The following is a 137159-nucleotide window of genomic DNA, read 5'->3' on the forward strand; positions in this document are numbered from 1 at the left end:
ACTTTCAAGTGTGCAAGACAGTATAATTAACTACAGTCATCATGTTGTGCGTTACATAACCATGACATTTACTTTATAACTGGACATTTGTATCTCTTGCCCCCTTCACACATTTTGCCCACCCATCAGCCCCATCAGCTAACTCAAGATAGACAGTGTCAGACTCTAATTGACGTGCAGGACACCCAGCTGGTGTCAGTGTTGGGAAAAGCCCCACACATGTGATCCTAGAAGTGTTGAGTAGTGGAGAAACAGTTTTTTCCCTTTACTTACATATTACTGCCTAGATGCGATGTCAAAAAGTTTTTACAGTTATTGGAAACATCAGGCATATGTCTTTTCTCAACAACCAAGAGAATCAGTGAACCAAAGTTATTTGATCTGTGTTTTCCTTATTGTCATTTATTTTTGTGAATAACATGAATATTCTGTAAATCTTATTAGTATGAAATGGGTTAGTATGAATAGTCAATTTGATAATTCTTTTTTATTGGTAGAAAGGAATGGATTTATAATAATCTGAGATGTAACTGCTGTCCAGGAACTAGCCAAATCAACTATCTTATGTGGCATAAGTCTCTTACAATTATTGCATTCTGCCTTTAGTATATTTTTAATTTACATCCTAGGTTATAATGTTGAGCAATAACAAGGATCATGTCCCATTAATCTTTGCCTTATGTATAGTTTCTAGAACATTGCCCCTATATGATAGGTAATCAGTAAACATGCACTAAATTCACAGACATTCAGTTCTTAAGGTATAATGGAAAAAGCCACCTTAAAAATGGAATGACTGGTGGGACAATTGCTGATAATAGTGGAGAGAGCTTGCAAAAAGCAATCTTGGCCTACTTATATGTTTTTTCCTAGGCCTAGGCATCTTCAGCAAGAAATAAAGAAATTAATGAAAAAAGTGCATGCAGTTCTCATCTGTATTACCACATGTTTCTTGTGTTCCATCTTTTTCCTTTGTGATCGGCAGGCCCTACACATTTAGTTTAACTGTTCCTTCTCGGAGTTCTTCCAGAAATATCCTGAGACTAACTCACTTATGAAACTTGAGAAATTTTCTTACATGACTATTACTTGTAATAACCACAGTTAGTTAACACAGAGAAACATTGATCCAGCACCAGCAGCGCTCTGTGAAATCACTGGCTGTTTGAAATATGATTGGAGGTAGTGCTTGAAGACCCAGGGAGCAGAGAGGTTAGACATTTTAAAGCAGCCCGACTCAAGAATTATGGAAACATCAACTCGGGGGAACTGACTTCCAACTTTATAAATTTCCTCATAAAGGTTCATAGTTGTTTTTGAATAACTATGGTCAATTATAACTATGTCAAAATAACATAGTTAAAGAAAATTTTCATAAAATTCCAGCACTTAACATTTTATTTTGGAACTGAATTGTCTCAGAATCAAGCCACTGTTAGGGTTGGTTCCAGAGTGACTTTTTATTTATTTTCCTTGTGTTGACTCTAGTGCCATGCTGAAAACTATGTGCATGTCAAGAAAACCCTGTTTTTTTTTTTTGTTATTATTGCCAACAAGTTATGCATGCCTGCATAGAATGCTGAGTGGGTGTACATGTACATGGATAGTCTCCACTTCGGCAATAGGAATTATTTTGCAATACAGTCATTTGCTGAGAATGAAGGTGCTGCTGTGGGCTACGGCTTACACCTGCCCTGTGTAAAATAAGAAACATCAGAAACCTTACAACATGAAGAGAAAATTTAACTCTTGAAGAGTTTTTACATTTATAGTTTCATGTTTGATTTCTTATACTCACCCATGATGTATGGAACATTTACTGCAAAAGAAATAAGAAAAAAACAAAAGGAAAAGAAAGGAAAAACCGAAACCCCTTCCTTTGCCTTTTATTGTCTCTTTTTGTCTATGAAGGCAAAGTTCAGAAGGCTCTATGGTGCATTTATTCCTTGAGCTTTAGTCAAATTATGAGACATGATAGTAACAACATTTTGTAAAATTATAAATAACTAACTAAATGGAAGGTATTATTATTATTATTTTGTGGTACCATTTAAAGTAATACTAGACTATATGGATCAGTTCAGGAAATGTTTGAGTTCTATGAGAGACTGTAAGTTCCTTAATGCCAGGAAGGGCATTTTGCCAAATTTTTGTATCTATTCAAAAGGTGGCATATTTTAAGGGAAGATATGGCTGTGAATATTTTAATATATAATTTTGTATTTATACATAAGCATATATAAATATATTAATATCTAATTGATATGTTTATACAAATATATGTAAATACATTAATGTATTAAAATATATGTGAAATTTATGTTTACTAATATAAATTAAGCCTTAATGTTTATTTCCCATCACCTTAATAGTCATAACTGTATTTCTATTGTCCTGTGGAAACATTAAGAGCTTAATTCAGAAAAGTAAAAGAAAAGAGCCCAGAATTCTCCCCTGTGACACACTAGGAATATTCCTATAAAGCAGAAATGTCTGTAGATTGATGTGTTTCATGTGAGAATGCAGCCCTACAAAGATAACAAGGTGAAGAAAACATCTTGGTGACTTGCCTATTTTCAATAGATGTTCTACAGTGAATTATAATGGAAGGCGTTCCAGCTCTAAAATAATACTCTAAATAATGTTCACTTCAAAATGTCTGTTTCATTATAGAAAATTTTAAAGTCAGCTCCTAACACACTTTGGAGACTTAATACAGGTTCACCAAATATGTAGAACTGACTTTCTCCTTTGTTTATTAATCCTACCAGAACCTCCAAACCCAGGTCTAGTCTCCCCTTCTTTTGGAGGCGTCCACAGTGCAGAAAGGAAAATATAAGATTGTCTTATCCAGCTGTGTTATTTTACAAGTGAGAAAACTAAGACAGAGAGAGGTAAGTGAATTGCCCTTGTAAGCCTGTTATTCTGAGGCCAGAAACCAGACATTCAAGTCAAAGGCTTTCCAGGCTTCGTCATCATGCCCAATGAACTTCTCAGGCTTTGAAAATTGCCAAGTAAATGCAATTTAGGAAAACGGTGTTCTAGGAAATGGGTGAAATGTTCCGGGACCAGCTCCCTAGTCTTCATCAGAAAGTGGGTCTTCTTGAGAAAGAGAAAAGATGTAGGAGGCTTGTTAGAGGCAAAGCCTTACTCTGTTCTGGTTGGTTAGGTTGAGGGGGTGATGGTGGAAATTACAGCAGGGCTGGAACAATGTCCTTGTCAATCATTATAGCTTACCTTTGATATCAGGAATCAGTGTACGTTCTACAACACTGATTCTCAAACCAGAAATGGACTTCAGAAGTCAATATCCTCCCCATGAAAATCTACCCAGAATTTTTTGTTATTTGTTTTTGTGGGATTTTTTTTTTTGCATTTTTCTGGGATAAAATCCACAAATTTTCTCAAATTTTCTGCGGGTTTTATGAACCAAAGAGTTAAAAGTCACTGATTTAGACTTTCAAAGGAAATAAATCGAAACTGTGAAGCTGCTTATTTATCTCTGGAGTTTTCAGCTCTCTTTTCTTTAATATTTTGCCTTTATTACCAGTATTCTGTTTCCACCATCACCTCCCATTTAGGGTACTAAGTGTTCTCATCATGTTTTTCTTCCTCTTCAAAGCCTATCTTTAAGAAAAAAAAAAATTCTCCAAACTCTTCCATTCTAACTGAGATATATATGACTGATAAAGCAATCATCCATCTATTTCCTTCTGTTTAGTTGAGCTGGGAGGTTTGAGGGTATCCAACCACTTCCTGTTTTGGCAATGAGAGGATGGCCTCAACAATCATTGGCTCTTTGCCATCTTCTCTTTTAGGCCAACTTTAATGATTCCAGGTGGAATATAGTTCTCTTTCTGTGTTTATCTATTTAACCTTCTAGAGAACACAGAGTTTTCTCTGTGGGAGATAGGTAATATTTCTATTACCATTCAGTTCTAAGAGTTATCTAATTTCCCTTAACATTTGTGTTTGATCTGCAGATATTTAGAAATCTGTTCTTAAATTCCCAGTCATAAGAGGTATTTAATTCTTTATTTTCTTATGAATTTCTAAATTAATTATGCTGTGGTCTGAAAATATGATCTATATAAAACTACAGTTGTGAAAATTTTAAATTGTTACTTTATTATGTAATACAGAGTCAAATTTTGTTAATGTTCAAAATGCGCTTGAAAATATAATTGGAAACCATTCATTTTGCATATGAGAGTCCTATATATGTAATTTAAATATACTTTATTTTTTTAGCTCAAATAGTTTTTACACATGGCATTTTTTTTGCTTGTTGATCAATTACTAAGGAAAGTGTCCTAAATATTCTAATGTGACTATGAATGTGTCAATTTCTCTCTGTTTTGGCTCTTTATATTTTGAGGATGTGTTATTGGGTACATAAAATTTCAAATTTTTATATAGTCCTGGTAGATTGAAACCTTTATCAATATGTAGTGAACTTGCTTATTTCTAGAAACATGTTTTGCCTCAAAGACTACTGGTCTGCTGTTAAACTGTAGCATCATTTGGTTATAAATCTGAATTTAATCCTCCTCTATTTCCCCCATCTTTCTACTTTCAGTTTTCTATTTTTATGTCTTACTAAGTTATCTTACAAGCAGCCTGGCCTCACTGGCCTCAGCTTTCTTATGAGGAGAAGAAGAGGCTAGACTGGAAGATTATTCCAAGCTCGTTAGCTAGTCTACAGCTCAGATCCCTGGTATGTTCCGTAGCATCTTGTGGGGGTTGTCGCAGGGAGCAGGTTTGATGGTCACAGCTCCATCTTTCTCTTCCCTCATCTGTCTTCTTGCTCGTGTCTACCGATTTCAAATCATCTTCTCACCACACACATGACTGGCTAACTTTGCCTCAGATGGCATCCCGGGCCTTGCTGTCCTGTCCCTGTTTCCTCAGTTTTAAGTTCCAAATGTCCTCTCTTCGCGTCTTCCCTGGCTCCTCCCTCTCAGCCCCCAAACTCATGTTCCAGTCACCAGCCATCATTAGAATGGGTCCCGTTCTGCCTTCAACCTGTTTCTTCCTCTCTAAGAGTAGTTTTATTCTTTCAAGAAGTCGAACCTGGACGGAAAGACTAAATAAAACATGACCAATGATAATGTTGCCCTCCCCTGCGGTCTGCTCCCCTCTGTGGTGTGCTTTTTAATCTTTCATTTTATGATATTCAGGTTGCTTGTGCTTGATTATAAGTTCTCATGGAAGGAAAATGCTCTGCACTCAAGTGCTGGGCACTGGAGAACTGAATTCTCAGGCTTATTCTGTTACTTGCTGTGTGATCTTTGGCAAAGGACTGCCTGCCACATGACCCATGCAAATTCACATTAATAGCATCTGCCCCATGATCGCAGAGTGTCATTGTGTAGTAAATTAGTTGCTTTCTAACTTTGCTCTGTTTTTTCAAAACTACTCACATTAGGAGCTTATGTGAAGCTTCTTTAAGATAGTTTCTCTAGTGTCTGGTGTGGTATGGGGTGTGTATATGAGAGAGAGGGAGGGAGGGAGGAGAGAAAGAATATGTGTTTTGCGTTTGTTTTTTATTGCTATCTGACCACACACACCACACACACACACACACACTCTCTCTCTCCCACTAAAAAGCTCAGCTAATTCGGACTGCAGTCCACTTGGCCAGTATCAAAATAAACTGGCTGAAATACCTAAAGATTTTCTAATAAAACTATGTGTCTCCAAATGGTGAGTGTTCACATCTCTGTAACATTGTGATAATGAAATTGTGGAAGAAATCTCAATTTCCTGGGATTTTTTTAAAGGGCATTAAATTACCATACATCCAAATGATAGAGTATATGCAGCAATACCAACACTTCAGAACTGTGTCTGTTAAAAGATTTCACAATATATTTTTAAATGAAAAGGAATGTCATAAAACAATAGCATGATATCATTTCTGAGAAAGTAATACATATGTAGACATGTAGAGAGATTTTCTAAAAGAATATACCTTGCAGTGATATTTTATCTCTGGTTTGGGGAAGTTAGACCCTTAAAAAGCATATTTTTATTTCTTTCTTGTAAGCACTGTTTTTCTATATTCAACATGAGTTAACATTATAATAAGGAAAAAACACTTTCAGGAAAGATATGGCCATATAGGTTAAAGCCCAAGACATCATGCCCTCAGCTTAAAAAGAAAATTTTTACACCTTGGAATATAATCTAATAAAAAGATTAATAATGGATACAACATTTGAAAAATATTGAAATAATTTCCCCTTCCTTCAGAAGTGGTAACCTTGGTGACATTAAGCATTATCATTTTAAAAATCTTTACCAATTTGATGGGTGAAAAATATGTGCTTATTTATATTCATATTTTATATAGTAATCTTTAAGCAATCTGGAATTAGTATATTGGACAGAAATTCTAACTTAATGTTTTCCTTTTCCATATAGTTTGTTAGTAAGCTTACTAATTACTTATTAGTAAACCTAATTAATACCATTTGTTGAGTACTCTAAGCCGATATGAAATTATAACCTTATTATACACTAAATTTTTAGATATATTCTGGTCCATTCTGGAACTTTCTATTCTGTCCCACTTATCTATGTGTCTATTACTATGCCTGAACAAGACTTTTAAATATTGTAACTTCATGACTGATTTTAACATCTGGTGAAAATTTACCCCTACTTGTTCTTAATTTAATGAAAGTTTGTTTACTAAAATAAAGAGGACTTAATCAAGTAAGTCAAGAACATGAATAAGACTCTTCTGGAGCCCTTTTCAAAGCTTTGACATGTAAATTGATGGTGCATTTCTGTAGGTGTCTGTGTCACTAATTTCATTACATCTTGTTTACATGCATAGACAGATTTCATCTGCAGAGCGGTGCGTCTCTTAATCAGCTCTTCTGCTATAAATTTCCCTACTCCCCTGCTATCCAGCTTATTTCCTAGGAACAAGCAATAACAATGTAGAAACTTCATGTAGCTCCTTGGGTTCTGCGGCTCATGTTTCATTCTGTTTATCCCACTGCTCTGGCCTCATTTCCAAGGTAATCACTGTTCCCGATAAACACCTTTCCTCAGTAATCACATCCTAAGGTGTGTCCCAACAGCCACGGTGTGCCAGGCAGCTCCAGCAGTGATTCATTAGGAAATGCATGCTGGAGACATCTGAGATTGCTTCTGCAAGTTTCTGTGATGTAGGAAGGTAGTTCAAAAGAATATTTATCCATGAAAATTCCCACCTCCCATTTTTGCATTTTTCTTATTCTTCCAAACATTTCCTCATAGAACTATACCTTTTCCTTTCAAGTCCTGTCATCCTTGGTCATCTTTCCTAATGGAAACTCCTTTGGTTAATATTTTTTTCTATATTCTTACCTCAGAGTTTCTCTGTGCTTCCTCTGCAAATTTGTCACCACGCCATGGCCGCTCTCTCTTGCCGACTTCCCGTTGTGCCTTCCAGAATGACTGTTGCATTGTTTATAAACCATGCATCATTTTTAACATCACTTCTCATTCAGCGCTACCAAGGAAAGCACAGTAGTGGCTTAGTAATCGATCCTCATTCCATCAGCTCCTAAGAATGCAGGAAGCAGTGTTTAAGCTTCCCGTGGCCGTCTGCACACTTCAGTCTTGTACCTTACACTCTTCTACAAACACCTCTTTTCCTATGAAGTCAGGTATCCCTCTATATTTGCTTAGTTAGCTTCCAAGATACTTCTCCACATTCACCTAGAATTAAGCACACATTTCACTGGTTTCCCACGTTCAAGCCCTAGTCTCTGCCGGCATCCTTAGTGATTACAACGCTCATGTCAGCTCGTAGGGAGTCTGAGTGTGTCTCTTCATCCCTTGACATTGAGTTGCATTTACCTTCCCCCTTCTTAGGTCATTCTCAGAAATAGCCTCATTCTTAACCTGTTCACCACTACAATTCTCTAGCTTTGAACCTATTTTTTAAAGTTTAATTTATTTCATAAAATGAATAATGCTTCATCTTAGAAAAAAATTAAGAAATCATAAATAGATAAAAAACATACAAATCACCAGTAAACTCATGGTAATGGTAATTTGATTATCTCGCTATTATCTTTTTATCATGTATCTATCATCTACCTATCTGTCCATTAGTGCTCTATTGATTGTCTACCACATGTACATTGTCTATCTAGCTGTCTAGCTATCTATCTATAATTGCCCTTGCCTACACCACAGCCATACACTATCACACATATTCTAATATATATGTATACATACAAAGATTTTTTTCTATGTCCATGCAAAATGGCAGCTAGGGCCCATTCTGGCCCAACTTGCTAGGAATAAGCATGTGCTCAGGAAAAAAGGCACTATAGATGAATTTTCAAGTAGTAATGCTTTGATCCAAGCCATCTGCGCAAGAAGCACATAGCTTCAGCCTCCTGGCCTCTCACTGTCTAAACAAAAAACCTCTTTAACTGCCCACAGCTCTTGAATAATCATTAACTGTGTGAGCAGCTGTGGTGTGGCGGTGTCCTGCAGGGCATCTGAGTTACACTGCGCTCTCTATATCCCTGAGGCACTTGGGGTGTCTGGAGCATAAAAGTTAGATCTCTATGTTCATACTGATATCACACACAAGTGTATTTTGCATGTTTTTGCCATTATAAGTAGCTCTCTGCATATTTAAGTGTTTTTTCTTCCTGGTTTTCTTCTCCTGTTGCAGAGAGATATTTTTTTAAAGTATTTTCTTGGGCAACATATGTTTCCAAAATTATTTTATATACCTTTCATAAAATTATTTTAACAGGTACACTTTTATTTTTTTAACTTGAGAGCCGTGTTCCATTGCCTTAATTCTGCATGTATTTTCATCAGCTCCAAGTTGGCTATTTTATCTATATTCAACTTGGATGGAGACCTATCTTTCTAGTTTGGTGTTTCCAAATATAGATGTTGGTGGAACTGCCACTACAGACTTATGGATCCCCAAGTCCAGCATGCTCCCCGAGTCCCTCACCTAGACTTCACTCACAGGGTACTTAGCTCTATTTCTTGAAGAAATTTTTTTCAGAGGGTTTGCACTTCTTCAGTATCCCTCAACATTTTTTTGTTGTATCTGTAATCATTTATGATCCATAACTCTAGTGTTAACCATTTATAAACACTTACATAAATGGTCAACTATTATTTGACAAAGATACCAGGGATACTCAATGGGAAAGGTAGCCCGTTCAATAATATATATTGGAAAACTGGATAATCAAACATAGAATAAGGAAGTTGGACCCTTATCTTACACCATACCATACACAAAAATGAACTCAAAATGGATTAAAGACGTAAATATAAGACCAAAAACCATAAAACTCTTTGAAGAAAACATAGGGAAAGCTCAATAATGTTGTTCCTGGCAATTAATTTTCAGGTATGATGTCAAAAGCACAGACAACAAAAGAAAAAATAAGTAAGTTAAACTACATCAAACTAAAAACCTTCTGCACAGTAAAAAAGAAAAACAAATCAACAAAATGTAAAGGGAACTTATTTAGAGAGTGAGAGAAAATATTTGCGATCATTTATCGGATAAGGGGTTGCCGGCCAAGATATGTAAGAATGCATATGACTCAATAGCAAAGGACACACAATATAAATTTAAAATGAGCGAACATTCTGATTCAATAGTTTTCCAAAGACTATATACAAATGACCAATAGGTACATGAAAACATGTTCAGCATCAGTAATCATCAGAGAAATGCAAATCAAAATGACAATGAGATATGACCTCATATTTGTTAGAATGGCCATGATAAAAAACATGAGATAATAAGGGCTGGTGAGTATGTGGAGAAAAGAGAATCTGTGTACTCTTGGTGAGAATGTAGATTGGTGCAGCCACTATGGAAAATGGTATGGATAACCCCCCCAAAATTAAAAATTGAACCACCATATGATCCTGTAATCCCATTTCTATGTATTTATCCAAAGGGTAATTGAAATCAAGATCTTGAAGAGATATCTGCTCTCCCAAGTTCATTGCAACATTATTCACAATAGCAAAGATTTGGAAACAACCTAAATGTCTATAAGTGGATGAATAGATACAGAAAATTTCATATATAGTCACAATGGAATATTGTTCAGCTTTACCATAGAAGTATATCCTGCCATTGATGGTAATACGATGGACTTGGAGAAGGTTATGCTAACTGAAATAAGCTAGACACAGAAAGACAAAAACAATCTTGTGTATATGTTGTAGTCAAATTTACTGAGAAGGTTGATCTTAAGCATTTTTACACAGATACAATACAAATAATAATAACAATAATCAAAAAGGAGTGGGAGGAAACTTACAGGAGTTGGATATTCCTATTGCCTTGACAGTGGTGATGTACAGGTGTGTACTTATCCCAAAACTCAGTAACTTGTAGTCATTAAATATATACTGCTTTTTACATGTCAATCAGACCTCAATAAAGTGGTTTAAAAAGATGTTTTCAGACTTAAATGTCAATCTCATCCCAAAACACCTTCATAGAAACATCCAGAATAACATTTGACCTAATATCTAGGCATCATGCTCAAGCTGACACATAAGATTAATCATCACATATTCATATGTTAAATTCTAAATCTTAATTTCTTCAAACTCTTCTCTCAGTTTCTTGACTTTCAGTTGCATTTCTCTTCTCTCTACTCAAGGCACTTTCAGATATGGCTTCATTCTTGACCTATTAAGCAGATCCCCAACTATTTATCTGAATATTAATTGAATCTATGACTAATCAGCTGGTTTTCATTCCTGAATGAAAGGAGGCACCCAGTCCTATGATATGATTCTATCAACCTTACCAAGCACCTCTCATCCACCCAGAAGCATGTGACACAGAAGCAGCCTTTGTAGAATGACTCAGTTATGAATAGATGAATTTGTTGAATGTCACCCTTGTTGCAACAATGTTCTTCTATATAGTTTGCTTGAAAAAGAGGACAGTGCCACCAGCGGCAGAGTTTTTATTGGTCCTGCTTAACATGATGCCACCTGGTAAAAAGGTGAACATGTGGGTCTCAGCGTCTACTCAAAGAACATTTACTCAGGACTTGCAGTCAGAATCCTGCCTTCCCATCTGGCTGTTGAAAGTTTGTTTTTGTTAAACTGTCGCTCTTTGGGCTTTATTGTTCATGTAAGTATCTCTTACTTTGTAGAGTGGGTCCGGGATTTTTAATCCAGAGAACCCAATCCTTTTTGTCCTGCAAAGGATCACTTGGAGGGCCTCCTACATATTCAAATGTAGCTGGCCCGCATTTTTCTAGGAGGTGAATTAGTATCTAACAAGTTATTTTTTTAATGATCAAAAAGTCATACACCCATTTGGTATATAGAGTAGATTTCCATGGAGAAAGTGACCATTTAAATAAAAAGCTCTGTTTCCTGGAAGGAAGGCGTCAAATCCCAACATATATGCTCTGTGATGACTAATTTCATGTGTCAACTTGGCTAGGCTACAGCACCCTGATATTTGGTCAAACAATATTTTGTTTCTATGAAGGTACTGTTTTTAGATAAAGTTAATATTTAAATCAGCAGACTTTACAAAGCAGATTACTCACTATAATGTGTGGGGACCTTATCCAATTAGCTGAATAAAAAGAAGCTGAACTTAGAAGATAAAAAGAAAGCCCCAGCTCCCCTGAGATGGAGGGCATTCTGCCAGTAACTGCCCTCAGGCTTAAAGTGCAAAGTGCAGCATCAACTCTTCCGGGTCTCCAGCCCACCAGCTTACCTGGAGATTTTGGACTTGTTAGCCTCCACATTTATGTGAAGAAGCTCAGGGAATACTTCATAGTATGATGACCACAAACACAGACCTCTGACCTGAATAACGTACGGGAAAAGGGAATTTAAGCAGGAGAACTGGGCTTTATACAAGGGCTTAAATTTGCCCATGACTGCCTAGGAAGGGTCTGGAGCCTGTAAAAATACTTCTACATATGGACCAGTTATCGTCAGTGACAAAACAATTGCAGTATCAGGCCCATCAGAATCTAGTTCTCACTCTGCTTACTATCTTGAAAGGCATGACATTCTTTTAGCTGTGCAAACCTGTCCGTTGTTGCGTGATTTGGGGAGCAGAAAGGTACATGAAGAGCAGTAGAATGGTTTTTTCTTACTAATAGTGTGTAATGAGGCTCAAGGGAGTTACTAAAAGCTTTTTTAAAGTTAAACATATGTATCAGAATTCCATGTTCAGAGAGGAAAGAATTCCTTGTACAAAAGTCATTAAAGATCTTTAATTAAAATTCATTCATTTTGCGAATATTAACAGATACATACCGGGTGCTTAATCTGAAACATGCATAGTTCTAAGCTGTAGATAACTTACTGAATAATTATCTGCCCTTACAGGACTTACATCCAAGTGTGTGAGTGACAGACTATAAAAATGAATAAGCAAACAAAGGTACAGAATGCTAGTACATGATAAGCACAATGGAGAAAAATACAACAGAAAGGGGAAAGGCTGTACTAGAAAAGAGAAAGATGGAAATTTCTGATCAGGTTGCATCTCATTGAGAAGACAACTTAGACCAATTCTTACACTAGTTAATCATTCAGGTAGTTATCTGAGGCAAGAACATAGCATGTAGAAGGAATTGTCAAAGTGATGCTGCAGCAATCATATGCCTGGCATATGCAAGGAATATGGAGTAATCCAGTGTGGGCAGATTAGAATGAGCAAGAAGATGAGACCAGAGACCTGAAGGGACTGAGGGGTGACCACAAGGCACTGGTGTGCAGATCCTGTATGTCCTTGAAAGTCATAGTAGTGGATGGAGTGGGTTGAACTGAGGTAGTGAAGGTTTTTCAGCCAGTCTGGATTTTCATGTGTAGGCAGACCATGAGAGTAATCTGAAGAAAACTCTCTCTACCCCTGATTATAAATAAGAGGCATGAGAGCTCCCTGTGCGTATTTGACTGTGAAATCAAAACAGAGCAAATCAGAGCAGATGTAAACAGAATGTCTCCTAAGGGCAGGGATATTTAACTGCTTCTTGAGGTATATTTACTTACTTGAGTGTCTAATTTGCTTCCTATTTATCCCATTGGTGAGGGAGAGATTCCTGCCCCAGTGCAATGGGGTTGGCCAAACATACTACACCTTACACTGGATCGATGAGATCAGCAACAGTTCTGTCACACACACTCACAGTCCAGGGTTGGAGGGATCCATGCCAAGCATACTATGCCCAAACATGCAAGAATGCACTTGGAAAAAGAGTGACCATCCAGGGTCTGTTGTGTTTTGGCTTAGCAATACCACAGGGATACGGCACCCCTGGTTTCCATGCAAGAATGTGATTGGCTTGTTTAAATAAGTCTGTAGCTTGGCAAGGAACTGAAGCCCAGCACTCAGTGTAAGCAGAAACTGTGCTGAGTCCCTGGGATAAGGATTGGTGTCTAACTGGGGAACCTGATCCTTGGAAACAGAGCAGGAAGGGAAACTCAAGGTTCGGACAGTCCGGGCCCTCTGGTTTCTCCCTAGCTGTCAAGTCATACATAATGTCAGATCTTAATTTTAGTTCTTATACGAGATGGAGGGTAGGGGAGAGTGTAAGTCAGCAGTGGAGCACTGTCTCACCTGAAGGTTTCATCCCGGGCAAGTTCACGATAGATTCGATGAGACCAAAAAATGACAACGAACGTTGTGGGTAAAAACGTTCGTTTTTATTCTCACAATTGCAGGCTGAGAGGTAGAATCCCATTTGCCTCGGTGTCTGCCTCTGGCTCAGCCTCTGCCCTAGCTTCTGCCCTCGCTTCCAACCTCTGCTCTCCTCTCTCCTGCTCTCTTGCTGTCTTCTCTTAGCACCAGAGGAACTCTTTGAATAGCGACATAGTCAATAATGGTTTATCGCCAATGGGTGTACAAGTACGCACCTGTGCAGTAGGCTAGGTATTATGTCATTGCACATACACGGTGGGTAGATTAGATTAGGATGAGGTGAGCATCTTGGGCATGGAATTTCCATTTTCCCTACAAGCACAGAAAATATAGAAGACTCACACATATAAAGATGGGCAATGTCTGTCCTCATTCTGCCTAGAAGACAATGTTCTGCCAGCCCTTGTCTGCTTGTGAAGTACTTCATACTGTGCAAATGATGCATCATTTTGGCTGGACCCAATTAGTCTCTGATTACCTACTGCCTTTTCATTTAGATATTGTAGGATGAGAGGAAAGGCCACTTCATATTACAAAGAACCTGATGAAATGTAGCCTGTCTTAAACACAGAGCTAGTAATTCATGGCCAGAGGGGTTCCAATTGATTATAATATTAAAACATAAGCAAGAAAGTAGAATGGAGATATAGTCCCTGAAAGGTGATAACAAAATCTCTTGGCTTTCTTATGTTAAAATGTCCTTACATTTTAAAAGCTTAAAAGCAAACGGCTTTCTTCCCTTTGTGTCACACTATCTACTTAACACAGGTGGGAACATGATAAGTTAGAATAGAAAACCCTAAGGCTTTAAATTGGTTTCGGTTTTAAAAGACTTCCAGCTCTTTTTCCTCCTTTTCTTCAAAGACTTGGCTGACCATGCTTGTGTCTCAGAAGCTCTGCTTGTTTTTAAAACCAGCCCTCCTTCAATCATTAATTCCTGTGCAAACATATTTTCAGTAGCTACTATTTTCTAAGTACCATGTTAGGGTCTTGAGGATACAATGATCACCAATACATACTGATAAGGAAACATTCTGGAATGTCCTAAATTAAGTGGAGAATAAGGGAGAGAGAAAAGGAAAGACAGTCAGTCAATAAATGTGGGCCATAGATAACCAGAAACTTATGCTCCTGGGTCAAGTCATTTCAAGAATCATCTGGAAGGTCCTCAGAACCACCGCATCCCCATTGGGCATGACCAGTATATGCCATCACCAATAGCCAATCTACTAGCTTCTTTATGGACCAACCACCTAGCCCTAGGCTTTCCCCTGCTTCACATTAGCCCACCTTCCTCATCTGTAGCCAATGTGTATTTAAAGAACTTTCTTTCCTTGAGACTCCCTCATAAATGGACCCTGTTTCTTAAGTCTGGTGAACAAATTGTTTCTGTGAACTGGCCTTGCTGCTGATGAAGCAGAAACTTTCTGTTCCAGGACTTAGTCCTTTTCTGTCTGGCATATGTAAAAGCTCAATAACCCCTTTATTTTAGAGATGTCTCAGGCTCTAGAGTATTTTGATTTGTCAGTATCCTAAAAGAGAGTTCAGTTCAGGGGAGGGAAGTCCTGTCAGTAATTCTGGAAAAGATTTTAATTTTTCGTGTGTTTATTTTACATAATTTTTAAATTGTAAAAATAATCTTAACTACTGAGGTACAGCATGAGCACAGGACAAGCATCATGAATAATTTTTCCTGCCTATGATGAAAAATGCTTATATATAAATAGTATAATAAAAACAGGAGGGACTCTATCATAAGCCTAAGATTCCTGAAAAACCAGGGAGTTAAGGGGTGGGATTCTTAACATGTATTAAGATAATCAGCCAACGATCAGCCCTATCTTCAGGCAGGGCAAGCAGCCCCAAATGGTGTGTTTGCACTGCTTATAACCACTGTCTTGGAGAAGAACAGGACTAATAAATTCCTTGTGTTAATTTTTAATCTTACAGAATATCTAGAGGACTTATTATAGATAGTGACATAAAGTCTCTCACTGGAGATAGATATCATGAGACAATATGTCAAGCCTATGCCCCCCACCCCACCTTTTGTCCCATTATTGAAATCCTAAAAGCCTCAATCCAAGGCTTTAAGTGTGTCTCCCCTCTAAGGTTGCCTGTAGTCCCCTTTCTTCAAGTGTATACTTTGCCTTAAATAAAGCCTTCTCACCTCTCAACTTCCTGTATTTTGTCTCTGTGACCTTCCAGTGGTAAGCATTTGTTATTTCGCTATTTTATTCAATTTTCTAGACTTAAGTGCAAGTCTTCACTCTCTCTGTCCTACTTCAGACAAGCAGACAAGCTGAGAGCTCTGATTTGGGCTTGTATGTTCCCGTCACCTGGGTGACCCGGACAGGACTGCAGCTGTGCGATCGTGCTCTTTAGCAGCCTGCCTGAAAATCTCCTTTCTTTGCGTTTGGGAAATTCTCAAAACATAATCTCACCCCATCCAGTGCTCCATGGCTTCCCCAAATCCTGGAGTGGTAGGGTCTTAGTTTCCATGCCATGAAGATTCAAGCAGACACTGGATGCCAGGTGACCCTGGCTTCAGGAGTTGGCAAGGAATCTGCCCTGTGCTGAGCAGGAGTTCAGTGAGCTTCCCTTCCCTCCCTCTGTTCTTCCTTGCTCTTTACAGCTTGTGTGGCTGCAGCCATTTGCTGCTACTCTGGCTTTAATGAAGTCCTTTCTTATCTGCACAAGTCTGACCTGTTCGATAAATCTTTCTCATTCAGAGTCAAGACCCCTCCCCCGTCCAGGCTCCCCCACCCCCACCCGTCATGTAGTGAGAAGGAGAGACCTCCCCAGATGCAGCTGCCTGACAACATTGCTACTTAGAAACCAAGAAATGCAAAAAGAAAAGAGGTAAAAACACTTAGCTCCCCAGCACATAAGAAAAACCTCTGTAAATATTTTGGAATTTTTTTTTTTACTCTGAATAAGATTTTAAAGTTTTTATTTAGTTCTGATCATTTTGTATATAACTTTACTGATTCATATGGTTATAATATTACAATATAAAGATATCCCATAAAATTAAAATTCATTGTACAGATTACTTTAAATAATGATTGAATATTTTGTTGAGTAGTTACTGGATTACATGCCCATCTTATTTTTGGATATTTAGTTTTAGTTTTATCCTTTACAAATAATGTAACTAATGTCTTGATGCATAAAACCCATTTTATGTCAGAGAAATTTCTTAGAGTGATACTCAGTTGTTGAATCATTTGTTCAAAATATTTAAAAAGTGCTTAAAATCTTGAATTTGATGACTAGTGTGCCTTCTCTTGAAGGTTACTTTCACACTCTAAGTTTGTATTTTTGTTTATTCTGATCTCTAGAGGTAGATATGCTGTCAGACAAGTTTTTTTCAACATGCATGCAATATGTGCACAGAGCAGAGAGAAGGACTGTGTTTAGCCATGTAACAACCTGAGTCCCTTAAGTGCCTCCACACACCTCTTAATGGCATCAATGGATGTGTTTACTCAATGCCAACTTTATGCAGTTCATCTCTGGGTACAGGGAAAACAGGAGGCAGTGCCTCAGTATTCAATGGCCCTATGGTCTGTCTTTGGGTTGACCCTGCTATCTCTCTCTTCCAGAAGCATTTTAAGAACACAGCAGTTTAGGAATGTTGTAATTAAATAAAACCACATATTGAAGATTTGGTGCCCACTGGTCCCAAGACTTGTCACATGTGCTTACAAAAGATCAATGGTCTTTGATATTTCAAAGATACTTCCTTCTCAGGGGTGTGTTGAAGACTGACACCTGCTAATATAAGGAATGGGCCATTCCAGTCACCCAGGGGCCAACTGCTCCCTTCTCTTTTCTTCTTAAGACCTTGTATCCATTGGCCTGAATGGAGACCGTTAGGTGGTGATTGAATCATCTTTTTCTCCCAGTTTCAGAGCTAACACCATTCGCTCTTCTTTATACATGACATTCTTTGAAATAATCAAAATGGAAAGCAGAGAGGATAGTGAGAATTCTGGAGGGAAAAGAGGTTTTTGTGAAGTTCCTTTAAGGAAAGACATCATCGTCCATGTGTGCAATTCCTGCTCTGCCCTCAGTGAATAGAGTGCCTGGGATCAGAGCTGATACAGTCCTGGGGTGGGTCACAAAGCTACAGTGAGGTCTTCCTGTACTTCAGTGAACCCACCAACCCACCATGGGCAGAGTTCAAGGTATGATTTCTCATTCATGTAATTTGGTAATTATTTTGGAAGGTATTTGGAAGCCCATGAATGAAATAAATGCACAAAAAGCATGGTAGAACCATTATATTTATTTAAATGATTATGTTATTTAATTGTAGATCCAATCTATGAGTTTGAAGAACCTACCCATAATTGGGTCTTTGTGTCTCATACTCTCAATCCCAGGTTTAAGTCCATCTGCTCCTAAGAGGGAGGGGCCGTCTACCAAAAATTAGGCATTTCAAACCTTAAACACCTCCCCCTCATTTATCTGTGTGTGTTTTTGCAGTAGTTTCTCTTTTGAGATGTACACCTGGACGGAAAACAGGAGGAGGCTCTTATACGATGTACAGATACTCGGCTTCAAGAGGCACTTCACAAAGCACCATTAAAAGGCAGGGCTCAAGACCAGATCTTCCCTGATACAGTGATCTTCGTTATCTTCTCCTGTTTGGTGCCGTAGGATTCTTTCACTACCCATCTCTCCCCAGCCAGCATCCCTGAAAGATTTTCTCTTTCTGATAATCATCTCCCAGAGAACTGTGTCCCTGGGGGATGGGCCTAGAATTTGGGCAAGCCCTGCTGGTAAATCCTACTGCAATATAATCCCCCTAAGCTACACCCTGCTGGGGTCCCTGAGACAAATCCCTTATCACCTCTGGCCTCTGTTTTCTCATATGTAACTTGGAGATAATGACATCCACATCAAAAGTGTTTATAAAAATTAGGGACCCTTCAGATGATATCAAGTAGTCCTAAAGGGGAGGGGCTTTGCCCGTATTCCATAAATTCCACTATGTAGGAACTGTAGAATTTGAAACACTGGTACAAATCAGTAATGCTCTTACCTATATCCAGATCAGATTTCATACCACACTATTTTTATTCAGATGGTTAAAAAGGGATCACGTTGCTAGAATCCTCTTTTTAGGTGACATTTAACTAAGAGAGGCTTGTGTAGAATAGAGAACCAAACATTTTACAGATGATTTTTAAGTATATAACATCATTTGATCCTTATAAACTCCAGTGAAGCAGAGTATTGGAAATTATTTGTCATATGACTTTAGATACACATAGATGGGATACACAAGGCTGTGGGGAATCACAGCTCAGACTATGACATGGTTGTTAACTCCAAGGATTTTGAAATCTAATTCAAGAGACTCTTTTTTTAGGGACAAAATAATAATACACACTAGCATGTACATTTGTTCATCCCCAGAAATTTACTAGAGATTGTGCGCCCAGGCATTGAGAGAGGCCCTATAGACTGTGCGTAAACAGGTGTGCCCTAAGCCGTGCTGCCTGGGTCTAACTCTTTATTCTTTTGCACAATAACTGCATAATCTTACTTAACCTCTCTATCTCAGTGCATTCTACTTTAAAATGATCATAAAACTGTTACCTAGTTCACAGGAATGTTGTGAGGGTAAAAATCTTTTAATTCACACATAGCATCTCGATACACGAATCTATTATTCTTTGAAATAGATCTCTAGCCTGAGGTCCAGATCTGTTCTTCTCAATATCCTGCCTGTACGGAGCACATTCCAAACTGGTATTTTTCTTCTTATCGACTCTACTGTGTGAAATCAGTTTCTCAAGACACAATATAATGAGATTCCCTTAGAAAGCTCAGGGAAGGCAAGCTATTAGCATCTCTGCTTCCAAAATACATCCCTAACCTGAGCCCTGACCTCCGTTTTCACTGCCTCCTTGCTGGTCCATTCTCTCCCCCGTAACGTGTCTTCGCTGGGCTCCTGAGGGCTCTGTTGTTCTCTTTATTGTGTGAATCATCTTTTAGGAACACCAAATGGCCCATGTTGCTCTCTGTTTTAAGTTTCCTCAAGGACCTCCCATTGCATTTGCAATAAAATACTTGAAAGGCCCAACACCATTTGGCGCTGACCCCACATTTCCAACTGCCCCTTTTCCTTTCTTTCAGTTTCTCCAACCACACTGGGCCTGGTTTTTGTTCTTTGCTATGTCAAATGTACTTCAGCTTAAACCTTCTGCATTTTCCATTCCCTCTGCTTGAAATGCCGTTCCCTCACATTTTCCTGGGCCTGGGTTCTCATCAGTTAGAGTCCAACATAAATGCTACCGCCTGATGGAGGAGGAAGTAGCCCCAGCTGTACTTTCCTAGCTCTTTTTGCTGGACTTTAAAGCAGACCAATTTAAAAGTTTCAACTTCCCTACCAGATTTATGAGCCATCTGAGAAATAATGCGAAATTAAGACAGATAATGACTGAAATAGTCTCTTTCTACTGGATAAAGCTGATACAGGAAAATGTGATTCTTAACTAGGGCAAGGATGTTTGCTAACACTCATCTCCGGAATTTGGCAGGCTAACTGGCCCATCCAGAAACACCACAGGGCAGGCCTCTGTCCCACCCGAGGACCAGCCTCTGTGCCCCTGGACACTGAGCATGGAGTGCACATCCGTGCTCTCTGCTCTTTCCCTATGAGCATCTAGCTCCCAAAAGAAGCAGAAAGGGGGCCAGGGAGCTGATTCCCCTGGGCCAGGAGCTGATGCCCCTGGGCCCGGAGCTGATGCTACAGAATATACTTCATGTGGAGAAACACTAGGAGGGAGGAGGAGATGCCATCAGAACTTACCAGCTGGCTTTGTTCTCTTCATAACGCTGACGTTGTCCACCTTCCCCTTCCAATGAGACTCTGTGCTCCATGAACATATAAATTTCAAACCTTAATTAATCCTTGAGTCTAGGGCAATAGTTGGCACATAGTAGATACTTAATGAATGAATAAACAAAACCATTTCTTAATTTCAGCACTTAATAACTAAGTCTTTTTAGTAACTAAACAGTAACTAAAGCTTATTACCAATTCTGCTTCATAAATATTTCGTAAACCTGTCCCCTCCTTTCCATCCCTATTGCCTCCACTTAATCTTCCATTTTCACTTCCATCTGGTTCCTTCTTCCACTCTAACCTGGCCTCAGCCTTTCTCTGTGCTGCTGCCAAACTAATTGTTCTAAAATTAAAATGCAATACTACAGGTTTCCACACTTCCCCTTGCAGCACCGATGATAACTTGTGACACTCTTTCTGACATAATATCTTAAGTGTGTTTATATATATAAAATATATAAAAAATAATATGTGCATTTGTATGTACATACACATACCCATGTGTGTGTGTATATATATATATATATGTATGATTAAATAATTCAGGAATAAATAATGATTTGTGCATGTGTATCCATATATATATTTATATGTATATTCGTAAGTGCAGGTGTAAGGCATATATATGTATGTATGTGTAATATGTATATACATATATCCTAAATACATGTGATAAACATATATTGCATAAATAAATGTAAATATATAATATATGAATAAAAATAAATAAGTAAATATATATATCTGTAGGACACCATTGATAAACACGTTTTATCACAGTCTCTGCGTGCTGGCTTACACTTTGTCACATTCTGGCACAGTCTCTGAGTTTACTGCATTATGAAATGTGTGTTGTTCACTCATGTGGCTCTTCTTTCTGCCATTTGTTTTCTGTTCTTGTAAAGAGTTTAGCCAGTAATGATGATAAAAGCCTGAAGTGATAATGCTGCCTCTGTGACAGAGAAACGAAGGGGAAAGTTAAGCCGGATGACAAATTCAACTTTGATGCCTGCTTGATACATCTTTGAAGAAATAACCAGGAAGTGAGAATAAAGTTCACTTAGATATGACATTAGAGGGCCCTGTAAGTAGAACCCCAGGCCATGCAGACTGAGAAACACCAAGAGAATCATCGCTGGGAGGAAAGACGGTCGAGGCATGTTCTGAGTGCAGGAGATCTCCAGAGGGCTGAAGAACAATTGCCAGTTTAAAATGCCACGCATGTCCCCACATTCCCACGCAGACCAACCGTTCCTCATTTCCTGTGCAAGTTGCTGCACCAATTAGAGCCACCAGTGGTGCCCATTCCCTACAGGGACAAAGCCCAACATGAACTTTTTACACGTAGTAGGCTCTAATCCCATTCCCTGAATGCTCTGTACTCCAACAATATCAGAATATTACCAGCCATAAATTGAGGTGTTGTAAGATAGGCTCCTCACTCCTTCTTACAGTTAATTCCTCATTGACCAAAACCTGCCTCTTGAAAGTCTCCCTTACCCCGTCAGGGCAGCCTCTGACCTCTATGCCTGATCCACGATCGCACCAGACACACTTTGTGACACACAGGCAGTGATCACTTTGTACAACTTCTCAACAGACAAAGAACTGGGTGAATAAATCAGCTGTGTAAGAGGGAAGCATTAGAGTGTGTGGCTAAGAGCTCAGATCATACTGAGTTCAAATTCCACTCTTGCCATTCACTGGATTAAGTGATTTGGGGCAAATTGCTTAATCCTTTTATTCTATAAAAGTAGGACAACTGAATCTTAATCTTTTGAGTCTTTTTAAACTCCAGTTTTTTCCATCTTAAAATCGGAGTAAGGTGGTATTTTTCACACAGGAGTATCATAAAAATTAATATGATAATAAATAAAAAGGACCTGGGACTTAGTAAGCAGCTCAGTTAATATTAGCTATTTAATTATTATACAGTGTGGTAGCAGGAAGTGAAACCAGTGACAGCTCCTGAAATTTTCCTGGAAGTTACATCCTTTGGGTCACGAAGGCTTTCCTGCACCTCTAGGTTGTTGGTGATGATATAAACATTCCTGGGGATCTGCAAAAACTTGAGCTCGTATTGTTATGCATTCTCATTTCAGGATAGGTTAAACTACCTGAGAACACTGTGGCTTGAGAATAGGATCCATAGTAACTGTAAAAGAGCATTTTACATAGTAATTAGACTGGATAACAAGCCACTTCATTGGAGCACTTCCATGTATGAGGGAAGAATAAGATTCTCAATAACTTTGGCCAACGTCGCAATATATATGCAATACATATTTATATATTTATTATGTACATAATAAATACATTTATCAAGGTACATCAAGGCTGCTACCTCATGGCAGCTCATCGGGCTATAGTGATATATTGGAAATGCAGTTTTTGAGTGGAGAATATGTGGAAGAAGGAACAAGAAGGAGCAGCTTATTCCGAAGGAATCTTTGAGTTAGGAGGCAGCCAGGACTTCCGCCTGCCATGCTATTGTGGCAGGACCACAGCTTTATGATTGTGCAACACCTTTGGTAATCACTCACTGAAGCAGACAAAATTCACCTGGGAGTTTCATTCTGTCTCGCTTGAGAGGAGCCAGGGACAGGCCACACAGCAGTGAGAAGGGCCGGCTCCTGCCTCCTGGGACCGATCACTCAGCATGTCGCAAGGATTTCTTCTGAAGGCCGCCTTCCTCTTTTCTCTAGTTCCAGGTAGGTATTTACCTCCTTTGCAGATTCTGTCTGATGCATCAGCAAACTGCTTGCTTTTCGTCTTCCTCCAGTAGCTTTTTTCTTTTCTTTTAGCCAATTTTACCAACCAGTTGGTCTGGATTTAATCTGTTGTTTTGGGGGGGCTGCAACTGATGTAACCATTCCTTGCAAAGGACAGGCAAGGAGAGGTCTTGAATCACTTATATGTCTGACCTGAGAATATATAGAAATCAAAGGGAAGATTTCATAGAGCATAGTTTAAACAATGAATATGATCTTGGAGTAAAAAAAAGTGAAATTCATCAAACCCCACCTTGTCATTTTTAGATTAGTAAAGATGCAGTGGATTCGAGTGGATATTTCTGTGCAGTAGACTTTGGAAAGCATCTGCTGTTATTCCTGGGACCAATTTGTCTTGTCCTATTCCTTTTGGGTGCACATTTTTATATTCAGTCCTTCCATTACTGATGATAACAAATATGACTAAGTAGAAATACATAGTTGACCAATTTCATATTTATAAAGCATTGTGATATTTACTTGACTGAAACAATGTTGCTACTAAGCTTAAGTCTGATAACTCACTTCCATCTAGCTGGTTATATCAACCATATAAGAATTCAAATGTTAAGGAGCTCTACCTCTTAATAATCACATTTAGCATGTCTCTTCATTTCAGATAAATTCTCCAACTAGCTTTTGGCTAAATTAGATTGGGTAACACATGTCCTCAGCTTATTTCTATTTCTAGAGCTTCAGTTAGCACATTACCTCCAGTGCCTGGGAAACCTCCCGTGGTAAACCTTTTCTTGGGTTTTAGAATGCTTGCTGGGATTAAGGAATGAGAACAAATTATCAGCAAAAAGCATGACACTAGGGAGGGAAATGTTCTCCTCCCGCTGGGACTCACTCTGTACTTTGTCAGTAAAAATGATTTTTGCTGTGCCTCATTTCTGATTTGTTTTCCAGACTTGTAAAATTTGTCCTTAATATCTGTAAGTAGAGAATTGTACTAGGAATTTAAGTTGTTGACTTAAAACTCCTATTTGTTGAGCCAATAGAAATCCATCCTTACATGCTCTAAAAACACCATCACTAAAAATTCTGTGGGATCCTTCAGTTTAGTCGAACATGAGAATTGCTTGGGTACCAGATTTATCCAACTGCACAGAGATCAAAATGGACCCATTTGTAGAATCATATAGCTAACCCTGGAATTGACCCACGTTTCAGCCTTTCCATGGAAATGGGCATGCTTGCTGATTCTGTCTGGCCCCTGTTTTTGCATTTACAACCCAGCACCAAGAGATGAGACTTCCTTAAAGTCATGCCTAGAAGTGGGACATCTCCAAGTACTGGTGGTGGGGACAGAGGTTTTGAGTGGCTCTAGAGAACAGGAGACAGACAGAACTCTTCTCCCTTATCTTCCATCTTGAAGAGAAAGCTGTCCCTCCTCGACCTTCCGTCTTGTATTTCCGTGTCTCCTTGTTCCCGGAAATACCCCTGATATTTTTCCTAAGTGGTTTTACTTCCCAGCCAGAATATAAGAAGCAAAACAATTTTCCTTTTCCCACACTTGCTGTTCTGTTCCTCTGGCTCCATCATCTAGATAATCAATATGTGCCCCTCCGGCCATGACTTTGGCCCAATTCCCGTACATGTGAAAAAAGAATGAGATAAAATCAGGCCACCTGTTTGTAATGAGTTCCACAATCCCCTGAGAAAAATTACTTATGGGATCACATCATAGGAAAAGAAAACAATAATGACAAATACATAAAAGGACACGACACTTGTTTGGAAGTAAGTGTGCTGACAGAGGAGAAGGTCTTTACTATATGCCCACTGAATATCCAGGGGGTACAGTACCTTAGGGAATTCTTTCCTTTTAAATTAGGGACTCTTTCTTGCCTTCATGAAGTTACTAGAACACCCTAAAGAGTATATTTAATTTAATCTGAATAGCCAAAATCATAGACTTAATTAGGATGTGTTTTTCCTCAGTGTTGGTACTCACCCTTAATGCATGATGTTTAAAATCTCCAGATAGTTTGAGGAGATACAGAGAATCCAGGAACTGAGGCCAAAGTCACTGTGTAGACCCTGATCTGGGGTTGACTGTCATGTGTTCAGCTGGGAAGGACATTGCTTTAAACAGTTTGGAACAAAAATGAAAATGTCAATATGATGTACAAATGTGCTGAATGCCAACATGGCCCCCAACCTATTAAAAAATAAAGTAGAAATCCAGACCAGTCTGATATATTAATCTTGTCAATGAGCCTTAGGTTTTCTAAAACTAATAAAGAACAAAAATAATTATCTAACAAACCAAAATGGCAGTTTTTTTTTCTTGATCCAGTTTTGCTAGTCAAAACCAGTCCGACGTGAGTTCTGTGGGAGACAGAAAACAAGTATTACGTTGAATTGGTAGAAAGACATTGTGCTGCATCTCGGGTTTGTAACATCCGTGGACGGCAGTTAGTTGTGTTCGTTCCACAGGCTTCAAAATAATCAGCTGCTGTTATTCAGCTGGGAGGAGGCTGCACCATCTCCACCAGCCTCAGGGATGAATAAACCAAGCAATATTTAGGTCTGTTGCTTTTCCCTGACTGCTATGTAATTCTTTATATCTCAAATCTCGTTCTTTCAGGGACCTTCTTGGTGTCAAAAAAATAAGGGTGGTGGAGGGAAATTCTTTCTGTTTTCTTTAGATAATGTACTGTGTTGCAAGAGTTTGGGAAGAGCTGAAAATCCTATCATTTTCAACTGAAGAATGTGAGAGGTTGCCAGAGGGTTTTTAAAAAATATTATTGTTTATTTTATTTATTGATTTATTTTGGTTGCCATTTAGAAGTACTCATCTAGCAAAGAGAAATAAATTTCTCCATTAATGTACATATTTCTCCATATTTCAGAGTCAGTTGATAATTGATTTCATGAAATGTTAGGACTGACTTAGATACTAACTAGAAACATGGAGATCAATGTGCATGTCAGAGAAACTTATGTTTGTTGGACTCGCCTATTTCCTTTTCACCAGTCTGGACGGGGATTGTGGGTGTGTTAATCACTTTCTACTTTTATAAACAGAAACAGTTGGATAAGTTATTATTTTATGACCCTAGAGCAGTTTGGAGCAGAATTTCCTGTGAGAATAGTGTGAATTAGATATGAAAACCATTTTTTCTTGTATAATATTTTAAAAAGAATTACTTTAGTTGCAACATGGGTGAATAAATGGCTTCATGAGGTTCAATATTAATGGGACTAATTGCATTCATTGTACACGATCCACCAGATACCATGTGGGCGCCTTATGGTATGTTTGTTTGGGGTACCACAGAGTTACAGGACATTGCAGGGAACTGTGTGGATAAAATCAGTTGATTTCTGACAAGGGTAATTTTCTTACCTCTTGGCATCTTATTATTTTGAAATAATTATGATAGTTATAAAAATTATAACTCAGTGGGAAGAACATAACTGATTTAATGTTCCTTTGGGCTTTTGAACCTCTGTTCATGACAAATTTTCATAACTTATTTTTTTTCCTTTACCAACAGTTAAAAAAATTGAAATAAAAGATGCCAACTGATTATAACAGCAAGAAATAACTGAGGGACCTTGTGAAATAGTTCTTGAAGTGTAACTGTGTAATGAGACTTATTTTATTATAACTGATTAGAATTTTATCCTAAGATCATCACCTCTTCAAAGAGATTATAGGGGATTCTGTACTTATTTGCATACAATCATGTAGACTACTTGTATCTGGCCTTAGAAACATCACTTTATCTGCCCTCTCTTTTCAAACAATTAAAAAAAAATGCTAAACCCAAAGTTCAGATAGTCTAGTGTTGATGTCATGGCTTAAAGGGGTTTTGAAATGCTTTTAAGAGTAAATCTCAAGCCACTGAAAGAAAACCTACACCTTTAACACCCTATTTTGACCCAGCAAGTTTTAAACCAATTTAATCACTTTTCTGTTCTTCAAAGTTTGATGTAAATGGCTCTTACTTGGGCAAATAAATTAAAGCCAAATTAAAATGATAAAAGAAGGTTGACATTTATTAGGATTTTTTTTGTTTCTGAAGAAAAAGTTTTCTAAATGTAAATTCTCTGGAGCATCCTTGGGATCAGTGGACAGTCATTCAAGTAAACTAATAAAGATACTTCAGTTTGTTGAAAGATCAACACTAACATAGATTTGCAGTATTGGCAAATTTAGGGTTGAGTATTTTAATGAGCTAGGATTACTTCTTGAGAGCCTTCTAGTCATTACACAGAGAACTAAAGCTTCTCCAGGTCACAATGTTATAAACTGCCGTCTTGGCCCATTCTCTGAGCTGGTTCTTACTGCATCTGTATTCTGGGTGGACCAACAGCAACTTCAGCCATCAGAGAACAGGTCTGCCCACATCTTCTCAGGCACTACCCCACGGGGATCCTCAGCCACTACCCCATACAAATCCTTGGCCACTACCCAACACGGATCTTCAGCCACTACCTCCAGGGATCTTTGGCCTCTACCTCACACAGTTCCTCAGCTACTAACCCACATGAATCCTCAGCCGCTACCCAACACAGATCTTCAGGCACTACCCCACAGGGATCCTTGGCCACTACTCCACCTGGTTCCGCGGCCACTACCCCACAAGGATCCTCAGGCACTACGCCACACCTTGGCCACTAGCCCACCAAAGCAGGGATCAGACCACATAGGCAAATAAGAAAGAAAATAGAAAGTCCAGTGTTAGCTGTGGGAGAACTCTTTCTCTCAAAAATAATTTCTAGAAACAAAGAATTCAAAATGTAGATAGAAGTTTGGATGAGAACTCTCCAATTCTTTTTCAGTATGACTGCCGGCTCAAATAATATTCTAATTGACTGCTTCTCTAATATTCTTTCTTTCCACACTGTATATGCAAAAAATGAAGGTTTATCTGTATTGCTAAAGCCAGCCATTCTACGGAGCCAGTATTGGAACCTTTTCTTACTGTGTCTTAGTTTCTTTCATTAGTGTAAAACATTGCTATTGGAAAAATCCAAGAAAAATGCTTTAGAATTGGAAGTAGTATACATTAGTTATTTCATTTTTATAACGCTATATAGTTTTCAGAGTGTTTCAATTCAATATTCTGACACTAAGATTAGTTTAGAGGCTTAGTTTGGCTTCTGCCTTCCTGTATTTGCTGTTGGCTGTATTGCTTGCAACATCCCTTTGAGGGGGATTCAAATTAGGAAAGAGAAATAGGAAAATTCTAAAGAAATATTTTCACTAAATGGAGAAACCCTTGTAGGCTTTCAGTGGGGAAATATTTGAAGATACAAGTTAAAGATTTGAGAGTAAGAGGGGGTTTCTGATTTGTCAATCTCTCCTGGAGTCTGCACTTGAATAACTCTGATGCAAGTCAGTTATAGCCTCTTTGTGGCATCATTCATCAGCAATGCAGTAAAAGATGACCATCACCAACCTGCCTCTATTTGTTCTGTTTAGCTATGTCTTGACTCTTACTTTTCTTTTTCCCTAGTAAATTCTATAAAAGAACTCCCTGGAGTAAGGGAGTATGAAGTGGTTTATCCCAGAAGACTTCATCCACTACATAAAAGGGAGGTCAAGGAGTCAGATAAACAGGTATAGCTCTTGATTTAATAAAGAATATCAAATGAAAATATGTATATACATATATGTATATATGTATACATATAAATATATAACTATACTTAATATATAAAATATATGTACATGTTCACATTTTTATATATATATATATATATATATATATATATATATATACACACACACACACACACTGTGGTTTTTTTTTTACCTATCTTATCTGTATTAATTTCCCCAATAACCCAATGTTCTATAATTAGCCTGATTTTCCAGGTTAAGGTTCTGACAGTTGAAATAAGACCTCCAAGGTCACATGGAGTATAAGCTTTAATTTTTAAGGTAATATTTTTATAGTTTATTCTGTGTACTTCCAAAGAAACTTGATACAACTTTCTATCCACTATCTAGATAAACATACATACAAACAAAACCATGAACATTAAAACTGAAGTAGAAAATAAAATATTGTTGAATGCATTCATGAATATATGCATATTAAATGAGGATGAATTACTATAATTAAACTTGAAATTTACCTCTGTCATTTTTAAAGAGAAAGTCATTAAAGTTCGTATAATTCTTACCACTTAACAAAATAACATACTCTCAGTCAAAAGAGTAAAGCTAAAACATGATGATTCATTCAATGAGAATTTTCTAATTACCTACATAAGAAAGTCTGCTGCTAGGAGCCAGGAGAAATACAGATAATTGGGACATAAATAATCACTCACAACAATACAGTAAGAGGCCACATGTTGGGAGCACATATTCCCCTGCTGTATGAGGCTCCTCACAGATTATTTCTTCTTAAGCAAACACATTTGTAACAGTAGAACCCATAGTAATCCCTGTTTCCTTGAATAATTATCTGTCAACAAATGTTTCTGCTTTTTTTCAATGTGACCCATATGCATTAGATTCCCTATATATATCTCTTTCTTCAAATGCTTTCTGGCAGTCTCTTAAAAATGCCAGATGCCTTTTGTCACTAAATATTTTAAGGAAAATTTGAATACAAGCCCAGTGTGTTTATCACAGTTATAAATGGATTTCTTCACAACTGTAAAAATAAATTTAAGCTTTTAAACAATTTATTTTTATGAATACCCATAGAGTAGTTCCTAGTACCTACTACATAATCAGTCTTAATTTTTGGAATGATTGAGTAGATGGATGCAGTTGATACAATGTGCTTGATATTTGTTGCAAATAAATTATTTTTCTAGTCCTGCTCAATTAGCTGGCTGTATGAACCTTATTTTCATGCCACATAGTAAAAGCATGAAGGATCTGAATTCAGAGGGCTTGTTTGTATTTGTGTCTTAGCTTTGTTAATTACCTCTGTGTAAATTTAGACACACATAAACTTCAAACTATTTGTCTTAAAATTGAGATAGTAATAGTAATGCTTATCTTATATGGCTATTTTGAGATAATCTACATGAAAAGCAAAATAGGATGCAATTAATTATTAACTCCATGTTCAAGATCAGGCTATGTGTCCTATATAACCCATCATCTTCCACTTCTTATGACTAATATTCAAGGTCTTTGGCTCAATGCTGTGGTTTATTAAGCCATTTTGTATTCTTTTGCTTCTATGCATAGCTTCTTTTTTAGTCAGACTTGATATTTTCAAGGCTTTTGTTAATAATATGCTTGTTTCCATCTCTATGCCCTTTCATATGGATTTTTGCTACTTAAAATGTTCTCTCTAAGTTAAGCCCAGCCCGTCTTGTATTCTTTGTGAGGTCAGCATGGAGTATTTGCATATACACTGTAGATCCTTTGGTTGAAGTCATGCTTCAGTAACGATCAGAGTTCTGCCACTTGGATCTTGATTTTTTTTTTAATACTGATTTCACTTCTGACGGTGTGTGTACTTGTGTGCGTGCATGTGTGTGTGTGTGTGTGTGTGTGTGTGTGTGTGTGTGTGTGTGTCTATGAGAGTAGATGTAATCTTCTCATCTGAAACTGCCCAGGTCCCTAAAAACAGTGTTTTCCACGTCTTTGAAATGTCTCTGCCCCTTCTTCACCCACAACTCTCAGCCCCCGTGCTATGGAAAGTATTCCATAAATGCTCAAAGAAATCCTTGCAAAGGATTTTATCTTTCTTTATCTTCAGACATTAAACCAAATCCAGTATCAAATTGAAGGAAAACTCGCCTAAATAATTTGAATGCTTTGATGTTTTTTTATGTGGTGAATCATTCTTTGTTTTTGTAGTTTTATTTGCTATCTTTGCAAGCTGCTCTTTGTTCCTTCTGTGGTAGAGGACAGAAGACAGCACGTTATTGGGAGGGATAAGCACTCAAGACTCAAGACTCTCACGCAGTTTCACAAAGTCATATGACTCAATCATGTTTACTTTTTAGTATTCAAGGAGCATTTATGTTCTCAGGGGCTGGTTGATGTCTTTGAAGTACCCCACAGCAAGTATGTGATAGACTCATTAAAAGTTATCCCTGGTTAAAGAAACATTCCAAAAGAACTAATCTGCTTTTCCCAGCAAGTGGTTCCCCTGCTCCGGAATCTCAGAAACTTCTTTCCCTAGTCACTGATGTCTAGTCCCCATTCTTCCTTACATGGACTTTACCATGTGCGGAATCATTAGATCCAGCAAATAAAAATACAGGATACCCAGGTAAATTTGAATGTCAGATAAACAGTGAATGATTTTTTTTTGAAGCACAAGTAGTCTCAAATATTGCATGGGACGTGTTTATATTTTAAAAATCCTATTCACTGTTTATCTGAAATTCAATCTAACTGGTGTCCTGTATTTTGTATGGCAATCTTCCCATGTGGCTTTTGTTATCTCCCTGTGGACATCTAGAATGAAACCCTAGCAGTCTCTCTATGATTCCAGTCCTTGGTCCATCTGCAGATACCAGGGTCCATGCTGCTGCCTGTCTGATGTTTCAATCCTGCTCTGTCAGGGGCACTGCATTCTGCCAAACCATACTTGTTTCTTGTGTACACATAGACGAGAGAAGCTAGGGGCATCCCTTTCTGCCATGCAACAGGTACATTCTTTCCATTGACATAGAATCTTTTCTTTTCCTCAGGCACAGCCTATGACTAATAAGGACACTGTTTTATAGGTAAAAGCCAAGTTCTTAGACGTTATCCTTGTAGTTTCTGGATTGAGACTATTGGTCTTCCGTAGGCAAAGAATTGATTAGCAATCACTCAGAGTATCCAGAATTCATAGTGCATGTGACCAGGGGGGATCTCTGTGTCCCGTGGATGCCCCATAGATCTCAGTCTGGATTAATCATTTCTCCAGGCAGTGAAAAGGAGACCCTTGTACTTCATACTGTACACCTGCGCCCTCTGTGGGACCCGAGCCCCGAGGCTCCGGCACTACCTGTCCCCTGTGCCAAGAACATGGAGCATCTTTCTCACTTCCTCACTCCTGGCCCTGGTACTTAAGATTTGAATTGGAATGAACTAATCCTTTGGAAATTTTTCTGGAGGTAGACCCGTGGGTGTGTTACTCATTAGTGTAGTCTTATTGCCTTTTATATGTGAGGCATAAGAGGAACTGAAAACATATTTGTTGAATGAACTAGTATAACTTGAGTACATTGTTCATAGACCTGCATAGATCTATTCAACAAATACTTCATCAAGGTGCCTGACACTGGGAACTGATACTCGAAGGGCAGTCTCTCCTCCTCCTAGGATCTGGCCTCCAGATCACACATTTCCCAGGAGGCCAAAGCCCGTCTTGCTGTTGGGCCATGCCATAAAACCGGCTGTCTGGCAGCACATTGCCTCCCTTATACTGGGAACAATTTTAGCTGCATCCACTGGGGTTTCTAGAGGCCTGAGATTACTGTCTGTTATAGCAAAATGGTGCTACTAGAGTTAAGAACCTCCCTAGGACTTCTGGGGGTTCCTTTGCTCTTTCCTGTGTGCCCACGGGCGCCATCTTGACTTCATGGATTGGCTCCCATCCCAGGGCCCTCCAGGACTGTGGTCCTCCCAGTCTGCTTACTCGCCCTTAACCTACTCACCATGGCGTTCTCCTGGAGGAAATTTTTATTTATTTGTCTCTGTGACGGGCTAATCTTACTCAATGGGCTGCAGATCATTTCTTTCCTTTATGAGGATATTCCCTACGTAAAGGTGCATCTTCCTCTTCTAACCTGTCATTCAGAACCTATTCAGTGCACAAATAGTTACACTGCTTAACAGGCAGTGCTTCCTACCCTCGTCCTGTACTTGAGAAGTGCACTTGTAACATCCCCCAGCCCACGTTCTTTTATAGACTCTGGGTTTTCCTGCTGTTTTCCTTTCAGTATAATCTCTACACTAGTGTCGGCTAAAACTCCCACTCCAAAACCAATAAATCTTTTCTAAAACAACCTCCAAGTAATATTTTAAGGTGAAAGTCCACTAAAATCCACTGCTGACAGGAAGCAGATATCTAGAAGTCTCCTCTGGGTGGAAGGTAATATCCAATGTCATCCTAATACTTTCATTCTGTCTGGCCTTTCCCAAGCCTGAACAATAAGTGGTTATGAGAATTCCCCATGACTTTTACTTTTAATCCTCAGGCTTATTTTCTAGCTCATGAAAATGAACTGATTTGCAGCAGCTTCTCCTCATCTAGGCCTACAGCATAGGATATTTATAGTCTGGGATTTGGGGCATCAGAGAGGACTCCAATAACTGGTCATTTGAAGGCAATGTGGGCTGACGTAACTGACCTGGGAGACGGCAAGTCGCTGCACAGTACCCTGAACCGTGATGAGCTCAGGTACCATTCCAGCCAATGAAGGGAGGATAGGGAAGCTTGACCTTAGGTGCAAGACAGAGGGGAGAGCACCCAGCCCATCATATGTGCTTCTCAGTCACCTTCGGTCTGCCATGTTTAGATTTTAATGACAATATTCTGGAGCTTCCTTTTGTAGCATTGGGTGTCACCACAGCCAACAGTCCTGTTCTACAGAGGTGAGAAATTGTTACCCAATAACACCTTCAAAATATTTCTGTGCAGTCCTCTCTATCTCCTCCTCTCTCTATAAATCTAAACTTGAAGCAGTTCTCCTTTTCTACATGACTTACTTGTGGTGATATTTCCCCTTTCTGAACACCTAAACCTACGTTTTTTTCCTGATGACTTCTCCCTGCCTTAGAGCACATAGTTCTGTTATTTTGCCCTGAGCCGACCCCCAGTTAGCTTAGAGAAGACCTCCAGACCAAAATAGGCAGTGAGAGGCTTGGAGGTCTAGGTCTGTGTGGCTGCTATTCTTCTCAAATAACTTCCCCACCATGGCTAATTAATATAGCTATATATATAACACCCTGGAAAGTAACTTTACCTGGCTAATTCATATCTCAGCTTACACATATCTCAGCTTACTTCCTTAAGAAAGCCTGTCTTGCCTTTAAGAATGTTAGATATCCTATATTGCTTCCATGTTTATACCCCTTGTCATATGACACAACTAACTTACTTTTATTGTCTGTCTTTCCACAAGGTGACAAGCTTTCTGATAGTAGGTACTAATTTTTCTTACTTAGAGTAGAATTTCTAGAACCCAGCAGTGTCTTACCCATAAGCAGCACTCAAATAATATTTGTAGAATGCGTGGATGGATGGATGAGTAGATGGATGGATGTAAAGGTCTCAGATAATTTGTGTGTTCAGTTGGCAGAGTTGTATTGCTTGCTAATGATTAAACAAATGGAGATAGACAAGTGAATATTTCTGTGTGTTTTTAATTGCCAGCAATATTTCTGCATTTTTACAGGAACAATATGAAACTGAATTGAAGTATAAAATGACAGTTAATGGAAAAATTATGGTGATTTATTTGAAAAAAAGCAAGTAAGTGTCTTTACTACTGTATTATCTTTACCAACAGTAAGTTAGGATGTGAAAATCTAATTGGGTCTGTTACTGCTAATGGCTCTGGTAAACCCGGGCTAATCAGCCTTTGCTCTCTGCTGGCCCAGGGGTTTCCATGACTGTTTGTTCCCACTGAAATAGCAGAAACACATTGGATAAAACAATAGTTTACTTTATAGTAATAAAACAATGAGTGAGGTACAAGCAGACATACATTTTATCAAACTCTATGACACAGCAGATAGATTGTTAAATCATCCTCTAGTTATTGCATTTTATTATTCTAACACCAAGCAATGGGATTTTAAAATAACTCGCAACCATTTCCATCAGGAAAAAACATGACATGTAGAAGTTAAAATCTAGGGCAAAAGAACAGGTCAGTGGTGAAGCCAGAATGGGGCAGCCCTGACTCTAATACCAGTGATCTTCATACCCAGCTATCCACCACCCTGTCTGTTTTTCTCCTACATTACATTGTCCTCTTAGTCCCTCATTCTCTCCATTCAGTTCATCTAAATTCAACATTTCTTCCCAAATTTCATAGCCTTAGTCCTCACCCAGATCTTGACCGTCTAAATGTAGACTATTTCAAAAAACAGTTTTGCCTAATTCAGTGCTTCAAAGCCATTTTAGTCCCTCAGTTGCTCTACAGAGGATAGCATGATGTTTTTCACTCAAGTAGTGATCACCTTTTGCAAGAAGTCACAACAGCCTGGAGTGTAGAAAACAGTGTGGCCTAATGGAAATATCCCAGGCTTTGAACTCAGGCAAATCTAGATATGATTCTTTGTCACTTGAACTGTTTAATCTTACCTAAAAAGTCAGGAGAGTGCTATTTATCTTATAAGATTGTTGAAAGGCTTCGATTAAATGATTCGTGTAGCACGTCAAACCCAGTGGCCAGTAAAGAGATGGCATTCAATGAGTTCCTTTTCTCCATATTCTTCTGCCTCTTTTAAAAATATATTCACACTCCTATCTTCTGAAGAGTAACTGAAAGAATTCAAGAAGTTTAGTGAGAGTGCTGAGAGGGACCTAACTACCAAATGCAGTCAGTTTCCAATGCCCTTGTCACTGCCCCAGTTGTGACCAGGTGCTGGTAATGCAGTAGGACTGGATGAAGGTGCAGTTATCCTGAACTGGTGAGGAGCAGTGCCCTTCCCAGTCATGTTATCAACTCTCCCCTCCTCACTTCCACTTCTTATTCAAATCTCTCCCCAGACAAACATGCAAAGTCTGATGAAAAAGCTGACCTTGCTATGCACTACTCAGCAGTGTCCCTGCCCCATCAGTCTTCCCACCGTACGCATCCCTTTCAACCTTGGACTTGTCTTGCTATGTCACGGGCAGGAGATCAGGACCCAGAGGTTTTCTGCACACCTAGTGAAAGCTCTCACTTTGATCAGCAGACTCTGCAAATAGCATGAGTAACCATGACATTCTTTTTTTTTACTCCAGGGATCTCCTTGCACCAGGCTACACAGAAACGCTTTATAATTCCACTGGAAAGGAGGTCACCACAAGCCCACAGATCATGGTAATTCAGGGGCCTAGATTCATTGTTAATTGGGGCATGATCCACCCAACCAAAGGCCGTGTCATTGCCAGACAAATAGTGGAAGTGAACCAGCATTTATAGTATTGGTGCTTTTTTCAGCAGTAGTAAATTCTTAATAGATCCTCCACCTTCTACAGCGGGACAGGAACAAAAGCTTCCTTGACAACCCATGGCAACCCTTTCCAGCCTTCAAGGTCTCTCTATAAAAGAGAGGGCATAGGGGTTTCTCATGTTCATTAGAAAAGTGAAGAATTAAATACCTTCGGTGTTCTTAGTCAATGTTGATCACCTCTCTAGATCGTGTAGTCTTTCAAACTCAAGACTATTTCATCAATGGCAGAATTGAGAATTCTGTGTTTCCCTTAAATAATTTTCATTTATGACTGGCTCAGAGAAAGTGACAGCGTTATGTGGCATGAGGGGTGTTTTTCCACTGCCATCTTTTCTGAGCTTCATTTTTTTTGTTGTTGGAAGGCTTTTAAACATTCTCTTCCATAGCAATTGCGCAGAAGTTTATGTGGGCCAATAGCTCGTCTCTCCCAAAGTCGAAAGGCATGCTTGATTGAAGTACATGCACATGGAAAATTCTTAGGATTGGCATTCTGCCCCAAATGGAGTCAGGGATGTTGTACTAATATAGTTATCCTGGTACATACCCTTTGGATAAATCAAGAAATAATGCAGTCTGAATAACCCATTCACTGGGAAGAGCTCGTAGGTGTTAGAAAAAACATAGTGAGCAATCAGCCAAGGGAAAGAATGGTTATCTGATACTTTGGGGGTCTGAGGTTTTAAACTTACATTTGTAAGTTTGTCTTTTCTGGACTGTATTCACCCCTGTTATCTTTTTTTTCTACAATGCCAATATTTAGTTGACACTCTTTAAGTATTTGGGATGAGTAACTAAATATTAAAAATTTTAACCACAAAAGCCTTAACATTGTTTTCTATCTTTAAGTTGACTGTTGTTCAACATAAAACAATTTGAAAACATTATAGATCTTGTTTCAATATTTCAAATTCAAATTTAGCAGTCTAAAACACATGCATGCTTTCCTTTACAAATCCCTTTCTCCCTTTTCTTTAGGATGACTGTTATTACCAAGGACACATCATGAATGAAAACGTTTCTGATGCTAGTATCACCGCATGCGCGGGTCTAAGGTGAAGCGTCATGAAGGGCGTGTCTGTACCTGTGGTGATGGGGAGGGGTATTTTAATAAAGCTAAGGAATCTCAATTATAATTCATTATACTATAGTTGAATATGAGCTGTCAGGGCTCAAGAATTTTGAAATTTGAAGGAAACATGGCTTCTCCTGATAGTGGTTTATAAGTTGCATATTTGAATTGCTTGTAGAGTTGTTTTTGTTTGTTTGCTTGTTTACAAAAAAAACAGGTATTGGAGTCAGAATCTTTAGGGAATGGGAACTCCTCTCCCCTGCACTCTAACTTCTCTCCCCAGCTGTTCCATCCATGCCTATGGTATCCATTTCTTCCTGTGTGTTAATGACTCCTCAAGTCTGTCTACAGTAAGAAATCTCATCTGATGGCCAGGCTGGATTATTTAATTTCTTTTTCCATATCTCCACATCTGTATCTCAATGTCTAAGTGAAATCTCAATCTAAATATATCCCAAACAAACAAATGATTTTTTTCTTCCAAACCGGGTATTTTTCCAGTGTCCCCTATCTCAGCGAATGATACAATAAACCAGCCACTTGCCCTCCAGAAATCTAGATTCCTTGATGACTTTTTGCCTCTCAACTGTCCATTTTCAATCCATTATCAAGCTCTATTGAGCATCTGCTCTAAATATTTCCTGAGATTTTCATGAGGTTCTTGCTCTATTACCACATCCTTGTCCAAACTACCATGATCCTTTAAGCAGGTCACTGTAATAAACCACCTAATTTCTCTCACCACATCCACTCTTGTCTTATAATTTTATGTACATTTAAACCAATCTCCCTGTTACATGTTCTTGTACTTTTTCTTCCTAGCAACTCTCTTCTGTAATTAGGTATATTACATCCATGTCACATAAAAATCACATTTTATGTACCTCCATCTTCTTTATTTGAATTTAAGCTCCATGAGAGGAGAGATCATGAGTCTTTTTCTACCACCTGCCCTTAATCCAGTGCCTAATGATAATGGATACACCCTAAGTATTTGTTAAATGAATCTTAGCTCAGGGCTTCAATAGAGAGAATTGAGAAGATATTGATAATATCCATTAATCATGTGTTTTACATATCATCTTCAGTTTTTACAGCCATCCTATTAAGTAGGTATTATTATTATTTTGTTTTTATAGATGGAGAAACTAAGGCTATGATTTTTAGTAGTTTCCCCTTGGTATCACAGCTAATAATTAATAAACCCAGAATTTTAACCCTTATCTATAAGACTCCAAAGTCTCTTTTTTTTCAGTGCACCTTTAGAACAGATAAGGCATGAGAGTTGGAAGAACACGGGACTGGAGTTCGGAAATTTCCATTCCAGTGCCAGCTGACAGAGTTAGCTATATGATGTTGCAAAAGTCCCTTCTTCCCAACAGGCCCCATTTCCTGACACAGAAAATCAGTTTATGTGATGTCTAATCGTGACTTCAGCTGTAATGTTACACTATATTCCACTGTCCTAAGCTTCCAATGTTTTGACATTGGTAATGTTTTGGAGTCTATCAGTCTATAGTCCTGAAATGCCAGAGTAAATATTTAAAGAAACCTGGATTCTCATGTTTTTCAGGGGCTACTTCAGTCAGGGGGACCAGAGGTACTTCATTGAACCTTTAAGCGCCACTCATCAGGATGAACAGAAACATGCACTCTACAAGTATGAGCCCTATGCAAAGACTAACAGCTCCTGCGGGATGGATGACGTGTTATGGGCACATGCATTTCCGCAGAATGTGGCCTCACCTGCCACCAGTCTGGACGTATGCAAACATTTATGTTTTATCTGCAATACTTCCATGTGTCTTGTCTGGCTGCCCTGGGTTCCTGTCTTAGCAGCTGTGATTGATTGACTGAAACTTCACAGTCATTGTTGAAATTAGTAGGCCATAGAGGCACTAAACTTTGATGTTTGCTGATGAGTTATTGAATAAGTACTTGTGGATCTACTATCATTAATGATAATATGCGAGGGTTAAAAAGTTAAAAAGAAGTACAAATATAATGCTTGCCCTCTAGGAGCAGACAACTTTCACAATACAATGTACAACAAAGGCATCAAGTATTATCACTTTGTAAAACATCCTGCTATCTTCAGGAATGAACTCATTCAACAAATCTTTCTTAAAGTACTGCCATAGGTGCTAGGGATGTGGCAATGAGTAAAATAAATGTAAAATCTGCCAACAGGAAGTTAGAATATTCTTTCATGTATGAGATTTGGCTTTTAGTCACAGAAGCAAAATAAATATGGCTTGTGTTTGAAACTGCAAGATGTATAAAAAAAATCTTTGTCATTATTACATTCATTTCATTCAGGATACATCTCATATCCAATCATTTCTTCAAAGTGTTCTCAGAATCTATAAACACTGGGTAGAATTGATTTGAATAAAATAATATTTCTATTGGGTTCAATTTGCTGTGGGTTTGACTTTTACTGTTGAGATGATACCTGAGAACCCAGAACATACCTGTATTTCCCTGTGAATGTTGACCTCCTGATGTAGCTTGGTATGGCCTCTTGTCTCTCTCTCTCTCTCAGGTCCTTGTTAACCTGTGCAGATAACCTTGCTTTCATGGCATCCCAACATCAGTCTTTTCTTCCCACCTCTTCTCCTTCCCAGCAGCTCTGTTTCCCCTCCTCTGGCTGATCACCAAATCTAGAGGCGCTCATAAAGCTCATTCTTCAGACCCATTCTTTGCTTCATCTACCCATTCTTTCTGGGTTGTCTCATCCTATGATATGTCTTATTGAAATAGGAACTATTTCTATCAAATTTAGATCTTCACCTTCGGCCCCTCCTCTAAAGGCCAGACTGTTGAAAGTCACTACCTACTTCATGCATTCATTCCGATGTCTGATATCACAAACTGAATGTGGTTAGAATAGAGCTACTGATTTCCAAATCCAAACCATATCTGCTTCTACCTCATTTTCCCCCTATCTCAGTTAATGGTACTGCCATTCATTTACTCAGGACCAATCTGGAAACTGTCCTTGGTCCCTCTTTCCCTCACTCCTCCTTGGATCGTATCCGTCAGCAGGTGCCTCCACACGTTCCAACTCTTATGCTTTGCTCCCTCTTCCTAAAGACCACATGCACCACCCAGCTCACAGTAACCGTGACAGCACCCTCTACCTGATCCCCCACTCTCATGCCCGCCCTAGTGGAATCCACACTCCACACCATAGGTGAAGTGATTCTTTTATTCTAAATCACATCGAGTCACTTTTCTGTTTAGAACCTTGTAATGGCTTTCCACTGCATATAGTACAAAATCTAAATGTGTGACAAACCCCTGTATGATTAGGGCCACTTACCCCTCTAATCTCCTCCTCCTTTCTACTCCCCACTCACAAATGACCTCCCTCATTAAGTTCAGACAAACAAAAACTTTTAATCTGTGCTTTACACATGCTAGCATCAATTCACACTAGTCTTTTTGCTCAGTTATTTCTTCCAATTTATCTTCCCTTACCTGGCTACTTGTTTTCATTAATATGTTTACCATTATTTCTATTTCTATTATTCTATTATTCATTAATATGTCTATTGTTATTTCAATGTCTATTACTCTGTCAACTTTCATTAATATGTCTATTCTAAAGAGGCTATTGCTCAGAGATTTTCATTCTATTCTGAAAAACTACCTTATTACTTAATACATAGCACTCATTTACTCCTCTGCGTCACACTAATTGCCATCTGATATATCTATGTTTGTCAGTCTATTGTGAGCTCCTTAGGCACAAAGACTGTGTCTATTTCACTGCTGTATCCCTAGAGCTCTGTTGGTGCAGAATAATTACTAATAAGTAGGTTGCTCCTGTATAGGGTGTGAGGCAAATGCATATCTCCTTAGGTAATACCTAAAGTTTGCCTTCAGCAATTTGTTCTTGCTAATTTAAGCTTATTTACCTGTTAAAAGACAAACACTTCCAGAAATGAAATATAATAAACATACATGGTTTATGATTTAGTGTGAATAATGCCTCTGCTGCTTTGCAGTGGGATAATCCACTAGAAACGTGTTGTTTTTTGTCTTTATTTGTTTTGTTTTGTCAAGAGAAAGGAACAGAAGATAGGGAAGCTTGTAATGTAGGAAACAGTCCCAGGTCTGCCTGAGGAGGAAAGAGCAGATCTTGTGCCACGGTGGCCCTCATTGAGCCATTGGTAACCAAGGGGTAATCACTGGGGCAGCAATAAAAGGCACTAAACACAGCAGTAGGGGGATGCTGAATTCAAAGTTTCTCTATTTCATGGCAGGAGAGTAGAGAAAGTCCACTGCTTAAAAAATCCATAGACTTGGCTTTAGTTCTAGTACCCCTACTAATTAATTGTGCAATCGGTAAACTCTCTGGTGAAATAAAGAGGTCAGACCAGAATATCACTGATGTCTCATCTAGCTCTCACATTCTGAGCCTAGTCTATAAATAATTCTGGCTAATTAGGGTTAAAATGATAATATTGACTCCCTTTATTCCCAGGTACTAACTAATCTCTTCTAAAATTACACGTTTCAAATAAAAATTAAAAAATGACACTTGCATGTAAATATGTTGTCTTAGGAATTTCTCTTTTCATGTTTATTACAGAAATCGAAAGACCAGAAGGCTTGGGAACGTGAGAAATACATAGAATATTATTTGGTCCTGGATAATAGTGTGGTAACTATATCGGATAAATGTCTTTTTTTAAGTACCTCCTACATACATTTATTATGTAAGATACTGAATATGTGGGTCAGTTTTTAAAAATCATGAATATGGGCACTTCTTTTTCACAAACTGTTTTGAACCTAGGAAATTAGACCTGTAATTAGACTGATGAGCTCTCCTTTTCAGGAATGTCCAACAAATGTGATATGCATAAACTCAAATTTTTGCACTAAAATTCTCTTTTCTCATGATCTGAAAGGCTCCAAACAGTTTCCAGTTGAATTCTTTTATAATTTTGTCTTCTTTAAGCAGCTAAATAATTGGTAAATTAGAATTTATGCTTATCAGGGAATGGTAAATATCAAAGATTAGTGAAGGGAACCTTCTGAAACAGGCAATTTTTTAGTAATATTCACCGTTTATCTTCTTTTATAAGAAGGCATTTTCATATATTGAATGTTCTAAGCCTGAGGTCCTCATGTGTGGTCTCAGGGGAAAATTCTATGCTATGATATTGTGAGTAAGTTAATTAGTTCAGGCGCTAAAGCTTTGGCCTCTCTTATGCTAGATTCATTTACTGTTTATATATATATATATATATTTAATGAATGAGCTATTCCCGGTACTGATTATGCACAGCTTAGGAAACCATGATATTTAACTGAAAATACATTAGGAATAATTCCTTAGAGCTTTGCAGTAAGCTAGTATTTCAGGGGACGAAACATCACATCTACTCCCAAAGTGCATTAATTCAGCTAGAGAGACAAGGAAGCAGTTTGTTTCCAACTTTTCACTGTTGACTTTTATAACTGATCATCAATTATAACTACTGGTAAGTAAAATACACTGAAGTTGCCTTTTTTACCTCCAGTTACATTCATTTCTATTAATGCTCATATTTTGTCTTGGTTGTTTTTCAGTTTAAAAAGTATAATCAAGATACAGAAGAAATAAGAAAGAGGGTTTTTGAAATGGTCAATTACATCAACATGGTATGATATATTTTATTAAATGTAATTTCAGCAATTTGTTGGGTGATATCATCAGTATGTCTGAATGTTCATGAAGCAGGGAAGCAAAGTCAATACTACAAAGACTAATACCACTGACCGGCTTTTGAAGGGGTGACCACAGCTTTTGCTACTTGACTGAGTATTAATATTACATGATAGAGATGTTTCTCTCCTACTTGCCACATTATTCTGAGGTCCATGAAGGTATAAAAGGTGGCTTTGTTGAATAACACCCAGGAAGAAAATGTTGACAAACAATAGAAAGTCAATCTAAGGAAGAAAATGGGAAAACCAACAAAATAAGCCAAGCTCTGGCACATTGCTGTCATCCAATACATGATCTCATTGAATACTCAAAACAACCCTAAGATATTACAAGCCTCTCTAAAAGGTGACCTTTGGGGTGTGGCCCAAGGGAGGGTTACAAAACCCAGCAAAGGACGCAAGCGTAGAACCTTCACTGTCCTGCTGGAAGAGCAGTAGGATGGCCATTGTGGCTGGGAGGAGGTAAGCCAGGGAAGGGGGGGAAGAGATGGCATCTAACAGGTAGCACTGACCAGGACCCAAAGGCCCTGGTGAGGCTGTGTAAGAGTTTAGCTATTTTTCTTGAATAAGCAAAACATTGGAGAGCCTGAGCTGAGGACGACAGTTTCACATGTGTGTCCCTAAAAGGTCGTCTTGGCCATTAAGTTGAAAATAAGCTGAAGGAAAGCAAGGGCAGAAACTAGACCACATGGGAAAAATTGTGCCATAATCTAGGGCAAGAGATGACCGTGGCTTGAGTGAAAGCAGTGATAGTGGACCTTTGAGAGTCGTTGATCTCTGATACAGTCAACAGGGTGTATGAGGAGGGTAGGGGATGAGAAGCAGAGGAAAAATAGGAGCCATGTGACATAAAGGGTTTTGACTTGAGCAGCTTCAAGAATGGGGAGCAATGGTGGGGGAGAGTGACTCAAAGGAAAGACTGGGAATTCTATTTTGAACTTGTTAACTTTGAGATATCTTTTTGTATAAAAATGAGGAAATGCTGGATATACAAAATTGGAGCTTAGGAGCAAGGGGTGGCTAGAGATAAAAATCTGTAAGTCTGCAGTATGTAGAGATGGCATAAGATGGGTCAGCAAAAGTTAGCCTCTGGGCCAAATCTGCCTGCTGCTCCTTTATAAAATAAAGTTTTATTGAAACACAGCCGTACCTATTTGTTTACACATTTTCTGATGCTGTTTCTCTGCTATAATGCCAGAGGAGGTGAATAGATGCAGCTCACACCATAGAATCTCAAAACCTCAAATATTGTCTATCTGGTCTTTTACAGAAAGTTTGCTAACTCTGGTGTAGAACACCAACAGAGGGTGAGTAGATAGGTAGAGAAGAGCCCGAGAACAGATTCCTGAAATACTTCTTTGAGCAGAGGTCAGTCGGGGAGAAGCTGAGAGAGCCCAAGGACTAGAGAGTGAAGTGAGAGGAAATCCAGGAGAGAGGGTTGCCCTGGAGGATCCTGAAAACAAAAATCTATCAAAGGAAAAAATGATCAATGATGTTACATTCCTCTGCGGACTGAGGATCGGCCATTGGATTTGGCCAAGTAGAAGTTATTGGTCACCTGGATGAAGCAGGGTTCGGGGGAGTTAAGAGTGAAAGCATGATTGGAATGCGTCCAAGAAAGAGCCAGAGGTGTAGAATTAGAGACAGCAAATACAGAAAATCCTTTCCAGAGGTTTTACTATCAATGGGAGCAGAGAAGCAGAGGGTAAGTTAGAGGGGAAGGGCCTTAAAGAGAAATTCCCGCCCACCTCCTCTCTCCCCTGGCCACCCACGTCTTCTTTATGCTGATGGGAATGATTGCATAGGAGACAGTGGAAGAATGGCTGCACTCATCTCCTTGATCTGGGAGGCATGGGGGAAGTCAAGCACAAGTGGAGAAGTTAGCCTTAAGCTCCCATTCATCCCTATCGTAAGGAAGGGGAAGGTGCAGGTCATTCAAACAGGTGCAGGTCAGTAGGGAGACTGATGGTGGGAGCTTGTGGAAGTTCCCTTTTATTGCTTCTATACGGTCTGTGAATTTGGAAGCAGGGGCATCTGCTCAAAGTGAGGACTTAAAAGAAAAGGTTAGATAAGAAAGAGGAGAAAGTATGAAAAAAATGTGCAGAAGACCATGGGAGTGGATGGACTTTGGAAATGCAGCAGGCTTGCTGGAGGGAGGGAAAGACCACTAGCGGCAAGTATTCCTGGCTTCAGAGTGAAGGGAGTCCCAGTCGGGTGCTTTCCCAAGATTATTCAGGGCGTTGAAGGACAGATGTGGTGGGAGTCACTCAACCACGACCGGAGTTTGGTCGGGTAAGTAAAACAAAACAAGAAAGGAACCAGAAATTGAGGGCATAATCAAGGGATGGATTTTAATCTAGTTAGATTTTTACTTCTCTTTGGATGATAATTACATTCCTCCATACTTTGAGTGTTTTCTAAACTACTTTACAAAAATTCTTCAGGTTTCTCAGCAGAAATCTGTCCCAGGAGAAAGCCTGTCACTGTGCTGTTTTTCCCCAAGATTTATTGAGATATAACTGGCATATAACCAATGATTTTAAGGTTTTCAACATATTTATTTGATACACTTATGTACTGTAAAATGATTACCACCACAGGTTTGATAACACCTGCAACAGGTCACATAATTGCCTTTTCTTTTTTGTGGCGAGAAGGCTCACGATCTACTCTCAGCAATTATGAAATGTCTTATATGCTATTATTAATGATAATCACCATGCTGTACATGAGACCCTCAGAATTTACTCATCTTGTAACTGGAACTTTCTACTCTTTGACCAACATTGTGCAGTTGTCTAAACTATAGTAGCAATTTAAGCTTTCATTTTTAGAGTGCATTGTCCCATAAGTTTAACTTGTTTTATTTCTCAATGTTCCCATATATGCACTGCTGGTTACTTAGGTCACTCAAGTTTAAAAATTAGAGAACTTCTTACTTTCCTGTGACTCACAGATGCAGGGCTTTTCCACATAGCATATTCCTTTTCTACTGTTCAAACCAGCTAGTTGTGAAATACAATGAGTCAACCTCATTCATTCTTACTCTGAGAATGTTACAAAGCATTTGAGTAAATGTACTTAAAGTGGAATCATACTAATAAGCTACTGATACAAAATTGTAATACTTCCTGGGGTCACAAGCAGAAAAAGTTTGTTTCAGTAGGATCTTTGCTCCAAAATAAAGAGTGTACAGACCTGAAATATCCAAGGAGTCTAAGAATAGGGGTGCTAACACCTATATCACATGGTAACTTCCATGCACAAGTATGTTTCGAAAGGAGGGTTTTACAGTACTGTTATAAATAAATACATCTGAAAATCTAAATAAACTACATTGAAAATGTTAAACGATAGTATCATCATGATGAGTCATTGCCTGGTCATTTTCTCTCTTTGGACAGCTTTATAAGAAACTCAATACTCACGTGGCCTTAGTTGGGATGGAAATCTGGAATGACAAGGATAAAATAGAGATAATCCCAAAAGCAAGCTTTACCTTGGAGAATTTTTCTGGCTGGAAGGGCGGTGTCCTCCTAAGAAGAAAACATCATGATGTTGCTCAGTTACTCACGTATGTATAAATTTTCCCCTTTGTATGTTACATGGTGTTTAGCCTAGAAACTTTGTTCAAAGCCTTTGCAAACAAAGCAAGTGGTATCTCAGGGAATAAGGTCAGAGGAAGGACCTTCCACATAGGGGACTAACAGTTTAAAAAGTGCTCTTGGATATTATGTTAAGTATGTTCTTACATTTCAACCAAGTATTTCTTTTGCTTTTCTTTCTTTTTTTTAAAGATAAGCTAATCATTTATCAGGATTCATAAGACTTGCTTTGACTGGGTATACAGAAAGGAAAGATGACTTAGATAAAGGCAAGAATGATTTAAAGTCAATGTTTTAAAAGAAATGATTGGCTTTAAGCACTAGCCAGGACAAACTTCTAGGAGAGAAGGAAAATTGAGTATTATATTCTAATCCCGCACCTTTTAAATGACTATTTAAAAAAACAAAAACTGGGAAAATAAAGCTAGTGGCTGCAAATTGCACAAGACTGCTCAGCATATGTCTCAAAAGAAATTAAGGAAATTCTGCTCTACAGTTTGTAGCTGGAATCAAACAGAAGGAAGCAGCAAGGGGTGACTTGAGTTTTACTTCCTAAATACAGTGGGTGTCATAAGAAATAAGCAGACTAGAGCCTGTCAGAATTAACTAATATTTGGTGCTGGTTATCTCTTAGGTATAACACTTCCACCCATAATATTCTGGCTTAAAATAAGTCTTCATTTATATATCTGGTGCCTTGCTTGGTATGACTTGAGCCGGAGGGCTGCTTGGTCATCTCTCTGTATATATATATATATACACACACACACACATATATGCAGCTTTCCAGGTGGTGAAACTTGGCCTTCCCCCAGCATGGCAGTCTCAAGGTTTTGGACATCTTACAAGGTGACTAGCTTTCCCCAAAAGAAGGATTGTAAGAGATTCAGGAGAAAGCTTCAAGGCCTGTTATGACCCAAACTATATTCGTTGGGTCAAGAGCAACTTACAGACCTATTCAGGTTCAAGAGAAGATGCTACACAGGATGTGAACGCCACGAGCCTGGCTCATTGGGAGTCGTCTTTAAAGAATGGCTGCCACGGTTCTTTAATTGGGAAAGTTGAGCTCCAGACTCAAGGATCCACCAAAGGGCAGAGGTCAGCTTTTGGAGAGGTTTAGTGATTTTTCCAGGGTATTATTGCTCGTAAGTAGTAATGGAATTCAACTCTTACCAGACTGCCTCTAGGGCCATGCTCAAATTATAGAATATTTCCATATTGTAAAGCAATAGGGTAGAGAGAAAAAAATCATGGACAAGTTGACGGATTTTTAGATAAAAAAAATTGCAGTCCAATATCAAAATTTCCTGCATAGGCCAGAATAAACAGGAAGGAAATAATTGTCCTTTCACTTGTAAATTGAAAGCCTTACCATTTACTTAACAAATTGACAAAAGTACCTATACCTAGGCATAACCAGGTAGAGTCCAGATATACTCTGCCCACTAAAAAGGGGAACCAAAATAAATAACTCCATAATGGGGAAAGATTGCATTCATATGAAATGAGCTAGTAATGAGAATGGAGCCCACACAAATGTAGACTTAAGCATAAGTAACTTTACAATGTAATTATGTAAAAGAGGACATAAATGCTATAAATCTATACAAGATCATGTATGTTGCAAAATGTTTAAAATAACAAGTATCTGAAAACTCCACAGGGGATGAAAAGTGGGAAGAAGTTCTCTAATTTCCTCATTTGCATGTCAAAAACAATACTCCCCACTCTTGATGTTGTTAAGTAGGAAACTTTAGGGTCAGCTTTTTTTGTAAATGAAATTAAGGGAATTTTCTCAAATGATGCATACTTTGCAAATTTCTAGAGACAAACTAGGCCAGGATCTTAAACAAACAGCAGAAGAATACTAACAGAGAAAGCACATGGAACCATTGCAAATTGAAAGAAAAACAAAATGAAACAAAACCAATAAACAAATTAAAATTGCTGAGGACATATGTATCACCTATGGAAATAAATGCAAGTGGTTCAACTCCCCCTTCAACAAAACAAATGTTTCAATCACAGGTTCTCCTAGGTTCTTGTGCCGCCACAACAAAGAATTGGACACAGATACAATTGTAAAGAAGAATAAAACTTTTATTTGAAAACACTCTAAGGGAGGAATGCACTAGAGTCAAAGTAGATAAAGGTGGGTTTACTTGAATAAAAAAGAGAGGAGAGAAAAACAGAAGGAGGAAAGGGAGGCTCATTGAACTGCTGCTCAGCCTAAGGGCCAAATCCCCTGCCAACTCCTCAAGCCAGTGTCACCTGGCGTCCAGTGTCTGCTTGACTCTGCACAGTGTGGGAACTAAATCCCTAGGATCTGGGGGAGCCTGCAGAGCACTGGATGGAGTGGGGTTATGTTTTGAGAACTTCCTAAAGGCAAAGAAAGAGATTTTCAGGCAAGCCTCTAAGGAACATGATCATATAGCTGCAGATCTGTCCAGGTCACCCCAGCGACAGGAACTTGCAAGACCAAATCAGAGCTTTTAGTAGCCCCTCACTACTTATCTGGAGTAGAACAGAGAAAGTGACTCACTTGAAGAAAGGCAAGTGTGGACGACCTCAGAGAGGAGGCGCACTTAAGGGCTTAGGATTCCATCTTTTAAGGCTTTCAAGAATGGAGTAAAGGTAAAAGGTTGAGGGTGTGTGTAGGCTTGACACGTGGTCTCATGATGTCCATCTACAACGAGGGACACCATGTCCTCATCCACACTTAGTCCTCCAGATAATTCTGTACAATAAACTTAACATAAGGAATTTATTGATCCTGTTCCTCTCCAAGATAGTGGTTACCCCCCAGCACAGGGAATATATCAGTTAAGACTGCTTGTCATGCCTTAAGATAGATTGTTGACTGATCACTAAAGAATATGTTAAGAATCTTACCTCCTAACTCCCTGGTTTCTAAAATGGAGTCTTAGCCTTAAGATTGAGTCTCTCCTGTTCTTATGTACTGTTTATAGCTCAGCATTTTTCATCAAGGCAGGAAAAGTTCATGATGCTGCCTGCCCCATGTCTGCCCTATCCCACCTGCATTAGCTAGAGCAAGTCTCACGGTCAGCCCAGATTGAGCGCATGTGGGATGAGCTCACATCGCAAAGGGCGTCAACTCTGTGAGTCCTTTCTGGCTCTCTGGCTTTATCTGATTGGCCCCCTGAGTTCTTGGTGGGCCCCACCTTCTTTTAATCCCGCTTATAACTGTCTTTCTCCCTAACATTTCAACAATGAATACTTCAGGATGGACTCAAACTCCAATTCTACCATAGCTAAAACAGAGAAAAAGGAAAATAAAAGTAAGCAGATATAAAATTATATGAGGAAAGTAAAAATTAAAACGAAGCATATAATATTAATACTAATATTAAAATAAGATATATACAAAAAAAATATCAGGACAAAAAAAAACCCCTTTATTCCAGAAAATGGATGAATTCCATAATGAAAAATATAATAATTATGAACGTGAGATGTAAATTATTAAAAGTGGTTTTATCCAGGTGCTTGGATTTCAGTGACATGATAACCATTGTATAAAAAAATGCCTCATGCAAATTCAAAACCTGAAAGAAATATTTAAGAGTTATTATTCACAATGTGAGTTTTTCTGCTAACCATTTAGAGTTCTGGATGAATTTTTCTATAGAAAATGTATTGTAGAGAATCATATGATGTTATGTCAATTTATTTCTTTCAGAGCAACAGAATTTTCTGGAACAACTGTGGGCCTTGCTTACATGTCTACAATGTGCACCCCTTATCATTCTGTTGGCATTGTTCAGGTTTGTTTGGAAATAAACAGTGGTTCTATAGGACAGGTCCATCAAATGCTCTTTTTTCTGTATCTATTGAGAAGATGATGTAGGTTTTCTCCTTTAGTCTGTTGACATGGTAAATAACATTGAATTTCAAATGTTTAGTCAATCTTCTATATCCCATATAAACCCAGCATGGTTAATGTATTGCTTTTTTATATATTGCTAGATTCTACATGTTAATATATCTTGAGAATTTTTGCATCTGTATTCATGAGGATATTGGTCTGTAGTTGTCTTTTCCTGTTAAGTATTTTTTCAAGTTTTGTTATTAGGTTGAATATAAGGGTAAATCTGTTCACCTAAAATGAAGTGTTCCCAAACTCTTTAATTTTCTGCAATATTTGAGTAAAATTGACATCATTTCTTCCTAAAATGTTTGGTACAACTCATCAGTAAAACCATAGGGTGTTGGAATTTTCTTTGTGGTAAGGTTTTTAGCCACAAATTCAACTTCTTTAGTAGGTATAGGACTATTCAGGTTATTTATCTCTTCTTGAGTGAACTCTGGTATTTTGTCTCTTTAAGGAAAGTTGTCCATTTTGTTTATGTTGGCACAAATTTATTGATTTTATGTTTACTATCATTTTAACATCTGTAGGATTTGTGGTGATGTCCCTTCTCTCCTTCATGATACTAGTAATTTGTGTCTTTTGTTTTCATGGTCAGTCTGGCTAAGTAAGGGTTTATCAATTTTATTGATCTGAAGAAAACCACTTTTGCTTTATTGATGGGTTTTCTTGCTTTCTGTTCATTGATTTCTGCTCATCTTGATTGTTGAATTCCTTCTGCTTTCTCTGAATTTAATGTGCTCATTTTCTAGTTATTTAAGGCAGAATTTTAAATTGTTAATTTGAGGCTTGTCTTCTTTTCAAATATAAGCATTTAAGGCTATAAATTTCCTATGCTGCACTGCTTTAGCTGCATCCTAGGTATTTGGATATGTGTGTGTACGTTTTTGTTCAGTTAAAAATATTTTCTAAGTTCTTTTTTATTTTTTTGATCATGCATTATTTAGAAGTATATTATAATATTTCTATCATTGTCTTTCGTAGTTTAATCCTGTAATGGTCTGTGTATTCATTTGCTAGGGCTGCCATAACAGCACAGGCTGTGTGGCTTAACAACAAAAATTCTTCTTTATGCTGTTCTCTCTCCCCCTTGAATAGGCTTTTGTCACTTGTGACTGCATGATTGTTAGACCTTTGGTGGGAGGAGGGCATTCTCTCTTGTTCTCTTTAAGCCTCAGTCTTAGGCTAGTCTTGTGTCCCTTACTGTCTCAGGTGGTCCTACTCCAGGACCAGATGGTGGGGACCTCCAGTGATACAGCCCAGCCTGTACTCCTGCCCTCCTGCCCTTCTGCCCCTTTCCTCTTGGGGTAGAGGTTTTTGTTTGTGTTTCCTTCCTGTTCAGAGTTACACTGAGACTTCACCAGTGCCCTGAGGGTGCCAGCATTTGTTGCTCTTCTCTCAGAAGTGTAAGGCCTTAGTTTTGGGCTGAGACTAGAATAAGGCAAGTAAAGGACTCTCACCCTGGGTCATGCTTATTCCACAGCAGAGATCGGGGAGAGGTGACTTGGAGGGGTTCCTGTCTTTTCATTGCTGTCTGTCTCCTCCAGGGTCATGCTATAATGGGGGCTATGTTAGAATTCTCATATCAGTGCATGGCGAAAATTCCCCTTACGTGGGAAGCCCCCATGATTTGTATATTCTCTTGCCATACCAGGCTCTTACTTTCTCAATTTTAGATTTCTTTATATGAGTTGTTACTAGCATCTGGTTGTAGCTGCCCAGGTAAGCAGATATTCATCCCTGGCTCTCTCTGTAGGTGCCAGTCTATCTTTCCTTCAATTTCAGCTTTGTTTGTCGCCTGCAACTCAGCTCTAGGATGGGTCCTAGAAAATGGTGACTCTATTGTCCAATGTCTTTATTTATTGTACGTTTGGAAGTCATATTCTTTCCAGCTTCCTACAATCTGGTAGTGGGGAAAAGAGGTTGGTGGGATTCTTTTCTGACTTTGTCTGGTTTCCATCCTAGGCAGGTCCTGAGTCTCAGGAGTGAAGCTATTTAGGGACCTGCCCGTCCTTCCCATGACAGCAAAACTCTGCTCTCTGTGTTTTGCAGGTGTTCAGTGGCAGAGTTCCCGGCCCTCCCTTAGTGAGAGAAAACCTCCATTGATATCAATACAAGATTCGGGGCTCGGGATTTTTGTGTGCCCTCTCTCAGGAGTAGAGGCTTTTGTGGTTCTGTTTGTGTCTGCGTGTGTTAGACCCATGGCCATGAAGGGTACTCAGCTCCGCCTTGGGATGTCGGAGGTTGTTCCTTCTCCCCCAGGGCCTGAAGGTTTCTGTTCCTTAGAGAAGAGTCTGGGTATGGCTGGCATCCTGCTTTTTTTCCTGTAGCAGCTGCTTCTTTACTCTCTCTGGGAGGCTCTTTCTGTTCTCCTACCCAGCCCCCAATGTCTGTCATGAGCTTCCAGAGGAGATCCCTGGAGAAGAGCTTGGGAGGTGTGCAAAGCATCCTTGTATTTGGGAGCCCGAGGGTTCAGTACTGTCCCTCTGGCCCACACTAAGTCTTGAACAATTCACTGAGGAAGTTAACGGCATTCGTCTCCCCACTTGTAGGACACCTGGCATCTCGTCCTCTCTGTTCTGCTGTACCCAAGCCAGTCTCCCCTTATTCTTTCCTCTTTGGATGTCCTGCAACCACAACTGACTGCTGGATTCAAAGAAAATTGTAATTTTTAAGCTTATCTGGCTTATCCCAGTTGTTAGTGCAAGAGTAATGCTCGGGTCCAGGTGTCTACATCCTATGTTGAAGTGGAATTTATCTTACGAGTCCAATATATCTTATATGAGTCTGGGTTTGTGTTGACCAGAAGAAGGAAAATTGATATTTTCTACCTTGAAAGAGTTTAACATAAAAAAGGAAGAGAAACTAACTTACTTAAAGGAGTAGTTAATACTATATGATAGTAGCATTGAAAACAGCAGAAGGAATCCAGAGGAAAGGATTGCTGATGAAGATTCCTGTTGTCAGGAAGAGTTGCATTAAGATGAACTTTAAAAGGTGGGTAGGGTTTAGAGAGGAAAAAGAGAGAATGGCGGTCATTTAGGAGAAACAACCATTTAAGTTATGAAAATAATTATTTAAAGGAAGATGCCCTAAATTTGAAGGACTCTGAAATAAGGCAATATGGAAAGTGTCTCTTTAAATAAAACCTATTTTCATTTTTCTTAAAATGTTTGGTTTGATTCCGTCCCTAGTTGAGAAACTCTATATCATTGTATATCAAGGGTTACCAGGTTCATCTCAACAGGATGAAACAATGTCATGACTTGCAGGTATTATCTTCCCATTGCACACAGGCGTTCCGTGCTCGCCAGCCTTGCACTATGCTTGACAGACCTTTTTATTTGGTTTTTGAAATGAAGGAGAAAGGGATTCTAGTTTCTGTGGGTGGATATCATTGCCAGATTCCTCCCCACTGGGGAATTACACCCAGCAATGATGCTCGAGTGTTGTTTGATTGTTCCTGGATGACTTGGAGCCCCAAGTCTGAACTTTAGTGAGAAACAATCTGGAAATGCAGGTGGTTATTGGCTGGACTTGGTGCAGTGGGACAAGGCTGGAACTGACCAATGCCTTGGCAGTGATGGAGCTGGAAGGGCAACAATGTGCCTAAAGCTCTAGGCTGACTGACGCTGTTAGACCGCTACTAGCTAAACATCAGAGACCTCCATTAAATTAGAAGATATTGTAAAACAAGCCTGTGGGGAGGAGGTACATTTTTAAAAAAATTCTGTTTCCTTATCGTTGTTGAAGAAATTTTGCCATTATCTCTCATGGTAGGAAACCACAAAAGATGTCCTCGTTATAGATACTCCCCATTCACAAGAACAAAGAGAAGGAAGGCAACATGCCTTGTATTGGTCATTCGGTACCAAAGAGGGGTGTGTGTGTGAGAGAGAAAGAGAGACAGAGACAGAATGACGGAGAGATAGAGGCAGGGAGAGAAGAAGGAGAGAAAGAGAAATGGTGGGTAGGGTGAGGAGGTCAAAGCTAAAATCAGTCTCTGTGCTCCACTTGGCTACAGTAAAACTGTTTAATTGTACCCTGGGTGATCATCGTGTTTGCAAACCAGAGGATCTGTTTCCTGACTCTCACCCGTAGGACCACAGTGAGAATGCGATCAGAGTTGCATCAGTAATGGCCCATGAGATGGGCCATAACTGCGGAATGTCTCACGACTCTGAATTTTGCAGCTGCTCCTCTTCAGAATGTGTGATGGACAGAGCGATGAGGTGAGGCTTTCTGGGAAGAAACTGTGTCAACTTCTTGTTTTCATTCACTCTGGGCTGTGCTACTCTTCTATGCCATCTTTAGCAACCTATTCAAGCTTTTAAATATTAAATAGCACAGTCTTCCATGTGTAGCGATATCCAAACACCTTATCCCTTATGTGTATGTGACCTTTTTCATTAACTAAATTATAATTTAAATATATTATCTCTGAGTTGAGATGACTTGTCATTTTATCCTCATTGTATGTACAGAAGACCTGGTCTCAGCAAATCGTTAGCCATTATTAAATTTTCAATGAATTCGGATTGGGTGGTGGTAGGGAAAGAATTCCAGTAGAAAAATCTAACTAAAGAAGAACGTTCTCACAGAAAGATGAAGAGAGAATCTGTGAAAAGCGATTACACATTCCTGCCTTGCCTAAGCAAGGATGCCAGGGAATTTTATCTTTACAACTCCCACAATCCTTTGTATATATTCATTTCCTCTCTCCTATTTTTCTATCCCAGCCCACTCAATCTGGGGTGAGTCTCTCATGCCCTTCCACAAAGTAGCACATGGCTGCATGCCAGTCATATATGTTATTGCTCCCAGCTATTACTGCATTTTTAAACCTTTTTGTGTGTGTGTGTGTGGAATGAAGAAAGTCTGTCAAAAAAGAATTCCACTGAAGGGAAGTAAATTCTTGGAGCCGTGAATAAGTATGATTTTGCTATCCTTCAGACTTCACAATCAGGATGAGTTAGGACTCAATAGGATTATCTGGATAAGTCAGGAACACTTGTTTTCAGCAGCAACGTGGATGCTATGCTTTTGAGGTATGACCATATTTGCTCATGAAGCTGAAGGCGTGTGTGTCCACCCACGTGGGCTCATTCAGGCATACAAATGAGCTCATGCTTTAGCAGATGGTCAGTGCATTGGACTGGATCTCCTGGGGCAGGTCTTCGGGCGCGCCAACCCCAGCGTCTGATTCTGCTCCCTCCACCTCCAGCATGACTGCATTCCATTTTCTCTTCCCTGATCCTCACAGCTTCTACATACCTACGGACTTCAGTTCCTGCAGCCGCGCCGACTATGCCAAGTTCCTTGAAGATAAATTATCAAATTGCCTCTTCAATGTTCCATTGGCTGCAGCTATCATGTCCCCCCCAATCTGTGGGAACCAGCTGGTAGACATGGGAGAGGAGTGTGACTGTGGGACTCCCGAGGTACCATCAAGTCCGTTCTGAATGATCTTGCTCATTTTTCAGTTACTAAGAAAATGAACTTCAGAACATCATAGAGTGGCTCACGTAAAACTACACATTTCTTGTAATTTTGTACATGTTCATTTGTAAATATCTGTAGGCCAACTTTTTTAACAATGGGCACTGCATTGCTTACAGAGCTTTCTAATTTCCTTCTGCGGGGTTCCTTTCCTATTTCCTGTATTTTTCAGTAACCCTCACCGGCTTGGGCTTGGTTCTCTCATTCCTCCCTTTCTGGCAGAAATACTTTATGTTTCTTATGTATTTACAACTTACTGAGCAGTCGCTTTAAGCACAGCATGTTGGGAGTGCTCGGACAGGGTCAATAGCTTGCCCAAGGTCACCTGACTGTCAGTGGGGGGCCAAGGTGGAGATTCTGGTGTGACTGCTTGAGCAGCCCAGAACCACCTGCCCTGGCATTTAGTCCATCTCTGCCATGTGGAGTCCTTAGCGTTAGAAGTGCCTGGCCTGCTCCCACCTTACCCACAGGGCAGCCGGGACTCTGAATGACCTTTGCTGTCATCTTAACACTTAATATGGGTAACAGGCCAAACTCTCTGGGGGCTGGCTTTTCAGTAACTTCAAAATAGGATTACAAATATAGTCATTCTATGAGAAAGCAATCTCTTCCCATTGATGTTTATATTTGAAATATGGGCAGGAGTTTTAACCCTAACATAGTTATACTCTGAATACATTACTCCTCTTTGGGAATCTATTGGCTATAGGGGAAGTTTCTGAGATAGAAGTTTTCCCAGTGCCTTTGCAGGGTCTGATTTCTCAGAAACAAGGTGGGGAGAACTAGACAAAAATATATTGCTTTACACAGAGTTGAATTAAATGTAAAAATTGCATAAATAACTATATTGTTAGATTTTCAGTACCTGTCCTAGAGATTAAATTAATTGCTGAATAGGTACAAAACTGATGAACTAATTATATTCTTTAATTATAGAGACAAATTTTATTTTTTATAACTATCCATTTTCCTTTTCTTTTTCTCTCCTGTTTTACTAAAAATAGATCATTTTCAGTATCACTATGGGAGACAGGGCATCCAGGGGGAAGGAATGAAAAATGTTTCAAATGAAAAAAAAAAGATATATGGAGAAGTCAGATAAATAAACCACCAATTGCTCCAAAATCTGTTTCTCTAATGTCAAATTTTGTTTTATCTTTCATTTTCCTGAAAATCATTTCTCAGACTATACCAAAGTAAGGTCTATGTGAAAAATAAATTATATTGTGAATTGTGCAGAAATGAGAGCCAATGATTGAAACCAAATCCAGAATTTGCATTTGTTTCTGGTATTTCTTAGGAATGTACCAACATTTGCTGTGATGCTGAAACATGCAAAATCAAAGCAAATTCTCAGTGTGCGTTAGGAGAATGCTGTGAAAAATGCCAGGTAAATTATTTTATTCTCTTTTAATAGTTACGATTACTCTTCATTTTTTGCTGTATTAAAATTTCAGGAATTATTTTAAATGAAATAGGCAAAGCAGTAATTTTTCTATGAAAAAATGCTCCCTACCATTTATCAAGTCCTCACTGGGTGCTTTGCAAACATGAGCTCTTTGAGCCTCCGACAACCCTTTGAGGTGGATATATGATCTTATTTTGCTTTTGAGGGAACAGAGACTCAGAACAGATAATGTGCAAAATAATAGCGTGACTCACTGGGAAACTCCAAATATGACCAGTTGCAAAAGCAATGCTGACCACTGACCGCCGCTTCGTGTGCTGCTATGTGGCCTTCTTGGACCAAATGTCAACTTGGTTGCATGTTCCTCTAATGGTTTGGTGAAAAGCTTTTATTCTGAATAATGCCAGGGCTTCTCTATCTTCAACTTTTGATTCCCCTTCAGGGTGAAATCCTTAGCAAAAACAACATAAAATGAGGATTCTGTGTCTCTCTCAGCCTCTTTTGACTTTTCTTGCAAGTTAGAATTTAGCATTTCACATTCTATTGTAGACTATGGTCATTTGCTTATATGTCAGTTCCTTATTTAGATTGACTAAATCTAAATAATTTTAGAGCAGGGGACTAATTTATCTTCACCAAGCACAGAATTTCATACATTTTAAGTGCTCAATGACTGGGAAAGGAATGTATGGACGGCATGTCAGATTATAGGTAGTGCTGGGTTAGATGGGAGAGGAACGCAATAAGGAAGGCCAGAAGGAAGACAATTTGAGAACTTAAGGAGTATTTAATAAGTGTTAATATATTAAGGGCTATTTATTTGAGATTATGGCAGATTAAAAAAAAGAAGAAGTAGTCTCTGATCACAAAGGGCTTGCTGTTTCCTTAGGGCAATGATATCCATAGCTGAAACACATGAAAATATCATGCATGATTATTGCCCAGGTAGATATTATAATGATATATTCCTTTGTGTAATACTTTCTACCTATATTTTCACTTCATTTTCATGATGACTTTTTAAAGTAAATATTAGATTGGGAAATGGATTTTCAGAGAGATTAAATCCACTTGCTAAGTATATGCACCGAGTCACTGGCAGAGCCAAGATTCAAACCCATATTTTCCAAATCTGAATTCAGAGCTCTTCTTCCACAACATGTAGGAAAATGCGACAGCGATTTACACTGAAGTCAGAGAAGTCTTCATGAAAAATGAGGTGTTCAATGAGTCTGGAAAGTAATCAGTAGAATTTAAGAAAGTAGACAGAAAGGAAAATAAATTTCCAAAGGAGGAGGCTGAGAGAAACAAAAGACAGAACAGAAGGTATAAACAAGTTTTGTGTGACAGGTGGTAAGAAAGCTAGTCTGGCAGAAGCAGTGGGGTTGAATGTAAAGTGTCTTATAGGCACCAGTTCCAATTTGGATTTTATTTTGTCACCAGTGTAAAGATAATGGAAGTTTTTGGTGATATGAGCGCATGTCTGCTCACTTCAGCTAGCCAAAGATATGCTTCCAATGTTTACACAGGCCCCTTCAAACATGCATGAAGGGCGGAGTTTGTTTCCTTAAGTTTTCTGTAAGGAAATAAGAGCACAATTGGCAATGATAGATTGCAATGGAATTAACACATCAAATGAATATTTGGTTATTTCTCCCTCATGGTAAATCATGCCATAAGAGACTTGAGTTGAAAGGAAATACCTGTACAAATGATAAAAGGAGCTAAGGATCAGGAAATGTGATGCCTGGGAACATCTGAGAGCATGCTAATCTGGTGCTTGTGAATTTATCTTCCTTAATAAGGAAGATTCACTTCACCAATAAATCTCGGAAGTTGCAGATATAGGTCTTCTCGGAAACCTGGACAAATGCAGTCAACGAGGGAGAGACAACTTCCTTCTTTGCGTCTGAGATGTTGCTTGGTTTTCTTCTGTGTTTTTCTCATTTTTATTTCTGTAGTGTTTGCATTTCTAATTCAGAAAAGATTGATTGCTTAAAGACTTAAAGCACTGGCCAAAGTCAGTAAAAGTGATATAATAGGAGGTGGCTTTAGATTATACAGTGCAAATGCAAACTGGAATAGGGTGATGCCTCTAATTACCTTGCCAATAAAAAGCCAAAGGGAAAGTAGTATTTGCATTAATTTGAAATTAGTCAGGTCGAAAAAAGCCCTCTCTCCATTTTTATTTCCCTACAGTTTAAACAGGCTGGTAAGGTGTGCAGGCCAGCCAAAGATGAGTGTGACCTGACAGAAATGTGTGATGGCAAATCCGGTACTTGCCCTGAGGATAGATTCCAAGTCAATGGCTTACCCTGCCAAAATGGGAGGGGCTACTGCTTCATGGGGCTGTGCCCTACGCTGCAGGGGCAGTGCACGGAGCTGTGGGGACCAGGTAGGAATACAAGCCCCATGCTGCTGGCAATCCTGCCTTTCTATGCACACTCAAAGAAAAACCGTATTATTCCAGGTGAACAGGCTTATTAATCGCAGCCAAAATAGCATTCTGTCCATTCTTCTTCCTTAGAAGCTGTGCCACTGCTCGAAATCCTGGTCAATAAAGGGTTGCTAGATTTTGCAAAAAGAAATAAGGATGGCCTGGTTAAATTTAAATTTCAGAGCTTTTTTTTTAGCATATGTCTTATGCAATATTTGAGGTGGACTTACACTAAAAAATTTTGTTTATCTGAAATTCAAATTTAACTGGATATCTTATACTTTATCTGACCACCATCACCAAGATCGTTCTCAGATAAGTAAACACTTGGAGGTTGTGTGTGTGTGTGTGTGTGTGTGTGTGTGTGTAAGGAAAGGGGGAGAAAAGAAAAGTAGGACTCTGGAGAAGCCGAGGCCCAATGAGGAGGAATAAAGCTCTTAAATGTTTATTTCATCCATAATACCAGAATTTTAGAGGCCCTATTCTCTAACTACACCATAAAAAAATACTAAAAATAAGAGCATGACTTAAAAGCCCCCAACAACTTTGAAATAAAATTTAGCTTGTGCTAAATAACTTGATTAGAAAGGCAATTTAAAAAATAACAGTTCTTCGGACTTCCTGGATATGATGTATATTACATACATATAATTTTCATACCCTTTTCTGCTATACTTCCAGATTCCTGCATAAACGGTGAGTGGAATATTTTTTTAATAGAGAATTTACTCCTCTATTCCTAAGAATATTTGAAGAAAGTTAGCACTTGCCAGAAATGTTTCATAATTCCTGAAAATATACATAATACTGGATTAAGGAAAAGAAGAAAACCACTGATTCACAATACACCCAGAAGAAAAGATACCTGGGAAGTAAATGGACAAGAGCCTAGAAAGATCCCTGAATAAAGCCCTCTCTGACAGGCAAGGGTGGGCTCAGACAATTTGAGGAGCAGAGCGTGATCCCGTGGTGCGTCAGGAAGTACACCGACGTGCTGGCAATCCTCCTACTATGGTCACGCAGGTGAACGTGCTAAGTGACAGGTGGAAACACAAGGGCTTTGCTGGTTAAAGACCCTGTTTTTTCTTGTCTAAGGCGGAGACCCCGGGAAAGACAATCTTCCTCACAAAGGTGAAGCTGTGGCGTCCGCTTTCCTGTTTGGTATTAATCCACTGCAGTACATACTATTACCTTCTTTCGCCTGACCCTTCAGTATCTGCCTCCCCTATAAAGCTATCAATTTCCCTGGACTTAACACACTGTCTGTTTTGTTCACAGCTGTATGCCCAGTAAATCTTAGCACGGTGCCTGACTTTAGTAAATGTTCAAAATTATCTACTGAATGAATATTGGACATATTTACCTGATATTGGAATAGGGAAAACCTTGTGTGAATCATATATTTAAAGGCAGCTCTTATAAAAGACCAGAGAAATAGATTTCCCTAAGTAAAATACCAAATTTTGCAATTCATAAGGGGCCACACATTTATTTTAAATTACTTTTCAAAGTCTGAAAAGTTCTGTAACATATATAGGAAGGAAAAATCATTCTCTTTAACATCAAATCATTCCTATAAATCCTTTGGAATTCCAAATATTGGAATTCCAACAAGCAGTTCATCATAAAGACATACGAATGTCTAATAAATATTAAAATAATTTTAACTCACTATAAGGAAACATGACATACCATTAATGTGTCAGTAAGTGAAACATATAATAAAAAATATGAATGAAAATAAGTTATTTTACACTTGTGACATTGCAAAGGTTCTTACAGTTAATGCTCAGTGTTGGTAAACTTATGACAAAACATCGTTTCATGTATTCTGAGAAGAAGATGAATTAGCTCAATCTTTTCATATAGAATGGGGAAAAATGTATGTACAACCTAACAAAAGAAAATATACCCCTTCCCTAGCAATTTTACCCAGGAATATTTATTTACAAAGGATTTTAAATCAGCATTTTGTTTTCATGATAGTAGATAATTGGGAAACATCTGCAAGTCCAAGAGTAAGGGTTGTTCCAATAAATTGTACTGTATTTATCCAATACAATTATTACTGCTATGACATTTTACAATATTTAATGTCTTGGGAGAGGACAAAAGTATATTGATAATTGGGAAAAAATTACTTCTGAAGCAGTATGATACCAGGTGTATGAATGGTGCTTTCCACTAAGTCTAGCTTGGGATTCGGCATATGCTTTTACCTGACTATCTATGTCTATTCAACTTTTTCAGAGTAGATATTTTATTATAATCAAAAAGAACCTATAAATATTACTAAAGTAGAATAAGCAATGTGGTAATAAGACTCACTTTATCATCTTGGACATTGAAACATGAAAATCCTTTGAAAGGTTTGAGTTTACAAATCATTAGAGTATGTTTAATACTTTTTCTTGAAACCAATGCGGTATCTCTATAGGCTTTTTACCACTTTTAACCTAGTTGCTGCTTTTTCAAAGACTGGATTCAAATTCTCCTGGTCCTGTTTATTGATATTTAAAGGGAACATCCCAGCACAGAGAAGGGACATAGGTCTTGGTCTTAGACTTATACAGAACTGGGTGTGAAGTCTGGTTTTTCACCTTTCTCTGTGACTTTAATCAAAATGATCCTATTTCCTTATTGATTAATTGTAATAAGAATGGCTAGTATTTCTTAGCAGCTCATGTGTATTAACTCATTTAATCTTCACAACAACCCGAGCTGGTGCTATTTTATGTAGCCTCATTTTACAACAGAGCAAACAGAGAGGTTAAGGCACTTGCCTGAGATCACACAGCTGCTCAGGTTTCCAATACCTGAGCTCTTAACCACTATGTTCTATTGCCGATCTCATACGGATCTGAGAAAGCTTACATGAGAAATTAAACACATGATGTGTATTGCTCTGCCTGGAACAGAATAGAAGTCTGACTAAGCATAGCAGATAATCGTCATCATAGCATGTGTCAGCAAGGCAGCGTTCCAGTATCTGCCTGTGGGTTATTAACATAATAACTGCGACTCTCCTGGCTAAATCTTCATATTTAGATGGATTCTTTTAATTTCAGCAAATCATTCACAAGTTCCCAAATATTTAGAAAGCCATTATTCAAAAATAGAATATTAGAGTGTTATTTTAAATCTCAGTGAGCTCTCGATATCAGATTAATGCAGTCTATATTTCTGAGAATGGTCAATGGAATTATGCTAAAAGAGTACTTCTCAAGCTATGTGTTTCCTTAATTGTCTATCTCATTAATCCTTTGTAGCATTGAACTTCTTGTCTCTTTTCTTTTCAAATGTGTCCCTGCTGACCATACTTGGTCCCAGGAACCAAAGTTGCAAATAAGTCGTGTTACAGGACAAATGAAGGCGGGTCAGCGTATGGGTACTGTCACAAAGTGAACAACACAGCCATTCCCTGTAAAGCAAAGTAAGTGGCCTTGTTGTTTGAACCTTCCTGTTCACAGACTAGGGAAATTGACTGCTTCAGCCACACATTCTGATTTATTCCATTTGAAAAGAAAGCTAATTTGGGCATTGTTACTTTGACAAACATTCATTGACTGCATATGATGTGCCAGGTTTTAGGCTAGGCACTGAGTTAAAAAGGCAAATAGGAAACAACCTCTACTTTTCCAGTCCCTAGTGGCTGCTTCAGATGACAGTCCTTGTTAATAGAATGAATGTTTGAGATGGAACGTGCAATGGCGAATGAAGCTGGTTGGAAATTTGTACACGGATATTTCAGATTTAGGTGCTTTTCTGTCTAGTGTCTTTCATGATGATTCTAGGGGTTGGAATACTGATCCACTCAGGTGGATAACCAATACAATGCCCGTACACTTTTACTTAAGCTTGCCATAACATCGCATACATGAAGAAAAAATTATAGTAGGAGAAAAGATTTATAATTTGTCTGAAGAATTGGTTGCACTTTTTGTGTTGATATGCCTGAAAAAAATTATAGAATATCATAAGCAACGCACTTGAGATTTTTTCCGTAGGATAATTTTGGTTCTTCAAGTTTAAGATGACCTTCAAGATTCAAATTGTAATAGATTAACCTTTGTACTTGCTCTAAATTTTACACACACAAGGGAATGTATAATGAGACTAAACAAAATCAGCATTTCTCAAAGGTCTTTTCTTGCTTAAACATTAAACACTAATTTTTTTAGATGATAGTTGTAATCAAACTAACTGTATTTTGGACCTTGGGTCATGTCTTGGGAAGTCTGGACTTAAAGGACAATCATATCCTCTGGTCTCCCCTTTACAGGAATTCAGGGAAGATTCAAAAGGGGAAGAATTATGTAAAAGGCGGTCTGTGTATGTTTTGTGGGGAGGGTAATACATCGTGTGAGGGGTAGTGAGTAGGAAAGAGAGCAGGGCAGCTCAGTCTTTCCTCTACAGTGTGTGCACACACAACTGTCCTGCACAACTGTTTGTATGAGCCCATGATAATTTCTGCAACTGGAGGCATGAGCATTTCATTCTTTCTGCAGGGTGACGTCCTAGGGACATACTAGTCATTGGCTGTAGTGGAGTGTAGACCTGGAATTCTGTGCCCTACAGCCGTCTTTGTGAAGTTCTACCTGAATAATTCAAGAAAAACACCTTCTTAGATTTGGAGAGAATCAGTACCTTTCTCCACTCCTCGGCCATGTTTCTTAACAGCCACCAGAGACAGCATAAGATTCCAATTCTATCACTCACAGGCCTCCTCTGAATTCTGCATAAAACAATTGACTCCAGTTTTATTGGCATTACTTTATCAACCATTCAACCCAGACATAGCCATATATTGACACTATAGTTGGAATTATTCTGCTGCAATTTGTGAAAATACAAAAGTAACCTTAGCTGAAACAAGACCGAGACTGACTTCCTAGGTGCCATTCCTGATGTCAGAAAGCCATCCTCACTCGTCCTAGTTCCATCATACATATTTCCATGTGTTTTACTTGGCATGTCATGGTTTCTCCAGCTCCAACTATCATATTCCAAAAAGCAAAATGGAGAAAAAAATGAAGAGTAGAATATACTCCCTCACATTTGCACTTAAGATTCTGCTTCCTTCCCATGGGCCAGAACCTGGGCAACTGGTCAAAATTAGCTGCACAGGAATCTGGGAAATGGGATTTGGCATGGGATTGGACAACAGTGTTCCATGTCAGTTCTGACTGGTTGTGTTACTGAAGAATAAAGGGGAAGTTGATATAAAGGAGAACTAGGAGTCTCTGCCTTGGAAGAAATGCCCCTAGTTCAATACTGATAGGGAGCTAATTTACATTCATATAAAACTGCAATTTGGAACAGGTATTTCAACTGTAGCAAATTTTGGCTGTTCCTCAGGGATGCCATGTGCGGGAAGCTGTTCTGTCAAGGTGGATCAGATAGTATGTTCTGGAAAGGAAATGTAGTGACTTTCCTGGCCTGTAAAGCATTTGATCCTGAAGACAGCAATCAAGAAATAGGCATGGTAGCCAAAGGAACTAAATGTGGAAACATGAAAGTAAGTTGAAATTGTGGCTCTTTCTCACAATTTTCTTTTGTTTTTTTGCTTTTCATTTTGTTTGCTTTTCAGGGCCTTCTGTGCTTCATGGAGCAGTTTTCAAAGTGATGCTTATGCCATTCATTGTATATGCCTGTGTTCATTCCTTCAATACTGTTTCATAAGAACCTGTTAGGTCTTAGCACTAGATTGTCAATTTAGGTAGCTTTTATTGGCCCCCAATAGGTAGGTTTTCAACAACTGATAGCCATTCTGATAATAATAAAGAAAATAATAACAATGCTATTTATGTTTACATAATGGATAATTATGTAGATATTGCAGATAATGTGATATTAACATGTTTTCCATAATGTTTTTTGTTTGGAATGGGGACCTGGTGTCATGTACAGTGTTTAGCTCAGTGCTAAGAATCAGTGTTAAGAGCTGGAGTTGAAGCAGTGGATTAAAGGGAATGACTCATGAGAGATGGGGTGAAGCAAGGAAATCTTCCTTAAAAAGGCCTTCCTAAATATTCTATTGTAAAAATTATCTAAATCTTATCTTCCTATTTTCAAAAAAATGTTGAGAATTTTCCTAGTAAAAAAGGTAAGTTTAACAACAATAATAGTGGCTAGTAACAGACTAATGAAGACTAAATTTCCGAGTCAACAATATTAAGAGCTGAAGGCACTGGATATTAATGTCGGCTTTGTTCTTCGCATCCCTTTCAGGTTTGCATTAATGCAGAATGTGTGGATATTGAAAGAGCCTACAAAACAAGCAATTGCTCTTATAAGTGCAAAGGACACTCTGTAAGTTTTGCAAATGTTTCCGCGCGCTTGCTAAATCTTATGTAATCCGACGTCAGTTTTGAGGATGTTAAATTAATGCTTTATAATTCAATGATTAAAATGATGAAGTTTGTCTATCCCCTCAGGGGTTTGGTTTAATGAAGCATTTCTTCTCAGAACCTGATGCAGAAATGCCTATTGTATTGATTCATACATTATGTAGAGATCTGAAAGGTGTCAGAGCAGGGGCTAGTCCCTTCTCAGAATGGACTTCATCATAGACGAATAGACTCTTGGGTTGGTGGTCAGTCTAGGGTGCAGACTGACTGCGTCATTGCCCCTCTAGGTGTGTGACCACAAGCTCCAGTGCCAGTGTAAAGAAGGCTGGGCCCCTCCTGGATGTGATGACTCCTCCGCGGTCTTCCGTAGGTAACATTACACATCTACCCTGAGAAAATTGTCCTCTTCTTCCAAGCTTTTACTTCATTTTACATAAGATTTCATTGCTTTTTTCTTCCTTCAAATTCTTGTTCTGCAGGTATTAAATCCACACTATTAATCCTCGGAGTCTCTTAAGTTTTTAAATCATGTTTTCCTCATCCTTATAATTTTACTCTATATGCAAAAATATTTCCTCAAATTTTGCATTTGTAATCCTTTCATTTCCCAAGTGTTCTTGCTTTATAGTGTTCCATTTTCCTAGCAGCCTTGACTTAATGTATAGATATAATATCCTCATAAAACTCTCTAAGAATAGGAAAGATCATTTTTATAGGTTCAATTTTGTTCTCTTAATTATATTTATTCATTTTGAGTTTTATCATCTTACTTTTTTGCCCTGTTTTCTTGTATTTCACTTTGCTATTTTTCTTCAGGCTATGCGATCCTTAGTTGAATGTGGGAGTGCACTGACTTGAATGAGAAAATCACATGGGTTTTCTTTGCATATTTCTGTGTTCGCTGAACCTGCTGCTACGGCTCCTGATGGGATATCCACCTATCAGTAGACAGGCAGATCTCCCTACATGTCACCAGGGTGGGAAGCAGCCAGAATGGGGATCCTCACCCTCACTGACTATGGCGAGGAACACTTTGCCCAGAGGAGAGATCTCTTCACTGCATATATTTCCTGACAGAGCTGCTTTTCCTCAGCACTCTCCCCTTGATTTCCCCAGCTCTGTCCGATCTAGTGTGGTATCTGCCATTAGCCTTTCTGTTTCTCAGATTCTTGCATCCCCCATTGCTTCTAGAGAGCAGTTCCTGGGGCTTTGTTCTCAAGCATGACCCACTCTTCTTCTGTATATATAAGGTTGGGCATGAAGATGCAGATGGAGATGGGCCTGAGTGAACCAAGTCCAGATTCTCTGTTGGTTTCTCAAGAAAGAACAATATCTACTTCTGATATATAAGTTACTGTTTCTGTTCACCTAAATCCCTTTACTTCTTATCATTCTACAGTATCTAAAAATACTATTTTGTTTTAGTGCTGTATGATCTTTTAAAATAAATAAATAAATAATCAATATATACACATATATATGTATCCACACAGACATGAAATACATTATTAGCCAATCTGTCGTCTAGGATTAGGGTAGGTAGGTGGATAGATGCAACAAACATAGTCACTACTTCAATTAAAAAATTCTTTAATAGCTTAAATGGTAAACTAAGTCCTTTAAAACTATAATTTCCTTCTTCATCAAGTCTTTATTTTGATTTATCTATGGATTTGCTAAATAGAACACATGGATAGCAGGTAACATTGGATTGGATTTTTTTAATCAGTTTTGAATTCATGACTCTATTGAAGGTGAAACATGTTTAATAGTTAAAAACTGAATGTTGTTAAATAAAACCTTTTAAAATCATTAGTTTTATTTTTCCTTAAATGCTTTTAGTCTTGCTACTTAATGAAAACTATTCATCTTGCTGTGCCTGGGTGTTGTTCTCTTTCCATTATTTTGTTTGTTAGCCAGAGAAGTCTTTCAACTTGAGGATTTTCTTCTGTTTTAAATTCAAGAAATGTTTCTATTATTACAGGTTTTCAAATTGATTCTGTCTCACTTTTCTGTATCTGATTAGGAAACATAAATAATTTGTATGAAATCTCTGTGTGGCTACCATGTTATCTTTTTACTTGTTGTCCTTTTTCTATTTTTTTTGAGAAAGTGTTTCAAGATCTCTCTGTACCATAAAGTGAATTTTTAGCAGTATTAACCCTCCTAATTATTATTTATAACGACAGTCCAAAATTTTCAGTAGCATTTTTGTGTTTCTTAAACAAATTCCATACCAGCTTCTTGTTTTCTCAATTTCATACATTGCTTTTTATAATCTGTGTTTTCATTTTATTGAGAGTCCAAAGCACATGGGACCCTTAATTTATTTTGATGTCTTTGTAATTTTTTTCCTGAAAGCATATATTACATGTATATTCTGGTCCTACATATTTTATATCTAATATTTTCATACTTTTAATGTTTTTCTCCCTTAATTATTATCATCTAATAAGGTAGAATCAATTCTAACACACGATGTTAAAATAGTTCTTGAAAACTTTAACTTGGGGGACTGATGATACAAACCTACATTATATTACAAAGAATTTATATCTTAAGGGGATCAAGGAGGCAGCTGGAGTGGTTTGCAGTGCAGATAAGGGAAGATTTTCTCTGAATAACTGGTTGTATTTGTTGAGAACATTGTATCAAAGATTCATCTTTATCCAAAAGGATTTCTTTTTGTTTGGGGATATTTGTTGGAGAGTTTTGGGTCCATATCTGGTGCTACTTCTGATTCTACCACCAAGGAAAGCCTCCACCAGGCTGGGAAAAGTCCCCTAGTTCAGGAAAGTGTCCTGTCCAAAGGACAGATCCCGGAGGAAAGTTTTCATGATGGCCAGTGTTCTAAATCTAAACTTGAATGAGAAAAATGACATCTCTATTTTCATTAACTTCCAATTAAAATTTAGAATTTTATATAATTACAAGAATGTAAACCAACAAACCACAGTGTCATTAGTCGTTCCTATGACTTTGTCACCCATTGAAATTACAAAAAATTTTTACATCACGTTGCCATTGTTACATATCTCTTTAAACAGCATATATACATACCCCTAGTTTGAAGTAATAGTGGTCATTAATCTACTGTTGGATCTTATAATTTAAGGAGTTAATGAAGACGCACATATTTAATGATATCACAAATTGCTTTATGATATTTTGATAACTGTATTCCAACATAATTAGCATCCATTTTATTCATTTTATGCATTTTATTCATGAATTTAAAAACATTCAGAGAAGGGATTTATAGGCTTTATGAGATTTCCAAATTGATTTTTGGCACAAAAAAAAAAGGTTAAGATTCCTGCTCTATAGTGTGGTCACTAGTGACAGCATGGCTGTCAGACTTACTAATTTTAATTAAAATCATTTTTTGTGAAATATAGTATGTATGGAAAAACATAGATATGTAACATTATTAATGATATATATTTTATAGTATATGACATGTATTTTTATATATGAATATAAATAAAATGTAAATTATAATGACATCTGAATGACAATATTTATAGAAATATTTTTAAATCAAAGCCCTGAAATATCCATAACAGAAGTAAGAAAAGGAAAAAAAGTTACATATTTGTGTATATATGTATGTATATATATATATACACACACGCCTCTATGTATATATTACACCAATATATTACAATATTGTCTTATTCTGCATACCAGCAAAAATAAATGAAATCCAGCTACATAAAAGAACATGGATGATTTTGATAATGCAGAGGCCAAAAGACTATAAGTACCAATAATTACATGTGCGTAAAGCATAAACTACATCTATAGATCTACTTGGGAAAATGAGCATATATGTGATGTTGAATTCCTAATTTATTTATATGAAATATCTATCCATTTATTTAGTCTTCTTTAATTTTCTCAATATGTTTTTCACCATGAAAATTTTGCATATATTTTCATACAATTGTTTCTAAGAACTTTTTGTTGTGTTTTTTACATGGTATCTTTTGAAGAAACATATTTCCAACTGTTCATAGAATATAGAAATTCAACTAATTTTTTCATATTTATTTTTTTATCAAGAACCTCTGCTAATCTCTCTTCATCATTCTTGTAGTTTATCTGTGGATTCTTTTAGATTTTCTACATATTCAATTGTATTGTTTCAGAAAAAAAGAGTTTTGTTTCTTCTTCACAATCTCTAATCTTCGCAATTTTGATTTCTTATACTTGTTTTCCTTCACTGAGTAGGACCTCCTATACAATGCAGAATCGAAATAGTGAACCCAAGCGTCTTTGTTTCTTTCCAAATTGTTTTGCCTTGTATCTGAAGGTATTCTTTCCATTCATACTTAGATTCTCTCCATTGGATTAAGGAAGCTCACTTCTATTCCTAGTTGGCTAATAATTGTACCAAATACTTTTTCTTTCTTTATTGGCTAAAACTTTTTACCCCTTTACTTTGTTGGCATTGCAAAATAAATTGGTTGATATTTGAACATTTATCTAACTTTTCATTCATTGGATGAACCCAACATGGAAATTCTCTTACCCATATTGATGGATGATCTTTGCTATTATTTTATGTTCATGAGTGATACTAGCCTGCAGTTTTCTCACAGTAAACTATGAGTTTCTCATACAGTTTTTCTGTAGTACTTGCTCAGGTTGAGTATTGCGGTTATTCTAGTCATATAAAATTAATTGGAGAGTGTTTATTTATTTATATTCTCTGGAAGAGTTTGTATAAAAATGGAAGCTTCTTCCCTTAAATATCTGGCACAAATTGTCCAGTAAGCCATGTCAACCTAGAGTTCTGGGAAATATTTTAAACTAAAGATTCAATTTCTTTAGTAATTATAAGACCCTTCAAGATTTTAGTTTCTTTTTATCTAAGTTTTAGTATGTTATGTTTTCCTATACATTTTCCTACTCCATCTAAATTTTAAATTTTGACTTAAAATCTCTCATAATACTTATCTTTTTAATATCAATGAAATTGATAGCATTGTCTTTTTTTTCTATCATCCAAACAGAATTTTAAGGTTTTTATTATTCTATATGATTTTTATTTTTTCACATTTGTTTATTTCAATTTCCACTTTCATTTCTACTATTCCACTCCCTTTCCTTAACTTTATTTCATCTTTAAAACAAAAATTCTTGAAAGAGGTGTTTGGCTTGTTAATTTTGAACCTTCTTTCTCAAACATCCTTATAGGATGTTTAAATCTATAAAATTTCCTCTAAGAACTCCTTTGGTTGCACTTCATATGGTAAATGATATTTTTCACTGTCATTGATTCAAATTATTTTTTATTTTCCACTTTCTTCTTTGACCCTTGAAATGTTTGCACATATATTTCATATTTTTTGCATGTGCAGATTTTCTAATTCTTGTCAAATTAACACTTAGCATAATTACATAAGGATCAGAGAACGTACAGTGTTGAGAAAACGTTGAAATTTGTTCAGACTTGTTTTATGGCTCAGCATATCCGCATATTTGTAAGTATTCTGTCTGTGCACACAAAAAATATATATTCTACATTTGTTAGGTGCAGTGTTTTCCATATGTTTCTATGTAGTTTGTGAATTGTGTGCACATATATTAATACTAATATCCTGTTTGTTTGTTCTATCATTGCTAAGCCAAGACTGTTAACACACCTCACTATAACTGTCAATTAGGCTATTATTTCTGGTTCTATCAGTCCTTTTATATTTTGAGGCCATACCATTATCTCCATGAAAGTGTAGAATTGTTACGTCTTCCCCGTGAAGTGACACTTTCATCATTATAAGTGCTTCTGTGTTATCTCCAGTCTTCTTACCTTTTAAAGTTAGTAGTTCCTAGAGACTAATGTAGCCGTACCATAGTTTGGGCCTCCTCTGCATGGGTATAACATTTTCTCATACTTTCATCCTTTCTGAATCCTCATTTTATATCTGTCTTACATGTGTGTTATATCTCATTTTCATAGAGCACACAAATATGTAATTTTAGTTACACAAACTTTTTTTTAAAACTGGGGTTCTTAGTCCATTTAAGTTAAATGTAATTACTGATTACTTGGGTATAATCTGTAATCACATTGTTTTTATTTCTCCTGTTTTTTCTCTACTTTCTTGATTTCTTGTGGACTTACTGATGATTTTAAGCATTCTATTTTCATTCCATTAATTTGGAGATTTTGCATGTATTTTACATTCCTTTAGTGGCCATCCTAGACAGTTCTGCTTTTTTTTAAAGTAGAATTGACCATTTTAGAGCAGTTTTAGGTTCACAGCAAATTGAGCAGAAAGTACAGAGGTTTCCTATATGCCCCCTGCCCCCAACACGCACAGCCTCCCCCACTATCAACATCTCCAGCCAGAGTGGTACATTGTTACAGAGAATGACCTACACTGGCACATCGTTGTAACCCAAAATCCATGGTTTACATTAGGGTCACTTCTGCTTTATTGACTTTTCATTCCTTTCTGCATTTTTGAACTTTTATCTAGGTTCATTTTCCTTTCTGTCTTTCTGGGTTCCTGCCCTCTCACTAATCTCCCAAAATAATTTCCTCCTATGTTTTTAGTATTTACATGCTTTTTAGAAAGATGTTTTTCTTCAGCAAGAATTTATTATTTGTTTTTTGTTGGAGAGTTGGTCCAATTTTCTAGACCACCATTACCAGAAAGAGAAGGGGCTGTACTTCAATTATTTCCATCTTCAACTGCAAACCCACTTCCTGTTATGATGGTCTCCATCTGTCTTATACCCCAACTACACCTCCAGACCACATCCTTTCAAATTAGGGGTGTTTGTGAAGGTCTGCCAAGTTCCTCTTTATTTCCTCTGGTACCATGTCCCTCTTCTGAAAATAGTTACAATACTGACATTAGCGCAAATACGTTTTTCCCCCCCATTCTGAACATACCTAAACAATATCTGACAGAAATGCCCGAGAACTTTATTTCCTTTGATTTTTAGAGTTGGCATTTTTATGGAGGGTGTAGAGTATTCGATATCCAAATTGTTACTATCTTGCCTGGAATTCGACTGCCGATGCATCTACCCCTGTCTGAATGTAGGCATGTTCACACTTGTGAATTTTTCTTGCATTTACACAAAAATAAATCTCGTTCTTGATGTGCTGGTCTCTCTCTGTAATAAGAGAGCAGTCTCTGTTTGCCTCGCTCTTCAAACTTGTACCTCCTTGTCTCTGTGGTTCCGGATTATTACAAGAGGAGCGGATATTTGAGACAGCAAGAGATTGAAGTCATATACATTACTTAGATTAGTAGGTAAAAGAGAAAACACCAGGGAGCCCCCGAAAATTTGTTGGAATCGTTCCCTAATTCACAAGGTCACATAATTTGTGTCCGTAATAACTTCAAAAAAAATGCGCCAAAACAACACCAGTAGGACACCCACTTGTATCCTATCAATTCTCTTATTCACGTCTCAGCTCCTTATTTGCTGCCGACAGAAACATGATTTCAAGGCTTCAGTTTCTTTTTCCCACTTTGATCCCAAAGCTGAGAGTTAATCATGCCTCACTCCTCTTCTGCCATCCTCTTTACTCCGCATTCTGATTTCCCAGCCCATCACTTTCCGATGATTACAAACATCATTCTGAGAATTTTCAGTAGCGTGATGCTTTTCATATTTCGTACTTCATACGGGTTTCCCTTTATTTCCTTGTATAAGTAGTATTACAATAATCACGATCCAAATACATTTTGGTTTTCCTGGCCATGAGTTTCTTCTGGGGAACGCATGTCAGTCGGAGAAAGGGGGGTGGCGTTCATGATACATAAAGAAGCGAGGACCGGTGTGATGAACCTGTGGATTTCTCACGGCCTCACCAGCCCGGTTCTCTCCGTGGCAGACTTCTCCATCGTGGTTGGGGTGCTCTTCCCCATGGCCATCGTCCTCGTAGTGGTCGCCATAGTGAGCCGACATCAAAGCACCAGAGGAAAGCAGAAGACAGCCCAGAGGTAGGCTTTTCTCTTGCTTTGCATACTTTTTGGCTGCTCATTTACTTTCAATTCAAGGATAGGATCCAAATTCTCAAGTTTAACTTTGGTTTATTTCAAATACTCAGAAATAAGCACAGTTACATTCCCCTTTTACTGGGAAATCCTTTACAGCAAGATGTGTTGTACCTGTTGTGCATCACCGTATTTATCATTGATAGAAGTAATAATAACTCTCATTGTTACAGACGTTTGCACTCCTAAGAATATAATATCTAACCTTCATGGCCATTATCCTAGGCTAAGTCCTTTTCCATATATTATCTCATTTAATCCTCACACGAACTTCATGAGGTAGTAACTGTTACTTCCAATTCATAGACGAAAAGGTCCCACAGGCTCAGGCACTTCACATTTTTACTGATGTGGACACAGAAGCTCAGAAAAGTTAGTAAACCCGTTCCAAGTCTTATGAAGGAAGCGATGGAGTCTTGGTTTGCATCTACATCGGTCAGTCTTTCAAACATGTTTTGACCCTGTCTTTCTAGAATTTTTTTAAAGACTGAGTTACTCACCCGTAACAGGATTTTAATAAATATCAAATGAATAAAATAAATAATTAACTGAAAGACATCATTTAGATAAAAGTTGTATTCAACGCCATCATGATTAGGCATTAGGACTCTGTAAAGAATCGAAAGGAAACTCAGTGGCGGTGATTGTGAATCAAGGAGCAAGGAAACCTGAAGAAGGTCCCAGGGAGCAGATGGAAACCCACTCAATGACCAAGGGTGACACAAGGGCAAAGACAATCGGCCAATATCTCTTGAGTTTCTCTTGCAAGCTGAAGGAACTGCTAAGGCGATTTCTGTGATATTCTTCCACATTACAGGCCACTGTCTCCTCCCGGCGTCAGGCCACACAAACAGAAGAGGGAACCACAGTCAGTGAAGGCCGTTCAACCCCAGGAGGTGAACCATAGCCTGTGCTGTGCTTGCCGTGGGCCCTGGTTTGTGATCTTCCCACTGTCATGTTCTGAGCACCTATCATTTCCTCAGCAGCATTTTACAAATCCAGCCCTCTAGTTAGCAGGTAGTAAGGATCGGGGGCTCTGTAACTACACATTTAGAAATTTCTCCTTTGCCTTTCCTTAAATGCAAAAGAGTCTCCCTAAATTGGAAAGGCTGCTTTGGTGGGGTTCACAAAATGCAAAGAGAGTAAACAGGACAAGGAAGGCAAATGCCAGATGTCTCTCTCTCTCTCTCTCTCTCTCTCTCTCTCTCTCTCTCTCTCTTTGACTCTGGGTTGATTCCTTATTCCTCTTTTCCCAGTAAAGACATGTAATCTGTACGGAATATGTATAACCTTTAATTAAGGTTTTGGTGGAAATTACCAGTCCTTCTACTAGGTCTGGACGCAGCAGAATGCAGCAGCTCTGGGGTAGCCCACCTACTCTCTCGGGGTCATCTCAGTACTGATCGCCCTTGTCTTGGAAGGAGTGCTTATTTGGAAGCTGAACTTGGAAATGGATAGTTTCATTTAACAATTTTTTGGGTTTGTTTTTCTTTTTAGATGAATCAGATGAATCTTCCTGCATCTGATCTGCCAGTAGAGAGCAGTGAGCCTCCAGATTCTTTTGTGAGTTAGCAACTTTGAAACACCACTTCCAGTCTATCCTCAAGGAAATACTTCTGACAGACATTATCCCCAAGGCCCAGTTAGTTCCACAGAAGAAGGTTGGAATCTGTGTGAATGTTCATATAAAATATAGATTTGCCTGCAAAAATTCTTTGACAATCCAAAATGTGAGAATGTGTGCCTCTCCAATTATACTCCTTGATTTACCCCTAAACCTGAATCACCAGGTCTGAAAAGCTGAAAACTCATTACTGGAAAGGTATCAATCTGCTTCCAAGAGTGCCCTCTCCATCCTTTATCTGCTGGCATTAGGCTTGTTTCTGAATTGTCCATCTACCCCTAAATGAAAGCAATTGAACTTTGAGTTTAGAGTATTCTCATGAGTAGGGTCATAAGTTCTCCATTTCTGAAAGTGATTTAAGCCTTTCCGTAAGCACCCCTGTTTTCAAGGCCCCACCTTTGAATTTAAATGTTTTACCTTCTTACTAGCTAAATACAAAGCCAGATTTTCCACCACCACCGATTCCTACGTTTGTATCATCTTCCTCTTTCCTTGTAAGTATCAGATGGTTACTGGTGATTTTTAAAATGTCTCTTATGCCCCATGTGACTAGTGTCTCTAAATCTATGAGTTCTTTATCAGGATATGTATTCCCTAGGCTTTCCTGAGATGTCATAGCACAGAGGTATATCTAAGAAAGCAAGACCTATTTACTATCTATAAATTAGTATGGGTATTAATTTTTTATTATTAAAAAATAATTCTATGGTTATATAATTGTTAAGAAATAATAGTTCTGCTGTAGGAGGTAAACCATCTCCTTCAAAGGGTGGCTTCTACATGCTCATTTTAGAGGATATAAAATTTTCTTTCAAATTATATTTTACTTTCTTATTTATTATAGATAGAAAGAGCTGAATTAGAGCTTTCTGTAGGAGGGAGGGTATGAAAACAGACCACGTAAAGGCAAACCTGGAATAAAAGGCAGGTGCTCATCATGTAAAAGGAGGAGTTCATCCACTCAGTTACTGAGCATGTTTCCTCATACTCTCATATCTGGGACTTTGTGGTCAGTAAATAAGAAAAAATTAACATTTAAGGCCATTTTTTAAGACTGTTTACATTTTGGGTGGAAAAGCAAGTCATATACCTACAGACCGCTGAATTCTTCACGTATTATTTGTGCCAAAGTGGGTAATACAAACAAGAAGAATATGGTCAGGGGGAAGCGAAGGGGGTCACAGTCGTTAAGTGGGAGGAAGATCCACTGACCACATAGTTGGAATTTGAACTAGACCCTGAGATTTGGGTAGAATTTACATGAGTGATGAGGAGGCAAGACATGATTTAAATAAGGAAATAAGTGTAGCCAAGCTGGGAAATGCTTAACACTTCTAATGACCTATCATTATTTGGTCCCTACTACAGCATAAAGACACAAATGCTCTTCCCTCGACTGTTTTTATGGATAAGCCCACGTCTGCCCCAGAGGTAAGAGATGTAAGCCCAACTATTATAATAACGTAGCGCACCCCTAGAATCAAGGAGAGAGGCTGCCAGGTGTTCCTTGAAGACGTACATCAAGAGCAGCAGCTGTGTGCCTGCTGGACGGGCACCCACGTACGTCTTCCTTGTTATTTTGGTGAATGACCAAGATGAGGCAGATGGAAGGGTCTTAGCTAGAAAGTGATAATCATCCCCAAATTCTTCATTTCCTCAGAAATATTCCTCAGAGAGGGCGGGATGGAGGAACTTTACCATAGCATAAGTACCAGGATCTCCCAACTCTTCTTCTGAGCCTGCACCCTAATAAGCAGATGGATATTTGGATCCCAGGGCGATTTTCTCCCCTTTCTCTACCCTCCCACATTGCTGCTCCTTCCCCACGATTTTTCAGATAACCTCTAAAATACAAACTGTGACTAGAGAGACTTGATTTTAATTTCTTAACAGTTCAAATTGATAGGATATCTACATTTTTTTGAAAAAAAGTTTATCATTGAAGAGTTTTGTCTTTTTTAGGGCTCCAACCCAAATGTCTGAAGCAATGGCTAAGCAAGGATTGATGGGTAAACGACCAGCTTAGAAGATTGGACAATCTGGATGGATGAGAAATACACTTACTTTCTCACTATTATTTGCTCTTGATACCTAAGGAGGATAACATTTTTTGATTCATGTTATACTTTGAAGAAATTAAACATAATTTTCCAGGAGAGACGTACTTTTGAGAATCTATGAACTTAAATTTTCTATTCTCCATACTCATGGGAAGGAAGATGATTCTAAAGAAACAGCTATAAAACTGAAATCCCTAATTAGATGATTTTCCTAACCATGCCCCCCTTCTTTTTTTTACTGTAATGGTGACAAATGTTTGTTCAAATGTTGTGAACACCTTGATTTTTTTTTTCATTTTCATAGGAATTAATTTACCCTCTAATGAAAACAAAAATAAGAAGTCACAGGAAACGGAGGGATGGGAAAAAATTTTACATTCATTATTAGATGACTAGCACCATCTTGGTTGTTCTAACCATTAACCTGTCAAATTAGAACCCTCAGTTAAGGAGAAAATTATATAAACGTTCTCTGATATACATATCACTTTCCTACATTATTGTCCATGATCCTTGTGCCATTTAGTATTTGAATAAAACTTTTGCTAATTATAATTTTTTTCATAGAAATCTGTATAATTCAGTTACTGGCAAAGTTAAAGTGAATTTCGCTTTCTAAGTAGAGAAAGTTTTAGCTGAATTAATTATAACATAAACCAGAGATTGTTGACTGGTGGCCTGCAGAACATTACTGGACTGCAGATTTATTTTACTTGGCCTGAATGATTTTGGCCACAAAGTATTTTTAAATGTTTTGAATTTATTGCCAATATTTAAAAATCGGGACATCTTGCATAAACATCCAGATTTCCAGCTTTTTAAAAGTAATCAAATGGTTTGTCAACCCTAGAATCACATTGCTCATAGCAACCATCAGCTTAGTTGACTGGTAATGGAGCAAACATTTTTGGTTGCCTACCAAAAAAACCCCCACATTCTTTCTTGCTTTCAGAACCCCAGTTTTGTTCAGCTGTCTATATTTTAGAAAAGACAATCCTAACTCTACCTCACAGATAAATCTCAATCACCCTAAATCAATCAAAATAATCCCATTTCCCTTACCAGTAGTTATTTTGGAGCTGAGTTTATAACAACCCCCAACTCTTTGGGTTTTTTTTTTGCCAAAGAGGTAACAGAGGATATATATTGGGGAATTTCTAGGAAAGATAGATAACCTTGTCCTTTATCAGGATGTTGGCATCTGGATATTCTATCTGGTATTGTTGCAGCCATGCTGTAAATCTGAGGGCAAGACTGATGGACTGAATAAGATAGAGTAGAAAGATAGAAAGAATAAAAATTGTTCTTTTAATGAAATCATTGATATGTGGTAGACTGATAACTGCTGGAGTCCCCTCACATTTTTTTGAGACTTCTTATTGTATGATCAATAAAATTTTCTTACTATTGAAGCTATTTTGAGTTAGGTTTTCTCTTTACTTGCAACAAAAAATGTCATCCTAACAAGTAAAGTAGATGGCTTTCTTAGGGCACTGGCATTCCGTGCCATTATTATCAATATGTTTTTTATACCTGCCCCATTTTTAGCACCTAGCCTCTTTAAGTCTTCCTTTCCACCAGGGACTTGCCCACAAGAAGTTCATCAGCCTTTGCAGTGTGAGTTTCTAGATAATTCACTCTACCCTTTAAAGTAAAGCTCAATGCCCAGCAAACCCAAAGTGATATATCAAATCTCTCTCATGGTAGCAGTCTTTCTGTCTATGTGGGAGTTGACTCGAGAACATATTAGGAAGTATAGCTCTATCTGCAGTGCGGGGTTTTGGAAGGACCCTGCCCTAACTCAAAATAAATCCCTATTTCCAGTAAGGCCAATCGTATTTGTAATGGGCCTATGAATCTTTGCTGTGTTTTTGTTTGTTTCTGTGTTTTAATTCCTGTCCCTGTCTCATTCTTTTTAATAATGATGAAATGGAAATATTGAAGCCATGAATTTTCAATTAACTACCTATAACGCCTAAGCTAGGAAAAAAACGTTGCCTACCAATTCCTGTAGCATCTGAATATTCCTGTAGATTCTGAAATCATGGCACTGGATCCCTGAGGAAGAGGAACAGGCCCCTTATGGAGACAGATGTCTTGAGGACAAAGGAAAAACCACTCTCTTACCTCAAGATTTTGTTTCCTACAGTTTCCCATTGAACTGAATTGTAAAGCAAATTTTGATGGCTTAAAGCAGGCTTTGAATTCACAGTCCTCTTTCCAAACTAGATCCGCAATTTACTACCTTTAAGGGAATTCCAGACACATGATATTTAACCATCTCAGGTATGCCACCAAAGCCTATTTTTATAATTAGTTACTTCCACCTTCTCTACTTAAGAAAAGATTCGACTACGGTCTTTTGCAGGTGCTGTACAACTGGAATGCCACTGAATTTCTTGGAATACTCCTCAGCACCTCACCAAGTTACTGCTTACCTGAATTTTGGGAATACCTTTAACTTTGTATGAAATACTGAAGTATGCATGAGAAAGAAAGCAAATTTTAGTTGCAATCAGAAATTATGGAAAGGGTAGAGTTACATTATTATTTAAGTTGGTAATAATGACACTTATGTGATAAGGAATTGAAGGTGGCCTCTGGCCAATAGCCAGTGAGGAACTAAGCCCTTCAGTCCAGAGCCCCTTCAGGAACTAATTCTGCCAGCAATAATGAGTTTGGAAGCATTTCCTGTCCCAGTGGACATGGGAGAGGAAACTGTGTGAGAGAAACTGAAGAGGACTCAAGTAAGTTTTGCCCAGTTTCTGCAAACACAGGAACTGTGACATAGTCAATATGTGTTCTTTTAAGCTGCTATGAGTTGGGGAAATTTGTTATGCTGCAATAGACAACTACTACAAGGCAGGTAGATATCAAATGTTTCAAATATTCCAGACAGGTTTAGGCAGAATTAACCACTGTACTTAACAGGACTTCCATCACTGCAAACCTTTTCCCTGTCTTTCTCTATATGTTCTCTTTCATTTATCTTTCTCTCCTTTTTAGGAGTACCGATTATCTGCTTGAGATCATTAGTATCCAATCTTCTCATGTATCACTTTCTGTCTCACTTTTGCTTGCCTATCTCCTTAATATTTCTGGGGAATTTCCCAAGTTTATCTTCCAAATTTTTGACTATGCTCTATCCTGTCAACCCTCTTTTTTGCTACTTTTGAGGCAATTTATAATTGTTTCTTCTATTTTCTTATTAACATTCTCATTTTCCTATCTCACATTAGTATTATAAAGGCCTGCCAATGAATTGTTTTTGCCTTTTGTTTTCAGAATTTTACTTTTCAGTTTAAAGGAACAAAGTAAATTCTGTCAAAACCGTATTAGTGTTTCTAAAAGTAACTATTTTTAAAAGTACGTCCTTCTTCAGCCCCTGGAGTGGTCTGCTTCCAGTCTTTCATAGACACAATATTTCATAGGTGTTACATCGCTATTTTTCAGTTGTCTTACCACCTTTTTTATTTTAAAAGTTCTATCTTGGCACATAATATTCTCACATTTTATATATTTGATGACAAAATCCATCTCTTGAGCTCAAGAACTTTGGTACACTAGCATATTGGTGAAATCTACTCTCTTTGCAGATTGTAAACTGTACAATCCTCTTATCTGTAGGCACAGTGTTGTACATATCATCTCTAGATCATAGTCATCTTGCATAATTAATAGTTTATGCCTGTTGGTTAACAACTTCCCATCTTCCCTTCCCAACATGTCAACCACAATTCTATACTTTGCTTCAATGAGTTTGGCTATCTTAGATACCTCATATAAATGGAATCAAGTGATATTTGTCCTTCTATGATTGGCTTATTTCACTTTACATAGTGTTCTCCAGGTTTAACCATGTGGTTGTATGTAACAGGATTTCCTTCCTTTTTTAAGACTGACTGATATTCCATTGTATGTATATACCACATTTTTAAAAATCCATTCATCCAATGGTAGACATTTACCTTGTTTCTATATTTTGAGAATTGTGAATAGGGTAGTAATGAATGTGGGATTGAATATATCTCTTCAAGATCCTGATTTCAATTCTTTTAGATAGATATCCAGAAGTGGGATTTGGGGATCATGTGATAGTCTTTGTAAGTTTTTGAGGGAGCTCCATGCTGTTTCCTGTTGTGGCTGCATCAATTTCCATTGCTACCAACAGTACACATGGGTTCCCTTTTCTGCACATTCTTGCTAACTCTCATTATCTCTGTTCTTTATGATAGCCATTCTAACGGGTGTGAGGTGATGTGTCACTGTAGCTTTTATTTGCATTTCCCTAATAATTAGTGATGTCAGACACTTTTCATGTGTCTATTGGCCATATGTATGTCTTCTTTGGAAGGATGTCTACTAAGGCTTTTCGCCCATTTTAAAATCTGGGGAAAAAATCTGGTTACCTGGGTTTTAAAAAAATATACAATTACAAAAGACCTACCTTTAAACCGATTTCAAGTTTACAGTTCTGTAGCATTAAGTAAATTAACAACACTGTACAACCATCACCGCTACCCGTTTTCAGAACTTGTTAGTTACCCTGAACAGAATCTCTGTACCCATTAAATAACTGCCCATTACTCCTTTCCCCAGCCCCCGATAACCCCTATTCTACCTTCTGTCCATATGAATTTGCCTATTGTATGTACACGCATACCTCATTTTGATAAAGTGTGCTTTAAATGTATGCTTGGCCAATAATGCGTTTTTTACAAATTAACATTCTGTGGCAACTGCTTGAGCAAGTCTGTTGACACCATTTTTTCCAACAACATTTGCTCACTTTGTGTCTCTGTGTCACATTTTGGTAGTTCTCAAAGCATTTCAAACTTTTTCATTATTATTATATTTGTTATGACTATCTATGATTAGACATCTTTGATGTTACTCTTGGGTCAAGTGTAAGATTTTATGAACTGTGCAATGTAAGATGGCAAACTTAGTAACTGTTGTGTGTGCTCTGACCCCTCCACTGACCAGCCACCCCCCATCTCTCTTCCTCTCCTCAGGCCTCCCTATTACCTGAGACACAGCTCTTAATAATCCATTAATAATCCAATAATGGCCCCTCTGTGTTCAAATGCAGGAAGAGTCACACTTCTCTCACTTTGAGTCAAAAGTTAGAAATTATTAACTTAGTGAAAGCAGAGATAGGCCAAAAGCTAGGTCTCTTGCACCAAACTTTTAGCCACATTGTGAAGCAAAGGAAAAGTACTTGGAGGAAATTAAAAGTGCTATTCCAGTAAACCCACAAATGATAAGAAAGGGAAACAGCCTTATTATACTGATATGGAGAAAATCTGAGTGGTCTGGATAGAATCAAACCAGCCACCACATTCCCTGAAGCCAAAACCTAATCCAGGGCAAGGCCCAAACTCTCTTCAATTCTATAAAGGTTGAAGGGGAGGAAACTAAACAAGAAAAGTTGGAAGGAGGCAGAGGTTGGTCCATGAGGTAGAAGGAAAGAAGCTGTCTCCATAGAAGAGAAGTGCAGGTGAGGCAGCAGGTGCCGATGTGGAAGTGGCATCAAGTCATCCAGAAAATCTAGCAAAGGTAATTCATGCTACACTGAACAGCAGATTTTCAGTGTAGATGAAACAGCCTTCTATTGGAAGATGAGGTCATCTAGGACTTTCACAGGTAGAGAGAAGTCAATGCCTGGCTTCAAAGTCTCAAAGGACAGGCCGACCCTCTTGTCAGGGGTTAATGCAGCTGGTGATTTTAAGTTGAAGCCAATGCTCATCCCATTCCCCAAATCCAAGGGCTCTTGAGAATTTTGCCAAATCTACTCTATCTATGCTTTCTGAATGGAACAACAGAGCCTGGGTGATATAGTACATATGTCGACAACATGATTTACTGAATATTGTAAGCCCACTTTTGAGAACTACTGCTTAGAAAAAAAAAAGATTACTTTCAAAATATTACTTCTTTCAACAAAGCATCTGGTCATCCTAAAGCTCTGATGGAGGTTTCCAACTCATCTCTGATAGCCATGAATGTTGTTTTCATGAATGTTGTTAATACAACATGCATTCTGCAGTTCCTGGATCAAAAATGTATATCACTTTTCAAGTCTTCTTGTTTAAGAAATACACTTTGTAAGTGTGGGTAAAATTGCAATATTTCCAGAATCTCTCACCTAGCCTTAGTGCATCTCCATATCAATAGGTGTTCCCAAGGGGTGGAGAGACATAGTCCATCTCCATATCAATAGGTAATTACAAGGACCAGCAGAGCATATCTAGACCAGAGAGGCTGGGTGGGGTCCCTTCTTCTGAAGCTGGGTCACTAGAGACACCAGAGAGCAGAAGTGGATGACTCCTTGTAAGAAATAAATGGGTTTCTCCCACTTTATTTCTCCCTTTGACTGATTTCCATTTCAAAGGTATTTTGCCTGGAGATTTCCCCACACACTTACAGTAAGGTTATATCTACCATAGATAATGATTCCTCTGACGAATGTAGGAAAAGTCCATTGAAAATCTTCTGGAAAGGATTCATCATTCTGGATGCCATTAAGCATATTTGTGATTCATGGGAAGAAGTCAAAAGGCCAACATTGGCAGGAGTTTGGAACAAGTTAATTCCAACCCTCAAGGATGACTTTGAAGAGTTTAAGACTTCAGAGGAAGAAATAACTGCGGATGTGGTGGAAATAGTGAGAGAACTCGAAGTAGAAGTGGGGCCCAAAGATGTGGCTGAATTGCTGCAGTCTCAGGGTGAAATATTAGCAGATGAGGAGTTGCTTCTTACGAATGTGCAAAGAATGTGGTTCCTTGAGATGGAAACTACTCCTGGTGAAGACGCTGTGAAAACTGTTGAAATGACAACAAAGGACTTAGCATATTACACAAACTTAATTGATAAAGCAGCCATAGAGTTTGAGAGGAGGGACTCCAATTTCAAAAGAAGTTCTGCAGTGGATAAAATGCTAATGAACAGCATTGCATGATACAGAGAAATCATTCATCAAAGGAAAAGTCAATTGGTGCAGCAAACTTCATTGTTGTTTTATTTTAAGAAATTGCCACAGCCAACCCCATCTTCAGCCACCAACTCTCTGGTCAGTCAGCAGCCATCAACATGGAGGCAAGACCTTCTACCAGCAAAAGATAACAACTCACTGAAATCTCAGATGATGACTGGCATTTTTTAGCAATAAAGTGCTTTAAGGTATGTGCTTTCTTTTTAAACATATGCTATTGCACACTTAATAGGCTATAGTATAGTGTAAACATAACTTTTGTATGCAATAGGAAACCAAAAAATTCAATTTACTCTCTTTATTGTGGGATTTGCCTTATTAGGGTTGTCTGTAACCAAACCTGAATTATCTCCAAGGCATGACTACCCGTAATATAAGTGGGATTATACAGTCTTTTTTTTCTTTCATGAAGCTGGCTTGTTTCACTTAGCATAATATTTTCAAGGTTCATCCATGTTGCAAAATGCATTAGAATTTAAAGCTGGATAGTCTAATATCATTTAAATATATTTATTTTCTGCTAGAAACAACTGGAGACCATTTCTTATAATCTACATCTTCATTCACATTAAAATTGGTTTTAATTCTTGCTCATTTTCTAACCAAATAATTCCCTTTACAGTTTGTTTTAATCGGTACTTCTTTGATGGTAAACATATTTTTGAGAATTTGACTCACTGTATTCCTAGTATTTTACAATCTTGTTTTAAATCAGAAGAATTTCTATCCTCTTCTTAACAAGAGCCATGTCTAAAGTTTCTTATCCTTACCTAATATACATGTCAGTTCAGTGTTGAAATCCTTGGCATGCAACTCTGGTGGGAATAATAACAAAGAAGTTCAGAAACTTATCCTAAGTGAAAAACAAGGTTATGACAATATGACTATACATAATGGCCTCCTCTTCATGTTCCAGTAAGTTCTGAGAAAGATGTGTCAGCCTCTGAACTGCAAAAATGGTTTCATTTCTTAGAGAAAAGGCCCCCAATTCACAGGCCGAGTGTTATGAGTCAGCATAGCACTTTCCCCTTGTAAATCAATGTGTTCACCAATTTGGCTTTCTAAACACTTCAGCTGCTGTGAAATAGCTCACTGAGATTTGTGTGTCTTTTGGGACATGTTGTAACTATAATTGGAGTGGAATCTACAGGAGGCAATTCTAGGCAGGGCTGAGCAGATCCAAGGGGAAGCTGAAATGTTGGATGGGGAGCCAGGGAAAGTCAAGAGAAAATTCAATGGAAATGCATAGGAGAGAATACAAAAAAAGTAAAAACAAACAAACAAACAAACAGAAAACTCCCCAAAACCATTATGTGAGGAGGCAGACAACATGCAGGTATAAAGGCAGAGACAGTTATGTTGGCTTTGCCAATAAGAAGCTTTTTAAAGACTTCAAAAAATAATTTAAACTCTAGACATTTTAAATTTCCTCATCAGTGAAATAGAATTAACAATTCATGACTTGTCAATTTCCAAAGAGGATTTTCTAAGAAATGTATAAAGGCCGTGTGAAAATACAAAAAGGAAAAAAGAACAGAAGAGAGATGTCCCAGATCTAGAAAGGTAGATGATATGCATTTACCAATTACCCATCCATAAGAGGACTCCATTCTGGTTCTTTTTAGTTGCTTTTTCTGAAATTGATTTCTGTATCTTACCTTTTATACTGTGTGTATTTCTCTTCATTGCCTCTCAGATTAATCTTCAGCTCTTGCTCCATGCCCTCGTTAGCAGCAGGATGCTAGCATCTGTGTAGTCTTTGTCCTGTTTCCTGGAAACCCATACCTTCATATTCATGGCTGACTTCCATCTGGCAGGAGTAGGTCTTCCAAACCACAATGCTGATACAGCTTATCTGATGCAAACTGTATATATATTCTTGCAGTGTGTTTACTCTGTGACTCAGGGTTGAATTAAAATGCCTGTGAACTGCAAAAAAAAGGTCAGAGGTGAATCCCTTCTCTGTACAGGGTTCTATTTCACACGTCTTTCAGCAAGAAGTAGGGCAAAGTTACTTATTATTTGCACATATTTCATTGGTGAGCCTCTATTTTTCTTGGTGTTTTAGTCTATCACTGAAGTGCTTTGAGAATTTGTTTCCATAGCCCTATTCAGCTTCCTCCACTTACATTAGGTCTAAATCTCAGCCAGAGCTATGGGTTAAATCAAACACTTACCTAGATCTGAGGCAGCCATGTGCCCTGAACTGATATTTTGAGATCAGTGAGAACTGAATCCACAAAGCTATTAGGACAAAATGAAATCATAGCCAAGTCTGATAATTTAAAACAAAATCAGAATATCATAGAGTAATAATAAAAGTTTACGTTTGTAGGGCGCAATATGATTCATACAAGTTTGTGGATATATGTATATGTGTATGTATATATATACAAGTTGTGTGGATGTGTATGATTTCACTTAATCCTTACAACAATCCTATGTAAATAATCATTTTCCTTATTTTGCAGATGAGAAAACCAAGATAAACATGAGAACAGGTGATTTTTTATCTTCAGGTCACACAACTTGTAAGTGTTGGAATAGAGACTCAAATCCAGCTATTCTGAATGCATGTTTTTATTTTCTTCTATACAATAACACTATCTGCAACAATACTTATTTTGCACAGAAAAGCATATTTCATATTACAGTACTAAGTATGGAAATTCCATTTTCTTTCCAGCTATAACTTCTTTTACACAATGTTACTAATGAAATTTTATCTGGTATTATAGTCAAGGCCCTCAAATATCTATTCTCGATGAAAATCATTTCTGAATTTTCTCCCCGTTTTTGTGACTAGCAATTAGGACAGAGCCTAGGAAATACTCATCAAGTCTTTGTTTAACAACAAAAGTTCCATCAAGATTCTGGATTTATACATTGGGCAACTTACACTTACCAGGTTGTTTTCTTTTGTTGTTAAATCAAACATTTACAAACTTGCCACTTTACTGACAGGAGGGACAGAAATTTTAACCTCTTTCTCTGCTGTCCAGGGACTTACATGCTCCTTTTAGAGACTGACCTAAATAAATATAGAAATAAAATAATCACTAAAATAGAGACAAATTCCTAAACTACGGGCACAAGGGAACAAAGAGGAAATATCTGGGGAAAAGGGAAAGAAAAATTTCTCAGGGAGAAGCCATTTAAATCTTAAATGACAGGTGGTTTAAAGGGTTTCAGGAGGAAAGGGCACACTAGGGAGGTAATAAATTTCAATAATAGCATTAGGAATAGTGACTCATCGGGGTCACTAAGGTCAGGCTGGACCAAAACATTTCTTAATTTATTTTTAATGAGTCCCTTTATATATTTTTATATACCATACCACCCTTCATTACACATACAAACACAGTTGTGTGTACATAAATGGAGATTTTAAAAAGTATAACAAAAGAAAAGAACAACACTTACGAGAATTAGAAAACAAGAAAGCCAGAAAGTTACAGAAATAATAAGGCCACCGGGCAGATGAGACCAGCGACATGTCAAACATCCAGCCCTCCGTGGTTACTAAGGAGGAGTTCCAAGTCTTACTCTAAACTATCTAAAGACAAATAAAAAGTAAGCAAACAAGAGATGTAAACAGGATTGACAGATTTTTGTTTATAAAGTAAAAACAGCCTATCAAGAAGGATGATAAAACCACATAAACAGAGAAAAACTAACTCACCAAATAAACAAGTCAATGGTCCTTCCTGTTTCTGAGACCTGAAAGTAGTTCCGAGGATGGTGTTGCTCTGGGACAGAACTTGGAAATGCCACCTCTGACTACTTGCTGCGCTCTCAGCCTGCCAGCCCCTGGGTATTCCACAGATGCAGATTCTTGGCTGCTTGTTCTAACCACGGTCTGGTCACACCCAGTAAGCACAAACCTCAGCAGGGAGCATTTGTGTCAGCTCACAGTGGGGCCCAACCTTTCCACCCCTAACGCTTATCCCTTGGCGGGGTACCTATTTCTAACTGAGTTGCATACTGTGAATTGAGAAACGAAGTCATCGTTCTTTCTCCACCTAGGATCTCAAATCATCCCTGAACAAATAGGTATTTTCACCCCTTTTAAGAGTACTTAAGGGAACTTCTTAAAATGTACATCCTAGTGTATTTAAATTTGCAACTGAGGGAATTTAATGTCTTAAAACATTATAGCTTTATACTGTGACATTGATTAGATTTTGTGTCACTGCATGACCATTAGTTACATATGTTTCTACTCTCAGTTAATTGAGAACCTGATCTTTTTTTTCTTATAGAACCATTTCTAAGCTCATTGGATTGATATTTTATGGTCAGTATGTAGAATATTACAGTATTTGTTCTCTTACCCCTGTAATGATTTTATTTGTGTTCAATTCTGCTTGGAGAGAAACAAATAGCAATAAAGTTATATATAATTTTCATCTGCTGAAACTCAATATTGAAAGTATTCTTTAAAAAATAATGATTCTATTTTTATTGAGTTATAATTGACATACAATCTTATATTAGTATCAACTGTGTAATGTGACTTGATATTTTTATACATCACAAAATGACCACCTTAATAAGTCTAGTTACCATAAAAAGTTATTTTAATATTATTCACTATACTCCCTATGCTCTACATTACATCCCATGACTTATTTATTTTATAAATGGAAGTTTGTATATCTTTATCCTTTTCACCTATTTTGCCTATCCTCCAACTCCCCTTCCCTATAGCAATCACCTACTTTTTTCCTGTATCCGTGTCTGTTTTTGCTCTGTTTCGTTTTTTAGATCCCAATTACAAGTGAAATCATATAGTATTTGTTTTTCTCTGACTTATTTCACTTAGCAAAAAGCCCTCTAGGTCCATCCATGTTGTAACAAATGGCAAGATTTCACTTTTTAATGGCTGAGTAATATTCTATTGTATATATACCATATCTTCTTTATCCACTCATCTTTTGGATAATTACCCACAGTTGGAATTACTGAAATGTATGATATGTCTATTTTTAACTTTTTGAGGACCTTGCATACTGCTTTCCACAGTGGCTGTACCAGTTTACCTTCCCAACAATGCATGAAAGTTCCTTTTCTCCACATCCTTGCCAACACTCATTATTTCTTACCTTTTTGGACAGGTGTGAGGTGATACCTTCTGGGTTTGGTTTGCATTTCCCTAATGATTAGTGATGTTGAGCATCTTTTTATGTGTCTGTTGGCCATCTGGATGTCAGCTTTAGAAAAATGTCTATTCAGGTCCTCTGCCCATTTTTTAATTGGGTTGTTTGTTTGATTGTTTGCTTTTGAATTGTATGAGTTCTTTATGCATTTTGGATATCAACTCAATATCAGATACATTGTTTACAAGTATCTTCTTCTACACAGTAGGTTGTCTTTTTGTTTTATTGATGGTTTCCTTCACTGCACACAAGCTTTTTAGCTTGATATAGTCCCATTTGTTCATTTTTGCTAATCTTGTCCTTGCCTGAGGAGATATATTCAAAAAAATATTGCTAAGAATGATGTCAAAGAGTTTTCTGTCTGTTTTCTTCTAAGAGCTTTATCATTTCAGGTCTTCAATTTAAGCCTTTAAATCCATTTTGAGTTTAGGTTTGTACGTGGTGTGAGAAGGTGGTCCAGTTTCATTCTTTTGCACGTATCTGTCCTGTTTCCTCAATGCCGAGTAATAGTGATTCTTGACCAAAAGTGAGCATTGCAATAATCTATATTACTTAGAATAAAAAGGCCCCATTTTATACTAACAGAATCTGAACATAGGGGGAAGGAATTAAGACAAGCAGTTTTTTAATAAGTTCTAGAGATAACCATGAAGTGTACTCTTAGTTAAGAACCAAAGATTTAATGGGACTATCTCAGCCTTCATTTGCCACCTATATCTAATTTCTGTTATTGATCTTGATTATTCATGTAAATTAGCATCAGGAATAGCAAAAATAATTCGAATACAAAATAGTTTTAAATATGTATGTTTTTCTGTACTCTCAATTTCTTATCCAAAGCACTGGAATTAAATTCTAAACATAGGCTGTTTCATTGGTCCTACTAGTAAAACCTCAGAGTTAGAGGAAAATCAAATTTAAATATTAAAAACAAGAGCAACAGATTACATTTTGAAATCAGCTTGTAAATAATCAAGAACAAGCAACAGACTTGACACTATTATTTTTTTTCTCTTGGTGCTTGCTGAACGAAACATTCCTATAAGGATATCAAGCCTGAATAAGAAAATGTAGGCAACTGTGGCAGAACCCTCAGCAGTTTGGGGTAATATCAGCTGCAGTGCACAGTCAAGTTTCATTCATGGACCTATACTGACACATCATTATTACTCAAAATACATAATTTACATCAGGGTTCATGCATTCAGTGGGTTGGACAAATGTATAATGATAGGTATACACCATTATAGCACCATACAGAGTACTTTCACTGCCCTAAAAATCCCCTTTGCTCTGAAGATTCATTCATCTTCCCCCACCGCCAGCCCCAAGCAACCACTAATCTTTTTCCTGTCTCAACAGCTGTCCTTTTTCCGGAATGTCCTCTCATTGGAATCACATAGTATGTAAACTTTTCAGATTGCCTTCTTTCATTTAGTAATAGACACTTAAAGTCCCTCTATGTCTTTTCACCCTCATAGCTCATTTCATTTATGCACCAAATAACACTCCATTTTCTGAATATACCACAGTTTATTTAGCCATCACTACTGAAGGCCATCTTGCTTGCTCCCAAGTTTTGGCAATTCTGAAGAAAGCTGACATAAACATTTATGTTCAGTTTTTTTGGCTAACATGAGATTTCATTCATTTGGATAAATACCAGTATGTGATTGCTTGATGGCTGGATTGTATGATAAAGGTATGTTAGGACACATTTTCTTCCAAAGTGGCAATACCATTTTGCTTTCCCGGCACTGAATGAGAGTTCCTGTTGCTGCACATCCTTGTCAGCTTTTGGTGTTGTCAGGTTCTGGATAGGTATTTACCGCTACCCCATTGTCTTTTTGTTTGCAATTTCTAGTGATTGGGATGCTGAGCATTTTCATGTATTTTTTTGCCAGACATAGCCCTTTGAACTGAACCAGATGCTTTTTATTTTGTTGCAACTAGAGTACTGCCACAATAGAAATTAATATTTGAATCTTCTCATTTCTCCCCCAGTGGGGAATCCTCCACACTGCCCCACCCCACCCTGCGTCAGTTAACTTCAAACACCTTACCTTCAGCAGTTTGTGGGACTCTGGGTGACAACATCTCCCGACTAAAGATGCATGAGCTGTTCGGTTTAGACCTCTACTTTCTTCTTAAAACACCAAATGGAGAAGCTAAGAGGAAGACAGGAAGCTAGGCTGATAAAAATAGCTTTTATACTAAGAAGGAGTTTTGAAGGATCCTCTCAACTGAATGATATAATTCGAAGAAAATCTAATGACAAAAGAAAACATGTGTACCTTGTTTGCATTGCAAAAATAAACCCAGCAATTTCAAGCAAATTGCTGATGTGGCACATTGTCCTTTTCTTTAGTCCCAGAAGAACTTGAGAAAACCAGAGGAGTTCCCTGGAGCATGTGGGAGCCAGGGAGGGTTAGTTTGCACACTTCTGGGTGTGGCTTTGGCTCGGACCAGGAGGCAGTGTGGTGAATCTGTGACGGGGTCAAAGAAGAGTAGAAAGTATTATTGCACTTTTTTGGCTACCTGCCAGTTTTCCTTGGCCACGCAGCGCTTTCTGTGTACCTACAGCACAGGACCAGTCCAGGACTGGGGAATAACATTAGGGCAGTAGAGAAATCTTGTGCAGGGTGAAGTCAGGGGAAGTGGGACTATTTCCTGCAATTGCCTTCGCACGCTACCCCCTCTAAACTGACAAGGGAAGTAACATTTAAGGAATTTAATTTCCTAATGCTTCTCTGAAAGCAGAAGGTCTGACCTCAGAGCTGTCTGTGGGCAGGCAGATACTAACTGGTTCCTGTGGTATCTGAAGTTTTCTACTCTGTGGGAAATTCATCAACTCTCCACTCTCTGACCCTCTCCGTATTCATTGCTGAATCAGGCATGCAGTGGCAAGAGAAAATACATACCATACAGAGAGGATTTTCACTGCCCTAAAAATCCTTTCTGCTTTGCAGCTCAATTCACCCTAACCCCTGGCAACCGCTGATCCTTTTACTTTCTCCAAAATTGCCCCTTTTACAGAGTGTTGTATAGTTGGAATCATACCATATATAACCTTTTCAGACTGGCTTCTTTCACTTAGTAATATGCATTTAAGGTTTCTCTGTGTCTTTTCATGCTTGATAGCTCATTTATTTAATCACTGAATAACATTTCACTTTCCGAATATACCATAGTTTACCCATCCACCTACTAAAGGACATCTTGGTTGCTTCCAAGTTTTTGCAGTTATGAATAAAGCGGCTATAAACATCCATGTTCAAGATGTACATGTGGGAGTTGGGGTGGGTTAGTTTGCAGACTTGTGTGTGAAATTGGCTTGGAACAGGAGGCTGTGTGGTAAATCTGTGAGAGGGTAAAAGAGAAGTAGAAGCATTTTGTGCTGCTGACTAGGGAATTAACATCAAAACAGACTTTAAGTAAGAAAAAAACCAAAATAAATACTTAAAAATTAAAATTATAAAAATAAGGAAAAAACGAAATGGCACATAGAAAAATAAGAAAGGAAATTAACAGTCATAATTTGATCATTTGGAAAGAAAAATTAAATTGATAAACCTTTACCAACTTTATCAACATCAAGTAAAAAGAGAAAGCAGCAATTAATGATATCAAGAATAAGAGAGATGACATCACAACAGCTCCTTAGACATTAAAAGAATAATAACAAAGTAGTATGAAAGCTTTATGGTAAAAGAAAATTCAGCAGCTTAGATAAAATTTTGAAAAATTCCTTAACGTTGAAAAATTTCCTGAAAACCAATTTAATCAGGATGATGGAATAGATGTACTTTTCCTTAGTTCTTGCATGAAGTGCAACTAAAAACCCTACATGGAGTATATATAATAAATGTAATAAGGCTCAGAAAAGTGGAGAGAAGACAGAACGTCCAGGACCTTGTGATACAGGGAAGGGTATGTGGTCAGCTTTCTGAGTTCTCTTTTTCACCCAGATTAGATCTGAAGAAGCCAGTAACCCGGAAATGTCAGTGGACATAGATAAGAAAAGCCCCATAAATTCTGTTCACTTTAACCAAAGGGCCAGGAACAAGACAGGCTAGTAACACATAAAATGTTTAAGCACTAAATGCTCCTGTGGGTAGAATTGGAATATTTCCAGAATCTCTCTCCTGGCCTTAGTGCTTCTGCGTATCAATAGGTGTTTCCAAGGGATGAAGAGAAGTAGGCCATCTCCATGTCAATAGGTAATTACAAGGGTCAGCAAGGGCATATCTGGACTGGAGAGGTTGGGTAGGACCTCTTCTTCTGCAGCCGTGTCACGAGAGACATGGGAAAGCAGAAGTGGACTGCTTGTAAGAAATAAATGGGTTTCTCCCACTCTATTTCTCTCTTTGACTGATTTTGGTTTCAAAGGTATTTTGCCCCAGGATTTCCCCCTTCGAATTACAGTTCCACTCTAGCCAAACTACAGAAATATTTGTGGCAGTACTACTACTATATTGGCAAAGGATGAATGGAGAGTCTAGATCACCACAGCTTGCCAGGCTGTCTCAGGCCTCTGGTCCCCATTCTGGGCAGTGTCAGACAAGGCTGAGCAGACGTCTGGGTCTTATGTTCCCACCAGGTAGCAGTGAGCATGACAAACCCCCTACCCTTGGTCTCAGTGGAGATGAGGTAGAGAGCCTTGACTAGTACTGCTATCTGGCAATAGTGATGGCTCCCCCCTCACTCACTGCTGAGGGATTGTCAGAGGGGTCTCAATGGAGAGTTAAGACTTTCACCACCGCCCAGGCATAAGTAGGTGACCTTCTCTAACTTAGGTGTCGACAAGGGCATGTGGGGAGCAGTGAGAGATTCTCCTACCCTCCAAAGATGGAAGTGTCAGTGGAGACCTACCAGGGAGCCAGAAATCCCAGCAGTCATAAGAAACACTCCAACATTTAGGTGTAAATAGAAACCGAGCTGGGAATTGGATGTCTACCTGCACTAGGAGTTAATAAAATGGTGTCCCCTTTCTCCTGCCAGAGTTGTGTCAGAAGATGCCAGCTAAAACAGAAAACTTAAGTAATATCTAGAGTTTCAAAACATAATCTACCAAAGCTCAAGTTTTAATAAGAAATCACTTATCATATCAAGAACTAGATGTCTCAAACTAAATGATATAAAAAATATAAATGACAACACAGAGATTATAGCACTCAGAATTTTCTGACAGATTTTAAAGCAGTCATTATAAAGATGCATAAATAAGCAACTATTATTGTGCTTTAAATAAAAAACAGATTCTCAACAATTAAAGAAAATCTCAGTAAATAGACATAAAGAATAAAATGGAAATTTTAGCACTGAAAAATATAACTGAAATAAAAAACTCAAAAATGGTTTTAAGAACATGATAAAAAAGACAGAGGAAAGTGCCCATGCATTGGGAAATAGAACTATAGAAATAACCCAGTCAAAACAATACAGAAAAAATAGACTGAAACTAATGAACAGAACCTTAGACACTGTGAGAGTACAGCAAAGAAATCTAGCATTCATTTTATTTGTCTCAGAAAATGAGAAGGAAGTCAAAGCAGAAAGGTACTTGAAAAAATGATGGATGAAAACTTCTCAAATTTGGCAAAAGGTGCAACCCTACAGATTCAAGAAGCTAAGTGGAACTCAACCAGATTCAGTTCAAATATATCTGCACCAAGATGCACTGTGATCTAACTTGATGAAAACTAAAACACACAGAAAAAATTTGGAAACCGTGAGAAAGAAACAACACATGGCCACAGGGGAAAAGAAGGTAATTCAAATGGTGCAGATTCTTGTCAGAAACAAATGCAAGTACTAAAATAAAAGAATCTTCCATACTCTTAACATCCCATGGAAAAGTATCATTAAGTAATCTGGGAAAGTATCATTAAGTTGGGGGAATCCAAACATTCACGGATGAAGGAAAACTATAAAAATATTTCACCATCAGACCTATAAAAGAATGATTAAAGAAAATTCTCTAACCAAAAAGGAAACGATCAAAGAAAGAACGGTGAGCCATCAGGAAGAAAGAGAAAACTAAAATAAGAGTAAGCTTGTTATATGGAGAAATATGTGTTTACTATTAGAATACTCAACAGAATCAGCATGTCAATTTTATCATTTCAATGTAGTTCCAATAAAAATTTCTCTGAACTTTTTCATGGAAATTGACAAGTTGACTCCAAAATTGATATGGAAATGTAAAGAAACTGGAAGAGCTGAAACAAACTTCAAGAAGAAGAAAGTTGGAGTATTCACATGACTTGATTTCAAGGATTTTGTTTTTGTTTTTGTTTGAATTGAACGACAGTTGTCGCCCCAGTGAAGTTTGGGTGAGGAAACAAGCAAATAGACCCACACATGTAGGGTTAGTTGATTTCTAACAAAGTCACCAAGATAATTCAATGAGTTAGGTGTAGTCTGTATATAAAATGCTGCTGAAAGAGCTACATAAATGTATTGAAAAACAGAGCAAGAAATACTGAGAAATGTTAAAATAAGGTACTTTCACAGTAGTGCTAAGTAACTAGCAATAAATCTGAAACATTTAAAAAACTTTTACAGGGAAAATATGAAATTTTTTTAGATATAATAAAATAACTACTAGACAAATGGAGAGAGTATCATGATCTTAGATAAGAAAACAATTTTAAATGTACCAAATATCCAAAAATTGACCTACAGTTTCAGTAAAATTTCAATAACATTTCCAGAAGCTTTCTGTTTTTGTTCTTAATTTCCAAATGATTCTAAAATGTATATGGAAAGATGTGGCTGAGTAAGGGGATGCAAAAATTTTTACACTGTTCTAACCAAGACGTGGGCCTGCTTCCCTACCCCTGGTTTTTGATGGCTTGATCGATAGAGGATGGCTTAAGTGACACTCAACCATTTGGAGGCCTTTAAGAAAACCCTTTGGTCCCAAGTGTTCTGAGCCACCATGATAGAAATCTGATTATTCTGTGTCCTGTGCTATGAAGAAGGCAAAACTAACTTCATAGAGAGAGATTGATTCTTTATGGCTATTTCGTAACCAGCTGAGTCAGTTCAGCTGAAACCCTACACATCATGACATAGAGACAAGCTGCACCCTCTAAATTCCTGACCCTCAGAATCATGAGTTATAATAATAATCATCATCCTGATAAATTGTTATTTTAAACCACTAGGATGTTAGGCTAGTTTGTTATACCGCAACAGATAAGTAGAACCCTATGTAGAGTCAGTAAGTCTCTTGAACAAAGAAAAGGAGAGGTAATGATGAACACAGAATTCAAGACGATGCTGCATTTTTGTTGAGAAAGAAGGCCAGTGTGTCTATGAGATGGGCACTGGTGAGTTGCAGGTTACTGTCAAAGGGTGTAGCCTTTGTATTGAGTGGTGGTTTCTCAGGTACTCACAAATTATTGAAAATGAATAATTGATAAACTAAATCTTAATCTTAATTTATTTAAAAGTATTCTCTGTGTGGACTTATAAGATGGTATGGTAAACCAAGTATTGTAATTAATCTAATTCTTGTAACATGAATTCAATAGTGTTTTCCCTCATGCATTGTTCCACTTAATGTTTAATGTAATTGTCTTCACAATTCTACTATTAAATCTCACATCCCAAAAACTTTACTCAAAGCCTGGAATGTAAACATTCTAAATATTTGGTGAATCAATAGGCAACCCTTAATGAATGTTCTCTCCCTTTTACTGAAATATCTAGAGACCATTATTCACCTGAAAACAAATTTACCCTTCATATTCAATCCCTCAGCCATACATCATAATTGAAATTTCAGTCTCCATGCAGTGACCTTGTTACCTTGCACCCATTTTAAGAGTATTTCTCGCATACTCCACATATTTCCCACATAAGTGAGACAACTGCTAGTTCACCAAAGGTGGTTTGAAAATGATTGCTTTTCCACTGCTATTTCCTTTGAGTTTCATATTGCTCAGCTGTCACCTTCTGTTCTTACCCAACTTTGATATCTAATGATTTAGTACCTAACAAATGCACATTAAAGTTATGTGACATAGCTCTTCCCCAAGTCCATATCCCTTTCCTTTAGCTCATACAGCTTGACTACTGTCCTGGCCTCCCTTCCACTTAAATATGATCACATGACTGAATTCTGACCAACAGAGTTCCAAGGATGTAATGTCATCATTTCTAAGCTTAGCCCCTAGATGTTCCCTTCTTTCTCTTTCTCCATCTTCCTTTGGAAGTTGACTTCCTTGGTAACATTGCAAGTGAGCTGTTGAAAATGCCAGGGCCTCCATTATCCTGTGTCTCTGAAAGACTGTGTGTGGAGCAGAGCCCCTTGCTACTGACTGGTTTTTACATAAACTTTATTCTGTGACTAGCCACTGAGATTTGGGACTTATAGATTCCTACCCTTAGAATTACCTTTAATAATGCACCATGTTACTTCTCTATGTTGATACATTCTGCTGTAATTCTAGAACTTTTAGGATTTAGAGTATGCTAGCATAATAATTCTTGGATACCTTACCACAAGCCAACTGTGACTCGAGTGGTTAGAAGCCTTACTATCATTTAAGAAAACTTAGGTATCTATCCCATTCTCTAATGTGAACCTCTTGTACGTCTAATTCTTTCTGTGATTTATAACCTCATTTATTTCATCAGTACCAACTAAATAATATTTTTAACTCTCCTTAGTTAGTTTTCCTTCCATTATTACCAATAAATATTCTAAGTCCTCTCTTCTTATCCCAAACCTCTCACCCAAAACACTAATTCCTATCCTCATATTCTTAGAATAGGTTTCTTCCTTCAACAATCAAAACCATCATGGTTTCTCCCATAACAAAATATAAAATTTGAAATCATTAGTTCTCATATCAAGGACCTCTTCTACTTAGGGACATATATTACAGACCCTCTGTGTAATTTGAAAGAAGTTGTTTAACCTCAAGTCATCTATGAAATGGAAATTGTAATCTTTGACATGACTACTTAGATCTTTTATGATGATCAGATAAGATAATGTATATAAAAATCTTTACATTTTAACAGATTACTGTAACTTTCATCCATCTTGCTGTTCTATTTTCATTTTTATTTAGTTGGACAATATTTAAACATCTACCCCCAATCATCAAATATAATTTATTATGCAATGTTCTAGAATGTCAAGTTATTAGTTTTATGGGAACAAATTCTCTGTGGTCTGGATATTGGCCATTATCTCTTAGTTTTATGATCATAATTAAGTCCTATGTTTAGTTAATCCTTGGATGTTGTATTTATAAGGTCCATATATATGTCATTCCTCTTTTCCTCCAGATGCATCAAGTAAACAAACTCTGCACCATTTCCATAATTTTCATTTGCATGCTAATATTCAACTAGCTAATAGATAGCATCTGTGTCCCAGGCAGATAGTACAGTTTACAAACTTCTTTCATGGTGTGTATGTTCAATGAACATTTTTGAACAGCTGTTATTCAAGGTGCTGTGCTCCTGAAGGGTACACCAAAAGATACACCTCCTGCCTTTAAGGGGTATAACCAAACTGCTGCTCCCATCAACTGTCCACATTAGGGGATGTCACCTATAAGATTTATATAATCATTCAAGCTGCAACCTAGAACTCATTCTAGATTCCTGTCTCCCTCCACTGCCATATTCATTCAATTAGCAAGTCTGACAATTTTACAAGCTAAATATTTCTCAGATTTTCTTTATTTAAGATCTCCAGCATATGTCTACACATAACTTGACCCCTGCATAGCTCACAAAATGTATGTCATATACCTATTAATTTTAATTTTATATTCAAGTCATGGAGAACATGTTATAGTTTTACAAACATATTATGATTTTCTATATACTTGTGGTTCTGCTCATATGATTTTCTCTCCCCAGAATGCCCATTCCCCTATTTCTTTTCTAGCTTATATTATCTGACTCTCTCCACTCCCCACAAACTATGTGCTTCTGATATCTACCTGAATACAATGCCCAAACCTCAATTGTAATGTTTTCCCTTTGTATATACTGTATCTGTTTGTACTTTCATCTCAATTATTATACTTTATTGTGGGAATACCTCAGTATAGTAGGATAGAATCAATATTGCCCAGAAATGTAGTATTAGTTTAGTATGAATTCAAATGTAACATATTCTCAATAAATATTTAACTCACTTTGCAATACTAGTTGTATAATTTATAAACAAAGCTAACTTCCATTTAATAGACTGAAAGTAGAATTTTCAATAGCAACAAGAGTTACCAAAAGATAATAAAACATATCCCAAATGCCGAGAGACATTAATTGTCATCCTAAAATTGTATTCCCAGCTAAACTATCATTAAAGACTAGGGTGAAATAAATACACTTTCAGAAACTTTTAAGAAACCATGGAAGTGCTTACTCCAAGAAAACTTTAATGAAGGATTTATTAGATAATATGTTTCACAAAGGAATTTTTTAAAAACAGAATTAATGCTAAAGGGAACTGTAAGCAAAGAAGGTGGTATATATATGAGTAATTTCAAACAGCATCATCTTCATAAAACACAAAACTAATTATAATGACTAATTTGGGAATGAAAATTATGGTAGAACTAAAATACTTGAAAAATATGTAAGGTGGCCAGGGGTGGGGTGCTGATGGGTTAAACCATTCCAGGGGCTTGAATTATTTTATGGTAGAGGTGCTAATTCAGATTGTACTTTGTTAAATTTTAATGGTAACAACTACATTGTGGAGTATTGATCTTCTAGACGAGCAAAAGAAATACAAGGACAACTTAAATAACTCAGAAGAATGTGAAAGAACAGAAAGAAGCATACACATAAAGAAGTAACTATACAACTCACTATCAGATGTTAGCAAACTCCCAAGGTATCAATAAAAGGTAAGCTCAGCTCTTATACAGCATAGATTTTTAGACTGGGAATATTCTATAAATGGAAATGTAATTTGGTGCTAATTCTCCAAGAAATACCATGTTAATGTACCATGAACTCAGTTGATTTACTTAACTAAATAATACCATTTCTTGTAATTTATTCAAAAGAAGTAATCAGAAATCCAATCAAAGAAATATACACTTTGGGAGAGATACATAACCTATACACCTGGAAATAACCTAAAGTCATCAAAATAAAGCCTTAGTATTCAATAGCATGAAAATGCTTGTGTTATAATGCAGTGCAAAAAATAACAGGTTCCCAAAACTCTTTATGCAATAAGAACTAAAGTTTTAAAAATCGAATTTTCTTTCACTTTTTTTTCTTTACCAGTGCATAGGAAGAAATGAAAATAAATTGTCAAAATGTTAACAGAACTCCTTTCTTGATGTTGGATTATTGGGTGGTTAACTGTTTTCTTCAATATACTTCTTTTGATATTTATGACCATGAAAATCTTTTATTTTTTTAATCAGAAAAGTATTGTTATTTTCCTGCAGTAGAACTCATAGTGCACCTCTAATGTACTTCATATGCAGTACAATTTGGTTGAGGCTAACACTGTCAAAATGATTTACATTCACACATTTCTTTACAGTTTTATGGGTGTGTGTGTGTGCATGCATATGTGTGTGGTACCATGTAAAAATTTTAGAACAAGCTTGAGATAGATACTGATATCATCACCTTCTTTTCACAGATAAAGAGACTGAGGGTTAGAGGGATTAAAATATGCTAGTTTGTAAGACTTTATAGATTTTGTGTTCTCTGTGCCAATTTCTCAAAATACATAAAGACTACTGATGCATTTTCTAAATTAGTAGACCAATTTCTACAAAGTGACTGAACATTATAAATAGTGATGGTTGAGTTTGGTGAGCATGTAAATATGTACACAAGCATCTCAGTCCCAGTTGGTGCTGTCCCAGCACTACAGGACCACCAGGGCCAAACAGCTGTCCAGATGTGATTCCTTAACAAGCTATAACCACAGATGTAAACACCTCTCATAAATGAGGAACATTCTCACGATCTTGACAGTGCAATATATTGGCAATTTCTCAACACCATTAGGAAACACTCCCCAATCTCACAAAGAACATTTGAGGTTTTAATTTTTTTCCCCTTATTTTAAAGAGAAGTCAGGGGAGATAAAAGTGGGTGGCAGGGGAGACCACATCTCCACGGCGTGTGAGACTCCTCGGCTACGTGCTGTAGCCAGCATGCCTTTGTTCCCGCTTTCCATCCTATGTCTCATCGCCCAAACTCAAGGTAAGCACTGATATATTGACAGTTTATACAAAAGTCTAATTATTTAGTGCACTTTTAAAGTGCTTTTGAGAGAAGGACATGCTCTCATGACCCAAAGAGCACTACTATTTGAATTTTGGTATATTTACTCAATTTATACTAACTCTGTCCTCCTAGTCAAGGGTTTGTGGTTGGCATAATAATGTAGTTAGGATATCTCTGAAATTGTATCTCTCACTCAATAATCTTACTAGTTCTATTATTTTATTTTTTAAAACACAGCCTCAGATGATGCCAAAGAATTAACTTCCAGACCAGAAATCAAGAATTTCCTAGCCCTCTCCAATGTTGTCTTGAATAATAACATTGATATTTTCCACCCCTTAAGGAGGCAATCATTCATCTAAACACACAATTTGTCCAAAGGTCATGCTAGAGTGGATGACATGGAAGACTCTTAAGTAAAATTAGAGTTAAATTAGGCAAAATTGCATTACTAAACAAAATTAAAAATGAACTGGCTAACTGAACATTTAGTGGTAGAGTCAGAACTAGAAATTATTAGAATTCACTCTAATTTCAACTCAACAATTCTTTCCACTAATGAGATTCATATTCATTTTGATAGAACTTTCAGTAATACATTTACGAATTTTGTGTTTCCATACGTAATGAATCCTTCTTAGTACAGCATCACAGCACAACATTGGGGGATGACGAGAAGACAATTTTTACTAAACTGTTTCTCTCCAGCTTCTCCACCTCAGCCAGGTGTAGAATCACTTGGTGTCCCTAAGGTCACTCTGTCACACTGAGTGGGAAACTGGCTGTAAGAACAGACACTTAACTGTGAAAATGAGGGCATTTAAAATAAGACTGATCATATATGGATGATTAAGCAATTAAAACAAAAAATAGGTTTCTAAGCCTGATGCTAAATAATTTGATATATGTTTTGCTATTGAATTTTTAAGCCAACCTCCATTTTAGGTAAGCAAACAGATAGAAAGGGTAAGTGACACAAGGTCATTTAACTAGGACATAAGACCACATCTTTTGACTCTTGTATCAATTCTTTTCCTGCTAAATGCAAGCCAAAAAGAAATAGTCTCTGTAATGTAATTCCAAGTGTATCAAGAATATTTGATAGTCAAGAATCTATGGGTAATCTTCCTACTTGTCAGATGCCTTAAAATTGCTCTGGCAGAGGATAACAAAAACTTTATTTCTTAAGAAATCTGAAGTCTTAAGGCAGATGCTTATGTGTTAAATAACAGAATGGTTTATTGTTACACTGAGAAATAAAATAACTTTTAGGAGTCTGTATATGAAAATTTTGATTTTTAGAGGGGTAGTCCGGGTCACACTACAGATGGAAAAAGACATAAAAAGGAAAAACAGAGATCTCTGAGAACATGGAGATAAAAATTCACAAGGTTGCTGAGGGCCGCAGAGGAAGAAGGGCCTGGATTACTACAGGCAGAATTCGTGGCTGCCGGCATCGCAGCTCTTATCCAAGACTTCTTTGTGGGCAGGGTGGCCCCGAGTTACACATATTAGAGGTCATAGAAAGAATTGTTTCATCTTCATCGTGTCCTTCCCAAATGGGGGCACAGAGCAAAAGAAAAATTCTTTGTTATCAAAGCTGAAGCTGAAGGTGTTCTTCATGTAAGTTTACCTTCTCAATAGGAATTGAGTCTTCATTTCAACCAACTAACCAACCAACCCAAACCAAATAAAAACAAAAAGCTTGAAATATTTTATATCAATATTATCTCTCTTTCTCTAGCAACAGCCATAAAACAAACTCCAGAATTAGAGCTCTATGAAGTAGTTCGTCCTAAAAAACTATACATTTTACACAAAAGAGAGACACAGAACAACCAGACGGAGAAGCATGGCAAGGAGGTAAGTGATGTGAATGACTGGGATTTTACAATTATCTGGAGAGAATATTAGGAGTCTTTCTACTAATAGAAGTGATGTCACCATCAACCTCTAATAGTTCAATCTTGAAGCTCATGGGTACAGCTCCCTTTGTTCAGGGGAGAGCATAGCATTTCTTGAAATGCTTTTGCAATTAAGCAGCAAGAAGGGAGTTAACTGCCCCACCTGATCAGAAAGAAACTGGTTGCTTGGACAATTTTCCAAGTTTAGGGGCAGCGGGGGGAAGGTACACAGGAAGGGCGGCCATTACTAGGAGGAGACATTCCTTGCCAACTCCCCAAACCCATGTCTTCTCCCCACCCTCACCTCCTGTCCCCCAGTGACATGCCTTTTCCTTGGGTGTTGTGTCTAGAAAGTTCTGTCTTAATTCAACCTCATCTCATTAATGAACGAGCTTTTAAAAATGTATAAGGATATTAACTTTTTGATTATTATTCCAAATATTTTCCCCATTTTATAATTTTGTTTTATTTTATCCTTTGTAGGTTTTTGGCTGGTTTTCTTCAGTGTATTTGGTTTAGTTTTAAAGTAATAAAAGTATATGCCTTATTATATCCCATTAGTGATCCATTAGAACACACAGAATAGTATACTGATCATTAGGGCAGATGATAATTTCCTGTCTCACAGATAAGAGTCAGCTTAACCTGTTTAAATTATTATTGTGCTGTTGCACATTTTGGAAATCCATCTTAATATACAATTTCTGTTTATTTTATGTATTTCAAAGGCTTAAGAGAACTGCTTTTATTCTATTCACATTTGTAATTATTTTCCTATATATACTACATATATCATTCTAATTATTTTAGATAGAGTCAGAAATATAAATTGACGTCATTGTATAATTAAATGTTTTAGGAAAGATATGCACCTGAACTTCAGTATCAAATTATATTAAAAGGAGAAGAAATCATCCTTGGCCTACAGAAAAACAGGTATGTTGTACTTCCTAAAATAAAATCGCTAGATTACATTAAGACAATGTAGAAAGGTAAATCTTGAGACTCTCTTTAGTGTGATTTGGGATAGAAGACATGAAGCATGCTGAGTTTATATGTTGTTAGCTTGTGCTTATGTTATCCAAGAAGGTTAATGCTTACTTAGGAAATTATATGCAAAGATAAAGCAAAGAGCTATACAAATAAATGACTTTCATCTTTGATGATTCTTGGAATTTACCAAACATCTTACCTACCCAGAAAAACTCAAACCTTGGATGTGACTTTCCATTATTTTTATAAGACCATATGTCCAAAGCTCATTTTCAGGACCCACAACCTGAGGTAGACCCTGAGGATGGGGGTCCCCCAAGCTCTATGATAGTCAATAAACTCCTCTTTGAATGCAATGGTCCCTTACACACCAAGCATCTTTCAGAGACCCTGTAGAGACTGCTTTTGGTGCAAAACATCCCCAAACAAACCCATTTGAAGATAGAGACTCTTCAACTGAAAAGTAGCTGAGGGCCTGTCTTTCCTTAGATCTGATAGGTATAGCTAATGCTTTGATTTGCTTCAGCAGCAGTGTTTTAATGTTGGAAAAGATCAGTGGGCCAGAATGGCAGCCCTTTGTCATTGTTGACATTATCATTCTTTTAGTGCTGAAGATCATGTCAAGAATATTAGTCTTTATTGCCACCATAAGTGTATTATGCAACTTTCTGATCCCTACAGGCACATTGGGCCAGATTACACTGAAACATATTACTCACACAAAGGAGAAGAAATCACTACAAGCCCGCAGAATATGGTAGGTTCTGAGTGTCTTCTGAAACTCTTTCTGGGATCTACCCACTTATATTATAAGATTCATAGGTACAAGGACAACCTAAAAAAAATCAAAGAACTTGAAAGCAAGGTGCTCATCTATGACCAGTGAGACAGAGGATGACAAAAAAATCATAGCCAGCTTTTGTGAAGGTAAGTATAGTGAAAGTCTTCCAAGTGTTGTATTTTAGAAGCAACCAAAAGTCTACTTTCCCTTAGACTATGTTATCAATAAGTTAGAAGTATTCTCCCCTGTAAGTACTTGAAATGTCATGTTACTATTTGCTATTTTCTGATGATATATTCATTTTTCCTGAGATCAGCAATGGAATATCAATTATTTAATTAATATAACTTTATATCTGGTTAAACCACCCTGTTATAGATAATGCCAAGTCCCAGATGTCAGACATACAGAACCAAAGCCAAAGGAATAACAGGAAAAGAACACAAAAAGGTTTAATCATGGGGTTTTACCAAGCTAAATGAGTTTCTCACAACCAAACACGTACATCTCTCCAAAAAAATCAGACAAACATGCTACCACAAAATGGCTCTTTATTCCCTTCTCACTTCAAAATTCTTATTTCATAGACATCTGAGTTTTTGCTAACATTGACCTCTGGGGAAAGTATCCAATGAATTAATTCATGCTCGACTGTGAATGGCCTATGGTTTCTTAATGTGGTACCTTTTCTTAGTCGTCTATAAGAAAATTTTTATGATGACAGGATTTTTTCCAAAGGTAAGAAAATCACAGATAGAGTTTCAGACCCTGAGACAAGTCAGTGTATTTTGAAGAAAGGTTTAGTCATTAGTTTCCTGGATCATTCCACATAAGTGGCTTCCTTATTTGCTTCATGGAGCACCAATCATATCAGAATCCCTACTTGCCGAAACATTCTTTGGGTTTCTGATACTGGTAATGGGATTCCACTAACACACCAATTAAAATGATGAGTTGGACCAGTTAATATTAAGGGTTTAGGAGTGGTAGTGTGGCCTCTTGGGAACTCTAGATTCTAGAAAAACAGGGACCTCATTTTACTGACATGTGATGCACAGCATCTTAGGGACTCAGCATAGGGAAGCCAAATTCTCACAAACTGACCAGCAAACCTGAGCAATCTCCAGGAGTACTGGACTTCAGAGGGGCTGGCTATTCCTTAGATGCAGTGTCCACTTACACTATGAACCCACTTAGGTTCAAACTCCCTGGACTTTTATTTGTGCGAATTAGTGCCAGAAAGGTAGCTCAGCCATCAAATTTGGAGTTTTCAAGGTCAGTGGTGGAGCAGTTCATAGAATCTATGAGGTTCTCACTGTTTTTGCTTCTGGGAATTGCTGGCTACAACCACTACTTGAAGAACTTTCTTACATATTCAAGATAACGGCGTTTACCACAACTAAGATTCACTTATTCTTGTCATTTAAAAAATCATTTCTTTTTTCCACCTCAGGAACACTGCTACTATAAAGGACACATCCTAAATGAAAAGGATTCTGTAGCCAGCATTAGTACCTGCAAGGGGTTGAGGTGAGAGCCACTCACAAAAGTATTGAACAGCAAGGACCAATTTGTTACACAGAACTTGAGTCTTCCTGGATATTATGTCTTCTTACTACCTTGGTAAAATTGTATCCATCAATAAAATGCTGAATATATGTGGTTAAAGTGGAGGTAAAGTACCACTCTTGTGATCGTTCCGTATTCTGCCTCTCTTAGCAGTTTGCTTTACCAATGTTCACACAAAATACTACATTCTGTACCCTGATGACATGTAGACCCATTTCCATGTTTATCTGTTCAACCCCCTGAAATGATTTTGTTTTGCTTTCTTAGATTCTACTCTGAAATTGTCATGTCATGCCAAATATAATATCTTAAGTGTTAATATTTAATTCTTGCCCATCAGGGAATATTTGGGGAGTGAGAAAAATGCACTCAGTGAAAATAACCACCACAAAATTGTACCTCTGAGTGATCGTTGTTCTTAACACTTTGTCATGTTTGTAGGCTTTTATGAATATCAACAAATATATTTTTTACAGGGTTGAAATATGAACAAAAATACACATAACGTTCTTCTAATATCGTTCATACCACTTGACATCAGAAGCCTTTTCCCAATATCATAAAATATTTTCATCAGTGTGCTTTTTAATGGCAATGTTGACTTCAAAATATTCCATCATATGCATTCATTTTATATTTTTGAACTAACTTTCTTACTAAGAAGAGGCATTCCTCAAGCTACTACTAGTTTCAACCTGTCCCTCTGAGTGACCTGCTCCTCTTTCTTTCTGTCTTCTGGGGTTCTTGGTATCTGTAAACACTCACTCGATTCTCCATTATATTTGTAGGGTCTGTTAAGAATATTGCTAAGTGTATAAATAAGCTGGACACATTTATTGAGCTCATAATGTAAATTCCAAATTCTTTGGGAAAGCTTTATCTTAGTATTTCTTGTCCAGAATTCTCTAGATAAACATCAGCCCAATTTTAGTATTGAAAAATACTGATTATAACCTAAATTAGTAAAATAGAAAGGCCTATAAAGGAAAAGTAAGTGTGAGCCTGGGATTGAGAGAGAGGTAGGCTCCAGTCAGTGTAGGGACTGTGGAGGAGGATTCTGAAATACAAGCCTGCATCTTGCAGGGGATACTTCACTCATCATGGTCAGAGATATATGATAAAGCCTCTGAAAAGTACAGACCAAGAAGATCATGCCGTCCTCACCGATAACCAGAAGGAGCTAGAAACAGCTGATCGCACTTGTGGTGTAAGAAATGTTGGCAGGAAACAAGGACTTCTTCGAACCTCTAGGTCACTCAATAACCCAGAGGTAAGTGTGGCTTTCCTACGTCATCCCATTGTCTCATCAATGGTACATGATCTACTGGTGTGCTCAGCAAGGGTGGTATAGGTAAGGTCTGCAGTTAATTTATTTACTCTTCACTTTAATTTCCCTCTGAAGAAAAATGTACATTTCCTTGTAAGCATTTCAATCTTTCAAGATAAAGATAATTATTAACAATGTTCTTTTATTTTTTGTCAAGCACGAACGCTTTCTTCGGGCTAAGAAGTACATTGATCTCTTTTTGGTGCTGGATAACGCCTTTGTGAGTATGAAATACGTGTGCTCCTTGGATAGCTGAGTCAACTTTTTTAAGTTTTCTTATCAAGCAAAGACAAGCAGTAAACTATTCTAGCTGAGTATGTGGAGCCTGCCCACGTGAATGGTCTGCTCTGTTCTACCTGCCTTGCTGAAATAGTTTTCACTCACCCATTTCTCCTTTAATATCCATCTGCTGCCAAAATATTCAGATCTTAGAAACAGATTAATACAAGATAGCTCCAGAAAATCAATCATAATAATGAGAAACAAAAAAGAATGGGTTATCAAAATATCTTTAAAAATGATCACTATTATATAAATATAAAGTAGATACAAAACCATATATACTTTACAAATTATGTTTATATATATAAAAAACTAGAATCTGTGTTTTAAATGTTGCTTTAAAATCAGATTTCAACAATATTGGTTTAAAGACATTGAAAATATTAACTTGATGTATTTGACTGATAAGGGAAAAGCATTAAAATGTGACATGAATGCCTAATTTTTCTCTCTCCAAAATATTCTTTCATTTAAAAATATATTTGTTGAAATGGAGTCTTAGATATAAAATGACTAGACATTTATGTACACTGAAATGTGTAATTTTTCTTAAAATGTGAAATCCTGTTCCCCATCATCTTTTTCACTTTAATTCTTTAATTTGTAATTTCAATTATACTTTGCTTACATATTTTACAGTATAACATCTCTAAGGGAAATCTAACTTTGATAAGAAGCTTTTTGTTTGATGTGGTGAACCTACTCAATGTGGTAAGATGTTTGTCTGGAAAAACGTGTTTCCACATGGGAGGCTGGGTTTTCCCTATGGTTTTACCAAGGGGTTGGGAGGGTCACAATGACTTATTGTCAGTAGTTTTGGGAAATTCAGCAGACAAGATTCAACATTAAGGTAAAATCACTTATACTGTAGCAAAGACAATGTCTAGAATTTGTATTTTCAAAATGGTTTACTTTTATCCATTACTTGTCATCAGCAAAAGATCTAAACACTAAAGAAATCAAATGTTTTCATGGAGAAAAATGCTCTTCCCACAGATTTATAACACCATAGATATTCAAGTGGCCTTGGTAGGTATGGAAATCTGGTCTGACGGTGATAAGATAGCGGTGGTACCCCAAACAGGTGTTACCTTTAACAACTTTCTGAGTTGGCATCGTTCTAACCTGCGGAAAATGAGGAGCCATGATCATGCTCAGCTACTCAGGTGAGCACACAGCGGCTAGGGGCAGGGGTATGTAGGTTCTTGGCAGAAATTTCTGTTCAATTATGTCTCTTTGATCAGTTGTCAGAGAGCCTGAAGTTCTACCATTAGCAGGTCCCCTGTAAGATTATTGGAGACCCACATCAGATTACTAAACTAGAACCTGGGATGTGAGATAACTGTCTGTGGATATTCTAATGCTGTGGAATAACAGTCGTTTTTCTGGGCCTAGTGGATATGAAAAGGGTAGGACAAAGAGGAAGATTTTAAATATGATTGGCAAAAGCTAATGGTTCCAAAGACTCAGATTGTGAAAATGAATCTATAACTTTCCACACAGTGGAATCGGCTTCAACAACCGACATGTAGGAATGGCGGCCTCAAACTCCTTGTGTTCTCCATCGTCAGTTGCTGTTATTGAGGTTTGTAAACTTACAGGAAGGCTCCTTGTGGTTCTATATCCTTTGGAAGACAAGCAAAATGCCTTATACAGACTTAACACAATGAACATTTGCGGAGGCAGTAAACAGAGATAGAAATGAGCCTGCTGGTCATCTACTGGCCATACAATGAAGATCACTTGGATTATGAAACGGAATGTCTCCTCACTTGGCCCTCTTGGAAGGCTTCGCTCTTTAACTGGTGTTAAGGAATAAGAGCAGGAATACTGGGACAGAAAGGGAATGCATGTGTCCTCTGACCTGAGTCAATTTCAGATTAATCATCCCCAGTATCAATGGCCCAACAGGTCAGACAGGTGCATGTTGGTGTCATACAGCCAAGCACTACCAATATATTAGGCATCAGGGAATAGTTTGTGGAAGCCGTGAGTACATACCTATTGGTACGTCCTGTGAAGGATGTAATTACCTTAATTTAACCATGGTTTACTAAGAACTTACTGGTTGAGCAAATAGTTACTAAGCACTGACTCAATTTCAAATGTCTATTAACACTTTACAATAACAAGTAACAGGGAAAGAAACTTAGTGACTCATTATTTTTCATCTGCCAAACTATTTTACCACATACTGAACACTGGAAACAATCAGGAAATAACTAAATAAAATAAGAAGTACTATTTGTTTCTTTTTTCTAGGCTAATAAAAAAAATAACGTGGCTCTTGTAGGAGTGATGTCCCATGAGCTGGGTCATGTCCTTGGCATGCCTGATGTGCCATATTACACCAAATGTCCCTCCGGGAGCTGTGTGATGAATCAGTATCTGAGGTGAGAACTGTCACCCCCAAGAAAAAAACTTATTTCTTAAATCTTAAAGAATTCAGATGCAGTCTATACCACTGGACGGGCAGTTTTCACCAAAGGCTGTGTACCCCATTAATTCACCCTCTACCCTATTGGTGTATAGTTTTTACCAGTAATCAGGGCTCATTATTTAAGATTTCCAGATATGCCAGACTAATGCTTCTAAGTAGAGTGACCACGTTATTTTAAGTAAAAATAATTTTAACTTTAAATAATATATTTTTAAATATGTATCTAATTAAGATGGCAAAAAAAATACTTATATATCCCCAACACCAATCAATCAATCATTTTTACATTATTATTAATTATCTTCGAATGCCACCTACTTTGCAAGGACTTGGGACAGAAAAGTGAACTAAACATGCCTTGCTCGGGATGTGCTCCTGAAAAGGAAGAGAAATACGTCCGTAGAACCTCTAAGTCTGTGATGATTTCTTTCACTAGTTCATGGTTAGTATTACTTATCTCTCAGCCCTCACTGGTGAGATGAGTGTGTGATAAAGGACGGTGAAGCTCATACCTGCTGCCGTATGGGACAGTACTGAATCCACACGGGAATTTAAATTATCTCAGCTATAGAGCTGAGTGTCTAGGAAGACAATTTTCCAAATAGCATAAAATGCATGTTCCATTGCTCTCCACATATAAAACAGTGTAGTCTCTAACAAGATATTCCTAATTTTGGAATTTCCACCAAACCAGGCAATATAGTTAGACAAGTCAGATGCTCATGATCATTTGTCATTATATGTCATGGTATTTCTGGTTTTCTTTCTGGTTATAGTTCAAGATTTCCAAAGGATTTCAGTGTATCTTGCCGCTTACATTTTGAAAAATATATTTTATCTCAAAAACCAAAGTGCCTACTGCAAGCACCGATTCCTAAAAATATAATAACAAAACCAGTGTGTGGGAACCAACTTCTGGAAGTAGGAGAAGACTGTGATTGCGGCTCCCCTAAGGTATAAAAATATCTATAGTTTAAAACATTTATTAGAGAGTTATTGTGGCATAAGAATTGCTGTTTTCTTTTTCCTTTTTTAAAAAGAGGTTCTTTCGTAAGTTCTTTCCACAGACAAACTTGGCATTGTAGTAAAAAGTAGACTTGCACTTCTATTGTTAGGACTGATCTTAATCATTATTTGAAAGGCATTTCAGAAACGAGGATATGCTTATGACATGATTATATAAGGTTCAATGTAAGGGAGTAAACCATTAACTAACGTAGCACTTATGATCTTTCCTACATGTGTTAGGAGTCCCTAAGTGATATAAAGGCACAGCTGATCATTTGTGGAGCAGTAACAATTAGAGATCTAGAAGTTCTCTCCATAGTGAGTTGGCCTTCTCTCATTAAGCCAGTGTTTAAACTAGGTAGTAAATAAAACAGAGAAGGAAAAAAGAAAAAAAATGTAATCCCATAGAAAATGGGTTATTGACGTAGAACATCTAAGATAATTATTATAATTCTGCTCATCTTTATAAAAATCTGGCCCCTTCAAGGTCAGAGTACGCTAAATAGCAATGCACTCTGCTAGAATGTTCACTAGTGACGCTATGATAGATATCTCAGAGTGCTCTTTTCTTAGTAACCCTTTTTTTTTCTTTTAAGACTAAAAAAATATTTAAGAAATTTTCATGTATCAATCTGCAAAGTTTTTGTATACACTATCCCCTTTATTACTGTCAACAAACCTGCAAGATAGGTGTTTTTATTATCTCAATTTAGAGAAGTGAGACTCAGAAAAGTTCAGCAACTAGTTCCAAGGATTCAAAGCTAGTAACTGGTAAGGCTGGTTATGACCCAAGATTCATCCATTATTTTAAAGGGAAAGCATATAATCTCTGTATGCTTCAGTTTATTTATTCAGAAATGTTAAGCTGCTGAATTCTATTAAAGATGAACTAATATGCTATAACTAATCATTTGTAACAAATACCATAATACTCTGTTAATTATGAGGTATGGAATTTTACAAATGATTTGATACCTTATAATACATTAGAGTTAAGTTTATCTCATTCTTAAGGTGGTTTACATTCCCATCTGGTTTCTTGGGTGGAAGACAATTGAAGTGGTTCATAAACCCTAAGTTCTGATTTCAACAGGCAAATGGCATGTGTTCAGTGCACACTGACAAAAGAGAGAGAAAGAGTACTATATATAATGTGTAAGATTTGATATTCTTTATGGCAGCCAGCTCCTATATTTTTCTGTATCTTAATTTTCTTCTTATGTAGTTAAATAAAACAAGACAGTTCAAGTTAATGAACAACTGAAATTTTTAAAATAACTGTTTTCTTATCCAAAATGTAGCATATATACTTTATATAGTATCCTTTAGTGAATAATCTAGTTTTCCATGATCCAATATCCTGTTTTATTATTTTTATGTATGTATTTAGGTCTTTTAGATTTAAAAAGTAATATTCTATTTAACTGCTTAGATAATGCACAGATGTATAACTATACCTTTTAAAATTTTTATTTATTTTTATTAAAGTTATTGCTAATATACAATCTTATGTTGGTTTCAAATGTACATCACAGCCCCTGCTCAACAGTCCCTGTGATCAACTCATATTGTGATTGTGAATTATTGTGCCCTTTTATTCCCCTCCACCCTGCACCTGCCCCAACCCTTCCTGCTTGGTAACGACCAGACACTTCTCAGTGTCCATAAGTCTAAACCTGCTTTGTTCCTCCATTTGTTTTGCTTTGTTTTATAGCCCACAAATAAGTGAAATCATTTGGTGTTTGTCTTTCTCCTCCTGGCTTATTTCACTGAGAATAATGCCCTCTAGATCCATCCATGTTGTTGCAAATAACAGGATTTCTTCTTTTTTATGGCTGAATAGTATTTCATTGCGTGTATGTTCATTTTTTAGAATCTTTAATATCTTAATGGCATTTTAACATCTTTAATGGCAAGCCTTTTCATTGTTTTTTATGCAAAATATTGAACAAAATATAACTAAAATAGCATGTACATACATAAATTAAAATTGTGTGTGTGTGTGTATTCATTACCAGTTCTCATTACCAGAATCATGCAGGGTTGGTAAAGTAAATTGGGGATATTCAATTTTTTTCACCATCTTCAAACAGTTTGAATGGTATAGAATATTCTCCCTTGAAGTTTTAACTTAATTTACATATAGTACCATCTCAACCAAATTTATTTTGGGGTAATTCTTGGATAAATCTACTTTTGTTCTTTAAAGAGGTAGTTTTCCTTACTGATAACATTTTTTTCTATTATTAAATTTCCTGATCATGTCCACTAAATAGGTATAGCAGAGTAATATAGTTTAAAAAGTGACATTTCTTTGTCATCTTGTACCAGAAGTCAATGCACCTAGTCTATAAAAAAATAAAATACTCAACCACTTTCCCTCTGTATGTGTTTTAAAGAAATGTACCAACCCTTGCTGTGATGCCACTACCTGTAAATTAAAATCTGAAACCGATTGTGGAGAAGACACTCTGAACCATACCATGTAAGACCTTTTTATTCTTTCTTTGTCTCCAAATATTTTCTCACTTTTATTTCGGCTTTGATAAAGATGTACCACTCAAATGTACAATACACTAAGACGCAACTTATTTTACATTTTTAAAATGACTTGATTTCAGAAAAGATATAAAAGCCACCATGTACATAAGTAATTCAGGGTTATGTGGGTACTAATATACTAGTGAAAAATGTAGTTGCTTTGGCATCTGCGAGATGAAGATCATTGACATCTGTGTGGAAAATGGTACAAATTTCTTAGGTAGTGATGAGCTTAATACAAAATAAGAGGAGGGAAAGAAAAGCTGATTCTAAAACACCTTTATTGATGAGCAAATTGGTTAAGACCTGATAGTTGTAATTATGTAAGAGAGTTAGAAAATCAACAGTTAAGAACACATCACAATATTTGACAATTATATTTCTTTTAAAGTGTCTCCATGAGCCATATCTACATAGTATTTTGTGTTTTATACAATCCTACATGAGTTGGGCTAGGGAGCCCAGCTACTCTGAGTTCTCCCATTACTGGGTAAGACTGGTTATTCAGTATCATGGAAAGAAAACTGGACTTGGTCTCAGGAAACTTCAAGTCCTTTTCTCAGTTCTGCCCCAAACTAGCTGTGGGACTTGAAGCCATGTTGTTTAAGTGTTTAATTGGTTTTCTCACCTATAAAATGGAGCTTGTGATATTGTCTGTCTGTAGGGTTGTTAGTATTATTTAAATTCTGTAAATATTCATTATCATTATTATATAGTATATGTAATTGATAGTCAACATTCCTTCCAAATTTTTTTTTTCTTTTAATCAGACAATGAATCTGAACATCTACTTCATTGAAATGCTACTTGCCAGGCCAAGAATCAAGAAATCTAAATATGCCAGGAAACTTGTGTATTTTCATGGTTGTACTTAAATATATTTTGCTTTTCACTTGTCATTATACTTCCTGTATTTTTACCAGTCTAACCAATGGGTAAATAGATGTACTTGGAGAAGCTGCCTGTTTTCTAAGACCTGATCTTTAGTGTATTTTTAAGGATTGCTTAGCTCTGCACTTTGAAGAACAAAAGAAATTAGCCTTTGATCAAAACACCTCAAAATGCAGCACTGAACTATTCAGGCTCTATTCAGAAGTATAAATTTATGAGTAACCTGTAATTTAACCCCCTTTAATTCTACCCCTATAGCCCATGAAATAAGACTACTTAATGAGCCTTTGGAAGGAAGGAAGGAGAGCAGAATTCATAGGTCATTTATTACTCTTCAGGATCCCACCTGGGTCATAGAGATGAGACATTTTTCTATATCATATCAAAATTAATTAAATATACACACTTGTCATTATACCATCACATATAAGGTTACTTATGAGAAGTCTGCATTGCTTACATTTTAGTTTAGTCACCAAGAAAAATGCTTCATTTATCCATTGATTTAATGAACCTTAATGTCAGTGAATAAAGACACAACTTTTTGAGGTCGTTCTGTGTGGTCATTCTCAAAAATTGATATTTCCAAGCTTTGCTATGGTTTTGTGTTAGGTGTTAAAACCTGACCTAGTTGGGCAATATTCCCTCAGGTCTTCTGACAGTATTGCCACAGTTTCCCAGGCATACTATATAAAAGAGGTGAGAAAAAGGGGGCATCATCTATTAATGCCCAAAATGACATGACTTGAGGCTAGCCACTTAAGATTAGACTTTCTCCTGAGGTTTCTTTCTCCAAATACTTTTAACAATCACTCAAAAAATTTTTTTCACACTTCCATGATGCCTGTGCTGGGATACAGATGGGGCTTTGACATGAGCAGCCTTCCTGGAAGCCCTGCCTTCTGATGTTCGCTGTCCCCCCTTCACTGCCTGTTGTTGGCGGCTTGGCCCTGCCGGTGTCACAGATGGAGCTGCATGCCAGCTGTCACTGATGCCATGCTACAAGCCCAGGGCACGACTGTCAGTATCTCCCTGTCCTTTGGACTGATACAAATTTCCAGTCAATTCCTCCAAGGGAAAAAATCTTTCTTTGGGCATATTTTCCCTATTTCATTCTCAGGTAGAGGCTTCTTTTGGTAAAACTGCCTGAGCAACAAGGATTAAAGCCCACGGCACGCTGGAGAGAGCTAGTGCTGGCTTGTGAGGGCCAACTATTAAATTTTCAGTAGTATTATGAGCTGGTTGTGAGACAGTCATTACTAAAAGCTAACCTATATAAATTCATAATTAAATATGTTGTATTAAAACCTATATTAAAGTTCTCCAGAAAAACACAACATATGCATATGCAAATATAAGAGTGTGTGTGTGTGTGTGATGTGCGTATGTATAACAGAGAAAGAAAGAAATTGAGATTCATTATGAGAGATTGCCTCACAGGATTCTAAAGGTGAGAAGTCCCGGCAGCTACCATCTGCAAGATGGAGACCCAAGAGAGCTGGTGGTGTAATTCAGTCCAAAGGCGAGAGAAGATCTGGTGAGATGTCCCTGTCAAGCAGGCAGACAAAAAGAAAAAAAAAGGGGTGAACTCTTTCCTCTGCTTTTTATTCTACTCAGGCCTTCAACTGCTTGGTTGAGGCCCACCCACGCTGGAGAGAGTGACCTGCTTTACTGAGTCTGCTAGTTTGAATGCTGACCTCATCCTCAACCACCCCCAGACAGACCCGGAAGTCATGTTCAAGCTGGGCACCCCATGGTGCGGTCAACTTGACACATAGAATTAACCATCACAAAAGCAAAAGAAATACAGGAAACTTACCACCTCCTATTCTACTGTGTCTTACTAACCTACGCTCCCTGGTACCTGGGCCTGCCATAACCATGTCAGGGAAACACCCTGTAATCACGTGCCACTGTACATCACTACTGGGTGCTCAGTGATGTCACATGGGTAGCTTGAAATGGACCCTGGTGGGAGAATTTTATTAAGAAAATGTTATAAATCAATTTTTGTTTTGTTTACACATAAGGAAACCATGGGGAAAATATTTATGATGCTGATTAAACTTAAATGAGTCTTTATAGCAGTTACAATGTGAGTAGCACCACAAAGTGAGAAACTGTTCTTTCAGTAGTCGAAAACTATTATCCAATTCAACAAAGAAGCCCCTGACATCTTTGACAAGTGAATGAAATTCCAAAATACATCTTTGTTGTTTCAGTTTCACTCATTGTGTAAAAAAGGTATAAGCGAACATTCATACCAGAAGTACATTCCTCATCACCTGCAACTGTAATTCGGCTACAGACATGAGTGATCAGCAGAAGCCAGTGAAAGCAGCCCGTGAGAACTGAATGGCTATATGGAATTTGTAATATATAATATTGCATGTTCTATTATTTGAGAAATATATGCCACAAATTCTTTGTATCAGTAAAATTTATTACAGACATATGTACACATGTGCACACATGCATTTCTTTCCCAGAAAGCCATTTGTTAAAAATTAACCACCTACCATATTTTTAAACATAAAATGTTAAAGTCATATCCGTGCAGCAATTTTGTCCAATTCTGTCCAAGGCATATCAGTATTATCAGAATGGCCAGGTCACAGGGCACGATGGATTCTATTAGCCTGGAAAGATTACCATCTCTTCTCCACTTTCTTCTCAGCTACTGAGTAAGTCCAAGTTCATAGTCTGACCCTTTCCTCTTCCCTTTAAAAGAGTCCCTGTATTTTTCTGAAATTTGCCTTGATCAGGGCTACTCCAGTCATTCCAACATGGACTTGTATCTGTAAACCTCAAAGGGAAGAAGCCAGGACTCTCATTCTTTACCACCTAAAAAGAATATTCTTCCTCGGTTGCTTGAGACTGTATAGCTATATGGGATGGGTGTGTAGTAGGGAGAGTCCTTTATAATTTTACTTAATAGCATCCAAGCTCCAATACCTGGGTATATTGTGGGGAAGGGGGGGCACTTAACTCCAATGGGCTTCAGCATCTCCTTGCCTTGTTAAAATGTTCTATTACACAGTTTTCGATTTCTAAATGATTCCTCATTTGTCATGAAAAGAGATGCATCTTCAGAAAAATGGCTTAGAGATTTAGGCAGTTTGTAAAGGCTGTCTGTAATCATCATATGACCAAATAACCCATTTAAATGCAATGTTGCCCACTGAATTTACCAGAGGTCATAGAACTATCCAGAAAAAAAAATTGCTATGATAAAAGCTTAAATACTGCTTTTTAGAAACCTCCAGATGGTTGTTATGTTGATAGATCAAACATCTGGATAGTTTGTTTCTGATGTTTGGCAATATGCATACAGCCTTAAATATGGCGTGTTTTTAACAGCTAGAACTTATTTTCAAAGGCATAATTCTGTTTCCAACCAAAACACAATCATACTACCATACATCTGTTCAATGCTATGTTTTTCCAAAGTGTGTTTACATTTTTTATCTAGTTTGAGTCTTAATGAAATCAATTGCAGACATGCACGGTGAGTATTACTATTTTTATTTCAAATGGAAAAAAAAATCTGTGGACAAAGAGTTTGTTCAGTGATTTATCTAAGCCTCTATAGAAAACCAATGGCAATCACAGAACTCAAACTCAAGTGTCCTGAGTCACTTAAAATAATTTAGACTTCCACCATTTTATCCTTCATTCTGATGGGATTATGTCTTGAAATGGATGAACCTCACATTTTAAAGCATTCAAATAGCACTTTATTTATGAGTAAATCCTCAGGGAACCCAGGTGTTGGAAAGTGCCCAGGAGCTCAGAGGATGCGTGTCTATAGATAGTGCTCAGTAATTCGCTTTCCAAAGACAATGACTGTTCCTCTCCCTTCCCTGCCCTGGATCAAATGGCCTAGCACTAGGAGTTTGCTTTTAAAGTGAAATTTATTTAATCTGTAATTACATATAAATTAGCAATGTACTAAGGAGAAGAAAACTGAATTTATACAAGGATAAACAAATTTATCCCTTTTTAGTATTGAAAAATACATGTATTCAAATATAATTTTAACCCTACTAACCAGACTTTATTCTAATGGCTGTCAGACACCACGTGAGGTCCTTGTCAGAATATATAATGGCAGCTAAGCACCTACTGTGTACCCAGTATATTACTAAGTAGTGAATATAGAAGATATGTACAGCATAGTTTTCTTCTCCCTGGGAGTTTTTAATTTATTTTAAGATAACAGTTGGATGCACACTGAATACTTTCAGGAAAACATAAGAAAGCAAATTCTTAGGTGGCAGGCCAGGTGGTACAGGCTGTGCTTGCTGTCGGAGGCTGGACCAGTGAGAGACCCAGGCTGCCTGGGGTAGCTGAGTTAGAGCTCCCATAGGAGAGGTGGCTTCACTTAGTTCTTGAGGAATGACACAGCTTGAAAAGTCTAGGTAAAAGAGTTGGGGGTATTGGGGAAGATTCCAGAAAGGAGTCAGGAGACAGGATGGGAATAATAAAACGTTAAGACAAGGAGGAGCAATACGCCACTTCCTGTCCCGAGCCTTGGCCACCACCTTGAGGTGAGTTTGCCTTAAGGCAGAATGCGGGGTTATGTGAGTGATTCATCATATTTAGGTCTATTAAATGAGGAAGGACTTTATTCTAATGACTGTCAGACACCATATGGGGTCCTTGTCAGAATTCATCTTATTTATTTTTTGTCACACTCACTCCAGTGTAGTAATCTTTCCATTTCGCAGATGATTATATTCACATTCAGAAAGATTTAACCAATGCTACACAACAAATAAATGGATAACTTGGGTTTCCTTCTGATAGGACATTCTTTTTTTCAGTGCAGTACATTGAATTTTTAGAACTTAAAAATCATATGTATTCACTGTATATTTTAGAATCTAATCAGAAAATAAAATAATTGTTAAAAACATAATAAAAAGAAAACCGTATACATATTTAAATGTTACACCAAATCATATTTTCAGCATTTTGTATAAATCAGAAAAGATAAAATAACAGCATGTAAACTATTTCTGTGCAGAAGATGATGACTATACATTCTTATTCCTCAGGAGGCAAACAAGGAAATAGATCTGAAAGGGACCTAGAGAGACAAAGCAGTTTGAAAGGCTTTGAAGTATCTTTTCCTAGGGAATAGGGAAGAAAAGTGGGTTACTGCAAGTTCCTTCCAACCATTTTGTTTCCTAAAGCAGGAAAATGGTTTAAAATGAGCAGCAGAGTTAATGCTAAGATGGCTTCCAGAGGTCTCCCCGTGTTGAAAAGCAGCCGGGTCCTTGGACTTAAGCCAATTCCCAGGATTCTCTGGAAGCTTTTGTATCATAGCAACTGATCAGGAGAAAACTCGGTCTGAACTGCTCTTTTTTAAAATGTGGTTGCATCTTGGTCTAGAAACAAATTGGAAAAAGGATCTGTACCCCTAGTAATTAAACTAGATGAAAAGACTGATCTAGCTAAGCCTTAGATGACGTCGCTGAGGCCAAAGGTCACATCAGAGTTGTGTGTGGGGTGGGGGTGCATGCATGTGTGTGTGCACATGTGTATGTATTTACTCAAAGAATTCCATTCAAACATGCGAAGATCATGACACACCCAAACAAAGGAAAGTTTGGGGAACAGGTTGTCCTGGAATGTTAGAGGGGAAAGGATGCTGAATATAATCAAAGCAGAGTTCACTTACCCTTGGGGACATAAGAGCTACGTGGGTCCAAGGGAAAGGAAAGGGGTGTCTCTGGGAAGATTGCTGGTCAAAAGGATGTGCTGTGGATGAAGAGGAATGAAGAGGCTGCAGTACAAAGAGCAGGAGAGGTTAAAGAGAACTTGCTGACTCAATTTGATTGACACATGGCAGAGAAACAAATCAGAGACTAGAGAAGAGACCTTTGCAGGAAGTTGTGTAGTACATTGTTTTGGAAAAGGAAGTGAGGAGCAGGATCGTGACTATTTAAAAGACAGACTGAAATATTCTGAGTCTTTAAGGAGCTCATGTTTGAAAAGAGGAGTGATTGAATAGGAAATATGATTGAGATGATAATTTTCTAATCTTGCGATTAAGAGAGTCAAAACCAAATGAAGATATCCTGAAGGAGCAGTTAGAGGTGACGTTACCTGCTGTGATGTGCCAGAGTAGGTAAGGAACACGGTGTTTTCAGGGACATATTCTGAAGTAGGAAACTGGAACCTTGTGCCAGAAGATAACCCTGGTTTGGACTTGTTAATGGGAGACTTTAGAAGGAGAGCTTGAAAAACTAGAAGGATGCCCACAGACCCAGTGCCTGAACACTTGGCACATACATTAAAGCCTGATGTATAGCTTGGCACCACATAGACACAGAAAGAAAGAAGGAAGGAAGGAAGGAAGGAAGGAAGGAAGGAAGGAAGGAAGGAAGGAAGGAGGGAGGGAAGGAAGGAAGGAAGGAAGGAGGGAAGGAAGGAAGGAAGGAAGGAAGGAAGGAAGGAAGGAAGGAAGGAAGGAAGGAAGGAAGGAAGGAAGGAAGGAAGGAAGGAGGGAGGGAAGGAAGGAAGGAAGGAAGGAAGGAGGGAAGGAAGGAAGGAAGGAAGGAAGGAAGGAAGGAAGGAAGGAAGGAAGGAAGGAAGGAAAGAAGGAAGGAAGGAAGGAAGGAAGGGGGAATGAGAGGGAGGAAGAAAGAAATATTCATGAAAGAATGGAACAGAGTTGCAGACAATATCTGCTCCAAAGGGCATTTATAAGTCCTTCAAACTCTGAAGCAACCTATAGAAAAAAATTAAGAAACTTGATTGAATTTTACTGGGAATGGGGTAGAATTCTCAAAGAATAAGGTGAAAATGGGAAACCAGATGTGTAATGCGATTCTGTATGACCCAAATGTGTATTTTGTTTTAGAGAGGGAAGGGTCAACTGATGGTAGAGTCTAGACTCAAGAGAGAAAAAGAACAGTGAAAAAACACTGACATTCACAAATTCAGCATTCACATTTTGACGATTTGTACTGAAATGTAAAGGTCCATGGAAATAAACTGATCTCCCGGGTGACTGAAGGGCGCGTCCCGTCTGTAGGAGAGCCGCTGTGGCGGGTGCCGGTGAATAAGCCTAGGCAAGCACCCAGACTCTGCAACTCAATATGTGTATTTTGTTCTATTCGTCTGTTGAAGGCTTAGTTGTTCCTGAGAAGTGAGGGGGAAAAAAAGAAATAAAGGAAATAAAGGAGATGGGGGTGGGCAAAGAGCCTGAGAAATGCTGAGAAGCCTGCACTGGCTTGTCGCCCATCAGTTCCAGACACAAGAGTGTGGCATAAGGCCAAGTCCTTTCTGCTCTGGAGGTTTTTCTCAAGAGTAAGATTTGGGGTCCATTAAATCCTCAGCACCCAAATCTCCCTCCACATCACAGCAGGTGACAAACCCCAGGAAGTAGCCAAGGAGGGGTGCATCTCATCTCTTACAGCCTGTTTCAAAGAAGAATTCGCTTTTCCTACCCTGTTCTACCAAAGTGAGGTGGGAGGAAGTGGCTTTCTCTCAGCCCTTCTGCATGACTCCTGGGTCTATCCCATCTCTACCCACTGCCTTTTTTTAGGCCATGAACAGCATCACTCGGATATGTATGCCCCTCAGTGCTCGCCAGAGATTTCCAACCCCCATCCACCTATGCCACAGAACTAAGGACCTCCCCAACCAATGCTTCTTAAGAGCAACTGATCGTTTTAACTGTGTTCATCTCAGATCTCCTTAAAAACCAGTGAGGGGTCGCCCCAGCCCTTTTGAGCAGGTGTCTTGAATGATGGATGTCTTGAGTGCCCTGAATGCCGTCAGTTAGAAAAGGCTTCATTCTAAGATGCTGAAACCGGAGCTTGCATCCTATGACTGTTTCTGCCTTTCTTTCTCACACGCGTCCATTTCTGCCCATTCTTGTGATGGGACTTGCTTCCATGTGCTGACATTCTTCTTGCTTTTGGTACCTGTTGCCCCTCTTGACTTTATCAGCCAGCTGGAATCCCATAGCTCGGCCATTGCAGCGCCGGCTCCTGACTGTGCCCTGGCCTCGCTCGGCAGCTGGACTCCTGGCTCCTGACCTTGGTATCACCACGTTTCCTCTGTCTGGTTGGCCGCAAGGCCCTCCCCGCTGTCCTACCACAGGGTCACACCAGAGGCAGCAGGGGACTCACAGGCAGCCCACATTCCTTTGTTCAGCCTCTCGTGGAACTTCTGAGACTTCCCCCGAATTGGCTCTGTTCCTCATCCTCCCGCCTCTTCCTACTCTTCCACTGCGCTGAACCGAGGCATCGGGCGCGAATCCCAATCCCACATCTTCCTTCAGTGGCATTTCACACCAGCTCCGTCCACATCCCTCTGCCAGGACCACATCTCCCTGACACCTGGGGCGTCCACTGTCGCGCAAGTGCTGCCTCCGAGAGGTTGGCTTTTCTTCCTTCCATCCTAAACTCTTCTACCCGCGTTCCCTGTTTCCTGTCCACTTCCTTCCTGATTGTTTCCATGGTGATGTCATCAGAGAACTCCTCTCCTTGATGGGCCCTCCTGCTGGGCCGACTCTGCCAATCAGCGTCTCCCTGTCCTCTCTGGTCGCTCCTCCCTCCCCACCCCATTCCTGGCTGGCCTACCCTGTCCTAACTCCCTCCCCACCAGGCCTCCCCAGCTGCTCCTCTGTTGCAGATGCTCCTTGCCTCTCTCTTCATCCACTTTTAATCTTCCCCCCGGAAAATAAAGGCTTCACGGAGGATCGAAGAGCAGGGGCTTAGCAGACAACTATTTTTTATGGGGAAAGAGAAACATTAGTCAGAAAGCAGAGCCTCCTTTCAGGTTTGACTCATAGGAAGGAAGAAATTAAACCCTGCCCAGAGAGAAGGAGCTGCCCTAAGTTGGTGGTCCCCAAAATCATGTCGAGAGGAGCCAAGTGTGGTGGGAGGGGCTGAAGTCCTCCTTGACCAGCTCCATTGGGGTGGTAGCTTGGAGGGGTCCCAGGGAACCACTGGTGGCCAAAAGAACATTTTGCAATGTAAATATTTGTGAGTGAGTTTGAAGTATATTAATTGTTTAGTTTCAGTGATTTATATGTTATGAATTCTTAATTAAATAAATATTAATATCAGCATATTTGTATAAAAGCACAAATCATTAATTTTGTCATTTCGTTCCCCTCTCGCAATGACTATTTATGTACATGTCAAAGTCTCTTTGATCTAAGAGGAACTAACAAATCCATCCTGAATGTCCCTTGAACATCTTCTCCACTTCGAGTAACTTCTGCGATGAATAGTCCACAATCGCTGCCTCATTTTCCTTCCCACCCAGTCCTTCCTGAGCTCCTTGAAAATGTGTTCTGGCCCCACTGCATTTCTCAATCTCCTCTTTCCAAAAACATGACAGGCTCCTCACTGCTGGATGCTACTGGCTTTCTCTGGTCTTTTTCTTATGTTTTGCAGCCAAGGACACTGCTCAGCTCCTCTCTTTGAAACTCTTCTCCCTCCTATCCCACGATGCTGTAATCACATCCCTTTACAGCACGTTTTTCCAGAACTATTTGTTGAAAAAGTATCCTCTCCGCACTGAGTTACCTGGATGCATTTGTAAAGACAAATATCAATGAGTATGTAGGTGGGAGTCAATTCCTGGACTCTGTTCTGTTCCATTGATCTACATTTCTACTCTACAACCTTGCTAAACCAACTGATTACCTCTGGTAGCTCTTTCCTCCTGATTTTAATAATGACCTTCCTTGCTGTATTTTGTCTATAGTACTGCAACTCCCAATGCTGTTCACTGACTGTCACATTATTTAGACACCAGTGGCTCTTCCTAAGTCAGTCTGTGCAGCCCACTTGGTGTCTGCAATCCTGATACAGTGTGCGCCTGGGATGTGTGTCCTGCTCCATAGCCACATGTCTCACTTTCTCCCACTCCTGCTATGTGAAGACTTTCCTGTCTCACACCCAGTATCTCCCATCCAGAGCCAGACTGATAGGACTATCACGTTCTTCCCCATCCTCCAAGTCAGTGGTATTATCAATTCTTTGCTTAGCAGCAGTTGTAGACCCGTAATTCAACTTAGAGACTGTATCGTCTAGCTTTTACCCTGGAAAGGGGGGAGGGGAAATCCCATATTTATCAGCAATTGATAATTTAAAGGGTTTATATTTTTGCTTTATACAGTTATTGTTTATTTGTTTTATTGCTTAGGGCAACATTTCTTCCCCTTGTGGAATAAATAAGACACAGAGGAAATAGTAAATTGGAGGCTTGTACTCAAATATACTCATGTCTAGAATATGCCAGTATATTTTTCACTGCTAGTTACCCAAAGACATCATTTTGACACAGGACGTGTAGTACTCTTGTCTTACAAAGGAATACCCACCACAAATATGAGATCTTGCACAAAATGAGGGACCCAGGCCTCTCTAAGCATGTGAGCAAAGGAAGATAAAGGCTTCCACTGAAAACTGGGAGATAAAGTTTCTCATGGTCTGTTGCCAGGTTTGGGATGGTCACTGTCCAGAGACTGTTAGCTGATTTATTTTCCCTGCATTTATTGAGGTCCTATTATGCACCAAGTGCAGGCACCTACTATAGACAGTAAAGAGAGTTCCTTATTTCCCTTCTAACCACCCCAAAAATGAAAATGGAAGGGGGGGTACTGCCTCCTGTGTCCATCAGCAAACACCCACCACCACCCTTCACTAGCCCAGGCCCTGCTAGCCTCAAAATTATTGTTTTCTTGAAGCACTGGCAGCAGGGACATTAGCCCATGGTTAGCACCCTCCAGAATTATGCTCTGTGCAAGGGACACTGAACTGGACAGAGGCCTGGAAAGCTAGAAGGTAGTGGCAGGTGGGGTGTGACTCATCTGCCACCTGCAGATAGCATGTGGTGAGTTACCCTATTTTCTTGGTGCAAAGGTAACATCCTTTCACATTTTAACATGTATGAAGTTGGGATGCTGCCTGTGGTATGTATAGATATATATTTTTATACCCACACACATTCTATGAGGTGGTGTCCCCATTTTTCCCTTAGTAGCCTTTAAAAATCACTGCTGTGACTTACCAGCTTGTCACTTGTCAAAGAAGAAAACACGTTTGTTACCATGTCAATTCTAACCACACTGGTGATCCTGCTGAATGCATGTTGGAGCCATATTTCAACAGGAATAGCGCCTTTCTTTTGTGCATTACTAAAATTTGCGGTTTGCTTCTCTTTTATTAGGCAATTGTGACACCTGCTGTCAGATACAAAGAACTTATGCCTAGCCGCTGGCTGGCATTTCCTTTGGAAGAGAAATTCCTATTTCTAGAACATGAAACCTCTTAGGAGAAAAATGTACAAATAGCAGTTCATTTTTCCTGAGCACTGACATACGCCCTACTTAATTCTAGTATTAAGCAGGTAGGATTTTGCGTTGAAATACTTTAAGCATCGCAAGGCCTATGTCTGTCCCTCCTGATGTTGTCCTGAGGATTTGGTGATGGGCGACTTAGTGACCACTAGATGGACAAATACCTGCAGACATCTAAGCCGTTCTCTGAGCACATAGATAGCACTCTTCTCTAGCTTCTAGTTCCCTCTGTATGTTTGTCCCTAGCTTTTTAAATGCAACCTTATTGAGATATAATTTAATACAATAAAATGTACTTGATTTTAAGGGTATAGTTCAATGAATTTTGATAATTTTCACCACTACTACTATCAAGATACACAACATTGCTGTTACCCATTTCTTTCTGTTCCTCTCCAGTCAGCCCCAACCCCTCTCCAGATCCCAGGCAATCACTGGTCTGCTTTCCATTATTATAAATTAAGTGTGTGTTTACTAGTTTCAAGGGAAGGGAATTACACATTCTTTGTGGTCAGTATCTCCCATTCAGCAGAATATCTGAGAGATTCATTGAGGTCCCAGTTAGCATTGCTATGTAACTACTCACTTCTAAACTTAGTGGCGTGAAATATTTTAATGTGCTCACTGACTCTGAGCCAGGGTGTCAACAGGACACAGTGAGGTCAGTCCCTCGGTGTCGGGGGGCCTCCGCTGGAAAGACTGAGAGTGACGAAATGCCTGGGGACCAGAACAGCTGAAGGTGGGCACCCAATATTGGCAGATTGGCAGAGACCTCAAATGTACCTATAGGCTAGGACACTTACATGTGGTTTCCCCACAGCCCAGGGAGCATGGCATCGTGAGTACATGGCAGGTCCGGGATCCCAGAGCAAGTCCCACAGAACCAGGCAGATGCTGTAGGGCTGTTTCTGAGCTCCTCATGAAGGTTCCGTAACATCACTGGTAGCTTTATAATGCTCACAAGGGCACCACTACAGTCAGTTGAGATTCAAAAGGAGGTCCAGCAAAGACTTTAAAGAATTTGTGAGCATATTTCTAAACTTCCACATCTATTTAATTGTGTGCACTGGCTGTTCATTTTTAAAAATCAGTGCTTAGTGGACCATCATATGTCTATAACATGATTTGTTTAATCCATTTAAATGTTCATTTAGGTGGTTTCTAGTTTGTGGTTAATGATGACTGTAACTGCAAGAACATTTGTGTTCAAATGTTTGTGTGGATAGATACTTCCATTTCTCAGGGTCAATACCAAAATGAAATTGCTAGGTCCCATAGCAGTATCTGTTTAGTTTATAAGAAACAGACAAAATGTTTTCCAGAAGATTATTACTGTACATCCCCATCAGGCGTATGAGAGAATTTGATTCGCTCCACATCTTCCTCAATGGTTAGTATTACTGGTCTTTTTAAAAATTTTTGCCTTTCTACTGTGTATGTAGCTGTAAGGAAGAACCTACAGGTCTCCTCCTCTGCCTTTCTCCTTTACCAGCTTGCCACGGTGACCTACCTTTGGGCACAGATCTGAAGTAGCCTCTCTGTGAGCACTAGCTTAGCCCCACTCCCAAGATGCGATCATCTGGGATCGCTACTGAATGTTCCAAGTGATGAACAAAGTCTCTATTGTGGCTCTGAGGGAGCTTGTGGAATTGCGTGGCTTAATACTTCTCAGTTTTTATTCTTTTCCCAGAAGCTGATATTTTCCTGATTCATAAGTTCACCTTATACACACACACAAGTTGCTATTGACCCATGTACTCAGTGGTCCAGTGGGCAGAGTCCTGGAGCACTTCCTCGGCTATGCTGACCTGCAAATCCCATTTTCCTAAAGAGTCCACTAACCCAACTCTGATCTTTCTCCTCTGTTCAGCAGGCTATGTGTGCATTTTCTCTCCTTGTACTGCATTCTGGAAGTTGCTTCCAGGCTGAAATACAGGTTATTGTAGAGCTCCCCTGTTTCTCTTATTTCATGGATGCTTGCTGTCTAATTTCTAAAAACTACTGCTACATACTATTCGTCCTGTTTTCTGGTTGTCTACCTCTTAATGTGGAAACTACAAATGTCTGGCTTTATTTTTTTTTAATTCTATTGGCTAAGTATCTGTGGATTTTGGAGAAAAGAACATTTAATTTTCATGTATGCTATCATGACACTTGTGGTTCCAAACAATGAAGAATATAATTTTAACTGTATCATAGAGTGTTTGGATGCAATTGTCTTAACAAGATTCTCTGCTCTTACCGAAGAACAGAAGGCAACTCCAATCCCTGTAAACAAACTCCAACATCAAAGATAAAAGCTTATCATGAACTTTTAAATATAAGTGTACATGCCACTCACAGAAACTATTGCATACACACCATTCCTTATCAGTAGATAAGAGGGCAGGAAGACACTGACTTTAGAGCACTGTACACAGACTTCATGTTTGATGTGCAGTTGTTTCTAATTCCTTGAGATTCTCCTTCAGACCAGAGCTATATGTCTCTATTGTTTTCTCATTCAATAAATAGTTTTTGTTTCCTTTACAGGAATTCTACATCTTAGCTGCATGCCTTTGGCCTGGTCACTGATTCTTTACACACTTCATTTTTCATAACTTATGACATCAGGATAATTTCTGTTTTACTAACTCACAGGTTGCCACCAGGATCATGCGAGAGAATCAACGAAGTACATGGTTTATAGATATGCAGAGCTCTACACACATCATACATACATTTATGAAGTTTCAGTGTCCTTGACATAAGCCATTATAATGTACAGAACATTTTGTTTCACTAACAAATTGCTTTGGTAACATATGCCCTGAGCTTCTCTTCCTAGAAAGCATTTGGTATTAATCCAATGGAAAATTGAAACACTGGCATTCATCTCATTAAGAAAATCAAAGAGATTTCTAATTAGTATGGCCAAATATTTGATTTACTACCCTTGGATTTAAATTAGCTTTATCTATCATATATCTCCCTTAAATAATAACCCTCTGTAAAGAACTAGTAACTATGAATATCAAAGCTTCTTGCTTGCTTTCTCTCTCTCCTCTATCATCATCTTATCTGTTCTTTTCTATCATCCTATCTATGCCAACTTGCTTATTCCTACACTGTGTAGTTAAAAAAATTAAGATAGCTCATAATGATACATAATATACAAGAGAAAAACACAAATTTCAAGTAAGGAAGAAAAAAGTAGACTTTTATGTTTTTTGATATTCATCTTTATTCATTTTATTGTCAGTGTGTGTAAGAGATGTTGAAGCTCAGAGACAGGTTAGTTTTCAGTATTTCCATAATAAATAACTTTGTTGTTTCCTTTGCTCTCCTCCTACCCTTGGGGGCAGCACAGTGAGAGAAACATGGCAAACTTATCTGAAGGGCCAAGCTCTCCCTACGCAAGGGCTAGAGGAAAATGGACTTTTTCTGCTGACATATAAGCAGCTGTGTTCCTCTTCACTCCAAAAATGAAGGAAGAAAATCCTTTGCTCCTTAGCAACAGGTTGGGAAAAAATAATGGGTTCTCATTCTAATCTCTCAGAACGTAAATACGTCTCTCCAAAGGCCAAATAAGGCCCAGATGTTCAGACTCTGACTGCCTCCAGAAATATCTCCAAGGTCTCAGACCTCATATTCCCTTGAAATGCAAACTCCTATCTAGGAGTTAAGGTAAATTTTTTGGGTTTTTCTCACTATCTGTACTGGTTAAATTACCTTCTCAAGGCTCATTCTTTGGATGTAAAATTTCTGCAAAATTTATTCAGAAAACTTCAGATTGGCAGGAGCACAAAATATTTTCTCTACATTCCTCAGAAATACAATGGTAAGATTATAAAATTTATATTAACAGGAAAAATCAAAGAAAGTAGCTCTAGGCAAAGTCCTCAAAGTTGCTTTTTTAAATAAATCCCAGTTAATTGATTCTCTCTCCAGAGTAAAACATATATACATATAGTCTGAATGTTCACACACATGAAACAAGCAGAACAAATCCATTATTTTTACTCCACAAAAATGGAACTTTATTTGTTTTGTTCTTGTTTTTTAGCTTCTACTTGGGAAATTAAAACAAGCTCCAAAGAATTAGAGAACCAATGTATTTTCTTGGAAAATTAGGACAATAACTTATTATGTTGACTTAAAATGTCTCAGTGACTTTAGACTTTCAGATAGAGTGCTTTTACCCAGGGCATGTGGCTCAAGTCAGATTTCTTTGTTAGGAACAGAGAATTTAAGAAATGGAGGAGACCTTCAATCTCTAATAACCTTAGTGGATTCCAAGCTAACTTTAGGGGAAAAAAGTACATCTAGGCCCCATATTGATTTATAGAACTGATGCAATTTGTGTTCTTTTGAAATACATGTATTTCCAGTTACTTTTTCATTTTCTTATCACCCAAATGTGATTACACACTGCGTGGAATGATTAACTTGACAGAAATAGATGCTTGGGATTTAAGAAAGTGTTGTTCACCTCTATAGAGTCAGGGTGGTGTTCTGGACAACATGGGCTTTGTAGCAGATGACCTAGTTTGGAATTCTTTCTCTGCCACTTACTAGAGGTACGAAATTGGAAAGTGAAATTTGTTGAGTCATCTATGAAATCATCCCTTCCTATAGATGAGGGCGTAGGAAGTACAAGCAGATCCCATGCTGCAGTCTTTCGGAGAATTAATGGAGATGTATAAATTGCCTACAAGTGTGTGTTTGTGGGGCACATGTAAGCAGTCAACAAGAGAAAAATCATAGTATTAAATACCTAACTTTTTACTAATCATTCGTAGAAATAATAGAAATTGTTTCCTCTTGCCTCAGGTGGAATATCTGAGCCTTGCTGATTTTCCATAGCACCACTATCTCCCTCAGGACAGGAGGGTAACTCAGGACCCGCTTGGGAAGTTTCTTTAAGCTCATATTGTGAGAACTACGTGCTTCTTCACGCTTATGTTGACATAATCATTTACACACTTTCAACAAAGAGTGGTGTCCCAGGGTCCAGGCAAAAAAATGCCTAGAAACCTTATTATGAGATTAGACAGTCTAAGAGATAAGTTTCAATTTTTCTTCTAACAAAAACTTATAGCATTAGGTAACACTGTGAGCAAAATAAATTGTTGCATCTTTATCTCTTCTTGCTATCTTTTTTCTTTTCCATTTTTTATTCTGTGTGTGTGCACGTGTGTGTGCGTATATTTGTAGTACTCTGTAATTTTGGCTACGTGAGAGGCCTTCTATTCAATTCTTTTCAGGTTTCTATTTCAGCTCTTCTTAAGAGCTCTGATCAGTAAAATATAATGCAGGGACCTTCTAAGGACAATAAATACTTTGAAGCAATAATATATCCTTAGGAAAATAATTCCTCCTTTTCTCCACTATGCCTTCCATGTAATGAAATAATGAGTCATGGCTATACCTGAATAATTAGTAGAAAATTTATTTTAGAAGGAACAACCTACAGAGAAGGATTTCATAGCTATATATTTATGCTGGATATTTATTTCCTTGGAGTTTAATTTGCTTGGCATTACTTTTTTCCTGTGGGTGGACCATTGTTCTTAGAAATAACTAAGAGTAGATATTTTGACGAATCTCCTCAAATCCACACTTAGTATAAAATCCTTTGTAAGTTTGCCCTTTCTGAAATTAGGGTTTGTAGGTGCTTAAAAGATGATGACAGTCAAACACATTTATCTTGCTCTCTAGAGAAAAGCTCAGATAGCACATAACATCTGCCCTACAATTAGAATACGTACCCATGGTCCCTAATTTCAATTGCATTGCTCTACCTGGTCATCCCTGAGTTTCATTTATTCAACAAATATAGTGACCCATGTTTGTCAGACAGTTTGCCAAGCACTAGAAATAGAACAGTAATCAAGTAGACAAGATTGTTTGCAGGTCATAAAGTCAGGGAAGGAAATAGGGGGCAGAGAAGCAGGGTCTTATGAGTCAGTATAAGGCATTTGGATTCTGTTTTCATTTTGATGAAATGTAACTAGAAAGCTTTAAGCACGCAAATAAATTGACGTGCCTTATGTTTTAAGAATATCATTTTCATTGCTGAATGCAAAACAATGTCTTGGGAAGGGCTGTGCTGTAGGGAAGCAAAAGGCTAGATGCCTTTCTAGACTTCTGAGAAATGTAAGCAATGCTCACCCAGCAGGATTCACAACACGTCATGTTTCCAAACATGGGCTCTTGAAACTGATTAGACGTACAAATATTGGCTCCTTGTTCACTGGCGATATGACCTTGACAGGGTTACCTAAATACCTTATGTTACATGAACATCTCTATTTCATCTGCAATATTCCACCAATTGTTGATATGAGGATTAAATGCTGATAGATATAAAGCACTTGGAACCTTTTCTGGTACACAGAAATTTTGGTAAACACTGGCCTCAAAAATGAAAAATGTATGCATAAAGTCCATCGACTCCTTTTTGTTTTAATTGAGTGGACTTTCGGTACCTCACCACAGAGAATGCGATTTCTCTCAGCTTGATTAATATGGAGCTGCGCAGTCGTCTTGCTGAGTCAGGGAGTCTCTCCTGACTTGGCAGAGTCTGACTTTAGGGTTGGGAGAGAGCAGTCATCAGATTCTTCACCGAAGTCGGGGTTTTAGACTTCTTGATCTGACTAGGCCCTTGCTGCCCGAACCCCCGTAGAAAATCCACTTATACTATATGCATATTTAATATCAGGAATGTAAAACCAGAGACATCTCTTACAACTTTTGCTGTTAAGATATCTTTAGTATCTAAGGCTCACTTTTTCATTTAAGCCATGGCATTTTTATCATATCGCTGTAGCAATGGATAGCTTATACAGTCAGCCTAGTTGCTGAATCTCACCCAGTACATCATTATCTTTCCCCTCTAGGCTTAAAAATTATAACTGCCCCCTTATATTTGGGTACTTTAAAGGCTTAATCTAGAAATGTCATGTATAAGTCTTGATTTTATTAGAAGGGGAGGAGTATGCAAGTGACTAATCCAGAAAGCCCTGAAGGAATGGGCTGAATTCTATCTAAATCTAAGAATGGGCCTCCCGCATGAGCCGCCGGAAGTTCAACTGGTCACCCAATTTCACATGTTGTTGACCCTCCCATGTAGCCTGGCTCTCTGCTCACTGGCTCGGATGCATTTAAAAATGATCATAGTTCGTTCTTTCCTCACATCCTGAGAGTTTGGAGAAAAGAATATCCTCTGTGGTGATAGTTGTCCTGTACATTTGAATTTGTAAGAGGTTAACTAGAGATTTTTAAATTAAATAAGGAAATTCACATTTTCTCTAAAATTAAGTAGTTGGCTATGATTTAAAATTCAATAGAAGTTACAAAAAGAACAATTATTAACCTCATCTTATACCCAAACACTATACTATGCATTGTATATGCATACTAACATTTAATGTTAAAAAATCTTATGACTTTGCATACTCATCTTATTTCAGTTTTATATATAAAGTTAAAAGGATTGGAAAGAAAATCTAATTATCTCCCTCAGGGCTCCCATGTCAGGTGACACATTTGCATTATGTCTATATTTCCCTGGCCTAAAATCCATTGGCCAAAGTTGGCTCAGGACCTTGGTGACATAAATACTATTGGATATTTATCTCTTCAGAGGTTCAAAACTCTTCCTCAGACTTAAAAATAACAGGGAAAATAACACTGACATATAAAAAAACATTGCTTATGACAAGAGTTGGTATATATTTTCTGTAGGGGCCTAGATAGTATCTAAGTCTAGGCTTTTGGGGCCATTTGGTCTCTGATGCAACAATTATTTCTCTGCCATTTAATGTGAAAGTAACCACAGGTGAAACATAAATAGGTGTGGCTATGTGCCAATAAAACTTTATTTCTAAAATTGGCTGTGTCCAGTAGACCACAGTATCCAGACCCCTGACTTAAAGAAAAGTGCAATGGATATGATTTTTATTTCTTAATTTTTTTAGAAAATCTCATTGCAATCTCCCAAAAAGTGCATTATAAATCATTGCATCTAATATCCCATGGCATGTACAACTTGGATATCTTTTCTCTAGCAAGGAAAACTCCCAGGAATGAAATCCCTCAATCTAAGGGATAAACTTGTCAATGTGAGTGAAAACTATAATTAAGATAAAAATTATCCTTCCTGGTTAGAATATCTGGCACAATCAAAATCAATTTCTCCTTTAATCCGTCATCTCAGATACACTACCATTCTAAAAACAGGTCTAACAACATTATTTCTGTGTTTACACTTTTTGCAGCTATTGCCTTCAGAATAGAGGAGTATCTTCTTACTCTGACAAACAGACCTCTTTGCAGTCCCCAGCCTCTTTGCAGTGCCCAGCCTCCCTGGGTGGCTCAGCCCATGGCACCGCCCCACCTCCCCAGTCCCATGTAGCCTGTGTCATTGTTTAACCCATCTCCATTCAGCACCCAGTTCAGGGATCTGTCCGAGTGTTATATGTGAACTGACTTCAGCTAAATTATTTTTAAACAATTCTGTTGCAACATAGAGCAACACTCTACTAGAGAGTTCCTACCTGTGGGCAAATATCATTCCATTAATATCTAACTAATACATTTTTGTGTCCTGCTTAAATGAGTATTACGATAGTTACAAGTATGTGTTACTAAGTTGAAGCAATGAAAAAGTCTAACAAAGGAAATGGCAGAAGAAAAGGCTCGAGGGACTCAAACCACAGCAATAAACAGAACACAACCCAGAACAGAAGAAACGCATGCTTCCTGACTTCACAGGGAGAGTGAAAATAAAATGTTTTCTTATGAATTCTCCTTACTAATTAGGGACAAATGGGTGTGATTCTTAGAAGATGAAACCTTATTGGAAAAAAGACTTCAAGCTTTTGAATTTTGATTTCTACTTCCAGCCATGCACACTAGCAAGCAGTAGGACCACCAACTAAGCACAGTGGGGGACAAAGGCCCCACATGCTCCCCTCCTCCTTGCATGACTTGTGGCTGGAATTGGAAATTGGAAGGGAATGCATTCCTTAATTTCAAAATTTGTGAGGTGCCATTTCCTTTAAGATTCTCACTGCTGTAGGATGCCTCTGGGATGCTCAGAGGTCATTGTTTAACCCATCAGAGGTGAGAGGTAGGGCGGAAGAGTGGGAACCTCATGAATCGATTGTCCAAGAGGCTTGGGCTTGCACAAAACTCAATTTGCTAGTTGTCCTTGAGCTGGTGAATTTCTCTTTGGCAACTCAGTGCTTTCCCTCACATAATGGCTAAACAGTGGCTACTACATATTGTAAAAACTGAATGAGCAAGTCCCTCCGTCTAGTGAGGGCTCAAGGTCTGTGTTTTACTTCATCAAGAGGTTAACTTCAAGCCTGTGCACAAACAAGGTTGTGCATTGTGAGTTAAAGTATATCTGAGTTCCAGTATCTCCTTCTTTAACTTTCTTCCATGAGGAGACGACCTTAGCTTTGCGTTGCTGCTGGCACAAGTTGGAGGGCCATCCCGGCTCTGCTGCCTGACTAATGGGGTGCTGCTGGAATAGGCACCCAGAGATCAAGCTGGTGCAGAAGGTACAATTGTGGATGAAAACAATCTGCAGA

The 137159-nt window shown here is 37.9% G+C and overlaps 2 protein-coding genes and 1 long non-coding RNA gene across 7 annotated transcripts; 2 read left to right on the forward strand and 1 right to left on the reverse strand.

Annotated features, from left to right (window-relative positions):
• Window positions 1-22827: 22827 nt before the first annotated feature.
• LOC118973592 (uncharacterized) lies at window positions 22828-92669 on the reverse strand. 5 transcript variants are annotated; one of them, XR_012129651.1, is made up of 8 exons: window positions 92334-92669; window positions 88017-88142; window positions 86770-87040; window positions 85882-85926; window positions 46721-46757; window positions 25284-25414; window positions 23580-23730; window positions 22828-23479 (listed from the first exon to the last, which is right to left on the reverse strand). It is a non-coding gene; the product is annotated as an uncharacterized lncRNA (long non-coding RNA). The 5 variants fall into 5 exon arrangements; XR_005063019.2 differs by lacking the exon at window positions 92334-92669 and adding an exon at window positions 88794-89352; XR_012129652.1 differs by lacking the exon at window positions 88017-88142.
• Window positions 23154-80090, forward strand: ADAM28 (ADAM metallopeptidase domain 28). The gene is made up of 24 exons (XM_037024729.2): window positions 23154-23266; window positions 28801-28904; window positions 34658-34734; window positions 36217-36295; window positions 37404-37480; window positions 39071-39260; window positions 42098-42169; window positions 43084-43155; window positions 46626-46795; window positions 50527-50611; window positions 54817-54947; window positions 55979-56156; window positions 57515-57604; window positions 59822-60017; window positions 63390-63492; window positions 65418-65577; window positions 66291-66371; window positions 66697-66775; window positions 74271-74379; window positions 75251-75329; window positions 75931-75996; window positions 76486-76551; window positions 77426-77488; window positions 78020-80090. Exons 1-24 carry the CDS (start codon window positions 23215-23217, stop codon window positions 78038-78040), a joined length of 2400 nt encoding a protein of 799 aa, XP_036880624.2. The 5' UTR covers window positions 23154-23214; the 3' UTR covers window positions 78041-80090.
• Window positions 92670-102334: 9665 nt separating the features above from the next.
• On the forward strand, window positions 102335-116798 carry ADAMDEC1 (ADAM like decysin 1). Its single transcript, XM_073232688.1, has 14 exons — window positions 102335-102486; window positions 104255-104373; window positions 105274-105350; window positions 106089-106164; window positions 107642-107718; window positions 108841-109027; window positions 109242-109304; window positions 110006-110077; window positions 110363-110532; window positions 110870-110951; window positions 111629-111759; window positions 112583-112760; window positions 115214-115299; window positions 116126-116798. The coding sequence occupies exons 1-14, from the start codon at window positions 102438-102440 to the stop codon at window positions 116130-116132; spliced, it is 1374 nt and encodes a 457-aa protein (XP_073088789.1). The 5' UTR covers window positions 102335-102437; the 3' UTR covers window positions 116133-116798.
• The last annotated feature ends 20361 nt before the right edge of the window (window positions 116799-137159 follow it).

The sequence above is a fragment of the Manis javanica genome, chromosome 3 (genome assembly GCF_040802235.1).
Source record: "Manis javanica isolate MJ-LG chromosome 3, MJ_LKY, whole genome shotgun sequence".
Taxonomy (NCBI): domain Eukaryota; kingdom Metazoa; phylum Chordata; class Mammalia; order Pholidota; family Manidae; genus Manis; species Manis javanica.

Bases quoted from the DNA above. Each gene is read 5' to 3' on its own strand.
- ADAM28 (XM_037024729.2), top strand. From the start codon at position 23,215: ATGTCGCAAGGATTTCTTCTGAAGGCCGCCTTCCTCTTTTCTCTAGTT. The intron at 60,018-63,389 runs GTAGGAATACAA...ACTTGGTCCCAG, and splicing joins CACGGAGCTGTGGGGACCAG to GAACCAAAGTTGCAAATAAG. The intron at 75,997-76,485 runs GTGAGTTAGCAA...CCTTCTTACTAG, and splicing joins GTGAGCCTCCAGATTCTTTT to CTAAATACAAAGCCAGATTT.
- ADAMDEC1 (XM_073232688.1), top strand. From the start codon at position 102,438: ATGCCTTTGTTCCCGCTTTCCATCCTATGTCTCATCGCCCAAACTCAA. The intron at 102,487-104,254 runs GTAAGCACTGAT...CTCTTTCTCTAG, and splicing joins TCTCATCGCCCAAACTCAAG to CAACAGCCATAAAACAAACT. The intron at 112,761-115,213 runs GTATAAAAATAT...TGTGTTTTAAAG, and splicing joins GTGATTGCGGCTCCCCTAAG to AAATGTACCAACCCTTGCTG.